We start from the raw sequence: 144,179 nt of genomic DNA, 5'->3' as shown, positions 1-144,179 counted from the left end.
TTCTAACGTTGGGCTTGCACTGTACTTGGCTGTCCAGTCTTGCTCTATTTCCACATCAGCCAATAATTAAAAAGCTCTAATTTTTCTAAAAAAAAATGTTCTAAAGAATGAAATGGTTACTGTTTTCTCTTTCAGTTTCTAGGCATTCAAATTCTCATTACATGCCCAGCTAGTTTCTTTGAATAGCAAACTGGTATGTTCAGGCTTATGAGGAAGGTTGTAGTGAGACTGTGCAGCACAAATGAACCTGGAAGTGAAATGCACAGATTGTAACCACCCGAGTAGCCAAAGGCGAAGAACATTTTATAGTGGACCTCACATTTATTTCAATTAAAGTTTTTATTGAGTGTTTATTGGACGTAATTCAACAAATTCAAATTTCTGCCCAAACTCAGTTACACACCTATAAACTTTTGGACTTGCTACTAAATCTTGACATACCTCCCTTGGAGATCAGTTTCCATGGTTCTCCGTGTGTGTTTTGTGGTGGGTAACAAACAGGTCAATGCTTGAATGACTCCTTTGAGAGAGTATCAGCCCAAATGGCCAACCTCCACCCAAAAGTTTGCTGTGCCAATATCATTACCTCCTAATATTTACACCTGAGTGTATCACACTGCTTTGTATCCATGTGCATGTTTTCCAGTGTAAATCCAAGATCTCAGGAATTTGGTAGAACATTCTAAGTCTCTAGGGGTCCACAAAGCATTTGTTTGTGACAATAGTGTAAACTTTATGCCCGAGTGGGCTTCCCATATCTTTGTCAGACTTTCTACTCTTTTGATTTAAACGACAGAGGACATTTTCTAATCACAAATATTTCTGTCAGTATAACTATTAATTGACACTTCCACAGTGTATTGGTTCATCCACCAAGGTGTAACCAGAGGAAACACGTACGCCTGTTTCCGCATAGAGTGGAGTCAAGCCGTGCTCAACCACAGCCCAGTGGGAGAGAGTAAGCCTGGTTGTAGATATATCATGACTGCTAATGCTTAGTCTTCTAGTAGCAGCTTAGCTCTCCGTTAATCATTGCTGTGGTGTAAACGGCTGGAGGAACCCCAGTGCCTCCTGTGATGTGTCTCACTCTTGACCTCCAAATAGTGAATCTAAGCACGCTGCTCATTTCGAACTTTGATTCGTATTTGTACAACATATATATTGTTCTTGTGAAGAAATAAGCCTTAAAAGTTTTTTAAAAGAAAGAAACAAAGTAAGTCTAAATTCTAAATCTATGTTGCTGGCTCAGGCTTTGTTGACAAGCAAAATTAGTTTTTTGAAGAGAAAGTAGCCAACAGACTCTATTTGTGATTATTAAAAATTGAATTATATATGAAGTGATTCACCTTGGAATCAAACTTTATTCCCAGGTCATCCAGACAACTGTCTAAAATTGCCAAAGAAACACGACCATACAAGTTCTTGGAAAGTGTCGTTTGGCAAAGTGACCTATAAATGAAATGAAATTTCAGGAGTTTAGAGCAGTAGTAAGGATATCAATATACTTCAGGTTGTATAAACTCTCGCCTGGAATTTTCACTGGACAGAAGCCAAAGCTAAGCAAGAACCCTGACACTGGGCAACACAGTGTCTTCTAAAAGACTGATGAGAAAGCGGGACCCGTGTTAAGAAGTCCCAAATGTCCTACAAGAACCTCGATACCTCTAGTACAGAAGTGTTTTCAGGATTTAAGGCAAACAGAAGGTCTGTAAAACATTCCTTTTTGGTTTCTTACAGGACATTGAGTTCTGTACCAATTACTCATTCATTCATTCACTTTTTCTTCATTTATTAAATTTCTATTGTGTTTTGGGGACTGTGACAGGCATAAGTGATACATAGTCCAGGCAATCAAGCGGTTCACAGTGTTGTGCAGAAGACATATGAAATATATTTTGTGGGTGTTTTTGAGGTATAATTTACATAAGATAAAATTCACCAATTAGAAGTACCCGATATAAGCTGACAAATGTATACAGTTGTGTAACCATCGCTATAGTCATGATATTAGTCACATTTCCATCACCCTAAAAGTTCCCTAGTTCCTCTTGAGACTCAGTCCTCCCCCATCCACCCTGTGCCCATGGCAATCACTGTCCAACTTTTTCTTGCAATAGTTTTGTGTTTTCTAGAATTTCCTGTAAGTGGAATCATATAGTACATAGTCTGTGTCTGGTTTTTTGCACTTAGCATAAAAATTTGAGATTCCTCTATTTTATTGCAAATATCAGTAGGTTTTTTTCATTTATCGAAGAGCAGTATTACTTAAATAGATGTTCCAAAATTTGTTTATCAATTCATCAGTTGATAGACATTAGGGTTTTTTCCAGTTTTTGGCTATTATGAATAAAGCTCTTATGAACATTCATGTATGAGTCTTTGTGTGAACATACGTTCTCATTTCTTTTGGGTTACATACCTAGGAGTAATAATTTCCGGGAATTAGGATAAATGTTTAACTTTATAAGAAGTTACCAAACAACTTTTTTAATAAGAATTATAATACCACTTTACATTTTCACCAGCAACCCATGATAATTCCAGCTGCTCCTTACTCTTGCCAACATTTGATATTGTCACATTTAGTGGATATGTATTAGTATCTCATTGTTATTTTAATTTACATTTTCCTGGTGACTAATGGTGTTGCCCATTTTTTTTTCCATTTATTTATTTGCCATTCACTGTCTTCTTTGTGGAAATGTCCCTTTAAATCTTTCATTCATTTTTTTTTTTTTAAGCCAGGTTGTGTATCTTCTTGTTATTGAATTGTAATGACTCTTTACCTATTTTGGATAAAAGTCCTTTATCAGGTATATGTTTTACAAATATTTTCTCCTAAGGCATGTCTTGACTTTTCACTTTTTTGATGGTGTCTTTTGAAAACAAAGTGTTTTTTATTTTGATGAAGTCCAATTTATTAATTCTTTCTTATGGTTTATGCTTTTTGTACTGCATGTAGAAATTTTTTTCTAACTCACAGTCACAAAGATTTTCTCTTAGAAAATTTATAGTCTTAGCTCTTATGTTTAGGTGTGTGATCCAATTCCAGTTAATTTTTTTGTATGAGGTGAGGTCAAGGTTTATTATTATTTTTTTCTTGCTCGTAGTTATCTAATTGTTTTAGCATCATTTATTGAAAAGACAATCCTTTCCCTATTGAGTTACTTTGTCATCTTTCTCAAAAATCAATTGACCGTACATGGATAAGTCTATTTCTAGACATTCTATTTGGTTTCTTTGATCTATACATCTGTCTCTACCACTGCTACACTGTCTTGATTATTGTAGTTTTAAATTAAGTCTTGAAATCAGGTAGTGTGAATTCTGAAACTTTGTTCTTTTTTTTCAAAATTGTTCTGGCATTTCCGGGTGCTTTGATTTTCCATATAAATTTTAAAAAAATCTTGTCAATTTCCACAAAAAACCAACTGGAATTTTGATTGCGATTGTGTTGAATCTATAGATCAATTTAGGGAGAACTGACATCTTAACAATATTGAGCCTTCTAATCCATGAACGTGATATCATCCTCCATTTACTTAGATCCTCCTAATTTCTCTCAGCAAAATTTTATAGTTTTCAGTGTACATCTGTTGTATATATTTTGTTAAATTTATCCCCAAGTATTTCATACTTTTTAAGCTACTGTAAGTGGCAGTGCTTTTTAAAAAAATTTCAATTTCCAGAATTTTCTGCTAGTAAATAAAAAACAATAAATTTTTGTATATTAATTTTGTATTCTGTGAACTTACTAAATTCACCTATTTATTCTATTTCCTTAGGACTTTTTACATGGATGATCATATCATTAGTATAAAAACAGTTTTACTTTTTTATTTTCAATATTTTCTTTTTCTTGCCTTAATATACAATATAAATATAATAATACTTGTAAGTAAAAGAATATAATTATTGAGGATGGACATACTTCTCTCATTCCTGATTATGGGAGGAAGTACCTTAGTCTTTCACCATTAACCATGGTGCTATCTGTAGCACTGTTTTTTATCAGGTGTCAGAAGTTCCCTTCTATTTGTGGAATGCTGAGAATTTTTATTATGAATGGGTATAGGATTTTGTCAAAAGCTTTTCTTGCATCTATTAAGATGATTATGTTGTTGTTCTTTTTCAGTTGGTGTAATACGGTAAATTATCTTAATTGAATTTTTGAATGGTAAAACTACCCTGTATTTTGGGGATGAAATCCTCTTGGTTATGATGTGCTATCCTTTTGATATATTGCTAAGTTTAATTTGCTAAAATTATGATTTTTTTAATCTATGTTCATGACATATATTGTTCTGCAGTTTTCTTGTAATGTCTTTGTTTTGGTATTAAGGTAATATTGGCCTCATAAAATTAATTGGGTAGTATTTTTTCCTATTTTCTAGAGGAGTTTATGAAGAATTTTTATTTCTTCCATAAATAATTGATAGAATTCACCAGGGAAGACATTTAGGCCCTGGTATGTCTTCGTGGAAAGGGTTTTAACTATAACTCTCTAAAATGAGCGTGAGGCTGTTCAGTTAATCTATTTCTTCTTGAGGAAACTTTGGTAAATTGTGTCTTTCAAGGAATTTATTCATCTCAGCTAAATTGTTAAATTTATTTGCTTTCATTTGTCTGAAAAAGTATTTATTTTGCCATTATTTTTAGAAGATAATTGACTGGGTCAAGAATTTAGGTTGACAAGTTTTTCCCCCCTCTTTTTAGTACTAAGAATGATCTTTCTACTGTCTTCTGGCTTGCAACGTTGCTGATGAGAAATGAGCTGTCATTCTTATTTTTCTTTCACTGAACATAATGTATCTTTTTTCCTCTGACTGCACTTATGACTTTCTCTTTATTACTGGTTTCCAGCAACTTGATTAAGATATGTCCTGGTGTGGCTCTCTTCACATTTCCTCTGCATTGCTTTTGTTGAGCTTCTTGGCCTGTGGGCTTATGACTTTCAACACATTTGGAAAAATTTTAACCATTATTTTTATCCGGAATGGTTGGAATTGATTATACTGTCTCCTGTGTTTCATTTAATCCCCATGGTTTTTGTCCATGTTTTATTTATTTATTTATTTATTTTGTGAGGAAGATCAGCCCTGAACTAACATCCGTGCTAATCCCCCTCTTTTTGCTGAGGAAGACCGGCTCTGAGCTAACATCTATTGCCAATCCTCCTCCTTTTTTTTTTTTCCTCCAAAACCCCAGTAGATAGTTGTATGTCATAGTTGCATATCCTTCTAGTTGCTGTATGTGGGACGCGGCCTCAGCATGGCTGGAGAAGCGGTGCATTGGTGTGCACCCGGGATCCGGACCCGGGCTGCCAGTAGCGGAGCGTGTGCACTTACCCGCTAAGCCACGGGGCTGGCCCTGTCCATGTTTTATACTTGACCTTCCTCATACTCGTCGTGTCTGTGTGTTAGGCCTCTCTAGACATCTGCAGGGCAAGACAGCCCCTCATCTGCTTGTAACCTGCTCTGTACGTATTCTGTGATGTGGCTTCCTTGGCTCCTCTTTCTCTGTGATCACTTCTCCATACCCTTTCCATATTCATATCTAGGAATTAGTTGAAATCTTTTGTCTACTAATTGCTCCTTTTCTGTGGTCATGAAGGACTTAACTCAAATGGCCTTCTCTGACTGCCCTACCCAACATTAAATTTCCCCTGGCATTGACATATTTTATGTCTGTCAAGATGCTTGCAGCTTTCCAAATGGGTTCTTTGTTCACTTGTTTCTTATCTATCTCTCCCTCCAGAATGTGAGCTTCATGAGGGCAGAGACTCATTATTTTGCTCCCTTTATGATCCCCAGCACCTAGCACAGTTCCCAGCACATGGTAAACACTACATAAATAAATATTTTCTGATGAATCAATGAATCCATGAATCCTCAACCTGACAGTCAGAATGCATTATAATTTGATAGTCATAATGTGCCCCTTAATTTCTCTAGTGTGAATCCTGGGATTCCCTTCAAGCTTATATTCTTTTGGTATCTTACCATGAATCATGATTTCTAAAGTTGTGTATGCTCCTTATTTCTCTTTCTCCATACTGAAATTATGCTTGTCCTTCAAGGCCTGGTTCAAATCATCTTCTCTGTGAAGCTTTCCATGAAGATCACATTGCTTTTGTTCTTCCTGTGAACTTTGGCTGTATAGATGGTCTAAGTAACAGTTTTATGGTTTATTTTATTTTATTTATTTATTTTTTTATTGAGGTCACATTGGTTTATAACATTGTTTAAATTTCAGGTGTACATCATTATATTTCAACTTCCGCATAGCCTACATCGTGTTCACCACCAAAAGTCCAGCTGCCACTCATCACCGTACAAATGTGTCCCTTTGCCTCTTTTGCTCTCCTCCCAGCCTCCTTCCCCTCTGGTAACCACCAATATATTTTCTGTATCTATGTATTTGTTGTTGTTGTTGTTTTATCTTCCACATGAGTGAAATCGTACGGTATTTGGCTTTCTCCATCTGACTTATTTCACTTAGCATAATACCCTCAAGGTCCATCCATGTTGTTGCAAATGGCAAGATTTCATCGTTTTTATGGCTGAGTAACATTCCACTATATAATACTACTATATCATATCTTCTTTATCCATTCACCCGTTGATGGGCACTTAGATTGTTTCAAAGTCTTGGCTATTGTGAATAATGCTGAAGTGAACATGGGGTCCATATATCTTTTCAGATTAGTGTTTTTTTGTTCTTTGGATAAATACCCAGAAGTGGAATAGCTGGATCATATGATAGTTCTATTTTTAATTTTTTGAGGAATCTCCATACTGTTTTCCATAATGGCTGTACCAGTTTGCATTCCTACCAGCAGTGTATGAGGGTTCTCTTTTTCCATATCCTCTCTAACACTCGTTCTTTCTTGTCTTTTTAATAATAGTCACTCTGATGGGCATGAGGTGATATCTCATTGTGGTTTTGATTTGCATTTCCCTAAAAATTAGTGATGTTGAGCATCTTTTCATGTGCCTGTTGGCCATCTCTATGTCTTTTTTGGAAAAATGTCTTTTCAGATCCTCTGCCCATTTTTTAATTGGATTGTTTTTTGTTGTTGTTGAGTTGAATGTGTTCTTTATATATTTTGGATATTAACCCCTTATTGAATATATAATTTGCGAATATCTTCTCCCAATTGGTAGGTTGTCTTTTCATTTTGTCAATGGTTTCTTTTGCCGTGCAGAAGCTTTTTAATTTGTTGTAGTCTCATTAGTTTATTTTTAATTCATGGCTTATTTTAGATTTCTTTATTCTCTAATTATTTTATGGTTTAGTTTTTTCTCCCTAACGGAATTATAAGCTCCTCAAAGCCAGGATCCCCTTTTATATCTGCTAAGAACAGATGGTCTAAATCAGACATTTAAGAAAATTTTATGATGCTCAGTCTTATGTAGATGTATAAAGATTATGGATGGGTTTTTCTAGGTATATCTATATACGTAGGAGGCTACTTTTACAGAATCATTCATTCATTCATTCTATAAATATTTATTGAATGCCTTCCATGTGTCAAGGACTGCTTTAGGGGCTGGAGATACATAAATGAATAAAGTAACAGTAAAAACAAGAATCTCTGACCTTTTAACAAATTATTTATTTTTATTTATTGAGGTATAATTGATCTATAACATTATATTAGTTTCAGGTGTACAAAATAATGGTTTGATATTTGTATACATGGCGAAATGATCGCCACAATAAGTCTAATTAACATCTGTCACCATACATGGTTACAAAAAATTTTCCTTTTTCTTCTTGTGATTAGGACTTTTAAGATCTATTCTCTTAGCAACTTTCAAATATGCAGCACAGTATTATTAACTATAGTCACCATGCTGTACATTACATCCCCATGACTTATTCATTTTATAGCTGGAAGTTTGTACCTTTTGACCCTCTTCACCCATTTTGTCCACCCATCCCTGACCTTTTTGAGTCTATGTTTTTCAGAGATTGACAGACAAAAACAATTTAATAAATAAAATATATTATATATTAAGTAACCATTGTAAAGCAAGACCTTCAAATTTGAAGGATAAAAGAAATTCAACAGCTTAATTAAAATGTAAGCATTAGGTCCTAGAAATTTTATAAGACATTTGGTGTATCTTCTATTTAGATATGGATTCTCTGATCTGTTTTAAAACAATAAAGAATAACTATGGGGGGTCGAAAGAGAAAGAATATTGTTGTATTTGCTTCAATGTGGAGTAATTAGCAAACAATGGGTACAGTCTCCCTCTAATTTGATCTGAATTATCATGCTTTGTTGTGAGCCACAGGAGTTGATTTATTGTAACCTTGAAAACTGCTAAAGTGGAAGTTTCATTCTTGACTCTAAATCAACACATCAGTAGGAGGGAATGTTTGTACGTTGGATTTCTCCGGGTATGTTGGTTACAGTCATTTCTCTCTGTGTCCCACTCCCCATTCTCTCCTAAATCCCCTAAATCTGAAATTTTAAAATAGTCCTCCCACTGTCCTCTTTTCCAAGAATCCACTCCCAATGAGGCACATGAGTGGATTTCCTTGTGGTAATTTTATCTCAATCTCTTCTTGGGACCTCTGTCCATAAAGGCCTGTCAACAGGCATGTAGCCAGTGGGCATGCAGGAAAAACTTTTGGTCCAGCAGCTTTTACTGGAATTAGATATTTTTGATCATTCACATTGCTTAAATATCCTCCAACTTCTCTGGTGCTACCCTCCCAACAGCTTGCTCTCATTTCCTGGAGTATATAGTCTACTTTCAGAAAGTAGACCTTGGAAGAAGTTTAAAAATTGAGTATTAAAATTTTTTTATAGTGCACACAAAGAATAAAAGAGAGTATTATTAGATGAGCAAATGTATTGTTTGCAGAAATATTAATGACTATCAAAAATAAATATCCACTGATATAAAAATTCTGAGTTGTGAAGTAGTAATGGATTTTAAAGCTACATATTATATGAACTTTTAAAATGTGTGATGTAAATATGTCCAATAACATTTATAGGATTCATATTTTAAAGATAAGATTAATTTCTATTTGTTTTTCATTTTTATAAATGTCAAAGAATAATGTATTATGAAAAATGCAAAGAATAGAATTTTTGAAATTTCCTAGGGCATTCATAATTTATCAGTGCTGTCTTCTCCTAAAACAGTTTGGTATTTTGGGAAAGAAATTATAAAGTAGAGTGTATTTAAGATCTAGGTACCTGGGCTTAGGAAGAAAGAGAGAAGATTTGAAGGCTATATACCTTATCTCCCCGACATTTTTCGTGTCATGTTTTTGAACATGATTGCGTGTCCATTTATTCATTCAATACATATTTATCGATATGCTGTATGCCAGACACCATTCTAAGGTCTGAAGATACAGTAATGAAAAACATATATCTGTCCTTGTGGAGTTTATAGTCCAGCAAGGGAGATATACAGTGGAAGAAACAGGTAAAACACATAATATGTTAGATAGCCGAGAAAAAACATGTGCCGAGAAAAAACAAAGAATGCAGGGAAGGTGGATGAGCTGTAAAACAGGATGACCAGGGAGGGCTTCAGTGAGAAAGTGACGTGGAGTGAAGACTTGAAGGACTGAGAGAGCAAGCCGTGTGGTTACCTGGGGAAACAGTGTTTGAGGCTGAGGACACAGCAAACGTAAATGCCTTAGGTAGGAGCGTTATTGGTGTGTGGAGGAGTAGAAGGTGGACAGTCTGACTAGGATGGAGTGATTGAGTCAATGGGGTTGTTGATCTCCCCCCTCTGCCTGTATGACTGTAAGAATATACAGAGCCTAACAATTAATGTTTGCTTACCATTCATTAGTGGTTTCAGATCTGGGCCAGCTGAAAACAAAGAAAGATATATTAGTTCAGGCCAGCTTACTTACTTTTTATTTATTTATTTTTAAAAACTTTATTTTTTTAGAGCACTTTTAGGTTTACAATAAAATCGAGAGGGAGGTACAGAGATTTACCATATAAACCCTGTCCCCATACATGCATAGCCTCCCCATTATCAACATCATTCACCAGAATGGTAATTTTTTTTACCAAGGATGAACCTACATTGACACATCATAATCACTCAAATTCCATATTTACCTTCGAGTTTACTCTTGGTGTTGTACATTCTGCGAGGTTGGACAAGTGTGTGATGACATTTATGTATCATTACAATATCATAGAGAGTATTTTCACTGCCCTAAAAATCCTCCTTGCTCCATCTACTTATCTCTTCCCCTCCTCCCTGGAAGCACTGCTCTTTTTATTGTCTCTTTAGTTTTCTCTTTTCCAGAATGTCATATAGTTGGAATCATACAGTATGTAGCCTTTTCAGATTGCCTTCTTTCACTTAGCAATATGCATTTAAGTTTCCTCCATGTCTTTTTATGGCTTGATAGCTCATTTCTTTTTAGCACCAAATAATATTTCGTTGTTTGGATATACTACAGTTTATTTATCCATTCACCTACTGAAGGACATCTTAGTTGCTTCCAACTTATGGAAATTATGAATAAAGCTGCTATAAACCTCCATGTGCAGGCTCCTGTGTGAACATAAATTTTCAGCTCCTTTGGGTAAATACCAAGGAGCACGATTACTGGATCATATGGTAAAAATATGTTTAGTTTTCTAAGAAACCGCCAAACTGTCTTCCAAAGTGGCTGTACCATTTTACATTTCCACCAGCAATGAATGAGAGTTCCTATAGCCTCACATCTTTGCCAGCGTTTGGTGTTGCTTGCTTACTTTTCATTTCTAAGAGAAGTGTTGTTTCTGACATGAATTAGAGTGGAATTAATGTAATTAATTGGTCAGTCTATCCCATTCAAGATAGGCCTGAATGTTTGAAAACAAAACAGAAAAAATAAAATTTAGGAACTGATATTTTGCCAACTCCAATTTAATTCAGCTGACATTTATTGAGATCCTCTAATGTAAAAAGTTGGCTGCTGATTCTTTTTGGGCTATGATAAGCAAAAAGCCATGGACTACAACTTTCTCAATTCTAGGCTCTTCAATAAAAGAGCCTTATAATCTGTCCTAATAATACCATTCCATTTATCTATTACTTTCCTCTGAGGGTCTTACTTGCTTGCAAGCTCTGTTTTCTTAATGTGGAAACTTACTATGCCTCTGTGAAACAGATAGATATTAAATACTATTCTCAATTTTTTTTTTTTTTTTGTGAATAGTAGAGAGATTTGCAATGTTTGTCCTTCGATGCCTGTGAGCTCCTGGTTGTACTTTGTCTTGGAGTGGACACCTGTAGACGGCCACTTTGCACCTGCAGCAATGGGCAAACTGAGGCATAGCTCCCACGTAACCTCAGAACGTGGTTCCTCCATCCCAGAGGGAGTTTAGTGTTAAGCAAATGAACTTTCTTCAGAAGGCATTTTCTGCATTCACTGTCAGAGCTAATAGATATCTGTGATAGTTTTCTTCATGATTACACTAGATACTGTGGATCTTCTCTTTTTCATTTAGATATATTTACATTTCATTTCCCACCCTTCAGTTTGCTCCCTCTTCCTCTCAATCAGTTTTTGTGATTTCCATCCAATGGCCCTGCACCTGGATTCACACTATTTTGAGAGAAAGTCTCATTTCTCACAATGGATTGGTGGAGATTATTTGGTACGCTGTGTTTGGAAGGATTCTGAGACAGTCCACGTTCAGGAGGAGAGAGTGTTGGGATTAATTAGTGGTGAGAGAGCATGAGAGTGGTCATAGCAGGACTTACTCTTCACTGTTGACTGGCATGGAGGGTACGATCTCCATCCCCCAATCTACCGTTCAAATCACCTTCTTTAATCCCATCAATTTCAAGATGAGGGCAAATCATGCACAGTCCAGGTCCTTGAGCTACCATATCTCAGCAAACATTTGAAATTTGGAATGAACTAGTTATTCACTCTGTATAGAGAAGATACCCAAGATATGCAGATTTGTGATATATGGATTTTAGTAGGATGAAGCCTTGAATAGTTGAAATCACTTGGGATCGTCTATTTCAGACCTTCTGCTTGATGGATAGTCTATGGTATCAGCAGGCAGGTTGGATATCTAAAAGACTCAGTGAAGTTTCAGGTCCCTGAAAATTTGTGGGGTTTATTTCCCACTTTCTGGAGTGCGTGTTACTAAGGCATTTAAAGTTCCTGCTCATGGGGCCCAATAAGCGTGTATCCCATCAATGTCCTTGTGCTATTCTGTGAAATGTCAAGATGATTAAGATCTTTGTGTGCTAGATTATGTTTGACAATGGAAGAGTGGATTTGGCCCTGAAGCGAGATTGTGAATGTGCATTGCTGTCTCTGCTAGGTGAGAACAAATTGCTTGTGGTGGGAATTGCAATTTGGTACAGATAAAAAGGCATTTGCTGGATTAATAGCTACATACTAGGATCCAGAGATTGTTTTAATTTGCTCCTTTAAAGTTACTATGTCAGGAGTAGTTGCTGCAATTGGAATCATCACCTGAATAACTTTACAAGCTGTGATCCGTCTGCCTTTTGCATCGATCAAAAAGGAGAATTACATTGGAGTGTGATATGAGTCATCATCCTTTCACCTTTCATATTTTTGATGAAGGCAATGATCTCTGTAATTCCATCAGGGATCAGTTGCGGTTTACTATTCTGGTTGGGAGAGAACTTTCAGAGGTCACTACCTCACCATTATACCAAGATAGCACTACCTCCACAGGTAAGAGAGCTCATATGGTGATTCTGTGAATTTGACTCACAAGAATGACTATTCCAATTATATTTTCAGGATCTTGGAATGTAACTGGAGGTCCAAAAATCCATTTTTACCCATTGGCCTGCATAAGCCCCACTTTGACTGATGGGCCACAGTGGCATTATGGGTTAGCATCAACAGAGTTAGAATCTAGTAATCTCAAGATAGGCCTGAATACTTTCCTTTTTTCAGAATGTTATCACCTTATATATAAACACTCTTGTAGAAAGCTTAAAAGGCTATTCCAGAATGTAATTATGGCAGTGTTGAACGAAGCTTCTGCAAAGGGACCGAGAACTCAGAGCCTATGAACTTGCTTAGGGCTGCGCTGGGTGAGAAGATGTGCTTTTCATTGTGGTGATCCAAGTCAGATTTCTACTCACTTGACATAGAATTTTTTTTACTATAATTATATTGCATACATAATTATTTAGTAAGCTACCTGTTTGTTTTATTGAAACATTGTGATCAATTTGCCACTACTGAAGATACCTGTGTGTCAAATGTAATTGCTTATTATGATAATTATGCCCACCTTGTCTTTAGTGGTTAAATACCACTACTTGGCCCCTAACCTTCCGGAATTTCACTATCCACTTTAAAATCAGGATGCCCATTTCAGGGGTGACATTACTTACCATCATCCCCAGCTTGCAAAAGACAGCCACTCACCACAAAGCCTTTCAGGGAGGATAGTGGCCTCCTCATTAATACATTTCTTAATGCCTTAGTGAAGGGAGTGTACTATGGACTCTTAAGGAACATATTTGGATGTGTATTCAGGTTCACTCCAACATTCCTATCTTTCCAAGCCTTTGGTCTTTTCTTCTATTTTATGCCAAGGAAGTTCTGGCATTTCATCCTGATTGAGTTAGGTCACCTTGGAGTCTCTATTTCAGTAATCATCCAAGCAAAGTGTTGGAACCCCTCACAGTTACTTGATTCTCTGTTAAGTTAAACCATTATAATACATTTGATTTGACCCAACATTATATTTTATCCCTCTGTGTCTAATGCGATTAGAATCTATTCCCACATGTATTTTTCAAGTTTCTACCAATGTATATTTGCTAAATATACAAATAAACAAATCTTGCTATTCTTTTGGTATATGAACTCTGTTCTCCCAAATATGACTTGGCTCTTGCCTCCCTGAAGTGTGTTGAAATGTGACTCTAGGTACAGGCCTTGAGGCAATGAGAGGTGCTGAGGAGAACAGATGTCCTTTTTGAAGGCATCAGCCTTAGAGGAGGTTATCATAGGGTCTTCAAGTAAGATAAGGCTACTCTCCTCAAAATGTGGGGAGCTGCTTTTGCTGATAAGTGAGGATCAGGGATATTAGAATAAAAATACTCACCCTTGTCTAAGTTGAAAAAAAATTTCTTCCTTCCAAGTATCAGGCATCCATTCCTCCCAAATAATTCCTGAATTTTTACATAAGAAACTTAGTCCTGTAAATTCAACTTATATCGTAATTCTGCCACTCACAAAATTATATTTTGATTAGTTATATCTGTCTTATGACTCCAAGAAATAAGAGGTTTTTTTATGGCTACCAAAGACACTTTTTGGTTCTTTATGACTTGATGTAAGAGAAAGCTCATCCCAAGTTCTTGTACTTACATGCATTACTGTTAACATCAAGTTCTTCAGCCCCTTGCAGGACATTTGTTACTGTCTGAAATGTCCATAAGACATTTGGTCCACGCCAAAAGGTCCTTGACATTTGGTCCTGTACAAAATGTCCATGAGCATATTTGGTCCATGCCAGATGGTTTTGGATAGGACCAAATATCAAGGATCTTTTGGCATGGACCCAATGTCTCCACTGGTAATTTGGACAGGACCAAATATGATCAAATACCAAGGACATCTTGGCATGGACAAAATGTCTCATGGATATTTTGGACAGGACAAAATGTCCACTAATCCTACAGATACTTTGTCACTCAAAACCTTGCCTTCAATAGGAAATTCATTCCAAGCAGCCACAGGTAATAATTTAAGTCATCTTGATATTGTTGCCTGATACAGATTACCAATATCCCATTTTCCATTGTGAAGGAGATTATCCCTTGTTTAAAATTAAAGAAGTCAGTACTCCAATTACAGAATCCTATCTTTGAAGGTCAGTTTCCTGGGTCTACTCTTGGTACCAAGTACTCTGTCAATCAAGGTCCAGAAATAAACCATCCAGATATTTCAAGTGGAGGACTTTAATATAAGGAATTAGTTACTTGGTGTATTAGTTATCTGTTGTGGTGTAACTTTTTACCTCAAAATTTAGTGACTGGAAACAACAAACATTTATTATCTCACACAGTTTCTGAGGTTCAGAAATCCAGGAGCAGCTTAGGGTCTCTCATGAAGTTGCAATCAAACTGTCGGATGGGATGGCAGTTATCTGAAGGCTTGACTGGAGTTGGAGGATCTGCTTCCAAGATGGTGCACTTACATAGCTATGGGCAGGAGGCCTCAGCTTCTTGCCGGCAGTGGGCAAAAGGCCTCAGTTCCTCACCACGTGGGCCTCGCAGTAGGGCTGTTTGAGTGTCCTCATGACATAGCAATTGGTTTCCTCAGAAAGAGTGATCTGAGAGAGAAGCAGGAGGAAGCTGCGACCTTTTATGATCTAGTCACACACCATCACTTCTGTTATATTCTACTCATCTGAAGCAAGTCACTAAGTCCATCCCATAATCAAGAAGAAATAAATTAAGGCCCACCTTTTGGAGAGAAAAATGTTAAAGGATTTGTGATATATATTCTAAAACCATCGCACACTGGTATTGGAAGACTGAAAGAGCAGAAAGAGAATGCCAAGGAAAGCTCAATATTAGTACTTGTAGAAAGCAGCTACTACTCTGGAGATTGAAGAAACAAAATGGTGCTGTTATAGGTAGTGGCTCAGAGGACTGGTCTGTGTGGCTGGTGCTTTGACTGAGTGATGGATGTCATGTGGCTGTTGTGTGGATCTCTAAGGAGGCTACCACTTGGCTAGTGTTCAGCTCTCTGTGGGAGAGATGCTATGAGGCTGGTGTTCTCTGAAAAGTGCATGGTGTCACTGGTACTCTGTCACTGAAGGAGTGCAGCCAGCTGAAGGTTGTGCCTTTGAAGGAGTGTAGCATTGTTGGTATCGTAGCTGTTTTCTGCTGCTGGAGGAAAACATACAGGAACTGTAAATAGAAAGAGACTTCATTCTTCCCTCCTCCTGTCTTTCAATTTCACACCAGTCTCTTTCACTGACAGAAACTAATAGGAATCCATCTGGCAAGGGAATATCGAAAATATAGTATAAAGGAACAGAGTATGAATGGGTTGACTTGGTACTGAGAGACATTGCTAACTAACTGGCTCAGCCTTATTTCGGTTTATGTTTTTCTTGCAGGTTCTACCTCTCAAATCGGTCATCTTAATTCTTTGCATTGGATTATACAGGCCATCACATCTGGTCCAGATCCCTGCATTACTTCTTACCAGTAAGCGGCTGGTGCCTGGTATGAATTGGATACTCTGTATTTTAAAAGTATTTGAGAGGGCCGGCTCCATGGCTTAGCGGTTAAGTGCGCGCGCTCTGATGCTGGCGGCCCGGGTTTGGATCCCGGGCGCGCCCCAAGGCACCACTTCTCCGTCCAGCGCGAGGCCGAGTCCCACGTACAGCAACTAGAAGGATGTGAACCTATGACATACAACTATCTGCTGGGGCTTTGGGGGGAAAAAAATGAATAAAAAAAAAAAAAAATCTTTAAAAGTATTTGAGATAGTCAGATTTGTGATAGATGAATTTTAATGGGATGAAGACTTGAAAAGTTAAAATTATTTGGGGTCATCATCTATTTCAGACCCCCAATGGCTATTTGGGAAAAGAGGCTGTAAATAAGTTTGATACCTGGAAGTCTTCATCGGGCCACTGATAATGGTCCACTTTCTCTTTCTTGCTCTCTGCCGAATTCTCTTGGCAAATCTGGTAAATTTGCCCCAGTTTATAGTTATTCTATAAGGTTTGATCCAGACTAGAGCTGGACCAAGTGACCTCCGTAAGGTTTGCAGCTTCGGGGAAGGTTGTGAATTGGGCACTCTTGTAGATGTCTGCAAAAGAATATTATCATTGCCCAAGTGGTCTAGAACCTTGCCCTTTCCCAGGTAGTCTTTGAACAAGGAGCCCCAAATGGGGAAGTTCTTCTCACACCATCTGCCAAGCACCCATCCAATTCCAGCTGCTTTGCCCTTCCTGGATAGCTTTTGTTCCCAATCTAAACTCTGGGAGCTACCACCAGGAACTCCAAGTTGCCCTGGGATTTGGTATCCAAAGGGTCTGCAGCCCACGTGGGTAGAGCACCTCAGATAGATTTCCACCATCTTAGCTCATACCCACTCTCTCTTCACATTCTCATCACACAATCTTTTAAGGAATATTTAATGCTAAAATAAATTTAGTAGACACAATCAGGAATTTAATGGAAAAATGAACATTAGAAACTAGCAATTGGATAACATTTTCCAATTCCTTTTCGGGTTTATGAGCTTTCATCTGGTTTGACTGCCTACTTGCTGGCCAACCAGTGAGGAAGGCAGAACTTGTCACTGTCTCTGTCTTACTTTTCCTTCTCCTCTTTCTTCCCTCCCAGGTGCTATTTTGTGTCCCATTCTGATGGTGCCTTTGTGATTGGATGACCTGATGCAATTCACAGCTTCTCTGAGTATCCATTTTCTCATCTGCTTACTTGACAGCCTAGTGAACTCCACTTTTTGGACGTCTAATACATACTTCACACTTAAAGTGCCCCAAACTAAGCCCCTGACCATCACGACTCCCCCAAACTTGCACTTTCCTCAGTCTTTCCATTTCAGTTGAAGAAAACACCATCCTTCCAGTTGCTCAGGCCAAAAAACCCTGAGAGTTATTCTTGTCTCTTTTCTTTCTCTTATTCCTCACCGTCAATCTGTTGGCAAACCCTATTGGCTCTACTACCAAAATATATCCTGTCTGTCCACTTCTCGCCATCCACTATCACTATCACTCTAGTCCACACACTATCATCTCCCATCTTGATCAGTGCAATAACCTCCCACCTGGTTTATCTGCTTCTATCCTTGCCCCACTTCAGTCTCTTCTCAACATAGCAGCAGCATGATCCTTTAACAGTGTGAGTCAGAGCATGCCACTTTTCTACTCAAAACCCTCCAATTGCTTGCCATCTCGCTCATAGCAAAAACCTAACTCTTTAAAATGTCTACCAGAGTTCTGCGATGATTGGGCCCCTCACTAATCCTTTGAATCTCATCTTCTACTTCTCTTCCCTTTGTTCCCTCCATACTAAACACACTGTCCTCTTGGTTCTTTTCCTTTTAACAAATCATACAAATTCCTTTCTTACGATCTCTGGACTAGCTTTTCCCTCTGCCTAGAATAGCCCTCTTGCTCTGTGCATTGTTTGCTTCTTCCCCTCCTCCAAGTCTTCTCTCAACTGTCACCTTCTCAGTGAGGACTTCCCTGATCATTGAATTTGAAATTAAAGCCACCTTGACTTCCTGATTGGCATGTTCTATCCCTCTTCCCTGTTTTAGTTTTATTTATAGCAATAATCACCATTTGACAAAGCAGCCAAGTAAAAAAAAAAATGTTTTACTTACATATTGTTGATTGTCTATCTTTCCCCAATATAATGTAAGCCATATGAGGGCTTGGACTATTGTCTGTTTTGTTCATTCCTGTGTCCCAATTTCCTGGAGGAGTACTTGGTACATTGTAGGACTTCAGAAAATATGGGTTGAATGAATGAATATATAAATATATGCATGAAGAAATGAATCTCTTAAATGTAATGTAGAGGGGACTAGATGATCTATAAAGCCCTTTTAGTTCTAAATCTAGGAATGTAAGGCTCAGGGTGGAGTTCCTTCTGGGCTGCAGTAATAAGCAATACATTTAATATCTGGTGATATACTAGCACTAAGTAATCAAAATTGTTGCCAGCCGTAAACAACCATCCCGGCCTTATTGATCATGCATACAGGCTAGATATCAACTCTGCTTCTGCCTAGGAGTATCTGCATTTTAAAAGTAGTCTCTTGATGATTGAGAAGTCAAAGGTTATTACCTTCTAATAGAAATCTCAGCATTCTAGTGCACCAGCAGTAGGAAATATTCTAGAGTTCCTTTCACCTCTAGAAAGTATGTCTGTTCTGCATAAGGTTAACCCTGAATTTTTATATAAATCTCAGAGATCTAAACACACTAAGAATAGATTTTGTGTGATGTTTTCTCCCTGGGTAGTAGAATTTTCCCTGCCTTGGTTTAGTTGCTGTTCAGCAGTTGGCTGGAAAAACAAAGCAGTTTTTAATTTTGAGTCCTTGGGAGTATATTTGTGAAGGTTGACACTAAAAAGGAAGTCCCCAAGGAGCCTTCAGTAACGAAACAATTAGCCAGCAAGGCCATCTCCTATCTGTGTCAACATTTGATAGTGACATAATACACACTGCCTTAGCCTGCTGCAGGCATTGTTGTGTTAGAGAAAAAACATATGGAGAAAGATTACACAGAAAACAGTGACCAGATCTCCAGTTCACTGGTGAAGTATGAAAGGATTCATTTATTCATTCATTCAATAATTATTTATTGAGTGTTTCCCATATTCCTAAAATATGCCAGCCACTTTTCTAGGCATTTGTGATACATGAAACTTTTTCCTGGAATGGGTTGCGTATCTCATTCATTCATTCAGTCAGTCAGCACTGATTGAGTGCCAAACATGTGCTAGATTCTGTGCTGGGTTCTGGGTATTTAAAATAAGCTGGTATGAACTTTGTCATTGAGGAGTTTCTCTCTAGGAAAAGTGAGACACGTTTTAGATATCCGGGCAAGGTGCAGGGGAAGGGCACAATGGAAGGGATGGTCAATTCTATTTCAGAGTTCTGACAAGATAAAGAATTCCTACAGAGATGGGTCTCTGGAATGAGTCTTGGCCAATAAGTAGGTACTTGTTAGGACAGGAGGTTGTGGACAGGAGGCAAAGGGATTCAGTGAGAGCACAGGCAGGGAGTTTTGAAACCACATGCAAGAGTCAGGGAGTTATAAGAATTGTGAGGTCAAGACAACTGCTAGGACAGATAATTTAGAGTCTTCTATGTCATTTTAAGAATTTTTATCTTTGTTCTATAAACCATGGAGAGCCTTTGAAGGATTTTAAGAAGGAGGGTTACATGATTTCTCTTGGCTTTTAAAGATCACTATCACTTTGGTAGCATTTGGAGAATGAATTATAGGAAGTGAGATTAGAGAAAGGGAGAGAGTTAGGGGCCTATTTCTGAATCGAGGTAAAAGGTGTTGCAGGTTGAACTCTGGAATCAAAAGAGGAAGGAGAGAAGGGTATAGGTGTGAAAAATGGTAAGGACTTGGAATTGATAAGGCTGAGTCAACAGATCTGGGAGGGTAAGATAAAGGGAGGAGTAAGAAGGACTTCTTGCTTTCTTGCTTGGGTAAAGGAGTAAGTGATGGCATCTTCTACAGAGACAAGAAACTCAGAGGAGAGCAGATTCTCAGTCTTGGAGGTGAGTGTGGTTTTGGAGTTGACTGTATGGTCTAGCTAGAGATCCACATGTAGCATCCACCAGCAGGTGGTTAGTCTCACAGGCATTGGTAAGCTCATTCAGAATGTGTTTGTAGAGGAGACGAGTGTGGGGATCACCAGCGCATAAGGGCGAGCTGAGGAAGAGTCTGCTCAAACACCTTCCCTAAAGGACTTTCCAACCCCTAAATCAGAAATAGGTTCATCATCCGAAGTGGATTTTTTTTTAATTAACATGTTTGAATCAAGATCCAAAATATGTAGCTGAAGAAAGGGGAATGGTGTTAAATGAGTTAAGATGCTTTTAACCATTCAGTTCCACGATTAAAAGCAGGGAGAGTCTGCCATAACTGAAGTGACCTTTTTTTTTTTTTTGGTGAGGAAGATTAGCCCTGAGCTAACATCCATTGCCAATCATCCTCTTTTTGCTGAGGAAGATTGGCCCTGAGCTAACATCCATGCCCATCTTCCTCCATTTTATATGTGGGACTCCTGCCACAGCATGGCTTGATAAGCTGTGCGCAGGTTGGCATCTGGGATCCAAACCTGTGAACTCCAGGCTGCCAGAGTGGAGCATGTGAACCCAACCACTATGCTTCTGGGCCAGCCCCTGAAGTGACCATTTTTATATGACTTGTACACACCAGACTGGAGCTGACTAAGTCCTGATCGTTCTTTTCCAGTTCCCTTCATTGCTAGTTGAGACTTAAAACCGAAGCATTAGGACTTTATTCCTTGCGCTTCAGATTGACTATAGTTAAAATCTATTCTCCCCATTAAGTGGTAGAGCTTAACATTTGTCAACTATATATATACTTTAATAATAACAAAGTTTCCATGACTTGCCTCCAAAATAGTTAATTGCTTCCATATCTGTGGCTCCATAACACTTGATTAATACCTCTATTATGGTTCTAATCTATTGCTATTAATATTATTTTTTTCATGACATTCTCTATTAGATTGTATCTCCAAGGACAGAGACCTCGTCTTATTCATCACTGTATGCAGCATCAAACATAGTAGATACTCAGTAAAATTTTTGAATGAATGAGTAGTCATTTATAAATAGCACCTGATTGGCCCTTTAAGTTTCAAAACACTTGAATGTGTCTATTTTGTAACATAACATGTGTACCCTCCTTGGGAAGTAAATGATTTTATGACCCTTGTTACACATGAGGAATGAAAGCTGAAGAGGTTAAGTGATTTGAAGGAGGTTACACAGCCATGAAGAGATGGGACTTGAATCTGGGTTTTCTCATCTCAGTTCCTTCCCTTTTCTCTCTGCATTGCTGAGCCTTCCCAAGAAAATATTTTAGAAGGGGAGGAGACAAAAAGCTCTGGGCCCTTCAGAGAAGTATGGAGTAAATGAGATTTTGTCTCAGAACGTGGAAGCTGGGAATAGAGGTGAAAAACTACATCCACTGCCAATTTTGTCTAGAGAAGCCTTGAAAGCTAACATTTTATAAAGACACCACTGAGCTCAGATTTCCACAGAGGGCAGGTCAGCAGTAATCCTGGCGTTACGTGCTCTCAGGCCTGTGACCACAACATAAATGCTGGTGAAAGAAGTCTTACAGTCAGTTTGTGAACTCCATTTGAAAATGCAGCTGTGGCTGTAAAGAGCCAGGAGTATAGGGAGTGTGAGTTACAAGGGCAGATGTTAAATATTCATCTCAAGAAAGGATCATTGGGGTTTTTATAGTATTGACTGCACTCTAGTTTTATTTTCTTGGTTCAAAAAAAGGCTTTTGTTGTCATAGACTCCAAATGTGAGTTTTAAAAATTCTGTGTTAAAGGGAAATAACATTCATAGTGGCAGAATTCAGTATACTTTTAATAACAGGCAGGTAAAGTGGATTCTTAGAAAGTAAATGCTGTTATGGTTAAATTAGTCTAATTGGGGCTGTGCCCTCTACTATTTTTAAGGCATGAGCTTTCATTTAGGCTCTGTGGGGTGGTGCATAAAGGCCAGGTTAAGAAAAAAAAAAGAAAGAAGGAAGGAAGAATGAAAGAATGTTATGGGAACGAGAACGTAGTGCTATCTACGAAATATAGAGAGCTTTAGCACCCCACCCTCCCCCCACTTCCCGAGGTAACATTGATTGAGTGCCTTTGGATTATTCCCATTCTGGCCCTATACTGGGCTGGTGTACGTTGTATATTATGCCAAGGGTTTAAAGATGGTGGTGAGTAAATGTTAATGTCTTCTTTTCTTACCACATCTAAAGAACTGGAATTTGCCACTCTGCTTCCTAGTGTTTACATGTGCACAGGGGTCTCTGACAGGGTCTCTGTGATTTCTCTATTTGTATGTATAGCAATTTGTTGCAAAAACCTTACATCCTGTTGTTTAGTTACATCTTCCAGTACAGACACTTTCTTTCAAAGATCTTTGGGAAAGGGAATGCCACTATGTGCAGTCATTAACCACATGAAAGAAGTCACCAAACGGTGTCATTTCATTTTTTCTTCTTGCTTCGCTTGCTTCATCTCCCTGACTATGGTTTCTAAGCACACACCTCAGCTATGGTCTTTCTTTTATTGCTTTTCCCTTTGTCACTAAGTCACTCATCAAGGAGAAACAACAACAACAACACCTGGGTATTTGGCCAAATGACATTTCCACTGTCTCATCTTTTTGTCTGGTTCCATTCTATGATGACAGAATGGAAAATCCTTGAAGGCAGGTGCCATACTTATTTATAATTTATCTTCAAGCCCAGGCTTCTTTTGGATATTTATTAAATTTTATATACAAGGCATTATAAAACTTTGATGGAATGACCCCAGACATACTTTATTCTCTCTTTTTATTTTATTATTATTTTTCCTTTTTAGTGGCTGGTGAAAATAGAAAAAGGTGGGGGTAGTCATTTAGATGGGGAAGACATTTCTCTAAATGTCAATACTTATGAAACACCATTTTAAACCTTTATAAATGATTATCTTCCTCAGTACTGATGAGGCAGTTTCGCATTGCTGCTCAGTTTATTTACTCAGGAGACCAATTTATTTCACTACCTCTGTACTAACTGTTTGCATTGACATCTAGGTCTGCTTTGAGCAAGCAACTGTGACAAGTTGTTTATTGAACTGTAAACAGGTATTGTCTGAATCTAAACAATGGCTTTATCTAATTAGGAGACCCTGGGCATCATCTTAGCCCCATGTGGCTATTCTAACCCAGTCTAGCATCTCCTGCAGATTTCTTATGCCTTTTAAAATCTTCTGGCTCCCATTAAAGCCTTTCATCACAAAGCGAGGAATATCTTTATTTTGTCCTGTAACTTTACATACTGGTATTTTGTGCAAAAAAAGACTGACTGTAATAAACTGAGCAAGGGTGGCCTGATTTAGAATGGTTGAATAAGAAAAGGAAAGCATGAATGAGATATAAAAAGAAAAGAAGGATGAATAAAGATGAACTGAGTCTGTGGCTTAGGCTGTAAAAATATCTTGTATAAATTAGAAACCATTTTCCTACCAAAAGGGAGCTCAATGAAATGATGGAGATCTGAGTTTTCAGACGCAAATACAGGTATGATTATGGGAAGCAAAATAGGAGAGCTGAGGCAGGAAAAGTTAATTTTCTGGACTCAGATTGAAATAGAACACGTTCGAAAGCACTTGGGAGCCCTCATCTTCCCCGCGATTGCTTTGTGTCTGAAGATGCTAATTGGGTGCAGCAATCAATGTCTTTTGTTTTCAGCTGTCAGCACTTTTCTGAAAGGCTTTGCCCAGCACTGGAGAGAGGAACTCTTAACGAAGCTTCGCTTTTCGGTAGCTATTATTATTACAGTTTCCTCTTGGAAGGGGAGAATTAATTGCAATTTTGAAAAAAAAAAATGTCACTCCAGTGAAGTTTTCTAATGTGAGGCCAAACATAGATATCTTTCTAAAAAAAAAATTGACGAGGGGATGCCCCACTGGCATACATTAAAAAGAAAAATCTGTATCAAAGTGGGCCGGGTGATGAGATTTTTTTTTTCAGTCACTATCTAGACACTGTGTTTATTTTATCATAAAGCCAGATTTTCACATTCTTTTTGTCTCACCCCAGGCGTTGAGAGCTGCTTTCGTGGTTGCTTCCTTAACGATTTGTGTAATTGGTTTCACTCACTGAGGCCCAATCGGTAGGTTCATTGTGAGTGCCTTATGAAATATGAATCTATTTAAAAATTAATCGTAAATCAATATTAATTCAATAAAATATTTTAATCTGAGGCATGAATATTTTATACCTTCACACAGACATGCAGATTTCAAAAGCCGTTTTCCTGTTTCTGACAGGCTGTCCAGTTTTGCCCAGACGACATTGAAATATTCCTGCTCGCACTGTGCCGGCTCAGGAGTTGGGCTCAGGGTTCTCCCAGCTAGAGCCGCCCAGGTCAATGGTTATGTTTATTCAAACTGCTGAAGGAATGCAAATGAGATGCCTGCTGCAGAGGCACGCAGGAAAATTTCCCTTGTTTAATGGAGTTTATAGTTCCTCTGGTCTCTGCCTGGAATACACTTAACGGGAGTCTGGAGCAGTCTTATAGGTTAATCCTTGTTCACAGCAGGTTTGACTCATATCAGACCTGGCATGCCGAGGAACCTGAAGGCTGTCCCTGACAAGGGGCTGTAAAGAGATGGACCGCCACCGATTGAGGTGAAATGAGCTAGTTGCACCCAGCTGATAAAACCAGAGATTTACTGGAGTAGACAGGCTGGAGCTTAAACAGGCTTCCCTCTCTATTGAAACCCTGCCTGTCACTAGAATCAGTCATCTCCCCTGTCATGTGTCATCAGCTGAAACAATGGAGTGGTGTCTGAGTTTTGCTGAAAAGAGGGCGATGGCAGATAACAGATAGGAATGTGTTGTTCTGATCAGTGGGGTTGGTCCTCTTGTGCTTCCTGCCTGAATTCCTAGAGGGTGGTTGCTACTCCAGGTGCAGAATAAAGCCATAAAGACTTTAGAGCTAAGGTAATGATAATGAATTAGGAGGGGGAAATGGCTTCCATACTGATTCAATACAAGAAGTGGTAGGTAATGGCTAAAACAATAATTTTCTTCCTGTTGGGGTTTCCACCTTCATTTGTCTTTAATATGTCTGTGCTACCTGATGCCTAAGCTATGTTGGTGGATAGAAATAAACTCCCAAAGAAGAAAATGTAAGTTGAACGCATTAAAAATTCGTTGGCTATGGTTTCTTCTTAAGGGAGCAACGGTAAATGAGGCTATTGAATTACTGAATGTTTTCTGTGCATGGCCCAAGCCCTGGAGAACAAGTCTATATAGGTTAGAATAGCCCCAAACTAGGAAGCTGATATTATGAACACAGTGGAGAATTAAAATAAGATGCCTAACAGAAAAGAACTGAGTGCTTCGCATCTCTGTGGGTCCCCAGAGCCCTGCATAGAGACTTGTGTGTAGTAGGCCCTCAATAGACATTTTGCTTAAGGAACAAATATGTATATATTCATTTTTGACAGTTATTTAATTTGCCTTTGCAGTGTTCTCTGGATACAAAACTGAGCCCTAGAATGATATATATGCTTAACTTTTCAGTAATTTATTATTGTATTTTCCTTTTAGAAGAGAAGGTTGCAGCTTTGTTAAAATGTATTGCTGCTATATATTGAAGCTAAGGGAATGTCACCACATCAATCAGTTCCCACGACAGGGCTCTCTCTTCTGTGTGTGGGAGGGCACTGGCCATAAATGTTCCTTCTGAGGTGTCCCCTGGCCCTGCCATTACTCTCCTCTTCCATTTCCCCCTGATTTGATCGTTGGTTTATTTCTGAGTGAACCACGTGGGTTCTTGGTCTTCTTTCACAAACTTGTCGAGTGGGAGGTGTGGATCAGTGCACACAGAAGGGCCTGGGTCTGCTGCTAAATCAAGACATGGCCTTGAGAGATTGGCCAGCTGTCCAGTTTTGCTCAAGACTGTCCCAGTTTTAGCACTGAAGGTCCCACATCCTGGGAAACAGTCAGTCACCCTAGCCTTGGCACTTGAGATATCAAGTCTTTGACCTTTATGTTGTTGTGGGTTTCAGGTGAATGCTGAGCTTCTGGAAGTTCCATGGGTTTGAAGATGGAGAAGGACTGTGATATAGCTTATGATTTATCTAATAGCAATAATATGTAAAATAATAGTCATATAATTTAGAAATCACCCACCTGGTGATCTTCTTAAGCTCCATTCAGACTCACTAACCACATTTAGAATCAGTTTACAAGAAGGATCTAGCACAGGAACCACAGCTTGTTAGCAGAGAAGGGTCAGCAGTACTCTTCCATGGAGGACTGGACAGCTCCACTGGTAGAGCCAGGTTTCAAACCCAACCTCCTTGCTTCTGACGACTCTGGTGAGAGGCACTCTGTGCCTCACTCTGTGAGGGGTTAACAGAGATTAAAGATACTCATTGTAGTGTGCTCACTTTTAATGGAGTTACTTATTGATATTTTCCCACTAGATCATGACTTCCTTAGGGGCAAGGATCTGGCCTTATTCAGTCTTACATTCTACCCCAGATATTGTGGCTTTGTGAGTGGGGCAGTCTTTTGGCTTGTGGGGGGGCTGCCTACTCGCCTGGCAGTGGCGCTGGTATATAAAGGCCTCATATCTGCAGTGCTTTCCTCTTCACTTTCCCTTCTCCTCCGTCTTCTCCTATCTGCCACCACTGGAGTTGACTCTGGCTCTCTGCCATGGGAAGTGGGTGAAGGAGACCACAGCCACGTATATGGGGATGAAAATTCAGGTCTTCCTGATTCTTGTCGTGTGTGTAGGTGTTTATGCGTGTGTATATGTACGTACATGTGTGTACATGGATGAGAAGGGGGACACATGGTGGCCCCGTTCATATTCATGTATCTTTTCATACAGATTTTAATATCCAGGCATTTGTCTATTTTTTCCAAACCACCCAGATTTACTGGGAGGAAAAAAATATATCATTGTTCTGTTGCCTAAAAGCAACTGTTCCAGCTGTCTGGAGAGAGGGCGTATGTTAATATCCCAAAGGTATGACACTTTAAAGGATGACACTTTATTTAATAGTTAATGTTTTGATTTCCAAGAATTTAATTTCTTTGTTGTTGAAAGCAATATGGCATATTAGAGAAAACCACAATGGGTACAAATGCTAGCTTTGTTGTGATTTTAAGTGGGTAAATTAAAATTTCTGAGCTTTATTTTCCTCAGCTAGGAAGTAGGGTAGCGTCTACTTTGCAGGGTTTTTGTGAGGTTTAGTTAGTAGTGCTGTTTGAAGTAACAATTTATGGCACATCATGATGGCTCTATAAATGGTAGCTATTAAAAGTAAGAGAGAATTTAGTTCAGCCTAAGAAAGTACTTTCAAATATTAGCACTTGAAGTGGGCTGCCATGGGAGTTGGTGAGCTCCACATGATTGGAGGCACTGAAAACAAGCCTAGATCATTACCTTTCTGGGATGTAATCAAGGAAATTTCTATACAATGTAGATTTTTGTTATTTAATAAACCAGGGGCCGGCCCTGTGGCTTAGCGGTTAAGTGCACTCGCTCTGCTATTGGCGGCCCGGGTTGGGATCCCGGGCGCGCACCGACGCACCGCTTCTCAAGCCATGCTGAGGCCACGTCCCAGGTACAGCAACTAGAAGGATGTGCAACTATGACATACAACTATCTACTGGGGCTTTGGGGAAAAAAAGGAGGAGGATTGGCAATAGATATTAGCTCAGAGCCGGTCTTCCTCAGCAAAAAGTGGAAGATTGGCATGGATGTTAGCTCAGGGCTGATCTTCCTCACCAAAAAAAATAAATAAATAAAATAAACCATATTAAGAGTTTGGTAATTCCCATTTCTTTTAATAAGAACACTGGAATTAAAAGAAACATTTTCTGATAGTTTTCAAGGTACAGGTATGAAGTTGATAGACTCAGCAGACAAGTCCAGACAAAAATCTATTTCCTAGAGCAGGGAGACCAGGCGAGTAGTGCTCCTTCTAGAATGACATGTTGTATCCCACTTGTCCAGGCTATGTTAGAAGGAACTGGAGAACAGAAGACTAGGGAACGTGGGATGTCTTACTTCTACTTTGTCCTCATGGCCCCCTGACTTCTTCAGTTCTATCTCTAAGATTCCCTCTGCTGTCAGAGGGCTAGTGAAGGATTTTCAGAGAGGAAGCCTCCAAGGAGTATGTGGTCATGTAGCCATGTAGCCCAGGAAGCACCTGATGAAGTGAGTGGTTATTCTGGGGATGTTGAGAGAGAAAGCTTGAGAGTGAGTGAATAATAACTTCCAACGCTTATGTGCATTGCAAGTTCCTGTGTGTTAGCTTTGCTATGATAATACTCGAGGGGACTTCCAATAATAGTCTTCTTATACAGGATTCAAGATGACTCCACCTTTGATGACTTTTGAGTGTTTGTATATGATGTGAAAAAAAAGTGATAGTCTTACTGAAGTTTGAAGAGCAATGTTTTGTTAATTTTAGTACTCTGTGTTCCCTGAACTGTGAGCTGTGGGGCTATTGGCTTAACATCAGCCTCAGTTTTCTTTGTGTTTTTAATACTAGAAAATGTAACTTCCTTTTATATAATGATACTTTAAAGATTATTAAAGAACATAAGACCTCAAGTTATCTACAGAAGAGATTAATTTTTTTATTGAGGTATAAATGACATACAATATTATATTAGTTTCAGGTGTGCAACATAATGATTCAATATTTGTATATATTGAGATTAAATTTTTTAACATAAAAGTTTGAAGTTAAGTTAAAGAAAAAGCATTTTCTTTAAAACAACTGGAATCTTAAATACTCAGAAAAGTTTTTTGGGAAAAAAAGATTTTTTTGCTACTTGGCTGAATCTGAGGTATTTGAAAATTGCTCAGGACCATTTGGGCAACATCTAATCACTTTCTACTGGAAATAATATCTTAGTTTCTCTGATATAAGATGCTATAGAGCATTAAGTCTGGGCTTCTAGTTTACCTTCAAATTCTCCTTGCCATTAATCTTGACTTCCATTTTAGGATTTCAATTTTTATTAAAATATGAACTAGAACTACTTTTATTTCACATTTTTAACTGAGAAAATGTACAGAAATGGAATTCCAAATAAATACTGCATGTTGGGGGGTAGGAGATAAATAACATCAGTGATTTACAGTTACTTTGAATCAAAGATTCAAGATGTTTAAAATATAATTTACTCTAAAAACTTTATAGATTGAACATTTTGGATTTTTCTGGATGTATCAGTTAGGGTCCAGTTAGGGAAAAATAATCCTCTCTTTGTGTTTTAACAGAGAGAATTTAATATTGAAAATCGCTTCCACAGGTGGTGGAAAGGCTCAAAAGTCACGAAGGGGATTGTGCAGCATCCCAGATAGTAATAAGAACAGGAAGCCACTTCTGTCCCTAGTGCTGGGATAACAAGTGTTGTCAGAATCCAGAAGCTAGGCTGTCTGGCGGAAGATGGGATCACAGAAGAAAAACAGACTTTCTAATAGAATCTAGCTTCTCTGGAGCCACAGAGAAGACTTAGTCTCTGAAACCATCTAAAAGAGTCTGAGGAATATGGCTTACTGGGATTCAGAGCAGAGCTGGAGAAAGGTAGTGAATTTATCTGAGAACATACAGGCAAACGACTGGGACTATGGAGTCAGTGCAGATGTTGTTTGACGCATGAAGATATATGACCTCTTAGGGAGCAAAGATGAGACAGCTGGCCTATCATCATCTTGCATTTGGATAGCATTTCCAGAATGCTGGCTGATTTGCAATGATTATTCCTTCCTCACTCCTTATTTTGTAAAGGTGCAATGTAACGCACCCATAATCAGCATAAAATAGTTTAAGCTCTACAGGTGGCGATAGCCAAGGTATGATGCTTAAACTTATGAGACATCAAGAATTGTGCTCAGTCTAGATAATGCTCTCTTCAAACCAATAATATGCGAACTGAAGAATCCACTGACTAGCAAGCTTATTCATTCCTCCAAGACACAGGCGAGATAGACTCAAGAGAGGTATGGCTCAGTGAAAATGGACAAACTCCATTTGTAGTTAAAAAGGGAATGGGCGGGGCTGGCCCCGTGGCTTAGCGGTTAAGTGCGCGCGCTCCACTACTGGCGGCCCGGGGTTGGGATCCCGGGTGTGCACCGATACACCGCTTGTCTGGCCATGCTGAGGCCGCGTCCCACGTACAGCAACTAGAAGGATGTGAAACTATGACATACAACTATCTACTGGGGCTTTGGGGAGAAAAAGGGGGGAAAAAAAAAGGAGGATTGGCAATAGATGTTAGCTCAGGGCTGGTCTTCCTCAGCAAAAAGAGGAGGATTGACATGGATCTTAGCTCAGGGCTGATCTTTCTCTCTCTCTCTTTCTCACACACACACACACACACACACACACAAATTTAACCATATCTTAAAAAAAAAAAAGGGAATGGGCATTCTGAAGAGAGTTAGGAGGAGAAGAAGTCTCATGTTTCAGTGCCTGTGTGGGTCTGAACAACAGCTGGTAGGAACAGGATGTGCCAAAGCTGTAGAGATACAGTTATTAAAGACTGGACACTTCAAGTGTAAACTTTGAGCAGTTGTTGACAGAGGGGCTAAGTCTTACTTTCTTTCTTTTGTTTGTGAGGTGGACTAGCCCTGAGCTAACATATGACGCCAATCCTCCGCTTTTTTCTTGAGGAAGATTGGCCCTGGGCTAACATCCATGCCCATCCTCCTCTACTTTATATGGGACGCCGCCACAGCGTGGCTTAGCAAGCCGTGCGTCGGTGCACGCCCGGGATCCCAAGTGGCTAACCCCGACCGCCGCAGCGGAGAGCGCACGCTTAACAACTGCGCCACCCGGCTGGCCCCTGAGAAGTCTTTACGGTTGAAATAAAAGCTCTGGTGAAAGAAAACAGCAATTCCAATTTTTGATGGTATAGGATGAAGAAGAGGATCTGTGGATGGTTTATAAAAATGATGAAAGAAAAAGGATCCAGATAGAATCAGAACATTGACATTTTTCTTGAAGAGTCATCAGTTCTCTAGTAGGAAAGGATAGGGAGTCAATGCCTGAACAATGCAGCACATTTTGTTTATATTTTTAAATATAACTATTTATATATTTATAAATATATAAATAGTTCATGCATGCATTCAACAACTATTAAATGTCTACTATGTGCCAGGATAAAATAATAAACTGGATTAAACATTATCCATGTCCATGTCCTCTGGGATCTTATAGTCTAGAGGAAGATACTAACTAGTGACCAGAAAACTCTGGAAAAATTTAAGAAGTGTTTTTATAGAGGAAGTGAGAGTCCTGGGGAAGTACCTTGGAAGAGCACCTAATCTAGGTGAGATGGAAGGGAGGGGAGGAGGGGATTAGGGGAAAAAAGGTCAACTAAGTTGAGCCCTCGAGGAGGAGTAGGAGTTGTTCAAGAGAAGGGTAATTGAAGAAAGTATTCCAGGCAAGAGAATAGCATATATAAATTCCTGTCGACAAGGAGAGCATGGTGTTTTTAAGGATCTGAAATAAATTGAAAATGGCTGATGGGTAGATGGTTATGTACTAAGTGGCAAGATAAGAGACCAGAGAGGTAAGCAGGCTTCAGGTCCTCGTAAGTCATACTGAGGAATTTAGATTTAAGTCATTCACCCATTCAAGAAATAGCTTTTAGCTACTCTTATGGGACCTATATGCTAGGTGCTTGGCATAAAATGTAAAGATGTCTTCTACACTCACAGATCCTCATAGTCTATCCAGGGAGATAATGGAAAAAGCAGTTTCAATAAAGCATGAAAAGTTCTATAATAGGGCAGCTATGCTAACATGTGGTTGCTATGCAAATATGCAGTAAAGGTAGTTAATCTGAATTTGTCAGTGGAGATGGTGGTGATGGTGGTGGTGAGGGAGATAAGGAAGATGTTCCAGAAGAAATGATGTTTAACTTAAAATCTAAAGAATTGTTAGGAGTCGAGAGAAGATGGAGCAACCAGTGTTCTAAGCAAAGGAAGGAGCATGTACAAAGAGCTCAAAGCAGGGAAGAATGTGCCTCATCTGAAGATATGGAAGAATTTCTGCATGGCTAAAGAATAAAAGGTTTGAAACTATGTTAAGGAATTTGGATACATCATAAGGGCATAGGGAAGAAACATTTAGAGCATTCATTAAATTTACTGGATATAAGTATGAAGGAATCAATAGGTTTTCTATATATTAACAATAATCATTTAAAATGTAAATGAGACAAAAAGGTGTCAACAATAATACTAATAGTAATGGCAAATACACATGAAGTACTTTGGCACCAAAGATTCCTCTCTGAAGCACTCTGCAGAACTTAAGTCTAGTGCTTTTCTCTGCACTATACTGTTTCTAGAAACTTTACTGTGCAAGTCATATCTCTATTGAAATGTTTCCTCTCCCACTTGGCTCTCAGTCCACTTTCCCTCCACCTACAGTAGGGAGACAGGCATTTAGCTCTGCGCCTGCCCGCAGGCAGCCGGGTGATGTGCATCTCTGAGTGGAATTCCTCGGGCTAGGGCCTTCCAACCTCAGCTCCTGGGGAAGGACAGTGGCTGCTGGAGTCTGAGTCCCGCCCTGATGCCCCTGTCCTTCATCTTGCCGCCTTTGTTTCCAAAGTATGCTTCTTCACTGCCCTCATTTTTGCTTTTGAAAGTTCTCCCCACTCAAAAACTCATTTGCTTCCCGATGCTTCTGTATTCATTTCCATTCTGCCCATACTGTATTGGATAACACATTGACATTTTAAAATGCAATTTTATGATTCTATGGACACGCACATCAGTTTCCCAGCATCCTGGCCACAACGAACACATTTCCATCAGTAAAGGCAAGGTGCGTGGACAGCCCAGATGTTAGCTAGTCAAAGAAACTCTCTAAACCTTAGTCAAATGACCTAACACCCTAACATGCTACTTTGAAATTACCATAATGCCTTTGGGAAAGACATTTATTTGGTTATGTGTAATTTTCTAAGGCAATAGCTTCAAGAAAAAAACCCGGGGAGGATTTATTTGCTCAATACTTTCTGGGGTGATATTTTTATTTTGTATTAAACATACGTACTATATAAATTCAGTGCTTCCACATTTTATCATAGTTTAGGTATATTTAAAATATCACATGCTATCAGCATAAGCGTGAAACTTGTTTACTGAATTTCTTCCTGAGCTGAGCCCAGACACTCCTTAACTTAGAACAAATCGCACATACAAAATGAAGATAAAATGCCACCATCCAGAGCAAGGCAAGTAAATATTGTCAAGAGCACTGCTAGAAAGAGGAAAGAGCACTGGGCTCAGAGCAAGAAAAACTGGGTTTGCAACCCAACTTTTCTAATTAGTAGCAGTGGGGCCTCGGATAAACCTGAGCCTTGCTTTTCTCACCCAAAACAAGGGCAATGGATCCAGCCTAACTTCCTTTCGTTTGTTCACTTATGAATTTATTACTCATTAAACAAACCTTTACTGAGTGCCTACTGTGGGGAGCTGTTTTGGTAGGTAAACAAGTGCCTACTGTGTGCCATGGGCTTTACATTGTTGTCTCTGTGATGCTGTGTGCCAGGGACTTGTATACATATCCGTCAGTTCTCACATGAACCCCCTGAGGGATCTCACCCCTGTGTAGACATGAGGGAAATAGAGCTCAATTAAGAACCTTGACCGAAGTGAGATAACTCACAAGGGGCCTGACTGGGATTTGAACCAAGGTAAGTCTCATTCAAAAGACCCTCATTTTCCAGTAAAGCCTGTCAATATGAGAGTTCTTTACAAACAAAGCACCAGAGAAAGAGAAATATTATTTACTGTTATTGTTATCCATATCCATGTGTGATGCAGTAAAAACAGACCAAAACCAAAACCCAAACCAGAAACAGGTTAGTCATGTTACTACGGGAATTCTCACTATAATGCTTTGGATTCCTGGTTTTACAATTTGAAATTTACATTCTTTTTTTTTTGTGTGTGAAGAAGATCAGCCCTGAGCTAACATCTGCCAATCCTCCTCATTTTTGCTGAGGAAGACTGGCCCTGGGCTAACATCCATGCCCATCTTCCTCCACTTTATATGAGACGCCACCACAGCATGGCTTGACAAGCGGTGCGTCGGTGTGCGCCCGGGATCCGAACCGGCAAATCCTGGGCCTCTGCAGCGGAGTGCGTGCACTTAACCGCTTGCGCCACCGGGCCGGCCCCTGAAATTTCCGTTCTTTTTCCCCTGTGGGCACACATTGCTGCTGTTCTTTTTGTCTGCAGATCGTGGATGGGCCCTTGGTAAGCACATTATTAAAAAACAATTGAAATGGTCTCGTTGGAGAATCACTGTGTCAAGGAGGTTGTGTATCTCCTTGATGATGAAAATGCCAATTTCTCATAAAAAGGCAAAAACTCTCGTTTCAAAAGGTTGAATATAATGTTACTTAACTAGTTTCAAATGGCTACTTTTAGGTCACTGCAAAAGTCCAAATATAAGAATAGGCTCTGGGATCTGTAACATTTTCATTTGATTCAGGAATGGATAAATTTAAATTCATTTTAACCTCTTGCCTTTTGATATTTGGCTTTTCTGACAGGAAGCATCTGTCTACTGTGAGGTTTGTCTCAGGATGATAGCCTGCCTTAACCAGGAGTCTGTTTTCATATATCCTTAAAAGCTAAACAAGGTCTCAAGTTTTTTTTTTTTTTTTGGCTAAGGAAGACTCACCCTGAGCTAACATCTGTTGCCAATCTTCCTCTTTTTGCTTGAGGAAGATTCACCCTGAGCTAACATCTGGGCCAATCTTCCTTTATTTTGTATGTGAGTTGCCACCATAGTATTGCCACTGACGAGTGGTGTAGGACCACTCCTGGGAACTGAACCTGGGCAGCTGAAGTGGGGCACGCTGAACTTAACCACTAGCCCATGGGGCTGGCCCTAGGTCCCAAGTTTTTTGACACAAAGTACATATACTATCTCAATAGCTTTAATTGAAGTATAACATACATAGAAAATTGCAAAAATTATGTGTATTTTTACAAAACAGAACATGACGAGTACCCCAAAAGCCTCATTCATGCCGTCTTTCAAGTATCCATGCCCAAAGGTAACCATTATTCTGATTTCTATTACAAAAGATTAGTCTTGTTTGCATTTGAACTTTATTTGAATGGCAATAGAATCCTATATGTACCTTTTTGTGTCTGACTTCACTCACTCAATGTTATGTTTGTGAGATTCACCCATGTTGTTCTGTGTAGTAGAAGCTTGTTCTTTACTGCTGTATAATAGTCCATTGTATGAATATACCACAATTTATTTCTTAATAATTCCACTTTATGTAGGCATTTCAGTAGCTTCTAGTTTGTGGCTGTTAAAATTACTGCTGCTTTGAATATTTGTGTATATGTTGTTTGGTGCATATATGTATGCACTTCTCATGGGTGTAGACCTAGGGATGAAATTGCTGAGTATTAATATTTTATGCTTTAGTAGATACTGCTAGTTTTCCAAAGTAGTTGTACTATTTTAAAAATCTCACCAGTAATATACAAGAATTCTTGTTGTTCTACATCCTTAACAGACATTTTAATATTAGCCATTCTGAAGGGGTATAGTGGTATATCTTTTGGATTTTAATTTACATTTCTCTAATAACTAATGAGGTTGAACACTTTTTCACATTTTTGTTGGCTATTTCTATATCCTTTTTTGTGATGTGTTTTGTCGTATGTAGAAAAATGTCTCCTCAAAGATGTCTATGTTCTAATTCCTGGAACCTGTGAATATTTTAGGTTACATGGCAAAGGGGAATTAAAGCTACAGATAAAATTAAAGTTTCTGATTAGCTGACCTTAAAAAAGGGAGATTATCCTGGATTACCTAGGAGAGTTCAGTGTAATCACAAGAGTCCTTATGAGTGGAAGAGGGAAATGGAAGAGAGAACCAAAGATGACAAGAAGGACTCAGCTCAGTGTTACTGGCTTTGAAGATGGAGGAATGGGGCCATGAACCAAGGAATATGGGCAGTCTTTAGAAGCTGGAAAAGGCAAGGAAATGGATTCTGTCCTTGAACCTCCAGAAGGAATGCAGCCCTGCTAACACCTTGATTTTAGTGCAATGAGATCCATTTCCAATTTCTAAACTACAGAACTGTAAGATAATAAGTTTATATTGTTTTTATTCAAAAAGTTTGTAGTAATTTGTTACAATAGCAGGAGGGAATTAATACATGTGTCTTCAAGTCTTTTGCCCATATTTCTTTTGGGTCTGTCTTTTTGATTTGTAGAGGTTATTAGTATGTTATGGATATGAGTGCTTTTTTGGGTTTGTTAGTATTTTATATCTATGTTCTTAAGAGAGATTCACATAATTTTCCTATCTTGTGATGTCCTTGTGGAGTTTTGGCCACAAGGTTTTGCTGGTGACATTAAAATGACTTTGAAATGTGATCCCTCTTTTTCCATTCTCTCACAGAATAGGTATAAGATTATTGTTCCATATTTCTTAAGCAGCAGAATTTACCTGTGAAGCCATATGGGCCTGGGGTTTTCTTTCTGGTAAGATTTTTTTTTTTTAATTAAAGGGTTCAATTTGATTAGTAGATATAGGATTATTCAGATTTTCTATTTTTTCTTATTTGCTTTGATATTTTTCAAGGAAAATCTCTTCTAAATTTTCAAATTTATTTGCATAAAGTTGCTCATAATATCATCTTTTTAAAATGTTTGTAGGACCTGTAGTGATGTCCCCTTTTCGTTCTTGAATTGGGTAGTGTTTGCCTTCTCTCTCTCTCTCCTTTTTATCTTGATGAGTCTTGCTATGAATTTATTAATTTTAACTTTTATTAGAGGATAAATTTTTGGCTTTATTTTCTCTATTATACGTATATTTTCTGTTTCATTATTATCTGCTCTTATCTTTAATATTTCTTTTCTTCTAATTTCTCTGCATTTACCTTGCTGGCTTTTTTAAAAGAGATACTTAAATCACTTAGTATTTTAGTCTTTCTTCTCTAATATATGTGAATTTTAGTGCTAAATATATACTTCTTCTGCTACAAACCACATGTTTTAATATTTTTGTTTCACTCAGTTAAAAATATTTTCTAATTTCCTGTCTAACTTTTTCTTTCACCCATGGATTATTTAGAAGTACATTGCTTAATTTTCATGTACTTGAGAATTTTCTAGTCATTTTTTTGTTATTGATTTCTAAATTAATTCCACTGTAGTCAGAGTACATATTCTCTTTCGTTTCCATCCTTCGAAATGTGTTGGGATGTGTTTTATATCCAAGCATATTGTCAATTTTGGTAAATGTTCATTTTGCATTAAAAAGATATACATTCTGTAGCTATTGTGAGCAGTGTTCTACATATGTCAAATAGGTTTAGTTTGTTAATTATGTTATTCAAATCTTCTGTGTCTTTATGATATTTCAATATCACTTGATCAATCAGATATTGAAAGAGGTGTGTTAAAATCTACTATGATCATGAATTTATCTAGTTCTTTTCATTCTGTCAGTTTTTGTTTAGCTTTTTGAGGCTATGTCATTAAGTATGTACAATTATAGAATTATATTATTTTCCCTGGGAGTGACTTTTTTAACATTACAAAATGTCCCTTTTTATCTTTAATAATCCTTCCTACCTTAAATCTACTTTGTCTAGTATTAGTTTCACTATGTTATCTTTCTTTGGTTGATGTTTGCCTGGTATATTGGGCACCCCTTGTGGACTATCTCACATTCTCTTGGTCTTACATCTGATTCTAGTGTTAATTATGATTCCAGAAATAATTATACAGAAATTAAATTCAAAAATTCTTTGTAATATAAAGATTCGAATCGACATGTCAAGAAGTCTCATATACCAGGAAAACATTGTTAGAGTAATCATTACCAGTATATATCCTAGTGAAGTTACTGAGCCTGAAGATTAAAAATATAAACGGGCATCAAGACAAAACTCAAGTCATATACAAAGGGGGAAATATCAGGTTTACATTAAATTCCTCCCCATACACTTCATGCTAGAAAACAGTATTTGTTGCATTCTGGGGGAATGTATACTCCAATAATTTTCACATAAGCAAGTTGTCCTTGAAGCGTAACAAACAAACATGTTTGTGTTCGAGAACTTTAGGAATACAGAACTTACAAAGCAAATAATCCAAATTTAACTGGATGGCATAATCCAGCTGACCTAGAGGTAAATCAAAATAAAAAATTTTGAAATGAAAATATAATTAAAAAAACGAGTGATGAGCATTTAATCCATCTAAGTATAGAACAAAAATTTGAAATCTGCCTCACTTAATGGAATGTGTGTTATAAACCTTAACAATGTAGAAATGAAATAAAATAATCAGAATGAGGAGGAAGTCTAAGTGTGTCCATTTCATGCTCTGTTATAGCAGGGAATCAATAGATTCCCCCTAAAATTCAAACGTTTAGTTTAAAATATGTAATAACTCCAACCTACCAGCATTTTTCATAATGCTTTAATTAACTTCAGCAGTGAGATTTTTAACTTCTTATTCAATTAATTCAAATATAATCAAAATTACCACTGTTTATATGAGGATAGAGATGCCTGAAACAGTGGTCTTTAGTTGTTAGCCATGGCTATTTGGGGATGGTAGGTTTTTGATGATTTTCTTTTTTACTTTTTCATTGTTCTTTTCCTTATTATTTGACTTTTCTTTTTCTTATAATGAACATGTATCATTTTTACAAAATATATATAGTCGTTTTTCTAAAAATATTAAAAGACGGCAATAGAACCATCTTTAGTTAGATGAATTTTCCTCACCTTTTTCTCAATTACTTTTAGGAAGAAACTTTATATTTTGTCTTAAAAGACGCTACTGATGGAATTATTGTTTGTCATAGTGAGCCTAATGTGATCAATTTTTATTTGGGTATCACTAATGAAGGGTGAATCCTTCTCTGCAACTCCTAGCATTCTATCTCATTCAGTGTAATCTTTCATATCCCAGCCTTCCCTGTTTTAAGTCAGGTCTGTCATCTCTTCTTAGATCTATGAACAGACAGTGTCACCCAAAAGGACCTCTGAGGAGCAGGATGGTGGTGGGGTGCTACTGGTTTGAAAGCTCATCAGATTGACAGCCATTCTGCTGTGTTCTACAATACAGAGTCAGAGAATTAAAATGCAGAGTGCCCTACTTTATGATTAAAGATAGGGAGGACAGGAAAAAACTGGCTTACAGTTATTGAGTGCCTGATGTATGCCAGGCATGGTCACCTCAACCCTGTGAGTCAGATGGTACCAATCTCATCATACACATGAAAAAACAGAAACTTGGGGTGGATAGAGGAATCCCCTGTGGCCATGATGCTCTCAGGGAAAACCCACCATCCACTGTGCCCTCCTCCCTGTTTCTACTGCTCCTGTGCAAATGTTCCCATTTGCTCTGTTTTAACATTTACAATTTTGTTTACTGCGCTTAAAAAAAATCTTAAAGTTTTACCTTTGATAGAGATAGTAAATTTTTGCTCCAAATTGTTTTTATTTTAAGAATTTTTACAAAGATAACAGAGGCAGATGATTCTAGCCAGAATCAAAATTTAATGGTAAAACAAGAGCAAACTCACAAAGAGTTAATTATTCTAGCTCTAATTAAGTATAGTCTTCTCAAAAGAAAAAAAAAAAAAAAGCCTACTTTATCCTGGCAAGAAGCCTGTAAAAAGGGACGATCTGTCACAGGCTCACGGAACACAGTAATTAAGGTCTGAAACGCTTCCCAATCAAAGAACAGGAAGAGTTCACTCAGAGTTAACTGTTTAAACAGCATCCCTTGTGAAATGGCATTGCCACTGTATGTTTTTAGATAGAATTGATTTAATTTCTTACTGTTTGCTTCTAAGTAGGAGTTACAGCCTCCATTAGGAATTGCTAATGGTGCCCATTCTGGACTCTCCTAGCCCGGTACAGAAGAGGGAAGGGCTAATGTACTGTGCGTGTTATGTATGCTGTAGCCAGAGCCCGGTCACAGGGCTAATGTTTGCAGCCGGCAGGAGTAATGAACAATTAATGAACCCACAGCGTGTTTACATGTCTCATTTTGAGACTAATCATTTATATGCTCTGAGTAAGATGTTATGCTTTCACAAAAGCATTCAAAGTCACAAGTAAACGAAAATGTGTACTTTTGTCCCAAAAGTATGCTTAAATTTCACGTTTCATTTCATAGCGGAGCCCCAGTCAGTCAACACATTCATGTGGTGACACCTGTAACTCACACGTGGTGGTTTAATTTAGTAACAGTTGATTTCCTTTCATAATAAAACTATTACCCGAACTCAGCTTCATGGATTGGTCCATTCTTCTTCCTTGCTGTCACTGTTACCCAGCATTTAGGCTGCATCCTGGACATCTACTTCACTTGTAAGGTAGAGCAAATGAACAAAGATGTTGAAATTGTCACTTTCCTCTTACCAAGGATGTGAGGATTGGCATTTTTCTCAGCTCACTGGGAATTTGTTTTTATATGCACATCACACAATCCTTTGTTGCTTATATTAAGGGGCAGATTTGGTAAATCAATATACACCTAATGTGGCTTGTGAGCAGAAATCTGTTATTCATATTTTAAAAATGTTATTTTTAAAAGCGATTAACTATTTCAGCTACCTAATAAAAATAATAACTAATATTTGTTGAGATTTTATTTTTTGCAAGGTACTAAGACCTTTAGTGCATTGTTCTTTTTAATATTTTCAACAACCCTATGAAGAAAGGATTATAATTATCCCTGTTTTACATGTAAGGAATCTAAGATTAGGTTAAATAACTTGCCCAAGGTCATGTAGAGCAGGGTTTAACACCCCAACAGGTTAACCATGAAGGCCTGGTTACTGTACACATGTCCTCTTTAGAAATATGAATGGCAGATGCTCTTAGTCTGTGTACCAGAAGACTGTTTAATGACTAGAAAGAAGTGGGGAACCTTTTAAGGGTCTAACATTATGTCCTCATAGTGGCAGATTAACTAGAAGTATATGTCTCCTGTCTATACTAGCAAAATTCTAGATCATTTAAATCAGTGAAATGAGAGAAGGATGCTTTGGGTGTTCACACTCTTTATCATTTCTGACAACTGGAATGTTATGTAGAAGCATAACAATCAGAAAAGTTACCCATTCATGAAACTAGAGGGATGTCCTCTTCCTCCATTTCCTTCCCTCCTTGTTCTGTTACTCTTTTAAAATTTATTTAAAATCCCCTCACCTAACTGTGGGTTTGTCAAATTACTAACTCGTGCAATCTATTTTCCATTCAAACAGGATTCTCACGTTGGAGAAATTGCGATCTTCAATGGACCAAGACCATGAACCATTTTATACTTCTCAGTATGATTCAAACTCTTTGGAGAAACTCTGGCCTCTGGCACAATATTTTCACAGTCATAGGAGTTTAGTTTCCTATGATCTCAGTGGTATTTAACAGTAAATCCTGAACGACATGTTTAGCAAAAGCAGTGGAAAAAATGGATGTCAAGTCCATTAATCACAGAGGAAAAAAATTCTCTGGGTTGGAATGTCAACCAGGCATTAGCTGTGCTTTGCACTATAAAATCTATTCAGATGACCTCCTGATTGGGTCAGCTTGTCTTTCTTCCTTGAGATATTTTAAAAACAGAAACTGGCAGTTAGAGCTATAATCCTTTTGATTCTTTAGGCTGTGCATGGTAGATATTTGGTCATAGGGAGGACTGTAAGCAACTCGGGTAGCATTTCATTCATAGCTGTCAGCTTGACCAAATCACATACAAAATTGATATAAAACTGCATGTTCTGCAAAGTAAATATGTCCATTAGATGAGAAGTGTTTCAGAGTAATTTAAAATAGCCTGAAAATATGCATTTGTAACTGAAGGATTTATTTAAGATTGATTTGGGGAAAAGTAAAAGTAAGCAAAATGGTGTTTACTTCTTATATTCTAGATGAAAGGAAGCACTAAGAAAAAATTCTGAATTGTACCTATCAAAATTGATGTGGTAGAGAATGTGATGTTGGCATTTGCGACTATATTAGAAGTGGAGTCATATTAACTGCTAACCATTTGAAAGTTGCAAATGCCCATTTATGAATTCCTAGTGTAAATGCACAGCCACACAATCAAGTACATTTACAACCTGTGAATCACTAAAGACTTGGGAGGCAGCATCTTGTCCCTGGCAGATGCTATCCACATTCCTCAGCTCTCCCGGTCATTCAGAAACAGAGGCTGCTTCCGGAGAGATGGAGAATAAAGACTCCAAAAGGCTTAAATTAGAGGGGCTTTGAAATAAAATGCATTTTAAAAATGTGCTTTAGTGCTGTTGTAAAATGATGCTATTGTTGTATTTGTCATACTTCTTTTAAAAATGAGGCCATTTATACAGTGATAGAGACAGTGAGCTGGGAGAGAGAATTGGGAGATGTTGGAATGTTCGATGATATTCTTTTCCTTCTTGGGCATTGGGAAATTCTGCAGTTGTCATTCGCATTAGCAGAATGTAGAACATTAGCTGAGCAATGCCAGGATGCCCTCACGGGAGGAACCTAGTCTACTTTGCCCATCAGGTTTACCTCTTGAGTACCACGTTGCTAGAGGATTTAATGTGTATGGAGGAGTTAGAGGAAACCATATAGTGGGAAATATGATTCTACAAAACATGATGGGAAATCCTAAGGATAGGAATATCATAATGTCTGGGGGCAGCCTCTGTTGCCCAACAATTCTGGTACCCAGAGGGGCACCCTTTTCACTTCCTGCTTTGTGTATTCCAGTGTGAAAATGAAACTCTCTACCTCCCCATCACTCCCTCTCCTCTCATCCTACTCTACCCTCCTCTACATGCACTCTTAGAAAAAACCTTTGGGAGACAGAGAACTTGAAAAAGCCTGCTCGTTCACAGCTAACCTGTTCTGACCTGTGCATCCAATGAATGTAGTTTCACTCTTTATTTTAAGACTCATTTCTTTCAGAAACTTTTTTTTTTTTAATTCTTAGGTTTTATCCTATGCATGTCCTGGAGCTCTAAGTTTGAAGGTGAATGTAGTATTTATGAGTTTATTCTTGGGGACATATGATTTGCTTGTATTTACTAAAAAAAATTATTTGGCATCTCCAATGAACCAGGAACATTGTGTGGAGTACAGAGTGAGCAAAATACAGTTTCTATCCTCTAGAATCGTGCATTGCGGGGTCATAGTTATCACAGTTGTGTCAAAGCAATGTGTATAATCCTTCCTTCCCCTGCCCAAAAATTAGGAGGAAAAAAAAATATGTAGAACACTTTACCCTCCACTCCAAGGATCATAAGTAGAAGTATTTAAAAAATAAAATTTTTATTAAGAATTGGGAACAGAAAGTCTTTTCTGTAAAAAATAGCTCATGATTGAACAAAGTCTTTATTCTGTTTAGCTTAGGTGATAATTCATATTTGGTGAACATCCAACTTCCTCACCTTTGTGTATTCTCTCTGCCTCCTTAATTTCCAACTGTTCAATTCATAGATACATTCACTTATTTATCAAGTTTTCTTAAATCTTTCTGTTATTCCCCAAATCAAGAACCCTACCATCTAATGGAAGAGAAAGATACAAACAGAAAGTTGTAATACCTAATTAGTTTCTCTCAGAGAAGTATGAAGAAAGTGCTGTAGGAGCAAAGAGGCAAAAACTAACGTGGCTTGGTGAGGAAGTGAGAGAGGTGATGTTGGAGGAGATGATAAGAGTTTTCCAAGTAAATAAGCAAGGAAGACTGCCCTAAGCAGCAGGAACAGCATGCACAAAGACAAATAGGCTCAAACAATCCTGCCTCGTTGAGGAAATGTGGTTATTTGGAGATTTCTTGAGAATCAGGCTACAATGAAATAAAAGAGGTGGGAAAGTAAGTAGGGATGTAAAGTGAAGAGTCTTGTAAGGGAGATAAATGAATCTGGATGGTCCTTTTGGCAGAAGGGGTTATGGCAGGCTTTTGAGAAGGATCATGGCGTCATCAGCATAACATTATGAAGATCACTTTATAAAAAGAAAGACATTAAAATGAAATAAAGAGAAGACATCACCTTTGTGATGTCTGGGAAGTGATGAATGACCAGCTATGATTCCACGAGGCTAACCTGGAGAAGAGATATGGGGAGCCTGAACAGGACAGTGACAGTGAGGCTGCAGAAGAGGGAACACATTGGAGACGTGGCCAGTGAATATATTAAATAGAAAGTGGTGACACATTTGATATGAGATGAGGGAGAGAGAGAAGACAAGAATGACTCTGGATTTATCAGATTGCCCAATTGGTGGCTGGTGACACAAGGCAGAAAAAAACTGTTAAAAGGAGCATGTGTTGAAGGCAAGATAAAGAGTTTGGTTTGGAACGTGTTGAGTTCCAGGAGTCTGTTGGGGACTCTAAACATCTGCCTAAAATAAACTCTAAACAGGCATCCTGTCACTGTATTCCAACACACAGTGCCAGTCAGTTGAGAGCGCTCCTGCTTTCTGCATGCTTCTCTGTTACCCCCTGCTCCATTCCTGGGTAACAAGATAAGGGAGGAGGAGTAGAAGCATCAGGTGAGGGAAGAGAGGAAAGGCTGACCATGGCCTCCTTTTGTTTTTGAACTGCACCAAGTCTCAGCTAAGAGAGGTGAGAAACTACAACTCTAAATTGAGTTTGGAGCATCAAATAGTAGAGAGTATTGGATATTTTAATTACAGATATTGGCTGAGTTTTTCTAATTCAGTAACTTTGAGACCTTTTGTTAGCTAAGGGTAACAAGAGAATAGCTAAAATAGTCATCCAGTGGCAGGGGAAAACTAGTGACACAGGAAATTTGAAAGGACAGTCAGTGACCAAAATAAAGTGCACCATAATCACCATCCCCATGTGAAGAAAAGGCCTTAGACCGAAGCTTGGGTAACAGCAACATTTAAAGAGCTGGCAGAAGAAGAGGCATCTTTGGAGGAGAAATTGCTGAGGAGTAACACCCCCCACTTTGTTATGAACCGAAACCTCATAACAATGGTTTTTTGGTACCAACCATCTTCTTGGAAAAGTAAACTGAAGATAAGAGAGGGAAGTATTACTCCCAGGGTCACACAGCTAGGATGCAGCGGAGCTAGGACCTGAAGCCTGATGTGATTGATCTCAAAGCCACTGTGCTAACTATTCCTTAAATCTTTAAAAAATCACTAATTTAGAATTACAAAGAAAATATGAATAAAGAACTGAGTGATATTAGAACCAATGATATAATATTGAACGTTTCAAAGACCGAGTTAGTAAGAATCTGATGCTGACTCAAAGTATAACAAATAAAATTGGCATATGACTCAAGATACTGTAAATCTTCTGGATCAAACCCTACTCCCAAACTTGCACCCTCTCTCTGATGTTTCCCACAGGTAGGCTGACACTTGATTCAATTCAACCATTGAGGTCAGCTGGACATCTTGCCCAGCATTAAGTGACCTGCTTGTGTCTGCAGTGCCCCATGTCTGGCAGAGGCCCAAGGAGACCCCATTGGTTGTTTCTATCCACCCTGAACCTACACTCTTTTGTAGACTTTTTTCATTTGTGACTCATTATTATGAAAAACCCTTACAAGAATAATTTTACATTTGGGTTTCAAATGATGTATTGAATAAGGATCTTTAAGCAATGCATTCATTAAAAAAATGAAAACACGGCCTTTATAAGTTACTTCACTTATTTAAAAACATGTTTATAAGGGAAGCCCTAAGCTGATTCAAGAAGCATAAGGTTCACTTGTCTCTTTAGCTTTCATTAATAATGATATGTAATAAAAATAAGGACATACCCTTAACTGAAAATCAGTGTTAGTGAGGTGAGCTGCGACTTGAGAAATGGAAGGCTGCAGCAAACCTTCAACAGCAGGACCCATTGTGGAGAAGGGCGGTCATGCCATAAACTGTGATTTTGTTTTCCTTCTTAAAGACTTTCTTCTTGCTTGACCCAGCCTTCATTTAAGTTTTAATTTTGGAGTTTTTTTCTGATAGAAATGTCTTATAGAGCGGTAAAAATAAGTTTAAGTTGTTCCTTTTGAAGGAGGGCTGATTACTGAGGTGAGACAGGCCAGCCGTAGCCCAACACAGTACAGAATTTGTGCTGTTCGACTGGAAATAAAAGTCTGTTGCATCCTAGTTTTCTGTTCTCTGTATCACATGTCCATCCTTTCTCTCTGTCTCTCTCATACACACACACACACACACACACACACACACAGAGACATATACACACACACTTGAATTAATAGTAAAGAGAGGCTGTTTTACATGCCATTTGCCCTGCATATAGACCTAACTACCAAAGGAAGACTGTCCTGACCCTAACAATACTTGTTATTTGATTTCTTAAATTAATTTTTTATTTGTAATCTCAGGTTTTGTTGACCTTGGAGAACTCTCTGAAAGAGCAATCTGAGAACTGATTTCAATGTGTAGACAGGCGTATGGAGAATAAGAAATAATAGGGTAGTCTGACGGGTCAAATTTTGGATTCGTATTTCAAAGGTCAGAAGTGCAAATTCCATTAAGGTTGTACTTATGATAAAATTTCTTTTAAACTGTTTTTTTTCATAACTAGTTTGAAAATCTATAAAATGATCTATGATCCAGAATATTTCCTATATTGGGGAAAAAAGCTGAGTTGTAAAAATATATATAATGACCATGGCTGAAAAGAGGATCTTATTACACTGAATCTCCATTGATTTCAATTCAAAACAAGGGTTCAAAGGTGAATGGACAATGCAATTGAAAATACTCCTTTGGAAAAAATGAGGACCCTAATGTCACCAACAGAATTTCTGCTAGACTCTTCATGTGACAGACTGGTTTGGTTCCGTGTAAAGTCTGGGAGTGGGTGTAAATTGGTTCGGAGAGCCTTGGAGGTGGAATGGTAGATGTCTCAGTCCATTACAATTTAGTCCATAGCATTCCCCCCCTGGGCCCCCAAAACTCTTGTCCTTCTCACATGCAAAATACATTTATTCCATTCCAATAGCCCCCAAAGTCTGAACTCATTCTAGCATCAACGCCAAAGTCTAAAGTCCAAAGTCTCATCTAAGTATCATCTAAATCAGATATGGGTGAGACTTGTGGTATAATTCATCCTGAGGCAAAATTCCTCTCCCGGTGTGAACCTATGAAACCAGACAAGTTATGTACTTCCAAAATATACTATGAGACAGGCATAAAATAGATATTCTCATTCCAAAAGGGAGAAATCCGAAAGAAGAAATGGGTGATGGGTCCCAAGCAGGTCCAAAACCTAGCAAGGCAAATTCAACTGGATCTTATGCCTCAAGAATAATCCTCTCTGGCTCAATGTCCTGCCTTCCAGGCCCACTGCGGTGGCAGCATCATCTTCATGGCTCTGCGAGGGGGCCCCACCTCTGAGGCACTGGATGAGGGGAATCCTGGCCCTGGAAACCAGACAGGGGGCCCTATCTCTTGAAACGGAGAAGGAACCAGCCCAGCCCCCTGGGCCTGTGGTGGGAGTAGCAGCCATGAGGATCTCTGAGTCACCTTCAGGGTCATTCTTCCCTTTCTTAAGGAATAGTGCATGTTTTCAGCTGAATAGCTTTATGGTCCCATCTTGTAGAATCCAAGAATTCTGACAGTCTTCCTTCATTTTATCTCACTTTCTCTGTCCCCCTTAGTTGAAACTGGCAGTGTCTTTGCTGGTATAATCCCATCTTTTCTTTACTGAGCCACACGGTGGGTGTTCTCTTCTGAACACGCTTTCTTGCTTTTTCCAATATGGAGAGGCTGAGAGTTTTCCAAATCTTCAGGTTCTCGTTTCTTTTATACAATTCCCTCAATTCGTTTCTTTCTTCTCACATGTTACTATAAGCAATCAGGAGGAATCAAGCTGCTCCCTCAACACTGTGCTTAGAAATCTCCTCAGCTAAATATTCAATGTCATCACTTGAAAGTTCTACCGTCCACAAAACACTAGAACGCAGTTTAGCCAAGTTTTTTGCCACTTTATAACAAGAACCGCCTTTCCTCCAGTTTCCAATAACATGTTTCACATTTCCATCTGCGATCTCACCAGAATCGGCCTTATCATCCACGTGTCTAGCATGCACCTCAAAACTCTTCCAGCCTCCACCCATTACCCAGTTCTAAAGCTGCATCCACATGTTTAGCTGTTTGCTACAGGAGCACTCCCACTTCTTGGTACCAAAATCTACCTTTCTTAGCTTGGGCTGCTACAACAATATACCATAGACTGTATAGCTTAAACAATAGACATTTATTTCTCACAGTTCTGGAAGCTGGGAAGTTCAAGATTAAGTTGCCAACAGATTCATTTCCTTGGTTACAGCCCTCTTCCTGGCTTGCAGATGGCAGTCTTTTCCCTGTATCCTCATGTTGTGGAGAGAGAAAGCAATCTCTTCAGTCTCTCCTCTTATATCTTCACTAATCCCATCATGAGGCCCCTACCCTCATGACCTCATCTAAACCTAATTACCTCTGAAAGGCTCCATCTCTGAATACCATCACATTGGGGGTTAAGGCTTCAACATGTGAATTTTGGAGGGAGACATGACTTCTTAGTCCAGAATGATAGAGAAAAGGGAGAAAAGAAGTGCTTCTTTCTTTGGCTATGACTTCTCTGCTACAACTCTAGCTGGCTCACATCATCTGTGGAGTAGGAGGAGATTGGGTGAGTCCTGGGTTCACTCATCTCCACCCTTAACCTCACAAACACATGCTTTGTTAATTCTAACACTCTCTGACCTTAAGCAAATTATTTAACTGGCTGGGGCTTCATTTTCTGTTTTTCTCAGGGTTGAATGAATAATTTCATAGGCTGGGCAGATAATAATATGTGGGCAGAGCTAGACTCTAAAAGCCTGTGGCAAACCCAATAGCACATGTCCCAAGTAAGCCTATTCAAGTGGTTCCTTTTAAGTTTTAAAGGCCAATTCTAACATGTCCCTAGCAAGGATTTGGCCACACCTGGACTAGATGCTTTCTGAATTATCCTCCAAATTGAACTCTATGAATGAGCTGTAGATACTGATTGTATTTTCTCCTATTCTTCCCATTCCCTAAGACTCAGTGAGGTTCAGGAATCTTGTCTCATCCTGCTTCACTTAAAATATTTAAGATTCTCTGGGGTTGTGGTCAATGAGATTGAATCCTTTCCTCCCATAGAGCCTTCCTTGAGATAGTAAAACCATGCTATTTGATCTGAAGCAGATCAGATTTGGGAATATGATAAGTCAAAAGCACCCACTGAAATATTCAATTTTAATAGAGCCTTGGCATTTAAAAATATGTTATTACAGTTAACTAGCTGGCTCTCTGTCTTCCTGAATACTATCTTTTCTGTTTTTCCAAATGAGGAGTGGTGACCCCATTCTGCTGTTGTCACCCTTTTGCTTTGTAGGAGGATCTTTATGTGGGGTAGAGAGGGAAAGCCATTGGAAGGTCATTTGTGTATTATAAACTATCAGACACTATTAAAGATCAAAGGACTAGATTATTGATGTCTGAATTGATTGGATTTACTGGCGTCATGATTCAAGAGCCACTAAAGTGATAAACTCAAAAGGGTATTTAATGCTGCATATGAAAATTTTATGCAGAATCAGGTGATTACATAAAGTGTAGGCTCATTGTCCCTTTAAAAAGTTGTGAGATTATTTCACAAGACTTCAGGTCATCTTTTGGGATTTTGTGTGTAGGTAAGTCTCTATTGTTTGGGTATTTTTCTGCCACATATAAACCTAAAATCTGGAGCAGTTAAGTTTCAAATGAGTGGGGTGTGTGTGTGTGTGTGTGTGTGTGTGACGTGATGCTGGTGACTAGATCAGGCAAGGAATCCCCCTGTCAGCATCTTGACTGTGACCACTTGGGTGTGGGTTTGTGCTTCTCAGCCTTCTGGTTCCCTTGGACTTGCTGATGATTTAGTAATGGGCCTACTGTTTTTTTCTGGGTTACAACAGAATCCAACAGGAGGGATACACTTAAGAAAAAGGGATCCAAATCTTAGTCTCTGGCTCATGTTTCCTTGATCATGGACTTGCTGGTCCTCAGCTCCTCACACCCCTTTCCTGGTTGAGGCATCCCTGAGGAGTTCTCATAAGGATTGAGGGACCATTATTGTCACGTTTGTTGCCACAGAGCTTCCTCTCTTCTCTGTTCCCTTTGGGGCACACCAGCCCCTCATTGTTTGGCTCATTGGTTATCACAAGGCCCTCAGCCCTCTGGCTGTGGCCATTAATCCCGAGTGGCTTTGTGAAGTCACTGACTACCAGGGGTTTACTACTTTCTATTCCAATGATCACTTACTGAAGGGAGAAAAGGCTCCTTTCCCCTTTAGAGTTTATAATTCCTCAGGCCACAGTACAGAGAGGCCTTCTTACTCACTTCTAGTCGCTGGCCCTAATGGAGTATAATTTTAGTTTATTTGGAATTTGGCACTATTCTCCTTACCTGAGTTTGGGAGAAAAATAAAGGGCTTTTGTATAGTACTTCACACAAATCCTCCTTCCCAACCAATGGCCCTTATAGAGGCCTTGATGGAGTGGAAAAACCCTGAATCTTTCTTCCCTCAAATTGATTTATGGCTCTCTCCAGTCTCTCTCCCTCTCTCCCTCCCTCTCTCTCTTTTCCCCCTTCCTTTTCTTCCTTTCTTCCTCCTCTTCTCCCTTCATCACTTCCTTCTTCCCTTCTCTCATCCTTCCCTCTTGATGACTAATAGATGTGTAGAGGCAAGACATCGAAAGAGTTGAGAATGGCCCCTTGGTTGGGAAGGAGATGGGGAGAATGAAGATCAGGAAGGTACAAAGAAGTGTTGACAGACATTTCCTTCACGAGGCTGTCTCTGTGAGAGCTGCTCGAGAATCTCCCTGAGGAGGGGTTCAGAAGCACTGGGCTGTAGCCCACGCTGCCTGGGAGACTGGGGGGCTTAGAGGTAGTTTTCTTGCTCCCACAGACAAGTTATTTTGGAACATAAACTTGAGAGGAGAGGGGGTTTCGGTAAAAACTATCTAGTTTATTTTTTTTCCTACTGCCAATAACCCAGAATGGAGCCTGTAATATAAGATGAGGAGCTAAGGACAAAATGTAAGCCCTATTTAATTTACCTGTTTGTCTTTGTGGGATTAAATTAACCCTTATTATTGAGTCCCCACAGTATTATTTTCTAATTAAAACATATATATGTCTAATGAGTTTTCAGAATAATAAGGCATTTATAATACTCTAATGAAGGGCATTCTTTCCATCTTTATTTACTTAGCAGCATAATCAAGACCAACTTAGAAAGGTTAGATGTGGTCAAAAGAAATTTATGAAGAGTGGCTATTAGGAGTTCGGCATATCTATGCAGACTGTGGTTAAATAATGGTAAGTAGGACGTGTTTATTAAAATGATGCAGGGATTTTATCTCTTCATTCTTGATGTCTCTTAGTACCTGACATTATACTGCTATGGTTTCCATGGAAACAGCACACACTTTTCCTTTCAGCTGACCTGAAGTTCAAGCCCTGCTGTTGCAATAGAAATTCTCAGAAACACCTCCACTTTTATTAAAAACAAAAATACCAAATCTATGCAAAAAGTATAAGCAAAAAAAGAGGGCAAGAAAATCCATTGACTATATTGCGGAAAAGAAAAGAGAATGCGCAATATTTTCATTAAGAGAGAATCAAGAAACAATTTACTATGCTGGAGGTTGAGAGCGTCTGTTATTTCCTTCCCCTAAATTACCTTAGAATTGATCCTCCTGAGCCTGCCTTAACATCTGCACCTTTCGTTTCTAATTCAATATGTTCTACTATTTTTAGTTTTCTGGAAGTATCTCTTTTACTGATTTAAGAAGTTGTTTCTCTGTGACTCACAAAAAATGTTGATTTTTGTCTATAAATTGTGTCTCTAATAAAGAGAGGTTAAATTTAGGGTGGGATTGCTGGAAGAAGGTCACAAGGTAGATGTCCTGCCCACGTCCTCCTTGCATTTGGTGTATTAGCTATGATGCTTTGAGTTGCAAGTAACAAAAACTGAACTTTGATTGGTCTATGTAAGAAAGTGGATTCATTGGCTTATGTCACAAAAGCGTCCAGAGGCATGATTTGATCCAGGCTCTGGGTATGTTCTTGTGGGATTTTCTTAACTCTGACCTCTGGGTGCTGACATGGTTCTCAGGCCAGCTGCTTCACTGTAGCAAAACGCCTGAAGTAGGTACCTGGATCACATCAGCCTGCCAAACAAGAGCAAGAAAATGAGGACAATCTTTTCCAGTATTCCCTATCAAATAGTTTCTTCAGCTCTATTGTTCTGATTGTGTCCAGGGCATACCCATGAGTTAATAACGGGGCAGGACAGAGGATTATGTTGACGGGCTTTGGGCCTGAGGCACGTGCTCCATTCCTGGGCCATGGTGGAGTCAGTCTCCTCCAAAGCACATGGGCTGCATGGCAGAGGTATGAATGTCAGTGTAAAATTTGGGGAAATTACCAAGAGAAGAATGGATGGATGCTGGGGAAATAGCCACTGCCCAAGTAAAGGGCTAACTCATGGTAGAACCGTGAGTCTCAGACCAAATTTTCCATGATGCCCAGCACCGACATATCTCTGTTGTATATGTGAACCTCTTTGTAATTCTAAATCAGATCTCACACTTGAAAGAAAGATATTGTCTAGCGTGTAAATCCTATTTAATAGTGCAGCCTCCCCTCCTAATCACATTATCTTCTCTTATTCCTCTTTTTCCTTCTTCCATAGTACTTAACACTTTACCATACTATAAAACTAATATTTATGATGTTTATTATTATTATGTTTGTTGTTTAGTATGTTCATTGATGTATCCCAAGCACTTAGTGAATGTCTGGCTCCATAAATATTTGTCAAATAAATGAATGAATTGAATAAATGAATAATTGAATCTAGCCAGATACTTTGTGGCCATTTATTAAGGCAGTTTGATTGTCCTGATTTTTGACCCTTGGAGATAGTGCCTAAATCCCTATTTCTAAGATGCCATTCTCCAGAGACCTTTGTATCTGCAAATTGTTGTGCTCCTGTAAGCAGGTGGCAGTAACACCAGCCTGACTTGGACGTTCTGAGAGGGATTTGTTTCTTGGTCCCTGAGACCCCTTTACTGGGTTGGGAATGGGAATGAGAATGGTGGGCTATATGGAAGGCATATTCTATTGTAGGCTGTAAATCTCTGCTTCAAGCAGCCAAGATCTTCTGGACTTGAAGGAGTTAACTGTGCCTTAGAGAAGTTCTCTGCTGGCCACTTAAAGTGCCAGTGAGGATCCGGAAGCCCACACCTTCAGAACTCTCAGGACAATTTGAAGTTTAATGTCAATTTGAAGGCGAGATGTTTTTCTCAGTTGAGGGTGAAATCCACCTCTTCTCTCTACAGTGGCTATTCAGCCTGGCTAGCATGGCTCAGGAACCACTCGAACTGTTTCTTCACAAAGCAGACCTTGAGACAAAGGCCAAGTTGGGGAAGGGCCCTGGTGGGTAAGTTTCCTGCTCTCAGTGGCCTGGGAGGAGGAATGACAAACCCTAATTACTCTCTTGTGAGAAAGGCTCAAGTTCACAGTGCTGCTTGGCTTGTTGCTGACTCTTGGTCAAGATGTTTCGATTGCTAAGGGCACATGATAACTTTCAGTTCAGCTCTGCCTGTTGGCCTATCAAACTTATCCCAGAAGCCATACAATGGGTTCCACTTCAGGACTGCGATTCAATTCTCCACCACTGGAGAGAAGGATTGGTAAAGTCAGAGTAAAGGATTTAGGAGACGACCCACTGGAAAGCACATCCCCAGCTCCAGACACAACTTCATCTAATTATTCCTAACAAATCCCTGTTCTGTGGACTCTCTTACCTTACATCTGAAATCCAAGTGACCTCCAGAGATAATAACCACACTAGTAAATATTTCCATTGTGTTATGTGCAGCACTCCCAGCCAGAAAGCAGCCTCACTGTGATGATTATGTAAAAGGTAAAATCAGTCCTGTGATGATTATGTAAAAGGTTCTGCTTATATGGCTTTCCCACCACAATTCTTCACTCTAAGTTTAGATATAGTTACCTGAACAGTTCACTCTGTTCAGATAACTATATGTAAGAATCATCAGAGGCAGTGGTGATATTAAAAATATTTAATAACCTGTACAGCATGGGCACCGTGCAATCCAAATAGAAGCTGGCCATGAGCTGAAGATATCAGCCCTGCCCAAGAGCTCTCTCTGTGAGCTATGATATCAGCCTCTATCTAGTTCCCCTTCACCATCTGTGGGTCAGATGATCACTCTTCAGAGTTGCCACATGTCATCTCATTTTCCATTTCCCCAGATGAGAAAACTTTTTCTAAGGGAGGTGAGTGAGTTGCTTAAGGTCATAGATAATCCAAATGTAATCCAAATAAATTCTGGAACCCCATGTAATCCAATCTTTGTATGTTGTTCCACGCAAAGAAACAAAACCTAGAAGCCAAAAATAATTATGCATATTTTGAATCTTTTCCTCATCCTTCAAAGAAAGGACAAAGAGGAAAGTGCATTCTTAATAAATGGCTAAGAATTTATTTATTCTTTCCCTACTGTTCCTTTCTTAGCATATTGCACATAGACTGCAGTTGCTACTCTACAAGTCTCTCTATTTTCCTCCTATTACTCTCTCTAAAAGTCTTCCAGAAACCCCACATACATGGGTGAAACCATCCTTCCACTTTTTCAGAGAGCACCATGAGGTCTTATGTATTGACTGGCCCGGCCAGGCTGCAGGAGGGGAACTGATGGACTAGGAAGCCATGTTCCGCAGGCCCCTACCAACCCAAACCTCCTGATTCCTTACAGAGGGAAGCACCTGGAATCCACTGAGAAATGCAGTTCTTCTCTCCATCTGACAGCTTTCCTAGTGAGAAATCATTTTTGGAAATTTCAGGTCAATAAAATTCTGAACCTCATTGCACATATACCTGTAAGTTTTGAAGCCAAGATCAAACCCCGTGGGTTCTGGGGTCTGTGCAAATGGAGAGTGTGTCTCATTTATACCCAGCACACAGAAAATATGCAGGAAATATTTATTAAATAAATGAATAAACTTGAGGATAAATTCAGTCAAATAATTTAGAAAGAAAATAACATTAGGAGGAAAAAGGAATGGGATAGCTTATGCCAATTTTCTTCCTTCCTTCCTTTTTTTCTTACCAAAGTGATTTGAATTGACCATCTACTTTAAAGAAATTCACTGATCGATAGTTCCATTCTTCTGTTCACTTTGAGCAGACCCTTTGTCATTTACTTTTACACTCTGTCTCTGTTTTCTCTTCCTGTCACTTTCCCCTTCTCTTTTTCACTGTATGCATGAGAGTAATTTTCCATTATATTGTTATATCCAAAGGTCTCTGACAGGGTGGCAGTAAAATGACACAGGTAAGTGATACAGATTTTAATGACTTAATGCTATAATAATTTCTAATAGAAACATAAGTAGAGACAGGGCTGATGTTTTAGAAGACATAAAAATGGAAAGTGGACCAGAGAAGAGACGTTCATGAAAAGTTACTGTGGCAGAGAAGGAAGCAAGACAGGTAAGGACAAATTTGGTAAAGGTGGGTCCATAAAATAGATGCTATTAGTGCAGAGAAAAAAGTCACAGGAGAGAAAAATCACATTTTGAAGGTATGCGAGAAAGAAAAGAAAAGATGACAAAGGGAAAAGGGGGACTGGCCTCTTAATAGAGAAAAAGAGCAGATGGGAAATTACAGGAAAAGGAAGGAAGGCTTGGCCTGACTTATGAGCCTGGCTTGGTGACAAAGGGTAATAGCAAAAAGAATACTTACGGTAATAATAGTCAATGAGAAAAGACAGTGCAGAGAAGCACGGTGTTTCAGAATATCCAGGGTAGGAAAATCACCACAGAGCACAAAAGCAGAGAATGGAGGTAGTGCGGGCTGGCTGGCAATTATTTTTGAAACCTCATGGAAGACTATTAGGTTCCTAGGAATTTGAAAAGGGACAGGCACAAAATTTTTATTTTTATAGGGTGATGAAAATGTGTTAAAGTAGGTCACAGAGAATTTGTGGATTTGGTGGGCTTCCTTGGTACCAAGGTAAACTCTTGGTGAAACTAATAAAATGGCTAAATGATAAATGTGTGGCCAACTTGCCATTGGTTCAAATGTGGGCCCCTAAGGGCCCTGGGGCAGATGTACACTTATTTCCATCCCCCTCTCCCGCTGTGTGCAATCTCACTTTTTATTACTCCTAAGTTGGATACAAACCACCTGTGGTAGACATTAAAACCATTCACTCACGGTTCCAGTTCTCTGCCCTTCTGTGCACACATGGGGCGGACTGCGCCTCTCCACCCCCAAGCAGATGGGCATGGACTTGTCTGGGTGGAAGCATTCAAAGGCTAGGGTGTGATTCTCCATTTTCTTTCTTCCCCTGTATTTTAAAATGGAGTGTATTAAGAGAAAATTTGAGGTATACTAAGGCCAACAGATAAGGAAATCATTGCCATTGAAAAGAGAGTTTTTTTTACTCCCATTTCCCAGGAAAAAGAAGCACAGCATGCCATGGGGGGTCACACAGGAAGCACCAGGGTTGGTCACAGGTAGAGGGAGAGGAAGGAACTGTGGCAAGAGTTTTTATTGTGGTTTCTGCAGGAAAGAATGAGTGGGGCAGGGGAGGCTGGCTTAAGATTGGCTGGTGTGAATGGTTTCGGCAGACTCTAGGGCATAGGGGCTGTTGCTAGTTGCCTGGCCCTGGGGTGATTAGGGCAAGTGGATAGTGACATTGGGTGTGAGAGCCCAACAGAAGAGTGGTTGGTGTGTGTGGGCTCTGGGTTAATTGGTTTTTATTTGAAAGTGTGCCCCCGTGAGGAGGACTGTTGCCAAGGAGAGGGGTGGGAGGGCGATAAGGGACACAGTGGCCAAAGCAAGGTGACTCAGGCATATTACTGGGTTGTCCAGGGCAAGACGTGTAGGGCAGATGTTAAAACATCAAATTTATGGGAGCTAGGAACCTGGTTAATCTGCCTTGCCTCAGTGATCATGGTTGCCTGTGCTGATAGGGAGAAGCCCTTGGATCAAGCAGCTTGGGGTGCTGCCACAAGGGGCCTGTACCTAACACATGACTTTGCATGAGTGAGAAAGCAACTTTTGTTGTGGTAAGCCGCTGAGATTTGGGAGATACTGCTACCACAGCATAACCTAACTGATCCTCACTAATGTACCACACACCAATTGTTGTGGGAATTCAGGGAGGTAATGCAAGTAAAACACTTCCTGGCATGCAAAATAGTCTCAATAGTGTAAGTTATTATTATCATTATTTGCTAATATTATTTTTCTGCTTAGACTGCTCTTTTACTTTTTGATGACATCTGATAAACTCATATCTATCTCAAATAAGATCAGCTGACTTGTAATATGTAGCTAAGTGCTTTACATTCCTAATGATATTTATCCTCAGAACAAAATAGTTAATAATATAATAACACTAATAATAATTATTATTATTGTGGTTGTTGTTGCTATTGTTATTTTTACATTTTAAAGATGAGGAAACTGAAGATCAGAGAAGTTATATAACTTGTCCAAAGTCATATAGCTAGTAAGTGGCTGAGACAGGAGTTGATACCAAATCTATCAGACTCCAGTGCCTAGTCCTGCCCACCATATTGTACCTATCTCGCTTTGAGGATACTTCACAGATTGGAGAGATTCAACATAGTGAGATTTTTAACTGAAATATGTATAAAATATATATAACATATATCTATTATATATTAAAAAATATATATATATAAATAAAAATATATAAAATTAAAGAGCCTCCTTGGCACCAGAAACAGCCTTCCATCAGCTTCACTGCTTATCCTGCATTTAAAGCTTCCCTCCAGGCAGCTGGCTCTGCAGCCCCCAACCTTGGGAGAAAGCTAACATTGACCATGCTGCTGGGACAGGTTGTAAAGCCATCCTCCCCAACACACTGCCATGTTTCAATATGGCTGCTTCAACCTCTTTCATATTCGGTCACTCCTTTGCATACTGCTGATTGGCTACTTCCTTCTGCCATTACTGCCTTCACTATAGGGCTGGGAAAGCCGGCCAGTCACTTGCTCTACCTCCATGAATCCTAGTGGTGGCCATGCAAAACTGCTCTGGACTATGGGGCACAAGGAGAAGTCTCATGGGGTCTTCTGGGAAAGCTATTTCACTTCCTGTTAAAAGAGACAAGTACAAGAGAAGACATCTCTGATAACACCATTTTCCCCTTGTCCCCGCTCTCAAAACAGATGTGATATTTGAAGCCACAGCAGTCATCTTGCTACTATGAGGCAAGGAGCTTAAGGATGAAAAGCCAAGGGGCTGTCAGCAGCAGAGTGAGCTATAAGAGGCGGAGTTCTGATGGTGTCACTGAGCAGCAGTACTAAAAATGGCAACCACCGCCCCCCTGGCCTCTTGTTATGTAAGAAGAACAAACCTCCTTTTGTTAAAGCTACTGTTGGTCAGATTTTTCTCTTATTTGCAGCTGAATGGGTTCCTAAATCATATCCCATAGCATTATAAATCTTCATATACATCATAAAATACCATAATTGGGATTTATCCTAATTTACAAATCTAGTTCCCAATTTTGGATAATTTAGATTACATCAACATTTTAACTACCTAAAATAATCCCATGGTGGACATCTTTGTATATAAAGCCTTTTCTATATTTATGATTATTTTCTTTACTCAGGACAGATTTCCTGTAGTAACTTAAGGCTCTTGACACATATTAACAAAAAGCTTTATAAAAATTTTTCTCCAATTCTCGACATTTTGCCTCTTTTAAAACACTGTATTATATGGACTCTATACTTGTTTTACAAATAAAGAAATGGACAATCTAAGTAAATCAAATGAAACTCTATGGTCCAAATTGTATGCATTTTCATCTTAAAAGAAAACTGCCTTGAGGTGTGTTTCATCTGTTTGAAAAGTATAAAAGAATAAAACCTCATAGAAAACAAGGCATTAATATTATATAATAGTTGCATATAAATGGATTTTTCTTATATTTATCAAAGTGGATGCTCTCGTGAGGGGTTGCAGATGTGTTAACTTGAGTACAAGACCAAATGGAATCATAGTTTTTGTATGGGAACAGACATGGGCATGCTATTTGGAGCGCACACATAAGGAACAGGTGAATGGATAGGGTTGGGGACATGAATCTGGTGCCCGGACCTTCAAGGGTGCTTCCCCTGTATTATCTCACTTTGGTGTTTAAATGATCTCGTGACTGAATCCATTTTACAGATAAAGAGACTGCAGCTTGGAAAACTTAAATGCCTTGCCCAAGGTTGCAGCAAAGTGGCATTGCTGGGATCCTGGCATAGGTCAGTCTCATTCTCACTTTTCTGCACTTCTCATGCTTCCTCATCTATAAAAACGGGGGAAACAGTGCACAGAGAGGTGATGTGACTTCCGCAAGCAGAGATGGTTCTAGAACCCTGTACTCTATGAACTTTATGTTCCATGCTTTGACCCCTTAAGGGAGGCAGTTAAAACATAGTGAATAAGATTTAGCAAAGGCAGCCTTTACTGGTATTTTGATTGCCAAGTGACATTGATGCTGTTGAATTGTAGCAGTTAAGTCACATGTTTCTTATCCAGTTTGGGGGATAAAGTTAACCTGAAGAAACATCATTTAGGATGATGAAGGATTTTCTTAAGGAAAAGATATCTGAGGGGGCAGTACTGTTAGGCCGAGTGATTAGACTCAAGTCCCAGCCCCACCCTGTGTTATCCATATGACCCTGGACAAGTTATTTAAATCTCTCCATGTCTCAGTTTCTCCAGCTTGAAAGTTGGCATAAATAATGGCATAACACACAAGTTTTATGTGAGGATTAAATGAGACAAAAAATGCAACCTCTGGCACATACGTAGTAAGTACCCATTAAATCAGACAAGTCTTAGGTTGTAACGATTTTGTAACTGGATCCCTTCAGTTCTTTATTTTCTTTAGAGAACTTTTTCTCTGTGCTGAGTTTGTCTGCCACTTCTCTGCTGGTCACGGCTGGCTGAATCCTTTGAATCTAGCTTCTGCTCAGCAGACTGAATGGAACTTAAATGTTCTGAGTCCAAAAGCTGTACTCGGAGAGATGTGTTGCATGCAGAAGTTGTCAAATAGGTCAGTGTGGTGGACTTCCAATTTGCCAGCCTCCCTTGCAGTGGGTTAGAGCCATGTGACTACTTTTGGCACATGAGCTGTGAGTGAAAGCGACACATGTGCTTCTGGATCAGAGTAGTTAGGAGCCAGCTAGGTCCATCTTCCATCTCTCTCTTCCCTTGTTGAGATGAAGCCACATGTTCCAGATGGTGTAGCTATAAGGTACGCAAGGCCTATCCAGGCCACAATGGACTTTATGTGAGCAAAAAATAAATCTTCATTGTGTTAAGTCACTGAGAATTTGGGGTTTGTTACTAAACAAAGATTAGGCAAGTGGTTCTCAAAGTGTGATCCAGGAACCCTAGGTGTCCCTAAGACTCTTTCAGGGGATTTGGTAGGTAAAAACAATTTTCTTAATAACGCTAAGATGTTATTTGCCTTTTTCACTCTCATTTTCTCATGATCGTAAAGCAGAGCTTTCCACATGCTAGATGATGTGTGATGATATCATTGCTCTGAGGTCTAATGGAATGTGACTTTGTGTATTCTTGCATTTAAAAATGTCTCTGTTTTAATTTCTAATGTGCTAAATATTGATAGGTATAATCCATATAAACAAAAGCTCTTTGAAGGTCCTTAATAATCTTTAAGAATGTCAAGGGGTCCTGAGACCAAAGAGTTGGAGAGCCACTGGATTAGTCTACTTTGCCTAATATAGAAATTGTATGGGTAATTTAGAGTGGGCTGTGGTGATTCCAATCTTTTTTGTTCTTAAATTTAATTTTCAAAGATTTCTTTATGAGGTAAGTACAGAAAAGAAAATTAATACATTTTTAATTCAATACAGTACTTGATAAAATTATTTTTTTAAGGGACTGGAAGGGATTGAGAGTTGATGGAATAGTTAGAGATGGGTGCAGAATTTGAAAGCCTGGATCATATAAAAATTAATGATACATAGCAGAAGGAATTGTATAGTAGGCACTTTTTATTGCTGAGCATGTTAGTCATATGTTGGTTGATAATTTCCACCCATAGCGTTAGCAAGAATTTTAGTGAATAAACTATGGAAAGATGGGCAGACAAGTTTAAGAGACTGACTGGGGTCTGTCTTTCCCAATTAATTATTAAAACAAAGGAACTGATATTTTATAAATGCTTGTTATATGCTAGATCTTTTATATTTATTAGTAATAATTATCAACCTTTATAACCCTTTAATAAAGTTCAGTTATAACCTCCATTTTATAGATGAAATTGACATTCACTTTTGGAATCAGAACTTTAACTTTGGTATTTTTTTATTCCGATGTCCTTACTTTTTCCATAATGCCAAGCTGACTTAATGAAATTATCAAGTCAGAGGTAAACAGAGATGAAATTATCATAGGGTAGGGCAGAAAGTCATGGTAGCTTTTCTGACATTTTGTTTTTTAACAGTTACCCCTGAAATGCCTTTTCTACCTCACAGATAGAGTGCAAGGTTTCAGCAGAAAGTTATTGCTCATTAGCCTTTCTTCAGACTCAGTTCAAAGATCTTCAGTGGTTTCTAGTTGCCTGCAACCATTTAAGGTTCTTTGTACATTCAGTTACTAAATAGTTGTTGACTTCCTATCACCTAGGAGAAAGTGTCTTAGATGCTGGAAATATAGCAATGAACAAAACCCACAAAGATCTCTGCCCTCTTGGAGCTTACGTCAAAGAGGGAGGCTGAGAATAAACAAGATAAATATATAAAATACATATGTTAGACAGTGACAAATGCAAAGGAGAAAAATAAATCAAAGAAGGGCCTTGTGGGAGTCAGGGTGAGGGTGCAATCCGCAACAGCGTGGCTAGAGTAGGCCTCAGTGGGAAGGTGATGGATGTAAGGATAGGCAGGAGAAAATGACGGAGTTACATGGATATCCAGAGTCAGAACCTGCAAGGAAGAGTGAATGATAGGTGCAAGGGCTGTGAGGTGGGAGCTTCAAGAGCAACAAGGAGGCCACCTCGGCTGAAACTAGGTGAATGAAAGCTCTTACAGACAGTGGAAGGATTTGGGGCTTTCCTGTGAGTGCGATGGCTGCTCTTTTAGTATTTTGAGTAGAGGAAAGACATGAGCTGGCTTGCATTTTAACAGAATCGCTGCGGCTTCTGTGTTGAGAATCCTGAGCGTAGGAGAGGAGGGTAGAAGCAGGGAGACCTGTTAGGAAGGTATCGAAGAAATCCAGGTGAGAGATGATGTGGCTCAGCTCAGAGTGGTAGCAGCGAAGGTGGTGAGAAGTGGTCAAATTCGGTTGTATTTTGAAAGCAGAATCAGCAGGATTTTCTATTAATTGTCTGTGGGTGTGAGAGAAAAAGAGGAATTGAGGCTGATTCTAAGATTTCTGGCCTGAGCATCTGGAAGGAAAGAACTAGTATGGGGAAGGCTGGAAGAGGAGTAGACTTGGCAGAGAACACCAGGCGGTTTTAGGATTTGTAGTTTTGTGATACCTATTAGACTTCTAAGTGTAGATGGTCTGTAGGCAACTGGATGTACAAGTCTGGGTTCAGGATGTGCATTAGAGACATAAACTAGGGAGTCATCAGAATAAGGACTGTGCTTGAAGCCATGAGAGTGGATAAGATCATATGAGATGTGATTGTAAACAGAAAATGGAATAGGTCCAAGGACTGAGCCCTGAGCTCCATTATTTAAAGGAGTTGGGGGAGGAGATGAGGAGAAAGAAGCAAAAATATGAGAAGGAGCAGTAAGGAAAGAGCTCAATCCATCTTTCTCATAATCTCATCATCCCATCTACTCCTCCCCAGGTTCTATGTGATCCAGCCACATGATTCAAACTGCTCACAGCTTTTCGTGTCTCTGTCCTATCTAACATAATTCCTATGTGTGGCATGATATCAGGCAACTCTTTTCTGATGTGACTTTGTCCTGGTCCATCTTTAAGGACCATTTTAAATGTTTTTCTTATATCCTCAAACTTCTCCTTTTTCTTTGTACCCACCTGGGTACAGAGTCGTTCCCATCACCACATTTTAAAAACAACTCGTGTAGCAAATCCACATTCCTATTTCTATCTATACTCCTTTGTGTACATGTCTGTTACTTCTCCAAACTCTAAGCTTTTTGTAGTTGAGGACCATGCCACCTTGCAGAATGCCCTGACCATTTATTGAGCAAAATTGCCTTTCATTGAACAATTATTGCGGAGATATGGACAGGAGGAAGATGCGAAGAAGGATGTTTTATACTAAATAATAACCTCATTTGGATCTAGAAATTATGTGTTGCTATGGGAACAAAGAGATTACATTCCTCTCATAATAGAAAATATAAGTAGTGATTCAATTGCTTTTGGGATAGGGTAGACCTTACTGCCATACTGCCTTTTGATTTTAAAATTGTTCTTAAAATCAAGTAATAAAAAGAGAATCAAAAAATAAAATATCCCCCAAAACAGACATAACACTGAAATAGTCACGTGTCGTTTAATGATGGGGATATGGTCTTAGAAATGCATCATTAGGTGATTTCATCCTTGTGCAAACATTATAGAGTGTAGTTATACAGACCTAGATGGTGTAGCCTGCTGCACACCTAGGCTATATGGTACTAAACTTATGGGACCACCGTCGCTTATGCGGACCATCGTTGACCAAAACATCATTATGAGGCACGTGACTATATAGTAATTTTAATAAAACAGGAGATACAATTCAGATAAACACTTACTTAAAGTAGTTCTAGAATGGTATCATAAACTGGTGACCCGTGAGCCAGAATTCAAACTTGCAAACATGCATTTGCATCCTTAGCAGGGTCCTGCGCCCTCCAGTTCCACGACAGACCCCTCTGCTTTTTACTGTTTTGTTCGAGACAGCTTTGCCCATTGACTTTACCTGCCTTAGTACCACTTTCCTCCTCTGTTTGGTTACCATTCCCAGTCTACCATTAATGTGGACTGCAGCATGAATGAACGGTGCCTTGGAGCTGTGCAATGCAGTAGGCTGTCTGTTGGCCCCTGAAGGCATTTGTGTGTGACTTTTGTTTAAGGAAATAAATAACATATAACTATTTTAAATTTTTTTATCAAGTCCTACCTTTTCCCCAGTAAATAATGTACCTTAAATGTTAGCTGGATTAGGAAAACCGCTAGAAACCAACAACACGATGATTCTGACCAGATGTATGTAGACTCAAAAAAATAAATAAAAAAGTGCAAAGGTAAAACTTCAAAAAAGCCTTATTCAGGAATGAACGTTTTCATTTTTAATCTTCATTTTTGACTGACTTGATTTCCTTGTTTCCACTTTAGGTTCTTTCTTGCCTTGGAGACTCAATGATTTTATGTCTAGTGGTTCATAAGTCACAAGATATCTGGAATTAGGTGGTAAGTATTTTTCTTTCTCTACTATGAGCCTATAAAACCTCAGTGGTTTATATTTTAAGGCAATCAAAACTAAATGGAGTCTTGCATAATTGGCTCCCTCTTGCTAATGTTTCCATAAAAACAAAATACTATAGACAACCCCTGAAAATGGAGAGATCTTTTACTTCCTGAATGTAAATGGAATGAAAATCAGGTTGGGAACACTCTCCCTACGCACACACACACCCACCCACACATATATGAAAAATACCACTTGCGGCTTTGTGCAAATATAGAATGATCAGACATTTTTGGGAATAATTGGAGTAATTACTCTTCTTAAAGATGAAGTGCCAATAGAACTTTTGGGTAACTTGAGCTTTTAGAGCACCAAACTGATGACAGATTGTTACTATTGTGTGAACTCTCTTCAAAATATCTCTGAAAATAAAAGGGATGGGAGATAAGACCAGTGAAGGCTCAGAACTTTTATTAAATCACCCATCTTTTCATTTCTATATCTCAAGAATAGTCATCCCTTTTGCTGCCAGCACAAAATGACCCATACAATGTGTGCAATGGATTTTCTTATCCTTTTATTATAAGAAATATTTTTCCTTCCTTTTCACCTTTTGGGGGGCTTTTAGCCCTAGAACTTCTAGAAAACTTGAAAAAAAATACCTTAAGGAACAATGGAAGCTGACTTGGCAGATCGGCCACGGCTTGAGTGATGATCTCTGACATTGGGTTCAGGATTATTATTTTGATGGGAGATATTATTTTTAGAACCAAACACAGTGCTTTAAAAGAAATAGAAACAGATAGCGTCTTTCTCCAAAAGTGCTGGCACTTTGATTTGGCCAGGACAGTGTTCATGGGAATAAGGCATGGAGAATGCAGCTGACAGGAAAATCAGCATAATAAGGCTCCCAGCAGAAGTGGGCTTTCAGAAGCTAGTTGAAGATGAAGATAGAAGGTCCTCAGGATAGAAAATTATTCTAAACATAGTGAGGAGCCCAAAATAAGGCAGAGAGTAGAGACCTGAAGAACCTAACTGCTGCTCTTGGGAAACAAAAATGACAGAGAGGAAGGTCAGTTGTGACAATGTGTGAGAGAAAATAAGGACACAGTGGAAATGAGAAAGGATTTAAAGAGACTTACAGCTGGAGAAGGCCAAACAATTAAATGACTTGGGGAAATAACTGGCACATCCTAACGGCACTGCTACTGCTCGATGCATCATGTCTATATTTTCTGGCAGACAGAGAAGGGATAATATAAATTAGGTTAACATGTATGTTCTTGGTTAGTTATTAAGCAAAATAATACCTCAGAAGTCTGTATCTGCAAATGAAGTGACTGGTCAGGGAAGCATTCAGATTGTCTTCTAAGGTACAAATTCTACATTATAAAGATTAAGAGGAGGATTCTTGTGAAAATGACTGGGATGTGAAAATAAACCCAATTAATTTTTGAGTTAAGTATCTGGAATATATACAAGGGAGAAAAAGATTATTTGTAAACTTGACAAAGTAAAAATCATTTGAATGGTGATGAAGATTTTCTCCTCTGTGTTTTGGAAAGTAATTGTCACTAGTACTCGGGGGAAGGCTGGAAAGAGGCTAAAGGTAGAACAAGGGAAGAGAAAGGTATAATTTTAAGTCAAATTGGTAGATACATGATTTGGCCCTTAGGGGAGAAATTGATAAAATTCAATCACTTGTCTATAACAGAAATAATAATGCAAATTAGTTAGGATTTATTTGGCTTAATTTAAAGGGTTCAAATGGACATAGTGTAACTGTAGAACACTTTCTAAAATTAATAAATTTACTATAATTTCATACATTAACTGGAAGAATTTAAAACTAAAATGCATCTTATAAGCCTCAAAATCACATTATTCCGTTTGCTTGTTATAATCGGTAGCAATAATCCCTGTCTAAATAGGGGATGGGGCTAGAAGATAGAGGCCTATGGAGCCAATAGGCGGCATTTTAATTGTCTAATGTCAATTTGAATACATAAGCCCACTTGTATTTGCAATACGTTGAAACAACTCCATATTATATTTTGCAACCCCTTGGAGCTAGGTAGTATTTTTCCTTTCCCTTTCATTTTAGGAATTTCTAGCAAAATTTCAGATTAAAGAGATATAATTTATTGCTAAAATTTTTAAATGAAAGCTTTACATTTAAGTTGATAAATGTTTAATATTTGGATGCTATTCACATTGATATATTGAGAGATGGAAGAGAAAACATTCACTTGATACTTCAGAATACTACAACAGAAAAGTTTCATTACTATACTGCTATAAAATATTTGAAATTTTCAACATTATTAATTTTTAGGTGAACAAACATTTATTAAAAAAATAATGTAAGTGATTATTGGCCTCTCTTCTAAGTAGTTTTTTTCATTGAATTGTTACTTGTTGCTCTGAAGGGGCTGCAGGCTCAATGCTGTTCATTGGAACACCTACTGAAGAGTCAAACGTTTTTATTTTCCCCAGTGTCCCCAAGACAACCCTAGTCATGTTCTGAGCTCACATGTCCCAATCTCCTTAGTCCTAGACTCATGACACTAACCTTATTCTGCCCCTGCTATGCAGAGCTGGAAGCTAATACACCAACACTTCTTAGGACTAGTGATGGGACCACAAGGGATGGTGTGAAAGATTGAGGCAACTTTAATCCTGGAGGATTGTCAGAGAAGAAAGGCAAAGAGAGATGAGAAAGAATTAAAGGGGTGGTGATAAGTAGAGAAGTTCCTGTTCCGCTAATTCCAGCCCTTCCCACACTATGTAAAGTAGCTCCATGGGCTTCTGTCCCCTTGCTGGGCTCTCCTTCTCCTCACTGCATTTACTTCCACCTGATAGCATTATATATGTATCTGTTCATTCATTATTGTCTCCTCCTCCGCAAGGCTTTGTCTTGTTCAGTGACCTATTGGAGAGCCTAAAGCAGTGCCTGGCACTTAGTAGGTGCTCAATAAATGTTTTTTGATAAATGAATCAGTGAATGATTTAGACAGCTCTCAGAGGGGAACAATGGCTTTCATCCTTTTAGGTTATGATCTTAAATATCTTGTTGGCATGAGGATTAAGATCTTGTTTCAAAAATACAGCACTTGTATTTGATGACAATGGATGTTAACTGGACTTATTGAGGGATCATTTTGCAATATATACATATATTGAATCATTGTGAGCTATACCTGAAACTAATATAATATTATATGTCATTATATCTCAATTAAAAAATGTTAAAAGAATGAATAAAGTGAAATTTAACAACAAAAAAATACAGACTGTATCTTTCTTCTGCCTAACAAAGTATCTCATATTATTATTATGATTATATATTATTAAATATATATATTATATATTATTAAATAATAGATGCTCAAATATATTAATGTGTTTGAATGAATTTATTGAAGATAAAAAATTAAAAGAGGAATAAAAGGTGGTCAGGAGGGATACCAGAAGAAAGGAAAATAATTATTTGTGTGAGACTGAAGGAACCACGGCTGGGGGAAAAGCTGATGAGAGGAGCAGGTAGTGGGGGTTTTAATGCATTTCTACCTCCAGGTGGGTCTAGGCTGAGACTTTCCCAGGTAGTAAATATTTGTCACCCTTTCAAATCAATTTTTTTTGTGTGTGTGACGAATATTGGCCCTGGGCTAACATCTGTGTCCATCTTCCTCTACTTTATATGTGGGATGCCCACCACAGCATGGCCTGATAAGCAGTGCATATGTCCATGCCTGGGATCTGAACCCTCGAACCCCAGGCAGCCGAAGCAGACCATGTGAACTTAACCACTACGCCACCAGGCTGGCCCCCAAATTTGAATTTTTTAAATGTGTGTTTTGTGTCTACTTGGAAGCTAGGCTGAGAACTCCGTGGTGGAAGGACCGAGAAGAAAGTGTGTCCTTGGTGGCAGCCTTCAGATGTCCTCTGCTGCTTAGCTCTGGCCTCAGACTTGCATCCTCATAAAACATGGCCTCTGAGGAACCACCCACCTCTGAAGGCAGCTTAATGAGGCCACTTGGTCTTCTCACCTCCTCCCCATGTCTCCCTACCTCTCATCCCAAGTAGCTTATCAAAACGTCTGCCAACCACAAACCATACTCTCTCTATCTCATTATCCCTCCAGTGATGTTGTAGGGCCCACCATGAGTTGGGTTACTAAGGAGCTGTCTGGCTTCCATTCACCCTCACTCTTGAACTTAGCAATGCCTTTAGTTAAGAGTTGTGTGTAAAATGAGTTAACAGCAAATATTTAGGAGTAGATTTTAGGAACATTAGTAAAAGTGTGGTTATGTGTGCTAGGTAATATATAATTGACACAAAATGAAGTTTTATATCTTTAGAACCTCACCATGTAGCACTCATTGGGCTTAGCATGTGACACACAATATCTCGTTTCACCCTCATGATCTCCTGATGTGGGAACAGCTATCCATGTTCTACATGAGGCAACTGAGGTTTAGAGAGGGTAGACAACTTTCTCAAAGTTACAGTGCTGGTTAGTGAAGGAGTCAAATCTTAAACCAAGATCCATGCTCTAGCCACTGCCCAGGCTGTCTCAGTGGCAATTTATTCTCAGTGGCAGAAAGGATTGATATAGATAGACAAAGAAGAAGTAAGCATATTGTTGAGGAGTCAGTCAAGCTGGTGTTAGCAGTTATAGAAGTGGGGTAAAGAATTGCATGACAGGGACATGTCTCTGTCTTGTTTATCCCAGTAGTTTCCATATCTCACCCTCGAATCATTTATAAGTTCTCAAATATTGAGTGTCTATTATGAGTCAGGTGTCTTACCTAAACTTGGGATATAGTGGTGAAGAGAACAGAGCTGTTGACTTTAATCGTATAACCTCAACCTTCCCTCTTGGGAAATAGAGCTCTTTAAGTTGCCTGTAACCTCAGCCTTACCACCCTCTTGGCCCTATGAATACACCCACTTTATACCCTTCCCCCAGCCAACCTGCCTTTATTCCACCTGTCCTCCGACATCCAGCTGGTTCCTGTCACTCACCAAAGCAGCTTACTCACCTTATGCTCCTGTGGGAAGGGTCTAGGCGGGGCCCCCTAATGAGTTCATGGGTCCTGGGTGCTTCTGCCTTTGTGAGCCCTTTCCTCCTTTAAAAATAAAAGTAAAAATGATATTTTATGACTGCCTTGGTATCGGCATGAATGTGTTAATATTACATATTAAAACATTTTCTTTGACTTAAAAGTTTGTATTTTTTTCTTATCCTTTTAAAATAAATGAAAACATTTAGATAGGCCTTTAAAAGTATTGCAGGCCTTGATAGGGCTGGCCCGGTGGCGCAAGTGGTTAAGTGTGCGCGCTCTGCTGCGGAGGCCTGGGGTTCGCCAGTTTGGATCCTGGGCGCGCACCGACGCACTGCTTGTCAAGCCATGCTGTGGTGGCATCCCGTATAAAGTGGAGGAAGGTGGGCACAGATGTTGGCCCAGGGCCGGTCTTCCGCAGCAAAGGAGAGGAGGATTGGCATCGGATGTTAGCTCAGGGCTGGTCTTCCTCACACACACAAGAAAAGGTATTGCAGGCCCTGAGTCCTATGCCTAATGCATGTATTGATTGTGGGTCTAGGCACCATTTGGCAAAAAGCTATTGCCTACCTATTGCTGACCGGCAAGTCAGACCAAATTAGGCAAGAAATACTCTTTGGTTTATTGTGATCTGTCTGTGACTGACTTTTCTGGGAGTTTAAGACTTCTGCCCTTTTGCTTTGATGCAATAATCATCACTCAGTTGTCACTTGGTAATTGCCTAATTATATTATTTGGTGATAAGTGAAGTTTTTAAGCGACAAACTCTTCCAAACAGCTGTGATTTGGTTTGTTTTTGATACTTTAATTTACAATTTCATTTGTAAAATCATAATTAGTCTAATTTATTTAATGACCCCCATCACAGGCTGTAGAATATTTTCTGAGGGTGTTTTTAATTACACACGAATCAACACCATAATTTTAGAAGGGTTCGAGTGAACTGGGCATTCACATAATTCCCACCATTGGTCCTTAGCCAAAGATTTAGTCCTTTATCCCCCTACAGTAAAAAGGTTCTTAATGAATACAAAATGTTTTTCCGAAAGGTTGAATTCACTTCGTAATTTAGAGATATATCTTTCTCTTTTAAAGTTTTGGAATCTCGTTCCTGACCTTTTCTATTCTGTGCCCAGGATAAATATATTTCTTTGGATAAAGTTAATGATATTATAACTGATCCTGAACAAAAGGTTAAGTTCTTATAAGGACCACAATTGAATTTTTGGTTAATCTGTTAAAAGTGGTTTCATCTGTGTTTTGTTTTTCCTCTAAATTTAGGTGTGTCTCTTAATTAGCCTTACTTCAGAGTGACTTTGTGTTATTTTTCACTCTTAGGGAAACCATGATGGTGACGTTTGGAAAAATTGAATAGGGAAGAGTGAAGCGCGATTATTTTTTTTATTTTACTGACAACTCAGAGTTCTGAAGAGTTTGGATTGCACTATGAAAAGTTTGTGTGCAAAATGTTGTCCAACTGGCCAATCCACTCAGTCTTGGGAAATGTCCTAGAAGCTTGGCAAGAAGAAGTTCTCAAGAGAGCATGAGTGCTGCCAATTTCCGATTGGCCAAGACACATTACAAGCACAACCTTCTCTCTGAGCAACCTGGCATTTCCACTCCAATTGGAATCTGCAACACAGATGCACATGGGAGAAAGAAGAAACAAACGTTTTCAGATTTCTGCTCCAGGTGAATCTTTCCTTCTGGTCTATCTGGTGAATCTTTCATTTCATATCTGGTCTGCTCCAATCTTCTTCTGATCACTGACCATTTCAAATATTAGGGAACAGTGGGCACATTACAGGTTAGTTTTAGAACTGAGAAACAGCCAGGGCAAATGCACGATGAGTGAACAGATCTATTTTTATACATATACACAAGGCATTGAACCTGTCAAACAGTTAAAATTGTCGCTAATAAAATTTTAGATTTGCTGTGTGAGGAAGCCTGCCTGTCATGTTGGCCCTTGCTCAAGTAGCTCCCACCCCTGGTGCCTGTTTGGAAAATGGTGACAGCTGTGCTCTTTGCCTGGCTGCTTCCATTTATGAAAACATAGGGGTAAATGGCAGTCACCCCCACAGGCCCCTTTACTGTGAATCTTCTTTTCTAGCCACAGCCAAGAGTAAAAACCCCCAACAGAATTGAATAACAGTCATTCTGGGCCTACCTCAGATAGGTTTAATTTGCTTTTTACAAAAAAAGACCTCAGGAAATTAAAGAAAGAAAATATTTGCCTAATTGGAATTTTTAAACAATATTTTTTTTTGTTCATCAAACAACACTCATTTTATGGTATTTTTATACAGCCACTTGTGATAGTTTATGTAAGCAAGACAAAAATATCCAATTATACCAAGCAAAATTTTCCTCCTAAAGTTTATTTTCTGGGTGTGGCTGGGGAGGGCTTAGAAGGCTTGGAGCCCATACATGTCTCTTTGGAAAATCTGTCCTCATTTTGCCTTTAAGCATTGTCAACAGTGTCATCTGTGAAAACAAAGCCTAGTAGCAGATTAGTTGAGATGGTTCCTTCAGTGGGTTAATTTCTCCTTATTTCTGAAATTCTGGTTTCCTTTATCACCATGCTTCTTAGTCCTGTGCCCTTCCAAGTGCTTCTGGGATTTTGCTCATGGCCTGTGGCTTTTATCTGCCTGACCATCAGAGCAAGGCAGTGTGTCCCTGCCCTGCCTTGTGCAGACAGCACAGAAGGGGAGCCGAGGGCACTCAGGAGCAAGCCTAGCCCCATTCTGCATGTTCTCCTCTTGGCCCGTGTTCCTATAATATGAAAGCCATCCTCTGAAAATCTCCTCTACACCTGCCTTTTCAGTTTCTATTACAGTCTCATTACTGTAAATCCCTAGGCCACCACAGAAATTCCATTCTAGACAGGGTTAAGCTGGCAAAGGTCTCTATCAGACCACTGGAAGTCAGTAGAGATTTTGTGTCTCTCTCCTATTAGGTCTCATTACTCCATTACGATAATAGACTCCCCCCTTTCTTTATGGGACGCCTTGGGTAGAACTTGTCTCATGAATTATAAATGATGAGTGAATGAGTAGAAGAATCCTGAGGGACACATACCTATCAGGTTTTATGCCTTCGATGAACATCAGGAGACATTCCCAGATTGTCCCACAGTGTTTTGTCACTTGATTTATTTATTTCCATCCATACATATTTTTGCACCCCTCCTGAGTGCCAGGCATTGTGTTACAAAGGCAACCCACAGTCCGATAATTTAGTGTTTCAGGCATCAGCAGTCAAATTGGAAAGATGGTGACTCAGTGGACAATTCTAAAGCAAGTGGGAAGTGCTTCGGTTGAGACACCACAGCGGGTGGTAGGAGTCTAGAAATAGCACCTGAACTTGTGGAAAGGGGTTAGGGGAGTCTGCCTGGAAGACATGTCACTTTAAATTGAAAATAATTAACGAGGTAGTAGAAGAAGAGAAAGATCCGAAGGCAAGAGACTTAAAGCTTGAAGAATTAAAAGTAAATTTAGAATTTCTTCATTGTATCCAGATCAAATGTCTGCTGCTTTTCTATAGCCCGTTTCCTTTTGTTGGATTATCTTTGGAGATGAAGACTTACTGACCAGCATTTCCCACATAGTCATCTTCACATTTTTGTGAGCAATTTTGGGCCCTATATTTTACAAGGGAGATGGGAATAGTGACTTTTGCTCAGAAAAAAGAAAACAATGTTGTGAGAGAACTTAAAAGTTGGATCATAAAGTGATGCATAAAGTAGCTGGTGTTGTTTGGCATGGAGAGATGACAACTCAAAGGGCTTCAGATTTTTGAAAGATTATCATTTAGAAGATGGGTTATTGCAGGTTTGACAATTCCTCTTGTTGCCACCGTGTTTCCTATCAGATGTCAGTAATTAACCAATTTCTTCCCTTTGAGCACCAGGTGCAGCCCCTCGGCCCCATCCAGCATGGTGCTTTCAGCAGTTATTGCTCTGCACGACTCTGGATTGAATTTCTTTGCCATTTCTAGGTTGGCCGTTCTCTGTGTGCTGCTGAGGGTTCAGCTGAGACCAATGGGTAAAAGATAGAGATTCAACTTCAAAACTGTCAGATCTGATCAACGATGGAATAAGTTGCTCCTAGAGGTAGTAAATTTCCTAACATGAGAAGTTTTCAGAGATATATTTTGGGAAAAAAATTAACATCAGTTTTTCCGATGGTTCTACTCTCCCACTCCTAGCCTTATAGTGAAAAAGGCGAGAGAGAGACTGTCTCTGAGAAGCAGCGAGGTCAGAGATCCCCAGCTCTAGGGATGAGAAGGGTCTTCTTTGGGTCACAAGGTCAGCACTCTGGGCGAGCTGCAATGGGGAAGACGCACCAAGGAAGGTTGGATCTCAAGCAAGGGTTTCCAGTCCTCCCACAGAGTTCCATGCGGGACACTTAAGGACAGAGCACAAGTCTTGTAGGGACTACTGGCGGCTTGGAAAGTTGGGATGTTGGGGGCAACTGTGACAGGGTGGAGAGCATTGGCTTCCATCCCTTAAGTCTCCTGAATTTAAAGTAATCTGAGGAGAGGAGAGGAACCTCAGTAATGGTGATATAGAATTTCCTCCCAGCCCAACTGGCATGAGGTTCAGAGTCAGATTTCATTTCACTTAAATAAAAGGAAGATTTCTTGCACATATACTTCAGTTTGGGGCCTGAGGTTTGGACCTACTACAATGTGACTAATAATCATTGGCCAGGAAAGTCATTGAAGGGACTCAAATATTGAAACCTGGCTGGACTAGTTAAGTTATACAGTCCATTTCAATTCTGAGATATTATAATTTTTTGACTCATGAAATCAGTAATTAAAATTTCTCTCACTCTTCTCATTTTGGCAGCACAACTCTAATTTCTTTCACTCTATCTCATACAATGTGCAAGATATTTTCATTCACCTTTTGCACACTCCTGTAAACCTTTACAATAGTTATAAATTTTTTGAAATGTGGGTTCCCCAAATCTGATACTGTAGGCTAAGTGTGGCCTCAATTTCTGCATCTGTGAAACGCAACGATTAACAGCACCTGTTCAGGGACAGATTGTGAAATGAAGGATGCTTCACCTCTGGGCTCCTAGCACATTCTCTGGGCCTCTTCCAAGGCCCTAGGAGCAGGGTTATCAGATTTAGCAAACAAAAAAATACAGGAAACTCAGTTAAATTTGAATTTCAGGTAATAAAACAATGAAATTATTTTTAATATAAGTATGTCCCAAATTTTACATGGGACATACTTATACAAAAAATTATTTGTTTATCGGAAATTCAAATTTAACTGGGATTCCTGTATTTTATCTGGCAATCCCACCTAGGAAGTGTCCTAGAAATAGTGCATTAGTAATTTTCTTCTGGAACAGAGAGCCCAAATTGTATAAGCACCACAAAACCTGCATTCTTTTGTGTATGGTTCAGTTTGAGATCATGATTAACTTAAAGCACTTACATTACCATTATTCAAACTATTGCAATTATTGATGTTATTTTGTTAGAAATATGTCTTGCTAGAGAAGGGTCACAACATTGCCTGGCTTTTGCTGACATATTTAGCTTATGATGAACCAAGATCAGCAGCTCTTAGTCTTTTTCACTTTCAAAAGTGTTTAATTACTTTTTCCTGTGTTGAAAATTCCATTTGCATCAGGCCCTGTCTATCCACAGCATTTTAATGAATCCATAGCCTGTTCCCAGCCCTATTCCCAGCCACTGCTTCTCCTATCAGGAGATAAGGGAATGCATGTAACTTTGGAGTCAGAAACAGGATTCTCTCACTCAAGCAGAATCCTGTGAAAATATTATTGAACCACTCACAAAAATGAGACTGGAAAGGAAAGGAATTTTCTTTTGAGGCCAATTGTCTGCTTCCTTTTATAGCTCAGTTCTTATTTTTCTGATTTTCGAGTAGTCAGAGAGCTCTTCCTCCCCCCACACTAGTTGTTGGTGAGTCTTGTATCAGCTCATGTCACCCTAGGCGGTAGCTCTCTGGGTGTCCATTCTGACAATTGCCTTGGGGAACTGTTTGTCACACAGATACAATAGAACTCAATTTTAGCCAAGCTTGTGTTTACTTAGATCTACTCCACCCACCCAGGTTTTGGATATTCCCCCTAAAAGCTGACGAATCCAATGAATACTTGATAGCTCTCTACCAACACATGAGAAGGGATTGGTCCTGCTTCACAGCATCTGGGATATAAAGGGCCATCACCGTGCTTAAAAAAAAAAGTTTTCTTATCAGTTTCTTAAGGTTGCTTTGGCAAGCAACTAGGGAGTAGGCTTGTGATATTTCTTACATTCTATGCTTGGAATTGCTAATGCAAAATCAATTATCCCACCATCATTTTAAACACTATGTGAGAAGTACAAGAGTTATGCTAATGGTTCGGAGAATACAATTCGAATCTATGGAAGTTGTGCTGCTTTATCACTGATAGTTTTCACCCCGTGCTTAACCTTGAACGATTTTCCTTTTCAAACCAGTGTCCCAGTGCCATGGTGTCGCTCACTACTTTCTGGTTTCCGTACACCAGGTCTATACCAGCGAATACTCCAGGGCCACTAAAGTCATTTGTTGCCAGCACGCTCTCAGCTGCAGTTATCTCCTCATTGACCAGCGGGCGCTTTGTTAATCATCAAGTCTGGTCCAAAGTAAGCTGTAGAAAAAACCCAGGCGTTGCCCGTCATTGCAAGACAAAAAGCCTGCTTCCCATGGCCAGGTGGTTTTCCAGGACTAATCAGGCTGCTATGTCAGAAAAGCCTTAGGACAATGTCACAGTACAAGGAAAATGTCCTGGATAAGCACTGAGAATTAAAACTTGGTCTCATTTTTTTTTCAGAATATGGTACATCACTAAATGATTGCTAGTCTTCAGGGCTTTTACGAATGGTATTTATTATGGTAGCTAACATATTTTTAGGGCTTTCTATGTGCCAGGCCCTGTGATATGGAATTTACCGCATCATCTCATTGAATTCTCCCCACCTGAAGAGGCGTCAATACTATTTCCCCATTATACAAATGTGACACGAGTGCTTAAGGAGTTTCCCAAAATCAGAAAGCCAGTTCATTCTGGAAAAGGTGAGTGAAAGGTCAAAATCTGTCTGGTGGGCTCTGGCTTCCAGCATCACCTAATTTAACCCAACTTTGGACCAAGTACAAGACTACCTGTACTTGAATCCTGGATCCACATCTCAGACTTATCTTCTTTGTTCACAAAAGGGATCTAATAACAACATCTCCAGCAAAGTGTTGTAAAGGTGAAAGGGATAGTAATAACATTAATTAACACTTATGAATGCTTGTCAGGTGCCGGGCACTGTTTCTAAGTTCACTGAACATACCTGCTTATTTTTTTCTGACTACAAATCTGTGAAGTTGATGACACTGTCTGCTTTAGAACAGGGGAGCTGACGTACACAGAAGTTACATAACTTTCCCAGGGTTACGCAAAGAGGAAATGGTAGAGGTGGCATACCAACCCAGGCAGTCTACCTGGAACCACTATACTCTGCAGCCTTCAGTAATGTAACCAGAACACTTAGCAGAGTGCCCACCACATGGTACCCACTCAATAAATGTCCATCATTTAAGAACACAACTCTGTGCCAGATGCTATGCTAGGACTTTATATACAGTATTTCAAATAATTCTCATGACCACCTAATAAAGTAGCAAGGAACCCACTTTTGCATGTTTGGACACTAAGTTACAGATGAAATACTTCGCCCAAGGTTACATCTCTTTCACACACCACATTCCTATAGTGGGTGGCCATGTCGGGACACAGACCCTTTGTCTCTTGAATCCCAAAGATTGGTTTTGACCGTAGCCAAATAGCAAGATGGCTGTTGCTATTTTTAGGAATAACAATCTCAGATAGTAGCATGTTTTTATATAAACCTTTTACATTTTCTGTATGTCTCAAATGGCTCCCATGTAATCTTTTGATGCTTATTTAGGTTTGGTTTCTGGAGTTATGAAATTGATCATGTTTTACTACAACTTCTTTTTAATTTCTCCCTCTACTGTAACATGTAAAATCTCCACATTCAGTGTTTTCCATCTCACTGGGAGCATTGGCACTGCAGGAGCCATTTCACATTCTAGGGCTCTGCTGTACCTCACTTTGGGGTGATATATCAGACAATCTGTCACAGCAAGATGCTAAATGCCAGATGTTGCATTGTCAGCTTGGATCATCCTTTGAACATCTGTCTCCAGTCCTGAAAGAGGAAATGCCCTAATGTTCAGAAAACGTGGTTATTTATAAGGAAGTGTATGGCTGCTAATTAGTCACCAGGAGTGATCCAAAGAGGTAAAGTTACCCCAAAGGAAACTAGCCACATCCTGTAAACTCAGTGGTATTTTCAGTGGGTGAAGACTGGAAGGCTATTGGCTAAATCTAAGGAGAACTTATTCGACGCCCTTCTCTTGCTTTCTTTCAATCCCAGTGGCTATGTGGGTTTTCCTGGAACCTTCTTCATTTTTTTGATTAATCAAGCAAAGAACATTTAAAGAAGGTTTGTTTTAGGGAAGCCACTGGCTATGTACTAGAGAGAGAATTATCACAGAATCTCTGCCTTTAAAGAATTACTATTGAGAGGCGGAGTCAAGATGGCGGCGTAGGCAGACTCTGAACTCACCTCCTCCCGTGGACACAGCCAATTTACAACTACTCGTGGAAAAATTACCCCTGAGACAGAACTGAAAACTGCATAAGAGGAATTCCTGCAACAACGGACAATCCTAACTGAGGTGGAAGAGGCAGAGACTCCCTTCTGGAGAGAAAAACGCTGCCTTCACAAGCTGCCAGCGTCACGGCCGCCGGGAGCAGCCCACAGGTACGCAGCCTCCCTGGAGGCACGGGGCCCTGAGCCGGGGAGCGCCCCCGCTGTGGGCATTTTGTGGACCCAGCACAATCAAGACCAGCGGCATAATATCTGACTTTGCTGCTACTAAAACACTGGGGAGCACCCCCAGAAAACCCGGTTCACAAAGAAACTAAAACTGGCTCTTAAAGGGCCCGCGCGCAAACTCACCCGTTTCAGAAAGCATCCTAAAATCACCAGAGAGAAAGGTGCACAGTGCTGTGGTGAAAAGAGACTCACCTAATAGGCCCTGAGTGCATCTCGGTGAGGGGTGAGACCTCTCCAGGGACTGGGCCATTGGCGGTGGCCATTGTTGTGGCCCAGTGTGGGCGTGCTGACACAGACAGCATTGGAGTTCTCCCTGAGGCCTGCTAGCCCAGGGTCTGCCCCACCCGCTAGAGCACCGATTTAATCCAGCTCAGCCAAGGCAGGCAGACCACCCTAGAGAGTGGCCCCACCCAACAACAAGCCCTCAGGCAACTTGTGGGCCTGCATAGATTGGTGACTGGATTCTCTGCAGCCTGGCGACTGAGCCGACTTTAGCAGGGCAGGGTGTGCACAAGGAGCGGGTGGAGAGTGTGGGGCGGTGGTGGAGTGTGTGGGGCTCCCACCGTGGAGAGACTGGGTCTGCTTGGGGAGGTCGGGGCGCTCACATGGGGCAGGACTGTGTTGACTGTGTGTGTGGACCTGTGGGCGGCAGGGTTTGTCAGCTGCAGAAGACTTGTGCTTCTCAAAGACCCACATAGGAGGTTTGTCCCACCTTCCAAAGCCTGAAACAATTGGGTGCTCCTGTGCCTCAGGCCAGCCCCACCCAGCTGCAATCCTCAGAGAGCTGACAAGAGACCTAATAGGCTAGAGGCTTACAGCAATTGTAAGGCCCTGAGCCTAACAACCTGCCACGCTGGGGGCCTACTCACTTAAAAGAAATACTGTAACACAAATGTGGTATTAGAACTTGCAGCCAACTGTGCTGGGGCTCCCCACACCTGACAAAGAGACTGAAGGGCCCACAACAACTACAAGCAGCTGAGCATTACAACAGCTGGCCAGGAGCATAACTCAGCTTCCCTGGGTGCCTACAGGGAGAGCAAACAGGCCACAACAGAAGGACACACGTAGCCCACGTAGGGGTCACCCCTGGAACATTGAGAACTGAGGGAAGCACACTGGAAGCCTCCTAAGGCATCACTTACATAAGGTCACCTATCCAAGAGCAGGAGACGTAGCTGACCTACCTAATACGTAGACACAAGCACAGGGAAAGAGGCAAAAATGAGGAGGCAAAAGAATACATTCCAAGTAAGGGAACAGGACAAAACCCCAGAAAAGGAACTAAGTGAAACAGAAATGATCAACCTACCCGACAGAGAGTTCAAACTAAGAGTGTTAAGGATGCTCACTGATCTGGGGAGAAGAATAGATGAACTCAGTGAGAATGTCAACAAAGAAATGGAAGATATAAAAAAGAACCAATCAGAAATGAAGAATACAATACTGGAAATGAAAAATTCATTAGAGGGACTCAAAAGCAGAGTAGAGGATACAGAAGAATGGATCTGTGAGCTGGACGAAAGACTAGAAGAAATTACTCAAGGTGAACAGGTAAAAGAGAAAAGAATTAAAAAGAGTGAGGACAGTCTAAGGGACCTCTGGGACAACATCAAGCACACTAACATCCGTGTTCTAGGTGTCCCGGAAGGAGAAGAGCGAGACAAGGGGGCAGAGAATCTATTTCAAGAAATAATAGATGAAAACTTCCCTAACCTAAGGAAGGAAACAGACATCCAGGTACAGGAAACACAGAGAGCCCCAAACAAGATAAAGCCAAAGAGGCCCACACCAAGACACATCATAATCAAAATGTCCAGATTAAAGATAAAGAGAGAATCCTAAAAGCCACAAGAGAATGTCAAGTGACATACAAAGGAAACCCCATAAGGCTATCAGCTGACTTCTCAGCAGAAACCTTACAGGCTAGAAGAGAATGGCATGATATATTTAAAATGCTAAAAGGAAAAAACTTAAAGCCAAGAATACTCTACCCAGCAAGATTATCATTCAAAATGGAAGGAGAGATCAAAATTTTCCCAGATAAGCAAAAATTAAAGGAGTTCGTCACCAAGAAACCAGTGCTACAAGAAATGTTAAAGGGACTGATTTAAGGGGAAAAGAGAAGACCACAAATAGGAAAAATTATCTAGTTCCATGATTAGAACGTAATGGATACAAATACACAAAAAAGAGGTTAGATATGATATCAAAAACATAAAAGGAGGGAGGAGGGGAGTTAAGAGTACAGCTTTCAGACAGAGGTCAAACTAAAGTGACCATCAATTCTGTATAGAAGAAGAAAGGAACAGAGAAGGACTACTAAAACACTGAGGAAAAAAAAAAAGTTAAAAAATGGCCGTAAGTACATACTTATCAATAGCTACTTTAAACGTCAATGGACTAAATGCTCCAATTAAAAGGCATAGGGTGGCTGACTGGATGAAAAAACAAGACCCATATATATGCTGCATACAAGAGACACACTTCAGACCTAAAGACACTCACAAACTGAAAGTGAAGGGATGGAAAAAGATACTCCACGCAAATGGCAATGAAAAGAAAGCTGGGGTAGCAGTGCTCATATCAGACAAAATAGACTTTAAAACAAAAACTGTAAAAAGAGACAAGGGCATTACATAATGATCCAGGGAACAATCCAACAAGAGGATATAACACTTGTAAATATCTACGCACCCAATGTAGGTGCACCTAAATATATAAAGCAATTATTAACAGACATAAAAACAGAAATAGACAGTAACACAATAATAGTAGGGGACTTTAACACTCCACTTACACCAATGGATAGATTATCCAAACAGAAGATCAATAAGGAAACATTGGCCTTAAACGACACACTAGAACAGATGGACCTAGTAGATATATAGAGAGCATTCCATCCAAAAACCGAAGAATACACATTCTTTTCAAATGCACATGGAACATTCTCCAGGATTGATCACATATTAGGCCACAAAACAAGTCTCCATAAATTCAAGAAGATTGAAATAATACCAAGCATCTTTTCTGACCACAACGGTATGAAACTAGAAATCAACTATAGGGAGAAAATCAGAAAAGCCACAAATACGTGGAGATTAAACAAAATGCTACTGAACAACGACTGGGTTAACGAAGAAATCAAAGGAGAAATCAAAAAATACCTGGAGACAAATGAAAATGAAAATACGACATGCCAGAATTTATGGGATACAGCAAAAGCGGTTCTAAGAGGGAAGTAAATAGCGATACAGGCCTATCTCAACAAACAAGAAAAATCTCAAATAAACAATCTAACAATGCACCTAAAGGAACTGGAAAAAGAACAAACCAAGCCCAAAATCAGTAGAAGAAGGGAAATAATAAAAATCAGAGCAGAAATAAATAGAGACCAAAAAAACAATAGAAAAAATTAATAAAACCAAGAGCTGGTTCTTTGAAAAGATCAACAAAATTGACAAATCTTTAGCTAGACTCACCAAGAAAAAAAGAGAGAAGGCACAAATAAGTAAAATCAGAAATGAAAGAGGAGAGGTTACAACAGACACCTCGGAAATACAAAAGATTATAAGAATATACTATGAAAAGCTATATGCCAACCAATTCGACAATCTGGAAGAAATGGATAAATTCTTAGAATCATACAACCTTCCAAAACTGGATCAAGAAGAAGTAGAGAATTTGAATAGACCAATCACCAGTAGGGGATCGAAACAGTAATCACAAACCTCCCCAAAAATAAAAGTCCAGGACCAGACGGCTTCCCTGGTGAATTCTACCAAACATTCAAAGAAGACTTAATACCTATCCTTCTCAAACTCTTCCAAAAAATTGAGGAGGGGGGGAAGCTCCCTAACTCATTCTACGAAGCTGACATTACCCTGATACCAAAACCAGACAAGGACAACACAAAAAAAGAAAATTATAGGCCAATATCACTGATGAACATCGATGGAAAAATCCTCAACAAAATACTAGCAAATTGCATACAACAATATGTTAAAAAGATTATACACCATGATCAAGTGGGATTTATTCCAGGGATGCAGGGATGGTTTAACATTCGCAAATCAATCAACGTAATACACCACATTAATAAAATGAAGAATAAAAATCACATGATCATCTCAATAGGTGCAGAGAAAGCATTTGACAAGATACAGCATCCATTTATGATAAAAACTCTGAATAAAATGAGTATAGAAAGAAAGTATCTCAACATAATAAAGACCATATATGAGAAACCCACAGCTAATATCATCCTCAATGGTGAAAAACTGAAAGCCATCCCTCTAAGAACAGGAACCAGACAAGGATGCCCACTGTCACCACTCCTATTTAACATAGTACTGAAAGTCCTAGCCAGAGCAGTCAGGCAAGTGAAAGAAATAAAAGGGATCCAAATTGGAAAGGAAGAAGTGAAACTGTCACTATTTGCAGATGACATGATTTTATATATAGAAAACCCTAAAGAATCCACCAGAAAACTTTTAGAAGTAATAAACGAATATGGTAAAGTTGCAGGATACAAAATCAACATACAAAAATCAGTTGCATTTCTGTACACTAACAACGAAGTAGCAGAAAGAGAAGTTAAGAATACCATCCCATTTACAATTGCAACAAAAAGAATAAAATACCTAGGAATAAACTTAACCAAAGAGGTGAAAGATCTGTACACCGAAAACTATAAAACATTTCTGAAAGAAATTGAAGAAGACACAAAGAAATGGAAAGATATTCCGTGCTCTTGGATTGGAAGAATTAACATAGTTAAGATGTCCATACTTCCTAAAGCAATCTATAGATTCAATGCAATCCCTATCAAAGTTCCAACAACATTTTTCACAGAAACAGAACAAAGAATCCTAAAATTTATATGGAACAACAAAAGACCCCGAACAGCTAAAGGAATCCTGAGAAAAAAGAACAAAGCTGGAGGTATCACACTCCCTGATTTCAAAATATACTACAAAGCTATAGTAACCAAAACAGCATGGTACTGGCACAAAAACAGACACACAGATCAATGGAATAGAATTGAAAGCCCAGAAATAAACCCACACATCTATGGACAGCTAATCTTTGACAAAGGAGCCAAGAACATACAATGGGGAAAAGAAAGTCTCTTCAACAAATGGTGTTGGGAAAACTGGATAGCCATATGCAAAAAAATGAAAGTAGACCCTTACCTTACACCATACACAAAAATTAACTCCAAATGGATTAAAGACTTGAATGTAAGACCTGAAACTGTGAAACTTCTAGAAGAAAAAGTAGGCAGTACGCTCTTCGACATTGGTCTTAGCAACATCTTTTCAAACACCACATCAGACCGGGCAAGACAAACAATAGAAAAAATAAACAAATGGGACTACATCAAACTAAAAAGCTTCTGCACAGCAAAGGAAACCATCAAAAAAATGAAAAGACAACATAACAGTTGGGAGAAGATATTTGCAAACCATACTTCTGATAAGGGCTTAATCTCCAAAATATATAAAGAACTCATGCATCTCACCAACAAAAAAACTACCAACCCAATTAAAAAATGGGCAAAAGACCTGAACAGACATTTCTCCAAAGAAGATATACAGATGGCCAACAGACACATGAAAAGATGTTCAAAATCACTAACTATCAGGGAAATGCAAATCAAAACTACAATGAGATATCACCTCACGCCCGTCAGAATGGCTATAATTAACAAGACAGGAAACAACATGTGTTGGAGAGGATGTGGAAAGAAGGGAACTCTCGTACACTGCTGGTGGGAGTGCAAACTGGTGCAGCCACTATGGAAAACAGTATGGAGATTCCTCAAAAAATCAAGGGTAGAACTCCCATATGATCCAGCTATTCCACTGTTGGGTATTTATCCAAAGAACTTGAAAACACCAATTTGTAAAGGTACATGCACCCCTGTGTTCATTGCAGACTTATTCACAATAGCCAAGACTTGGAAGCAACCTAAGTGCCCATCAAGGGATGAATGGATAAACAAGCTGTGGTATATATACACAATGGAATACTACTCAGCCATAAGAAACGATGAAATCCAGCCATTTGTGACAACATGGATAGACATTGAGGGTATAATGCAAAGTGAAATAAGTCAGAGGGAGATGGTCAAATACCATATGATTTCCTTCATTAAGTAGTAGATAATAACAACAATAAACAAACACATAGGGACAGAGATTGGATTGGTGGTTACCAGAGGGGAAGGGGGGAGGGAGGAGGGTGAAAGGGATAATTCGGTACATGTGTGTGGTGATGGGTTGTAATTAGTATTTGGGTGGTGAACATGATGTAATCTATGCAGAAATAGAAGTACAATGATGTACACCTGAAATTTTTACAATGTTATAAACCAATGTTACTGCAATAAACAAAAAATTAAAAAAAAAATAAAGAATTACTATTAAACAGTATTTGCTCTACATGTCTTTGTACAATTGAAACTATTTTGATTCATTCATTTATCCATTCATTAATAAGTTTGGTATTGAGTGCCTAGTTTATCTTTAATTAGAATATGATAAAACTAAAATAAATGTTTGGTTTTTAAAAAATTTTTTAGTTTTATCTTTAGAACATCAGGCCTAGGGTTTAACCAGGGAAAACATTATCTTGTATTAGTTTCCTATTGCTGCTATAACAAATTAGCACAAATTTGATGGCTTAAAATAGCATAAATCTATTAGCTTACAGTTCGGGAGGTCAGTGTCCAAAATGGGCTTTACTGAGCCAAAATCAAGTTGTCAGACAGGCCATGCAAGCTCTGTAAGCTCTAGGTGGGAATCTGTTTCCTTGCCTTTTCCAGCTTCTAGAGGCTACCTGCATTCCTTGGCTCATGGCCTCTTCCTCCATCTGTAAAGCTGGCAGCATAGCATCTTCAAATCTCTGATAAATCTCTCTTTGACTCTGGCCCTCTGCTTCCATTGCCATATCTCCTTCCTTTTATGACTCTGATCCTCCTCTTATAAAATCTCCCTCTTATAGGCCCTTGGGACCCTTGTGATTACATTGATTGGGTGCACCCAGATAGTCCAGGATAATCTTCCCACCTCAAGATCCTTAATCACATCTACAAAGTACATCTTACCATGTGTATTAATTTTCTAGGGCTGCTATAACAAAGTATCACAAACTTCATGGCTAAAACAACAGAAACTGATTGTCTCATAGTTCTGGAGGCTAGAAGTCCAAAATCAAGGTGTCAACAAGGCCATGTTCCTACTGAGACTCTCGGCAGAACCCTTCCTTGCCCTTTCGTAACTTCTGGAGGTGGCTGCAACCCTTGACATTCTTTGGCTTGCAGCTGCATCACTCCAGTCTCTGTCTCTGTCACCACATGGTGTTGTCCCTCTGCTTCTCTCTCTTCACGTGGCATTTTCTTCTTCTTATGAAGACATCGGTCATAGTGGATCAGGGCCCACTCTAATGACCTCATCTTAATTTGATTGCATCTGAAAAGATCCTATTTCCAAACAAGATCATGTTCACAGGCACAGGGGGGTTAGGACTTAAATATGTCTTTTTGGGGACACAATTCAACCCATAACACCATGTAAGGTAATCACAAGTTCCAGGGATTAGGACATAAACCATGGTCTTTGAGGGAACAATTATTCAGTCTATATATATATATATCCCTAGATTACAGATGATAAAGTTAAGTCCCTCAGAGCACAAAGGGCTTGCCTGAGTTCCTAGGAAGGGTCTGAGCTGAGTCTAGATCTGTGGACTTTCTGGCTTATGCAACTTCTACCTGAGTAGATAAGTGCTTCTCATAGTGTCATATTAAAGACTCCTTTGGTGAAAATTCACAGAAATTGTGTTAGAATCATTGACAAGGACAAAGATTTAGAAGTTTCAAAGACTATTTTTAGGGAATGCCATGGACTGGTTTTATGGCTGAGGAAATCACCTTTTAAATTTGACCTTATTTACCTGAGCTTTGAAACAGGATTATCATACAAACTTAAAATGAAATTGGCTGATGACTAATTAAAGGATCCTAACAAACTAAATGAGCAGGGAGAGCCACAGAAGGAAGGAGCAGTACTTTATGTTAAAAGCCAACTGGCGGAGCATAGCGTGGGTGAGCCATCAAACAGGAGCAGGACAAAGTTATTGCTGGCTGGCCCTTGAACCCTTCCTCTGCATGTCAAAACACTTAGAAGTTAGCTTCTTCCCTTCGATGATAGCATTTAAAATCTAAAGCTCATATTCCTTCTTTAGCATCAATTTTTAAAAAGAAAAAATAGACCATCGCAGCTATTTTAGCCCTCCCTGCATTTCCTCTACTTTCCATTTGCTCTTAGAACTCTCAAGACCCTAAGATGAAACCTTTTCCTTTAATTAATAAAGATTGTATGAAATACTTCAGCAAATTCACACACTCCATTGTCAAACCCACAGTTCAACTTGGAAAGATGAAAAAAGTAAGATTTGGAATCTCCCCAAATCCCAATTAGGTCAGGTGGAACTATATTTGAGAGAAAGAATCAGGAAGACCTTCCTCACAGATCTGTATCTCTAAATAGATCAGGGATTTGCTAGGGCTCTGGGTTAATCATGACGAGAAGGGAAATGGCTGACTTTTCTGTCACTTAATACATAGGCAGCAGGATGAGTTTGGAAATGTGAACTTGATATTGTCCTACTGCTGTGTCATGTATATGTGATATAAGGGGCACACTTTTACTGAGTTGCCCATATTTTCTTTTGAAAGGTTTTTTCTGTGCAAAGAGGGAGATAATATGGGACAGATTCATGCAGTGAGACCTGGTCACGCAGGTTCAACTCCACTCAGCTCCCCCTCTCCTCTTCATTTCCGCGTGAGTTGGGGAATCAGTTGGCCTCTCTTGCCCTTAGATTCCTTACTTATAAATAAGGGATTGGGTAAATCTCTAAGGAATCTATCATTTTACGATGTTAAAAGAATAATCTTTTCATTACATTTGTTGCTATACTGAGGACATCTGTGGAAAATTTCACCTCTTTGTGCACAATGGCTCACTGTAGCTTTGCACTACTTCTTGTGGTGCATAATAAGAAATATATCATATGAGAATGATGTAGGAAGGAAGTCTAGATCCTCTGAATGGTTACCCTAGGTGGAGCCTACTTTCTAAATGGTTTGTGGTCATAGGGAACATGAGAGTGAGAATTCTCAGAATTTCCCGAAGTGTCCTCCCTGGAAGATGAATTCCAGAGGATCTATCAGTTATGATGGTGTTTTGCTGCAAAGAATAGAAAACCCTACTACCTTCCTACTAAATGTGTGATTCAAGGATCAGCATCTGCATCACCCGGGAGGAGGGTAGGGGTCTCAGCCTAGATCTACTGAATTAGAATTTGCATTGTAACAAATCCCCAGGTGAGTCATATGCATATTAAAGTCTGAGAAGCACTTTCCTACATACATAAACACATAAACAGAAGGTGTTTATTTATTTAATGCAATAGGAAGGCCGGGAGTAGGCAGTTCAGGCTTACGCGGCCTCTCAGTGATGCAACTGGGGACCCAGACTTTGGCCATCTTTTCGCTCCACCATCCTCAGCATGTAGGGCTCTGACCTCATTCATTGGCCTTAGAAGCACAAGGTGGCTGCTGCCCCATTGCCTTCTGGCCAAGAGGAAAGGGAAGGGCAAAGGCAACAGAGAAAGAAGAAAGGTGAGCCCTTGCTTGATTATTCTAAAAGGGCGCCGCCTCCAGTGGTTCCAGCTCTTGGTAGTTGTAACTTCGGCGTACAGCCAAGGTTAGACACAAGGGAGGCTGAACTATAAAGTATTTAATGTTCCAGCCTCTGTACTACCGAAGGCACAGGAGAAGGGGGCTCTGAGTTGCTCTCAGGTGGCCAATCCACTGCATTTGTCATATTTGTTAATACTTGTTCATGGAGAAAAAGAATGGCCAATTAAGTTTGGGAAGTAAATCTAAATAGGTTTCTTGTATACAGGACTTCTTAAAACCTTTAGTGCACCAAGGTACATTTTAAATCTCCCAGAGGGGAATAGATTATGTAGGGTTTTCCACTTATCTGATCACAAAACTTCTTTTTCTAGGAATCAGTTTTCTGCCAAAAAACCAAATGCAGAAAAAAAGGAAAAAGTAGATTGCTATCATGGTGATTATTTTAGAGCAGGGGTCAACAAACTTTTCTGTAAAAGGCCAGAGAGTAAATATTTTTGTCTTTGTGCACCATGTTGTCCCTATCCAACTACTCAACCCAGCTGTTAGAGGACGAAAACCTTGGACAATATGCATATAGGTTTGGCCCTCTGTGGGCTGCACATTGGCCATGGGCCATAATTTGTTGACTTTTCTTTAAGAGTTAGCCACCTGGGGCCAGCCTGGTGGCGTAGTGGTTAAGTGTGTGTGCTCTGCTTCGGCGGCCCAGCGTTCATGGGTTCAGATCCCTGGCACACACTGATGCACCACTTGTCAAGCCATGCTGTCGCGGCATCCCATATAAAGTAGAGGAAGATGGACATAGATGTTAGCCCAGGGCCAATCTTCCTCGGCAAAAAGAGGAGGATTGGCATCAGATGTTAGCTCAGGGCTGATCTTCCTCACAAAAAACAAAAAAAGGGAGTTAGCCACAACAAAAACAAGATTAAAAGCAATACAACCACAACACATCTACTAATATGTATATTGTGCCCTAGATTCTACAAAAGATAATATAGATTTATATTTATATTGTATTTTTATATCTAATGTGAATATATTTTATATATAATATAAAATATGTTATATAAGCACATACACACAAAATTTCTTTGATAATAACAAACCTGTGAAAGGGATTATCTATCATGTGGTTTCCTGAAAAAATTAGAGTATCATGCTATAAATATCACTAAGAAATGGAAGCATTCTTCAGGGCTCTGGATATTATATTTAGTTAATTGTATAAACACTACAATGCTTTGAATTTATAATTTTTTCTTCTCAGTGTGCTCAGAGAATTTCTTAAATTTAATCTTCATATTTTTTCTTTGAGGAAGTCCAGAATCCATCCAATTATTCACATGGGCCTTTGAAAGTATTGTATGTACTTTGTATTTACTATTGGGCTCTTAAATTTCTAGACCTTAAATCCTTCCCCCCATCTCCCCTTCCAACCACATGGGACTTTTAACGGCAGCTCCGCTCCACTGCTGTTATGTGCTACCATTATACCACGTGCATGGGTCTATCATAGTGTATCTATGTTATTTTAGTGCATTTGCTGATTTAAATGCTCACGTGTCTTCCCCTAAGAAACAATAAGCCACTCGAGGGCCAGGCCTGCGTGTGTTCTATTTGTTCCTGTGCCCTCGGTGCCAAGGAGAGATCGTGATAAATGCATGTTGTTGAATGAAGGGTTTCATGTTAATAGCGGGGGTGAGGGGTCATGAGGAGGCGGTAAGGGTGACTTCACAGCTGCTGGGCTGTCCCTGCGGTTTCAGAGTCAGTGTCTTCTATACTCACTGACACACTGTCTCCACTGCTGCAGTTGGCCATCCGTTCTGACTGCTGGTATTTTCTGTCATGTCACAGCAACGAGAACAGATCCCAAGGCGAGCACAACAACGTACCTGTGGATTGAGTTCAGGCCATTAAATTGCCATCATGAGACCTATCTAATGTCATTATAGTCCAGTTCCAGCAAAGCAGAGAAATAGAGAAAAAAATGATACAATTACCAATGTACGCGTTCTCAGACTTTCAAAAGAGCCTGAAGGAAGACATGTCTGTAATAGATGGCATGGTACACACAAGCGCACACACACACACACACACAGCCACCCCTTCAGAGGGGAAGTTTGTAAACCATAGGAGGAAGAGAATTACTTAACTAAGGATTCATTTGGATCTGAGCCCATTTCATTCTGTGGCTCTCTCTACAGCCAAGTCTGTTTTCCAGGGGCTTATGGAAGAAATTTTGCAAATTCAAAAGAGGGAGTTTTGAAAAGCTGAGACCCTTAAATCATGCGAAGCGTTTACCTGGTGACATAAGTTGTCTTGTAGTTTACTTTGGGATTAAAAAGAAGAAAGAACAGCATTGGTGGACCAAAAATTGGGTGAGAGCATATATATGTACTCAATGGCATAGAATAGGCCCCTATATAATTTTGTATCAAATGCACTGCATCTTGGGTTTGCTAACTATAAGGTGACTCTTGGAGATGTTGTTATAGTAGTTTTGATTTGGAATCTTTCCTCTGAAAAGGCTTTAGGGATGTTCGGGTATTTTCTTGCTAGAGCAGGTTTCCCAGGTAACACCTTGCATGGTGTACTGTGCTGTTCCCCTCTCTTAATGTTCATATACTTTCTTTCTCTTTGTGTTGTTGTTATTATTGTTGTTGTATTAGCCTCATTTCTTAGAGAAAATCTTGTGCAAAATGTCCATTTCTCTTGGCTCCTTAAAATTTTATCATCGGATTTTTTGTCATCTGATCTTTGCAAATAGACCTGGAAACTTTGGGCATCCTTGTGCCTTAATATTATTTAAAAAATGCGTCCTACCTCCTCTCTAATTACCTATAATCAGGAAGGCTAGCTGGTGGACACATGGTGTCGTAGCTCTGTGAAATGCTGCCTGGTGGCTGTAAACACGGCCATATGTTCTCTGTGAAGTATGGCTATAATCACCAGCAACAGGAACAGCTGATAGAGGATGAAGCCTCGGCTCTTTGCTTCCTCCTGCTTTCTTCTCAAAACCTGTGAGGCACTTTGCAGATCAGCTTAATATTTTCTCTTAGCCATCACTGCTTCTGCTAAATTTGCTTTGTATTTTAGCTGCAGTATTTGAGCTGGAAATTGCAGTTATTAAAAGAACATGTTTAGTACCTTTCTGTTTAACATCACAACACTTTGATTGGGATGGCCTCTCTAAATCCTGCAGTACACACCTCGTCCAGGTTTCTAAAACTAAGTGGTTATCCAGAAAGAGGATAAAACCATCAAAATTTTCACAGTGAATGAACAAGAATTTCTCAGCAAAGTTCAATAGATTTGCCCTGAACTGGTGCAGCTTCTAAAACCCTTGAGCCTAATTGCTTTCCTGCATTTTGGCAAGAAAAATAGCTGACTTGCAATGGAGTAGACAGAAGAGGTTTGAAAGAAAGTGTCTTTTAAGAAAAGCTTCCAATGAAAATTTCAGTCAATATTTTTAATCCCAGAAGACTAGATAAAATATGATATAATGTTCCTTGCACTGAGAGATTGTGGATTGGGTTCTTTCTCAGTGCAGGTAGGAGAGCAGTTTCAGGAACAACGGTGCCACAGTATCCCCCACACACTCCGATGTGGACAGTGAGCTGTATCCCGGCATTTCAACAATGCCTCAGAGCTGAGGTGTAAGACAGTGGCCCTCAGATGCCACATCCTCACTGAACCAGGATGATTCCTGGTTTCATGGCTAGGCTGTGAAGCACAAATGTCTGGCTTTCTCATGAAAGTCGGTGAGAGGAGCCATGTATGAGGCACATAATGTACTCGATGGCTCTCCGCTTAGCGTCATTTGGCTACTTATTCAAGTAACCAGACAAAATTGAGTGCAGAGTAGAGGCAATGATTGCTTTTAAGCCTTCACTTTCCCATTTTAGAAATGTTTTAGATTACTACTTTTGATTTCAAGTTTTCTACTTCTAAGATTTCATATATATATTTTATATATATGTTATTGAGAGCTTATTTTATTGCCTCTTTAATGCTTTTAGGGCTTTGTTAAAACAGGGCTCTCACCCTTTACCCTTTCTTGCCTTTTTCTTTTTACCTTGTATGTACGGCACAGGCTATTAAACTGTGTGCAGGTGATTGATCTCTTTAATAAAAGCAAGTTCTTTAGTAAGCAAAGAGTGATAAAGATAAACAAATGTACTGGTTTGTCCAGTGCCTTGGAGATTATGGTAACACGAGGGCATCAAGAAAGCCTATTAACAGATAAGTTAGATGAAACACATCAATTCTGATCTCAGTAAGTCGGGAAACCGTTCGCTTTAAGTTAATTTTATCCATGTTTTCTCTTCATTTGTAATACTTTGTGGGTTTTAACAGAAAATATTTAATAGTGTGCAGTGCAGTCCATAGATAAACGATGTTGGCAATTTCTCTACCTAACTGCTTGTCAAGCCCTTTAGCAAGGTACACAACGCCCTGCAGTTTATCATCTCACTTTCTAGATTGTTTTGGAAGATCATTGAGGGGGCTGAGACTCCCCAGAGTACTGTGCTCTAATCCTGTCATATTTTTTAAAATGCTGGAAAGTATAAGGTTCCTTGGTAAGATGGTTTTACATAGGCATTTCTTCAGCTCGTCACCATGGCGCATTCTTTCCATGGTAACCACTGTTTCCATGGCACGTACTGCAAGCTCCTCTAGAGTAGCTGAGGGGTTTATGAAGATGCTTACCCACCCACAAGTGTGCGCACACGCACTTGCCTTCTTTCTCTCTTGCGCAGGCACAGTTTCATCCTACCATTTATGTGAATTTAGGCACATTTTCTAACAAATTCGCTAAATGGAGCAGAGCTAATTTTAAAATAAAATCTGCTTTTCTCTATTATGTGATGAGATGAATAACCACTGCTGTGGCCTTTTAGAATGATGTGGAAATATAACAAAAGCTGGCGTTGTCTTCAATGACATAGATTAACAGGATGAAATCTTGGAGGTAAAATCTGACAGGGAAAACAGTCAGCCCTGGACCAGATTTTCTAAATTTATCTCCGTTCCTTAGACTCTGAGCTAAGTCTATACTCAGCATCATGTTAGGCGCTGTGGAGCATAAAAGAAATTTATGCCCACGGGGACCTTGCATTTTCTGCAGGCTTGGAGGAATGAGACTTAGACCTATGTAATAATTGGAAAACAATATAATGCTGTAAATTATTAAAATAAATTGTTCATGTAAGATAACTCCAACATTTTTAGGTTTGGGGGCAAACAATGTAGCTGTTATTTATTTTAAAAATTTCTTTTCCTATCACTTTTATTTTTAGGACTGGAGAAATCAAAACATTTCGGGAAAATGTAGCCGTTTAGGTAGATGTAACGGTGAATGACCTTTTCAGGTGCTATCTGATTACTTTTCACAGAGAAACAATAGTTATGTTATTCTTTTGTTACTGATTTCATAACTGGTATCTCATCCTTTTTCAGTATAGGTGGTTGCTTCTGAAGTTAACTTCCAAATGCTTTAACTAAGATGTGGAATTTTCATCTGGTCCAAGCAAATCCAGTTAAACTGGGTCCTCATCCTAATGACTCTTCCCATATTATCCTTTTGCTTTAATAAAGTAGGGCAGAGTAGCAGGTAAGAACATAGCTTTGGGATTAAATAATTGCATTTGAATTCTGGACCTTTCGTTTATTAGCTTTGTGTCCTTGGCCAAGTTAACCAACCTCTCTGAACCAGAGCAGCAAAATAGTATTGATACTGGGTAGGTATATATGTTCCTCTTAGGGGAATTGTGAGGATTAAATGACATATTGATATGCTGAATAAATGTTGGCTTGTTTATTCATTTATTCAACCAATATGCATCAATTTTCCATTGTGTTTCAGGCGTTGTCTTATGTTGTGAATATAACAGGATTGATTTCTGGCACTTGGGGATTTAGCACACATACACTGAAGCAAGAAGATGTGGTGACATGTGATCCACTGGAATGGAAGCTCCAGGAATGCAAGGTGGTGATTTTTTTCTGTTTTGCTCACTTCTGTATCCCAAGCCCTTCGAACAATGCCCACACACAGTAGGTATTCAATAAATATTTGTTGAAAGGTTAAATATGATAAGAGAAAAATAGGAATACAGCCAAACCAAAGATATAAGGAAAGTTAACCAGAGGAAGTGACCTATGCCAGCACCCTAAAGCATTAGTGAGCTAGTCTGGGAAAGGAGGAGGATTTGATTTTGTGGGTGTGAGAGATCCACTTTTCACTTGCTTTTGATCTGAGGTCTGTACTTTTTCCACGATATCTCTGTGGCTAAATTCTTACATTTTTATTTGTGTTTCTGACAAATTGATGTGGAATAGGTATGGATCTTTACTTAGCCTTTGCAGTATTCAAACTGGAATTCTTAACTAAAACTAGTACTAGCTTCGACTACTTAGGTCTCCTGAGATTGCCGTGGCCAGGACCTACTTGCTCATTTGAAGCTCTCACTTATATATGCACCCATGTATTCATTCATTAGACACATATTTATTCAGCACCCAATACATGCAAGATGTAGCTATGTACTAAGGTGGGAACAAAGATTAATCAGCAGAAGTTCAGACTATCCTCAAGGAACTGACAGTTCCTGAAATTTGGGGGTTTAGCAGGGAACTGATGATAGGAGGAGAGTGGGGTGTCTAAAAGCCATGGGCCATGCCCAGTCTTTCAGCAGCTATTTTGGCATAAGATGCATAGAAATCTGAAGGTCATGCATCCAGATCTTTCCCTCCTACAGTTGAATCAAATTATCTCTTGAAGTGAGTCCTACCTAAGTATAGTTCGTGGAAACTCTTCCTGGTAAAGGGAAGTATAAGTAGGCGTACCCAATTCATTATTTTTTTCAAGGAACATTTATTTTGTTCCCAAATGTGTCTAACACTTTCCAAAAAGAGTTTTTATTTTTCTCAGCAAAAAAAATGAGATAATTGTGTGGAGCAACTAAGGAAGAACTCAAGCCTAGAGGTGCCACGGAGATTCAGAGTAAAGACTACAGAAATTGTGGACTGAAATGAATTTAAGATAATGTGATAAAAGTACTAGGTCTCAGATATGACCTCAAAACGACAACGTCAACAATGACAACAATGAAGGATTTGGGTAGGTGAAAAGGAAGGGAGAAGGTGTAATAGAGATCCCACTTGTGTGAAGGAGCGAGGCAGAAATGAGTCTGGTATGTTATGTTAAGTAAAAGAAACCAAACACAACAGACCATGTATTTTTTGATTCTACTTAAATGAAATGTCTGGAGAAGACAAACCTTTGGAGACAAAAAATGGGGCTGCAGGTGGGAATGGGATTAACTGTAAACGAACATGAAGGATCTTCTTGGGGTGATGAAATATTCTAAGACCACATTATGATGATGGTTGCACAACTTGGTAAACTTACTAAAAATCAATGAATTATAAACTTGAAATGGGTGAATTTATATTATGTAAATTATGCCTTAAAAATATTAAAAACAAACAAACAAAACAACAACAGGAAGAAATGAGTCTAATATGAGTAAGGGATGGTAAGGAAATTGACATGGTTGTAGTAGTGGGGCCAGAGTCTCAGAGCAGGGAAATGAATTGACCAAAGTCACACAGCTGGTGAGTGATAAGTGGTAGAACTTGGTAAGAGTTCTATCTGGCTCCAAGATAAGATTGGATAAGTGAAGTGGTGCCAATTGGGGGACAATATTGGATTAATTGGGAGAAGGGGATGGGTGTTATTTGAAAATCTACCTGGAATATTTTTGACTCTTTAGTAGAAAAGAGACATTGCTGAAAGTGGCATTTTAGGAGGCTTAATTCAGTGACAGTGTTCATAGGTGGAATATTTTTTAATGAGTGCCATTGTCTAGGTGATGTGGGCCTATGTTACAGTTATATAGGAAAGAAAAGGGGAAGGGACTTTTTTTTTTTTCCCCCCAAAGCCCCAGTAGACAGTTGTATGTCATAGTTGCACATCCTTCTAGTTGCTGTATGTGGGATGCGGCCTCAGCATGGCCGGAGAAGCGGTGCGTTGGTGCGAGCCCGGGATCCGAACCTGGGCCGCCAGCATCGGAGCGCACGCACTTAACTGCTAAGCCACGGGGCTGGCCCATTGGAAGGGACATTTTGAAGGAGGAAGAGTCAGGTTATGGGTACTGATCCCACAGGATTAATTGTAAATGGAAATGTTTTGTAAACTAACAAGTGTTTAAAAAAAGACTTAAATGATGTATCTTTATTGTTGGGCATACTGAAAGCAGTAATCAAGTAGGCAGAGAAACACAAGATGTTGCAGAGGAAAGTGATAACTGTGGGAAAAATGTCCTTGAGGGGATTATGGGATGGGATTATGGGTAGAGAGGAAGGTGTTCCTCAAGGAAGGTGGCAGGGAAGTTAAAGCTGCACTTCGTGCATGTATGATACTGTATGTGTCAAGCGCCATGCTGGATACTGCAGAGGTTTATTCATCAGAGGTTGTGGTTGCATGTAACAGAAACCCAACTCAAACTAACTTAAGAAAAATGGAATGTATTGCTTCATAATGCCAGGAAGTCCAGGAATTGGGTGCTTAAACAGTGTGAGAACTCTGCCTATTTAAATTTCTCAGCTCCACTTTGGTCTGTTTTAACTCCATTCTTAGCCCATTCTTTGCGATTTTTCTATGGCAAAAATAACCACTTACAACTCCAGATTTGCATGCTCCTTGTAGTTAGCAATCTCAGAAATCACAAGAAGTTTCTGTCCTTGTCATTATCAGATGAACCACCAGATGGACTCTGATTGGCCCCACTTGGATTATGCCCATGAGCCAACCCTTGTTGTCAAGGGTGTTGGTTCTCTCATTGGCCAAGCCAGGGCCTTTTGTCCCATCCCACAGGGAAAATCAGCCTCATTCAAGTCAAAGGGAGAGTGTGGTTTTATAACTAGAAGATGTGGAAAGGACCAAACGAACCCCTGAAATGTGCTCATTACCAGATGTGGTGCTGGACTCTCTTAAACTCTCTGCAACAGGTTTTATTGTTTTATTGTTTCCATTTTAAAGATGTGGAAACCAGACCTTGGTACAGTTAAGAAATTTTCCCAAGAGTATATAGCTACAAATAAAATAATAAAGCTGAGATTTGAGTTCAGGTCCATTTGTTCCAAAGCCTGGCCTTTTGAAGAGACTAGCTGATGTAGAGCAGGTATATGTGGAAATGAAAAGAGAGGAACATGTGAAAATCTCTCCTTTGAGATATTAAACACACGTAGGTACATCAACTTGAATCGGAAGGCAGTGTCAGTGGAGGGAGAGGTGGGAAAGTCTAGGGTTTGGGGAGAGAGACAGTTGATAGTTTAGGACTGAGAAGAAGGTTTGGAATACCCACTTCAGATTATGAACCAAGATTTCAATGAGAGGTGATAGTAGACTTGCCAGTGTAGTGGAAAAGCCAAATTATAGTTGGAGCCAGTTATTCAAGTTATGGGGTTATTCCATGAAGCACTCTTGCCTGGGGACAACACAGAAGTAGAGACAGTGGCTATTTTAAATGACCAAATCATGGTATTTTTTTTGCAGGAAAAATACCATGGGCTTAGCCTCGTGTTAGACTCTAATCCTAGAGGATGAAATGCAGGCACAATTTGGTCAACATCGTGGGAGGCTATTCGGCATGTTTTGATGGCTGGCCTAAGGCAAGCTGACTGCACATAGATGCTGGAGAGGATAGAACTGAAATAGCTGAACAGGAGGTGGCCACTAATAGTTAGAGAGTGTGGATATTCAACAGGGGTATAAATGCATGAATAAGTGACTGGAATTCAAAGAGCTGCCGAGAAATGAGAGTGGTAGTCGGGAAACGGAAGTAAAGTGAAAGACAACTCATACTCATCTGATTGAGTGAGTAAGGGTAAAACATGGTAAGAGATGACAAATAATCTGACACAAGCCAGATCTTTTTCCAGGTAAGGATATAGAAAAGCTTCTTATGCATGAAAACACTGATGTGTAAAGATATGTGCCCCCCTGTTTTTATTGCAGCACTCTGGTTTGAGGATGTGGAAACGAAAAGGGGGAAAGATCTGAAATAGCCAAGACTTGGAAGGAGCCTAGGTGCCCATCAAGGGACAAATGGATAAAGGAGATGTTGTATATATACTTAATGGAATACTAATCTGCCATAAAAAGGATGAAATCTTGCCATTTGTGACAACATGGATGGACCTTGAGGGTATCACGCTAAGCAAAGTAAGTCAGAGGGAGAAAGTCAAATACTGTATGATCTCACTCATAAATAGAAGATAAAAACAACAAACAAACACAGAGACAGAGATTGAATTCATGGTTACCAGAGGAGAAGAGGGCGAAAGGGGTGAATAGACACATGTGTATGGTGATGGACTGTAATTAGTTTTTGGGTGGTGAACATGATGTAATCTACACAGAAATTGACATATAATGATGTACACCTGAAATTTATATAATGTTGTAAACCAACATTACCCCAATAAAAAAAAAGAAAAGAAAACCTTCTGATGGATAGAGGTGTGTTTTGACCTTCTGATGATGTGGGGTATTACAAAGAACGTGGACTTTGGAGTCAACTAGACCTTGGTCTGAACCCTGCTCTGCTACTTGCTAGTTGTACAACCAGGGGCAAGGTATTGATCTGAATGTGAGTTTCCTCATCTGTAAAATGAAGATAAGAATACTTATAGCTACTATGGGATATATATCAATATAGGTATAGATATATATGGATACAGATATAGATATAGATATAGAGATTCTAGTAGTTATAGATATAAAATAAATGGTAGCTTGCAATAATAGCAAATTTTAGGATGTTTTCCCCTCAAAAAACTTTAAGTTTTATTCTGAGGTATGTAAAGAATAAAACCCTGAGTTCTGGTTTGGCCTGAGAAGTCAAAAGTGGGCCATCCTGAAACCAGATTAACCAGCCCAAGTCATTTTATCCCTTCTTCAAATAACCTAAACTTTATTTAACATATTTTTAAATTAATAAAAATCATCCAAGTTCTCTTTAAATTGTGGAAACTTATATTAGATGTGCTGGCATTGGGAGGACCTATTTGATAGCTTATCTATAGAATTATCTTGCATTGCCTGGGTCTCCATCTTTGAGTTCACCTTGGCTGTGCGTGTGGGGACAATGACTGTTTTATATACAGTAGACTGATTGTGTTCCACAAGTATCCAACTGTTCTTTTATTCTCCTTAACGCTATGAATATCTCATCACAATGCTGAAGAAGCATGAGCCATATCTTCTTGTTAAAAATCTTTTGGCTATACTATCTCCAGTCTATATTTGCACACTGTGACTCATGTGGATGCAAAGAGAACAACAATCATTGAGATTCATTCATTCATTTTTCATTCGTTCATTCAGCAGGACTTTACTTGAAACTTTCTTTAGGCAAAGCATGACTAGGTGCCATAAGTACACGAGAAGCACACATTTTCCGAAGCCTGAAGGAACTTACAGTCTAGTATACTGCCTGTGAGATATTAGGCCTTGTACAGCAACTAGGCGAATGTTTCTCCCTTCAACTGGGCTCTGCAGTGTGTGCGAAACAATCCAAATAGTTCTTCTTTTCTTAATCAGCTTGAGAGGAAAAAACTGGGCCTTTCTTTTCTTTGATATTTGAGATATTCTTGGAATGGTATTTCATTGCCCTTTGGTGAAATAGCTCATGAAAACCAAATAATACTTTGTGTAAACTATAGACTTCCCTGAAAGGGTGTGTTTGAAATCGGACTCAGCTAACTTTCTGTCAAGTTAAACCCTAATATCAGGAAGGAATTGGAGCATTTGTAGAAAATTCTAACAAATTCATATAAATTAAGGAAGAATGAAAGAGAATTCATTATAGTCGATAAGTTGAAATGTATTCCCCAAACTGATTTTTTAGGGTTTAAGATATAATTGACATACAACACTGTATAAATTTAAAGTGTATAGCATAATGACTTGACACATAGACATATTGTGAAATGATTACCACAATAAGTTTAGTTTACATCCATCACCTCATATAATTATAAATCTTTTTTCCTCGTGTCGAGAACGTTTAGGATTTACTCCCTTAGCAACTTTCAAATGTACCATACAGCATTATTAATTGTAGTCGTCATGTTGTACATTACATCCCTAGCACTTACTTATCTTATACCTAGAAGTTTTCACCTTTTGACCACCTTCACCCAATTCCCCCACCCCTCAACCCCTGCCTCTGGCAACCACAAATCTGATTTTTTTTTTCTGTGAGTTTGTTTTTTTTAGATTTTACATTTAAGTGAGATCATACAGTATTTGTCTTTTTTTGTCTGACTTATTTCACTTAGCTTAATGCCCTCAAGATCCATCCATGTTGTCGCAAATGGCAGGATTTCCTTCTTTTTTACGGCTGAATAGTATTCCCTTGTACCACATTTTCTTTATACGTTCATCTGTCAATGGATACTAGGTTGTTGCCGTGTCTCGGCTGTTGTACGTCATGCTGCAATGAACATGGGGGTACAGATATCTCTTTGACATAGTGATTTTGTTTCCTTTGAGTGTACACCCAAGCAGTAGAATTGCTGGATCATATAATAGTTAATATTTTTAATTTTTTTTGTGTGAGGAAGATCGGCCCTGAGCTGCATCTGCCAATCCTCCTCTTTTTGCTGAGGAAGACTGGCCCTGGGCTAACATCCATGCCCATCTTCCTCCACTTTATATGGGATGCCGCCACAGCATGGCTTGCCAAGAGGTGCGTCGGTGCACACCCAGGATCTGAACCGGTGAACCCCGAGCCACCGCAGCAAAGCACACGCACCTAACTGCTTGCACCATTGGGCCGGGCTCTCTATTTTTAATTTTTTGAGGAACCTTCATACTGTTTTCAGAGTGGATGTACCATTCACATGCCCACCAACTGTGCACAAGGGTTCCCTTTTCTCCACATCCTCACTAAGATTAATCTCGTCTTTTTTTTTTTTTTTTTGGCTGAGGAAGATTCACCCTAAGCTAACATCTTTTGTCAATCTTCATCTTTTTGTATGTGAGCCACCGCCACAGCATGGCCACTGACAGACGAGTGGTGTAGGTCCGCGCCTGGGAACTGAACCCGGGCCACCGAAGCAGAACGTACTGAACTTAACCACTAGGCCACCAGGGCTGGCCCTCTCTTGTCTTTTTGATGCTAGCCATTCTAACAGGTATGAAGTGATAACTCATTATGGCTTTGATTTGCATTTCCCTGATGATTAGTGATGTTGGGCTCCTTTTCATGTACCTGTTGGCCATTCAAATATCTTCTTTGGAAAAATGTCTGTTCAGATCCTTTTCCCATTTTTAATTGAACTATTTGTTTTATTGCTATTGAATTATATGAGTTCCTTATAAACTTTAGATATCCAAACTGATTTTTGAATTATTATTACTGATTTGGAGTGGTTGGTGCTCACCCCAATTTTGCATTTCTAGCTACCTACATATTATGGAGGCATAGTGGGAGGATACCTGTTTCATAAGTTCTCTCAAATCAGCCTAAAGGGTTTACTAAAAGCATAGAGTTCAAGTGTACTAAGTACTGTCCCTAAATTTTCAGTGGAGAAAGCTGAGGCTTGGAACAAAGCAGAAACCATCAGTTTAAACAGTGGCAGTATCAAGATTTGAAATCAGGTCTCTGGACTCATTTTTATTAGACATTTTTGGATCATTTGTTTCAACTTCCTAGCCATCTACATTTTATTTGTTGAACCATGCCCTCCCCAATATTAGGAGTAGAATTCTATTTTTCCCATTCTCCTACTTGCCCACCAGTCACTCATCATATATAGATTAATTTTAGAAATACAGTCATGCATCACTTAATGACAGGGATATGTTCTGAGAAATGCATCATTTGGTGATTTCATTGTTGTGCACACATCACAGAGTGTGCTTACACAAACCAAGATGGTATAGCCTACCACACTCCTAGGCCATATGGTACTAATCTTGTGGGGTCACAGTGGTATATGTGATCCATTGTTGAACCAAAATGTTGTTATGTGGCACATGATTGTATATTTCTAAAAGGCTGGCTTTTATATTTCACCAAATTTCCACCAGCTCCCTTTTGCCCCTCCTGATGAGTCAGAATATTGTAAATATTCACAGCAGGGATGAAAAAACAACTGAATTATGGTCCTAGTTCTACCATTTATTAGTGACCAGAGCAAGTTATTTAATACTGGCGGTAGATTGCATTAGTCTTCTGTAAAATTTCACTTTCTTCCACCTATCCCATTGACGTCTATATTTTTCCACCCTAATGATGTTGATTTTGGCTGTGTCATTTACTTTCTTGAAGATATGTCATCAAGACGAAGCTTTGATTGTAATGTTACCAACATAGAGTACCAATGTTAAATGTGCTTGCTGATTTGGTTTGGTCTCGTGCTTCTACCATCAGCCACAAGAAGAGCATGCTCTAGGCAGCTGCTGGTCCCAGAAGAGAGAAATCTTGAGCAGACCTAAACCCAAATTGCGGCTTGGGGTCAAACCGCACTTGTAGACTGGAGCCTAGTCAGCTAATCCCAGTTTAGGCCACGGAGCCATCCTAGCTGACCCACAAACTTATTAGTGAGAAAAATAAATTTTTGTTGCCGTAAGTCATTGAGATTTTGGGTTGTTTATTATGCAGCATTATCATAGTAATAGTTGACTAGTACAATTTCTCTGTGTCTCAAATTCCTGATCTATAATGTGGGGTAATTGTATTTTACTTATTTCCATAGTGTTTGAAGATTCATTGAGATAATATATGTAACATGTTTAGAACATTGTCTGTTACGTTGTAGAAAACAATGTCATCCATTATTATATATTATTGTTTAGTGAACCATGTTCTCCCCAAAGTAAGCACATCAATAAAGACATGTTGGTACACTAATATCACCTCCATGTAACAGAGTAAAACCTGCCAGTGGAGGAGGAGCATAAGCAAACACTGTGAGAGAGCTGAACTCTTCACCGTTGATTACACCTCTTCCCCAACTCCCCAAATCCTTGCTGGGATAATGGGCAACATGAGCCCCTTGATGGGTAGTGGGTCCCTTTACTCTATAAAATACCTTAGCTCTTCTGCCTATGCCTGCTACCTCCAGAGCACACTGAGAATGTGGTGTTGGTGGCTGCAGCAGGTACTCTTGATGCCCAGCTGATTTCCCTTTGGCCCACTTCTGAGTTGCATACACACTGAAAGCTTTCTACCCCCAGACACTTGTATATCTCTACTCCTCAGCCTGAGAGCTTCCTCTGGTGCCCTGGAAGCTTGTTTAGCAGGTATCCAGGAAGTTTCTCTGGGGCAGCCCTCGAGCCATGAGAGATGGGAGTTGGCATATTAGTACTCTAGCTTTCTAGTTTCTCTGTGAGACATTTTGAAGAATATTCTATTAGATTACAGCAGAATGGAGCCCCAGTTTCCTATAGTGATAACCTATTCATTGACCTAACATTTACTGCGTTTTCTCCCTTTTTTATCTCACTGTCCCTCCTCCTTCACTTGTATTTCCTTGGATCACATCCCCCCAAAACCAACTGAACTCAAGTCTCTTTCTCAGGACCTGCTTTCGGGGGTTACAAACTCAGATGGTGGATTAACCCATCTTTCCCCTTTTTATTTACCCTGTCTGTTTGTGGGCCAGGAGGACCATGGCAGACATATCTACACTTATGTTGATAAACTGGTAATAAATTTTAAGTGTCTTTTCCTTAATTCTGCAGGTAATGGAAGCCAGTGTTTTTCTTGTTTGTTTTGTTTTTGGTGAGGAAGATTGGCCCTGAACTAACACCTGTTGCCAATCATACTCTTTTTTTGCTTGAGGAAGAGCAGCTCAGAGCTAACATCTACCTCTATTTTGTATGTGGGTCACCACCATAGCATGGCTTGATGAGTGATGTAGGTCTGCACCTGGGATCCGAAACCGCAAACCCGGGCTGCCAAAGGGGAGCACACTGAATTTAACCACTCCCCTGCCGGGCCAGCTCCAGAAGCCAGTGTTTTTTTCTTGGGTAGTGTTCTTGCCTCAGTGGAAGGGAGCTGCTTCACCCAAGGTTATGTGCCCTCCCCAGGGGCAGCCCACATCAAATAACTGATTGATGCAGGGGTTCAAAGCTTGGTCCCCCTTGCCTCAATCTGATTTATCTTTGAAGGGGATTTCCAGCTTTGTAGCCACCCACAGAGTTGGGATGACTGAGGCCTCTGTTACAACTGCATTACAATTCAATTTCTCATTCGGTCCATTCCTTTTTCTCTTTCTGCTTGACAGCCACCATTCCCAAGAGCACTTCCCAATAAACCTCCTGTATGAAAATCTCTGTTTCAGTGTCTGTATCCAGTTGGTGCCAGGAGTGGTCCTAGGAAGTAGACTTTAAAATGGGATTTTAGAGCTGGAGCATCCGCTGGCCAGCTGGAAATAAGGACTCCATCACAGGTAGTTAGTGGAGTACGGATTGCCCTTGGCTTGCTATTGTGGTGCAGTTGTTGAAAGTGATAATGGACTGTGATAGGATACCAGTGGAAGGGAATACCTTGGCTGGTGAAATATCTCAGGGATTTGAGAAGTATGGGGGAGGTGCTTGTTGTAGACTATGGTATCAGATAGCTGTTGCTTTGACCTGCTCCTGATTTAATCAATGGACTAGAACAGACTCCAGAAATAGACCTACAGTTATAAGTCAATAGATTTTCAATAAAGGTGGCAAAGCAATTAATACAAAAAATTGTGAAAACAACTGCTTCTGGAACTCTTGGAAATCCAGGTGGATAACCATATACTTCGGCCCTATTTCATACCATATGCAAAAATTAATCCAATATGAATCTTAGACTTTAATGTAAAATCTAAAACTACAAAGCTTCTAGAAGATAATACAGGAGAATAACTTAGGGTAGGCAAAGATTTCATAAACAGCAATAATAATTTCTAAAAATGATAAATTATACTTCATGAAATTAAAAACTTCTGCTCATGAAAAGATATCAGTAAGAAAATAATTAGGCAAGCCACAGACTGTAATAAAATATTATATATTAAAATGTGTATTGTATATTAAATATTTAATAAAATAAAATGAATTATAATAAATAAAGCCCTCAAATCCAGATATATCAAAAAATTCCTTCTACTTAATAATAAAAGAAAATTGGCAAAAGATGTGAAGAGTTTAGACACTTCTCAAGGAAATATGGTCAATAAGTACATAAAAAATACTTGACATTATTAGTCATAAAGGAAATGCAAATACAGTCAGAATTAGATCCCACTTCACATCCACTAGAATGGCTAAAAGCCTATGAACACTAAATGCTGGTGAGGAGACAGAGCAATTGAAATGCGTAAACATTGCTAGAGGGAGTGTAAGATGGTACAACCACCTAGAATATAGTTTGGCAGTTTCTTATAAAGTTAAACATAACCTACCCTATGACCCAGAAATTACACTCTTACATATTGCCTCAAGAAAAATGAAATAATATGTCTAAAAAGACTTAATTGGAATTTCATAGCAGCTTTATTCACAATTGCCCCACACTGGAAACAGCCCAAATTTGCACCAACAGGAGAACGGATAGAACAATTTCACTACTCAACAATAAAAAGGAATTAAATACTAATATATGTAGCAACATGGGTGAGTCTCAAAAACATTACACTGAAGGAAAGAAGCAAGACACATGAGAACATATTGTGTGTGAAGATCTAGAAGAGGCAAAACTATATGAAAAAGATCATAATAGCAGTTTCTTCTGAGTGTGCATGTTGACTCAGAAGGAGCACTTGGGAACTTTCTAGGGTGATGGAAATATTCTATATGTTGATAAGGGTATGGTTATATGGATATATATGTGGCTGCAGTTACATGAGTGTGTTCATTTGTCAAAACTCATCAAACTTAAAACCAGAGCATTTCACTGTAGGTAAATTATACTTGAATGAAAGACTTAAAAAAATAAAAACAAGTACACAAAGAACTGTACCAAAAATTCGGATACAGGTTTTTTTAAGCCTGTTAGCTTTCATATTCTCTTTCTTTAAATTATTTGTTGAGTGAATAATCATATTAGAGAGTATCTTTACCTAAATAACTTGCTGTTACGGATTCCTAATCTAGAAATCTTTTCTGAGAAAACAGTTAGAAGTACAGACCAAAATGTATATGCGGAAGTGTTTATTGAAGTGTTTGGTGTGATATTTAAAGGTAAAACATTAAATGAAACCAAAATGGTTAAGACATTATGGCACATTTATATGATGATTTATTTCATAGCTAAAAATAGTAAATAACATATAATGAGGAAATATTAATAATAACTTAACATTAGTGAGCAATATAGAATATAGAATTGTGTAGATAGCATGATTTCATCCATGCAAACAATATGTGAATGGAAAACCCTGGACAAATATGTACCAGATTGTAAATAGTGGCTATTCTGTGATTGTGGATGATTTTTATTCTCTTCAAACTTTATTTTCTGCGTTACTACTCCTTTTATAATCTGAAATAAATCATAAGAGTTATAAAGTTTTACAGTTAAACAACAGTAAAACCTAATAAAGCCCTGAGCTTGCTTTTTCTGCTCTTCTATGGCCACTCAACTATGGGCAAATCATCTTTAGAAGCACATGGGAGACCCACCAAGCTTTCTCAGAAATCAACTGCTCAATTCTCGCAGAAAAAGGATATGGAATTAGTTTTGTTTTTTTTTTTTTACCTTCCGGATGAAACCAGCTCTCTTTTCTCCTCTGGCTCTCTCCCTCATCTCTCCTCTCCATCCTGCTCCAATTCTGCTAGTCTCTGAACCATGAAGAGCAGTGATGCTCTTTAGGAGATTCTAGCAAACACGGATATCACCAACTTCCATACATTCCAAAAAGACATTTAATTTGGCTCCATTTCCTAGTCTGCAAACTTGTTTTAATCAAAATTGGAATCAGTACGATAAGAAGTCATGTACATCTCGGCCCCACTGTTTGGTATTTTGCTGAATTAAGCGAGCTCAGGATTCTGTAAGAGATCGCCCTGTGCTAGAAGGGTTTCTACAGGCTTGCAGCCATTGGGCACAGTGAATACTATAGAGCAAATAAGTTTAGTAAACAACAAATCAGTTCATTAAAACCAAGGCAATGAATAATTGCGTATAAGGGGAGGTGAAAACAGAGTGAGAGAAGAAGGAATATCAGAGATCTCTCCCTGAGGTTTTATTTTATTTACCCAAAAGCAAATCCAAAGGTTGCTACAGGACAGTGCTCATAAAACAGGTCTGCAAAGGGGATCTCCTATAGAAAATGCTGCCTTGCCTGCTTCACTGACAGTTGAGTTCACAGTAGAAATACATTCAATTTCACATAGTAATAGTGCTTTAATAACAGATGAAAATATGTTTTATGGTGTGTGTTGATAACTAAATGCTTATCCTATAAATAGAAATTCAAATAATTGGAATTTCTCATAGCCAGCATCCAGTTGAGACCACTGGAGAATATCTTGATATAGAAGGTTAAAATCAATAGACTGTGTTTTGGTTATTTTTCAGAAGATGTCTGCTGTATGTTTAATATACTATATTTGTATTATGGGCTCTGGTTCCTGTAAATCTGAGGTCTCTCTTTCTTGAATGAATGAGGAGATAAGCAATTGAATTTGAAAGATACTTTATGCACCAGAAAAGCAATTTTGTTCCCGGTTATCAGAGGGCAAGAAGTGAACTAGCAATTGAATGCTAAATGTTTTTAACTCTTGGGATTCTGGTTTACTCTGTACTCAATCCATCTCAGCTATAATGTTCCATATAATGGAGGAGTATTTTGTTGTTGAAAGTTTAGTCAATTTGAAGTAATTATCTTTTACTGTTAATGGACGTGGTTGTATGTTACAGAATCTCAAATTTCCATTTTTATAAAGGAGAGAAAGGAGGAAGATTTCCATTTCTTCCAATGAGGACACATGAAGCACAGAATACCGTTTTGCTCTGACTAGGGCCACTTTGTGATGGACTGGGCTTGGTATTAACCATTATTCATAATGGTCTCTGAAGTTCTTGGTGCTCCCATGGTAAAATAAATTAGGCTGGCATGTCCCCATTACATTTCGTGGTGAAAACCTCACTGTCCAGCTCCATTTGTTCTCCTCCAATAATTTTCTAAAGAATTATATGACCTAAAAATGACTTGTTTTAAATTCTTTACTCCTGAATCTTTGATAATGATAGTAGTATATTGGTTATTTATGGATGTATCCGACACTATTTTTTATTCAATGTTTCTGAAAATTGTACCATGACAAAATGTGATGCTCCTTGGCTTATCAGTTTATATTAAACTTGTGGTAGACTGGCTCCAAGATGGGCTCCAATGACCTTCCCCTCCTGCTGTTGACATCTTGGTGCAGTACTCACCCGCATTGTGTTAGACTTGGTCTTTGTAATTGACAGTGTGTGGCAGGAGTGATGGCATGTGTCTTCTGAGGCTAGATCATGTAAGACATTGCCACTTCTGCCTTATTCTCTTGGATCACTTACCACGTCATGAGGACACTGAAGTATTCCTATGGAAAGGTCCATGTGGCAATTAACGGAGTGAGGCCTCTGACAACAACCAGTGCCAATTTGCCAGCCATGCGAGTGAGACATCTTAGAAGTAGATCCTCCCCAGTCAAACCCTCTGATGACTGCTGCCTTGGCCAACATCATGACAGTAGCCTCATACAAGACTCGGACCCAGACCACTCAGCTAAGCCACTCTCAGACTCCTGACCCACAGAAACTCTGAGAGATAATAAATATTACTGTTGTTTTAAGATGCTAATTTTGGAGTATTTTGCATACAACAATAAATAACATAATGCTAGAAAGAGCCTATAAGGCAAAAAAACATAGGTTTCTCACTTGAACACGGTTTATAAAACCACGCTGAGGGTGAGAGTAACTTTGAGAGTTGGACATTGTATATTGTAGCAATGCACTTTTTAAAAAATCAATTTCTGCAATTAAATTTTTTGTTACCAACAGATGCAATCGTCGCTTTTAGTACCTTAATTGCTAAGGTCAAAAATCCTCCGTGGCTCTGCTGACATGGACCTGCCACTTAGTTTATGTGAGTTTATTTGCCTCAACATTTTAATAACCATCAGAGTATGATCCTGAATCCAGGAGTCATTGGAGACAACTCAGTGTTGAATGAGTGGTGAATTCCTGACATGTGAGTTAGGGAAGGAGGAACCACAAATGAGAGACTCTCCCAAGAATTGTGATATCGGGAGGGAAGGATGTGGTGATTAGTGTCTGCTTCCCAAACTGGACAACCCTCATGTTGACAAAAGCGTTTCCTCCCTGGATTAGGTTGACCTGTCAATTTTAGAATAAATAGAAAATCTACAAGAAATAATACATGTATATATACACACACAAAATAATGTATATGTCTCAATAGCCCAACTGAGTGCATTGTTATTGAGCCCTTGCTGTATGTAGTCCGGTCTGCTGTGAATTCCAAATAATAGAAGACACAAATTCTGCTTCATGGCGCATTCTGGTCTATGATATGTAAGACTATGACAAGCAATCCCGGATGGAAGCCCTAAAATTCCTCCTACCCTAAATCCTCTATCATTCAATTTACTCTTTGTTCTCTAAGTTCTTCCAACTTAGGTCTGAAGCCATCTGTTTGGAGATTTGATCTAAGCATTTATCAGTTGTCCTGCCACTGAACTACTTTCTTTGTTTCCAACATTTCTCTTCCTTCTTCACTTAGTCCTGTCTTCCTAGTATTTACTGTTGGCGTATTCTACTATCTACTTTGGTTTCTTAATTACTGGTTGACCTCCTTCTTCCTTAGTTCTCTTATTTCTGGTTTAATTCATTGAAATACATCGTATTAATAAGACAGGGTCTCTACCTTTAAGAAGCTTATAATTAAATAGAGCAACAGATGTGGCAGAGGAATGACAAATTCTCCATTTTGATCCCTGTATCCCTTCGACACCAGTTGTCCAGGAATCGGCTCCATTTCCTACTTCTCTGGCAGTAGGGCTTACACTGTGGGGAGAGCTCTTGACTGCCCCCTGAGGGTTCCAGAAACTAACTACAGTTGGCCAAACAATCTATCAGACGGTTTGTTCAAAACTAACTGCTCAAGTTCGCATACCTGATTTCATGAGATTTATAGTTCAGTTAAGGAGGCAAGTCCTGGTGGAAAAAAAATTTAACAATAGGAAATTTCAAAACTAGAATAATAGAACAGATCTAATGAGACACAGAACATGAATGTTATCAAGTGACACTCATGGACATTGATTGTCATAATATACAAAAGAAGGTAAGATTCCTCCAGGTGCATCACCAGGGAAGGCTTTTCAGGGGAAGTAGTATTTTGAGCTTGGTCTTAGATGCCAAATAAGATTTGGACAGGCCAATCCGAGGAGGAAATTTGAACGGCAAAAACATGAGGTGCACATTGAATGCTTCAAGACAGTAGTGTGTAGGGTTTGGTCAGAGGACCTTGAGCTCAGTAGAGGAAGAGTTGGGGGGAAGGCTGCAAAGGCAGTTTGGGGCAACTTATGATCAGCAAATGAGGTAACGTATGGGAAAGAGCTTTGTAAACTTCAAAGCACCGTATAAGTATGAGAAAGTGTTATTACAATTCCAGAAACTGTGGTGGTTGCCAGTGAAATAATATTTGACTTAGGACTGTGTTATTTCTTTCAAAGAAAAGATTTTTGAAGCTCATTGCTTTGAATAGCCCTTCTCCATGTTCCATTGCCTGTAGCTATCTTTCTCTCTTATTGACATCTTTTCAGCCATCTTTCGTACAGATGGTAAAACTGTAGAAAAACTTCAGGGCTTTGCTCTCTACTTCCTTTAAAGGTTCTTCATCTCTTTAAGAGTTCAGACTTCTTTTTACAATAACTGCGGTAGCTGCAACTCCCAGAGGTCCTGCCTGGGCTCGAGGTTTGTTTATCACTCAGCAGGGGCTTGTTTACCACCTTGTAGGAGAAGAGTCAAGAAGATAAAAGCCAATGAGGGAAATAGAAAGATAGAACCAGGCAGAAAATACCAAGAAAATAAGATTAGAAACACCAGGCTCAAGCAGAGTTGACTCTTAGCACAGTGACCCTGAGAAGCCTGCTGAATGCACGTGCTAAATCACTTTATTGTGCAGGTTGTCAGAGATATGTTACATATCTGAGATCACTCTGTGCCTGCAGAACATGCACCATCATTTTAAACTTTTATGTTTTAAAAAAAATCTCCAATCACTTCATTTACTTTTAAGTTCCCAAATATACATATTTCCGGCTCCCAAACTTTAAATTGGCTGGTCAGACTGTATTTGGGCTGATGAATAGTTAATAAAATACCATTCATCCTGAAATACTAAGAGAACAAGTTGTTCTTTAATACAGTTCTTTGAAACTAAAGATCATATTGACAGACTTGAGGTATCATAATGTCCTAAAGTAACATCTGAATCCACACAGATCAAATTATTTTAAGCCAAGCATAAGTGCATTTTATTCTCTATCTTTTAAAATTGGTTATCTTGTTATGGTGTGAGTATAGTTATTCTTCATTAGTTGGAATAGCCAATGAATAAGAAATTCCGGTTCTCAAAGAATCTAGAAATGTAAGATTTTAGTGTAGGAGTATTTTATAAGTTAATGCATATTATTTATAACTTTGAATATGATAAAGATTGTTGAATTATTTTGCTCATGGAATCGTTTAATATGTATGTTCTCATAATCTATTTTTAGTCACTCAGAGACTCTATATATGATACTTCTGATCTTGCTAATTCATTTGAATTTGGAGTAAGATAAATGATTTTTAAGTATTTTACAAATAGAATTTATAATCATTGATTGAACTGGTTGTTCATAGCTGGAAGCAACTGTTTCTTAGAGGTTTGATATTTAGTGTGTATGACTTATATTAAGGGATAAATAAGGTGTGTAATTCAGAATGTTTTAAACTGAAATTTGAGACCCTCTAAAACCACTAAAATATATTAATGAATCATTCATTCAACAGACATTTATGGAGCACCTACAAGTTTTCTAATAACTATGTTAGCCAGAGGTATTTTTCAAATGTCAACATCTAGAAATTAGGTAGAGAACAATGAACTAATTGCTACATTTTGGGCAGCAGGTAGGCAATTATCTTTCTAGAAGAGTAATGCAATATTATTTGTATTGATGAAGGAAACGCCTCTATTTATTGAGGGTGCCCAATAAATAGCAAGTCAAGGATAGCAAGTCAACAGCATTCTGGGGCGGATCATGGAGAAGGCAGGCATGCCTTGAAAGCGAGTAGGGGGCTCATATTTTGTAACCGTTCTTCGACTATTTTATAAGCCATTGCTATGCTACACAACCTGACAGCTCATGGGCAAACTACGGATAATTTAAAGATTCCAGATAAAACCAGCAGAAAGATAATTGTATCCTGTGGAGCTTGTAGGAGAAGGTCGGAAGGGTTATTAGAGTTTATTAACCATCCTAAGGGATTTCCTACACACTTTTCTTAGGGACTCTGAATTTTGCCATTTACTCCTCACTGACCCCTTTAACCTTTAGCCTTTTCTTCCTTCCAATTAATTTTAAATGTTTCTACAAGAAATCCTATTACCAAGCTTCTACTTTGACTACAATATTGAAATGACTTCTTGATAGACTGTGGATTTCACCCTAGGCATCTGAGTTTTTTCCAACCAATTTTCATCACTTGCTAGTAATTTCTACTCCTGTCAAGTGGACAGGACATGCCTTTCCTTTACATAGCTACTTACCCCTCTACCTGGAGAGTCATTCATTCATTCTATGCAGGGTTGTGGCTACCTACTTTTTGAATCATGCTGGATGCTGTTGGTACCGAAAAAATGATTTAGATTCCTTCAATCCCAAAAAAGGAGCCCACAGCCTAAAGAGAATACAGACACATAAGTAATTACAAAACAAAAGAAGTGATGTCATACAGTTGTGATGAACAAGGGTGTGGGAGCACAGATGAGGGAGTTACTAACTCCTCAGTGATCCCAGAAAGACTTTATAGGATAGGTGATGCTTGAGCAGTATTGTGAAAGATGAACATATATATTTTCCATATGCAAAGAGTGGAGAAATAACATCAACAACATAGCATGATTTGGGAAGCAGCCAATAACTTAGTATAGTTGGAGAGCTTGCTGGGAGACATGAGGCATGGAGAAGTAAATAATCAAAGCACATTTAGGCACATTTTTGAATAGAAATAAACTCAGAGATTCTCTGGAAGAGAGCAGAATGAATGGATGTATGAGAAGTTCCCAATCTGTGCTAAATAAGTGAGATGCTTTTAAAAGTACCTCTCTTGGGAGCTTGTTTGGAGGTTCTAGCAGGGGAGTGCTGCTTCTCGTAAACCCTTGACTGAAGAATGGTTCTCCTGTATCAGGGAAGGTTGTCCTCTTCGACTGAGCGTGCAACTTTGGGAGGGAGGCACATGGAGTGTTGAGGGAGGAAGGGGACACCCTCCTAGCAGTCAGCCCAGTCAACCCTGGCGGTCAATGGAGTGACAGATGTTGCAGCCAGATCATCCTCACATCCTAAAAGTACCTTTCTGAGTATAAGAACGAAAACGGAAATCTCAAGTGCCAGGGATGAAAAGGGCCTCCACAGTGGTGAGTGGGACTTGAAGCCCCGTGATCTCTAGAGGTGCCTCATCTTAAGGACTGAAGTTGGGGCCTAAGTCATTTGAATGTTAAAGAAACACAAACTGGGCTCCGGCATCAACTCGGGAGAAATTCCATGCACTGATTTTAGGATAAGGCACAGAAGCATCCCTTAGATGTTGCTATGTAGTGCTGTTATTGTCATTGCTTTCTAAATTGTCTAGATTTTTAGTTTTGATTTCCTCTTTAGCCCACAATTTCTTTAGAAAAAGAGCTGACATGCTGCTGGGTGCGATTTCCTGTGGGTGTGATGGGGGTTTGTCTTCTGGGTGCAGGGGTGCCCTATTCCTTCCTCATGATTGCCATAAGAGGGACACTAGTTTCCAGTCACAGAACCTTCTGTGACGGTCTTTGGTGTCAGAAGTCTCACGTTAGAAAACTGAATGGGATCAGTTGCTCTGAGAGCAGGTGGGGATGTGGGCAGGACCGTCCTATCCTTTCATTGTAGCCACAGGGTACAATTCCTCTTCTGCCAGTTCTACCCGGAATCTTTGAAACATCCACGCAGTTTTCTGGCAGACTCTCCATCATCTTCTCTCGTCCATGTGGCTTTTGTTGTCAGTTTGTCCCCCCTTGTTTTATTTTGTATATCTTCTACAAATTCCTCACTATTTGTTTTTCTGGTACCTTTGATCCCTCTACCCCACATATTCCTTAGCTTTCCAGTGCTGTTTTGGATTTATTTTCACATTTATTTTGTGATTTCATCAGAATTTTGCAAGGGGGGAAGCATAAACATGTGTGTTCAGTCAGCTATCATGGAGAAGAAAACTGTGCTATCTGGCTTCTAGTTCATATCCCTGATTCTTTAAAACCCAAGAAAACTGTTTTTTATTAAGGTTGCTTCACAGCCACCGAAGAAAAGTAAAATTGCTTTAACTACTGGAAGAATAGGAAACTGTTGTTTTCTACACTGACTTGATATTTCAGGATAGCACTAGTCCCTCAGGAATTAACTCTGGAATATCACTGTGTCCCTTTGTCTTAGAAATTCTATCTGCTAAAATGCGATGTCCTCCCACACCTGCCATCTTAGTGAGCTACTTCAGGGACAGCTTCACTGACCATGACTCAGGAGTAATTTTGTCAGTTTAGCAAAGGGAGGGTTTTCATAGTAGCCTATGAGACAGCTTCGATTTGTGAGGCAGTGTAACACTGTTTAAATACCCTTTTTCTGTCTAAGTCCAGAGCCGAAAAAAAATAGAAGGGATTCAAAGACATTACTTAGGGAGCTTTGTAAGTGGTTTCTGGAATCTGGGAGCCTGGTATATTTAATTCAAACCTGAAAAAGAAGATCTACAGAGTGGAGGCTAGCAGAAGTGACCTGTGGCGGCAGAGCAGGGGGCTGCATCTGAGAAGGAACTACGTCCCCCGACAGCAGGTCAGGAGTTTCCGTTTCCCAGGGACCAGGCAAGGAATCTGTAGTAGAAATGTCTGCCTAGAGTCATTTAAAAATAAAACCCAAGAAGGCTTCCTGCAAGGACTGAAGGAACCTCGGCCAACACAGTCTGCTGTGTCCTGTTGGGGTGCAGAAGCTGAGGGGAGCCATGGGCAGCAAGCCAAAGGAGAGATCCTGCCTACGTCACACGTCCCACTTGAGTGTGCAAGAGAGAGGGCTTCAAACATTTGCCAGGGTCCCAGCAAATGAACACGGGTCACATGGGTGTCAGTAAAGTAAGATTTCCTGCACTACATCTCCTCTCCTTCCTCCGTGACCCCTCCAACCCTGGGGATGCCACAGGCCACCCACCCAGTGGGGAAAGAGGAATAGAATTTCTAGGCAGGGAAGTAGGGAAGTCACTTGTGCCTCCTCTGTCCACTGTAGGCTTCCATCCTGAAGCAGATCTGAGCTGGGGAAATGGGGAGAAGCTTGAAATCTAAATGCAGTGCAGATCTTGGAATATTACATGGTTCTTGGTAACTTAATTATTGATAGTCAACTCCTGGAGATTAACGTGTTCAGAGAACACCTTAAGAGCCAAGAGTGTCCAGAGAATCTTTGGGATCTGGCTGAAATTTCCTCAAGGGAAAGAGAATAAAAATACCACACGTTGCTTCATGAGTGCCCCTTTCTTATTATCTCAATACCTGAGTTATTCAAAGCAACATTATTACAAACGCAAACCCCACCCTGCCTCAGGGCTAGCGCTACGTGCTATGGACTGGTCCCTCTCTCTCTCTGGCAAAGAGTTTTCTTAGACAGAGTCCAGGGAATGACAATCTGGGTTCTGAGAATCCTAGTCCCACCATGTCCTGTTATCATAGCTCTGAATTTTTGTTCTATTAACTGGTGCCCTATCGTTCTCATTAGTTCAGGGATCTGAGGTATTTTGTCATTTTTCTAGCATTAAACCCTAGATGTGAGGAAAGAAAAGGGAGACCTCTAGATCAGTGGTTTTTAGTGAGTTCCCTGGACCAGCACCTTCAGCATTACCTGGGAACTTTTTATAAATGCAAATTCTAAAACTTACTGAATAAGAAACTCTGGGCCTAAGATCCAGCAACCTGTATTTTAACAAGCCCATTAGGTGGTTCTGATACACACTGAAATTTGAGTACCGTAGATGCTCAATAGAACCTCATTTTATTAAGTTGTATTACAAATTCGGTATTTCAAAATGGTTTTTGCACTTTTTAAAACTGAGGAATATTGCTTGGTACAGTATGAATCATTTGGGGAAACTCTATTGCATATGATTCCTTTCTCATTTTGGGTGGTGTTATTAAAATACCATTTGGGTTCCTTGAGTGCAGAATTTCTGAAACATGTTGCTTGAGCAGAAGTGAGTCTCTGACAGTCTGAATTCCAGCTAAGGCATCTCCTAGTGATTAAGCTGGAGTCCCGGCATCAGAAAGACTTGGTTTTGAGTCCTGCTATTTGCCTCTTACTAGTTGTATGACCTTGAATAAACTGTTTAAAATTTCTAAGCTTCTGTTTCATAAATTTTGACACTGAGATGACAATAAAAGCACTAACCTTATAGGACTGTTGAGAGGATTAAATACTGTACTGCACGTGTAATGTGAGCAAAGCACTTAATTCAGGGCTTGATGCATAATAAGCTTTCAATAGATGGTGGTTGTTATTATCGTAACTGGGATGTTGTCCATTCTTCTCCAAGGCCACAACTGTCCCAGACTTTTCCAGAACTCATGAGGATCTTCATTCAGAAGTTGATCCAATTTTTTTGTGTAATTTTTCTTTTTGTGTATGATTGAGTAGAAGCCAGCCTCAGTGAGACGTCTGAAACATGGAAATGGGGCAACCTTCTTGCCCTTCCCAGCAGCTGTGAATGTTAGAGTGACAGGGTCCCCTGCTAAACTTTGGGGACAGGTCATCCTTGCATGGCTAGTCTTCTGCTCCAGATCAGTAACTTCTCAAATAATAGTTATTACCAAACAAAACACTTAGGTTCTCAGTCTATAAGCATCTGAATTCTAGTTAATTGTTACTATAGAGTTTTCTCCTAGAATAATAAGTATCTATTGCATTACGTTTGGGTTACTAAATGGGCCATTTAGGTGATTTTGTCAGGACAAAAGGAGTATTTGGAGAAATACTCCTTTTTTTGTGAGAAAAAATTACCTCCAATTTTAAAATGTCTTTCTGGTTTCTATCAGTTCCATCAAAGTTAAAAAATATAGCAAGCTGGTAGAGTAGAGTAATTCAGAGCAATGGATTGAAAAAATCTATCATCAAATCCTAGCTCTGCCTTATACAACTTGTGTGATGTAGAAAAGCCGTTCACCTTCTCTAACCCACCACAGCATCATTTACAAAGTGAAGAGAGTATGAACAGCATCACCTTCATTGTGTTGTTGGAAGAGTTATATGAGAAATTGAAGGTAAAGTGTTTAGCCTGATGTCTGGTACATGGAAAGACTCTAAAGTTTTCTTTTTTTTTTAGTGTGAAACTTTTTTATTTTTTGCTGAGGAAGATTCGCCTTGAGCTAACATCTGTTGCCAATCGTTCTCTCTTTGTTTATTTTTGCTTGAGGAAGATTAGCCTTGAGCTAACATCTGTGCCAGCCTTCCTCTACTTTATATGTGGGTTGCTGCTGCAGCGTGGCTGACGAGCAGTGTAGGTCCGCACCTGGGATCCAAACCTGTGAACCTAGGCTATCAAAGCGGAAAGCGCTGAGCTTAACCACTACGCCACGGGGCCGGCTCTGACTGTAAAGTGTTAGTTGTTGTGTTGGGTCTTTTGAGAAGCAGACATCAAGATAGGATTAGATGAGCAAGAGATTAATTGGAGGATATGCCTGTGAAGGATAAAGGGGAGGAAGCCCGTGAAGGCAGGTAGGCTCATCTGATGCCTGGAAGAGGAGAGGGAGAAGGAAGGATTGGGCAGGGAGAGGCTCAGACTGCAGCCCAGTTCTAAGGGAGCTTTTGCCAGTCTAACAGGAAGTCCTCAAGCCAAAGCTGTCCTTTGGAGGAGTGCTGCATCCTATAGGAATGGGCCAGGACTAGTACCTTGCCATGCTTAGTCATTTCCGGAAGCAGCCAGGGGATGTGTGGCCTTGACACAAATATGACAGTGGATCTGAAGGGGTGGTGCCTAGAGATGTCAATCAACTGTGCTTGATGAGATCTTAGCAGTGTATTTTCATGGCCACCACAACTGTTTTTCTTCTTAGTTAGGACAGGTCAGAGCTGCCTCAGAGAGTTGTGCAGACTGGGCCCTGCACAAGAGAAGTGGTCAAGGAGGGAACAGAGGCCTGAAATCCAATTCCTGCTCCAATTGCTAGGCTGGGCACCTATGGAGCAGATACACCTGGAGGGGACACCTTTGTCTAATTCACACAAAGGTGTATCTGGACAGGGGCACCTGGCCAAGGCACTCTGTGCTCATTAAAACATAGACCCTCTAAGGATAGTAGTATATATATGTGTGCATGCACATGCCTCAAATGGTGAGTAGGAGCGGGGCACTCTAATGAGAATCCATTGGGAGCTGACACTGTAAACTAGGAGGCCCGTTAGCATAGCGTTAACTTACTCTCTGGAGGAAGGCGCAGGGTCTGGAGGATCCCTTACAACCAAAACTGTGAGTTTTGGTAATTAATCATTTGAATATAAGAGTGTCTCTTCTATTGAAAGCAATCAAACTCATCACTTAGTGAGAAGGGTGAAGTTCTAAAGACTTCATTTATCTCAGTTCCTTTGTACTCAGCAGTGTCTGTGCAAATCGCTTATAAAGTGGAAAGCATGGGGGAAAAGGCACATAGAAGGTTTCTGAGGGAAGCTTTGTCTTAACTCTAGGCATGATTCTCCATTTATTATCAAAGGGAACTATATCAAATATTCCTGTGCTGGAAACAATGATAAAAAACACCTTTTCATTTGATTCTAAAAAACAAGAGTGTAAGCTGTTACAAAAAAATCAACCAGTGCCAATCCTGAAGAAATGATTCGCATTGTATACGACGGTGTGAATTCAGTGCTGACTGTAGTTTTGCGTGCTGTGGACACCTGGAACAGGTTCATCTGTGATGTGTTCACATCGTGGTGATGAATTAGTTAACAGTCTACATCATCTTCATATGCTGCAGCTAAGATTTCAGGTATTTTAAATCTAAATGAAGGCACTTTGCTTATCCTGTGTAAATGGAAGTTACAAACAGAACTGCAATTTCATTTAATAGCTATAAACCGTTACTCTAATGGTTTGACAAATACCTATGAGGATAGACTGCAATATTTCATCCAAGAAAGGACTGAATATTAAATAAATGTAACCTCCCAATGGGTTCTACTTTAACCCCCTACTAATTTTGGAGGGTGGATTTAAAAGCTGAAAGCATCTGAGAGTAAAGGTTAGGGACAGATGCAGCCGGTTCTGTGGGGCAGATTAGCACTTTATCCCAGTAATCACACATCCTTTTTCATCTTCCATTATCACTTCAAACTCATCATTGTAAAGTGCAGAACTTAACTCAGAAGTTAGAACACCATTGCTTCATGTCTAACATCCTGCTGGGGGATTTAAGCAATTAACTAATTTCTCTGCTCATGCTTATTAATTTTGGAAAAAAAGAAAACTATCACTACATTTACAGACCTCATCTAGGTTGATATCAATGGAGTCAAAATGCCCCAATGAAATGGCATGTCCCAATAAAATGGAAAGATGGATCACCTTTCCATAGTTAGAGAATACATCAAAGGCACCATCTCTTGATTCAAAGAATAAAGTGTCATCAAGGGCCTTTCAAATAAGAGGCCTTATAAGTTGGAAAATTTGAATGGTGTCTAGAACCAGAAAAAAAGTGGTTTCTATAATTATCTTCTGTAATTAAAGATACTTTTGATGATGGCTGATTATAGAGTGAGGGAAAATAGGACAATGCCTCAAAGACAGATGTGTTCAAGGAGAAATTTGATAAGAAAAGGGACAGTTTTCATGCTGAGCATAATAATGATTTAGTTTTATTTGATACATTAATTTTTTTCTTCTGAAGACATATCACTTATACGCCCCACAAATTAACATTGATTCTGATAATTGGGAAAAAAAACTGATTTTTACTAAGTGTTTACTGTGTTTACTAAAAAACACAGATTTTTACTAAGAGTATAGACCAATAAACCAGATCAGAGACGTATCTTTCACTGTCGGAAAGACTGTCCCTGTCACCACACCTATTCACTTCCTAAGACTCGTCTTGGTTTCCAGATTTTCTTACATTCAGCCGCTGCACCTGCAGCATATCCAGAAACTGCTGTGTGGAGACCCTGTTTTCGACAATAAAGCCGGTGTGGGGTGTAGCATTGCGTTCTTATGAAAAAATAACATCCCTATGAATTTTCTAAATTGCATAATGTTTCTTCAAATGACAGGAACAGGAAACAAATACATATAATGAGCTGATTTGAGGCATAAATTAGCCCCCTTCGTAGCATGATGGGGATTTTTTTTTTTAAAAGAGTACATGAAGCATAAGCCTCCATTCTCCTCTTATCTCCCCCCATCCTCCCAACTCCACCAATCCCCTCTGGCTCAGCAGCACATCTCATTTGTCTGCAGATGGAACAGCAGCCACCACTCAGAAACGACTAGTGTATATATATACACACTCAGGTGTTGCAACAGTTTTCCTCCTACAGAGAGCTTGAGCTGTGTATGAGCACATTCACACACGTGTGCACACACACACATACACAAAGAGAAGAGGCAAGGGGTGTTTGAGACTCAGAGTAAACATTCCCCTCCATTTGGAGTGGACAGGCTGTAGACAAATTCCTCTTTTTATCACTACATTCAGAAGTGTAATTCCTAATGGTGATTTTTTCAAGAGAGGTTCGTGTGATAACTGAAAGTTGAACTAGCTTTATGTTAAGGGGAAAAAAAGAAAGAAAAAGCATCCTCTGCTATATTGAAACTTCCTTTTCATTGGAAAGATGCTGAAGGCAGAAGTGTACAATTGCTTGCCTTTCAATATTCCATTTGCAAGAACATCTTTTCATTGATCTCTGTCTATATGTCCTGAAAGTGTGTGGTGTTAATTTGCTTTTTGAGATATAGATCACATAGTGTTGCCAACACTTACGCTTCCCATTAAGGTTCTTTGTAGCGTGGTGTATTTCGACCTCTTTTGCTGTAAATTCACGTCTGCTATTATAGACAGAACTCTATACAAATGCAAACAAACAAAACAAAACAAAACAAAACAAAAAAATCCAGTTCCTAGGAAGGCTGAAGTTCAAGTACCTTCAATGACAGTTTCTCAGTGAAAACATGTTTTCTTCTGACGTATATGGATGCTTTAGTGATAACTGAAAGTTAGTTTCATAGACAACTTTATGGTGACAAATTCTTATTCATTGAACTTAAAAGAAAAATGGAATTTTCACATTGATGTGTTTTGCTAAATTTTAAAATGTAAGGGAATTTTTGAAATTAAAACTCTACTTCCCCATTTATTCAAGTATAATTACAGTTTTAATAAGTCAAGAGGATTTTTTAAATTATTCTGTTAATGATACAATTTTGGGGTACTTCCAACATGCCACCATCCCTTGTGTCAGCAAATTTGTTAACGTTGTTGCATTTCACCCTCTCAACAGGCCACCCAAATATATATTTCCCCCATTTCACAGATGTAGAAACTAAGGCTCAGAGGATTTTGATGGTTCATCCATAGTCAGGGCAGATTATTTCACCTGCCTATTGGTTCAGCATTTATTCAGAATAATTCTGAATGCTTCAGATAAAAGAAGGCCATGATTTTGAATCTCATCAGGCTGATAAAACAGGCTTACACAGAGGGTCGATATTACTATTTCCATGGCACTGGAACTTCATATGCATGAAGTGTTATTTTTTGACATTATGTAGCTTGATTTATTTTTATGGTAGTCCATTGTAGAGTTTGATACATATTTAAACAAGAAAAAGGAAATTAAATCTTAAAAGATCATTTATATAAGATTAGAGAGGCAATCCTAAATACACACGTGTGGATAAGGGAAATGGTAACTAAACTGCATTTCATATCTGAGTCATATTCTCTTCCTGCTCTTCTCTGTCTGAAAAGATTTTCAATCACCATTTTTTTGCTGAGGGAAGAAGGCTTTTGCCTCATCCTTTTCATAGGCGCTGAAATACTGGTAATGTTAGACTATGTGCAAAACAGTTAATTTGTTGACAGATATTCGAGGAAGGTCTTGATGTTTAAGAGTTTGAGAAGTATCTGATGGATGTGGGCACATTTCAAAGACATTATTTTTTTTTTCTTTTTGTGTAGTCAGTTACGTCTCTGGCTTTCATAGCAAGGCCCACAGGAAAAATGATTCTCTTCTTAGTTGCCTTCACTTCCTGCCCCACCACTTGGGGCCAGCCTAGGTCCTGCTGGGTTGCCCTGAGGACTCGTGGGCTCTCAGCACACAGAGAACCCATGAGCTGCGTCCACAGCAACTGGTTGGGAAGCTCTGGCTCTGTTTGAGGAAGAGGACTGACTTGTCACAGAGCAGGCCAGATATGTCTACATGACAGCTTGACCCTTTTCAGGGTCCAAATTTGTACAGCCTTCACTCAAGTTTACCCAGATTATTCCTCTTGCATTGCCTTCCCTTCTCTTTTCCTTCCTACTAGTGCCCTTTCTGGCCTAAGGCTAGAAACCTAAATTTATACCAAAAGCATTCAGTGATCCTCTTAGGCAGAGAAGCGTATGGACTATAATCTGAGATGAGAAAGGAAAATCTCAAGTGAGTTTTCTTTAGAACAACTACTGCCTGACTTTCATTGGACCCTTTGTCTAGATTTTACTGAACAATAAAACTTATTTTGTCATCTTAATATTTTAGCCATGTGATGGGTCTACATGGAATGATTCTAGAAAAGAAAGCAGCAATAGTAGGGGAAACTTCATTCTGATTTTTTTTATTTGGTATTTTTATTTATATTTGCAGTAAAAGGTTATGGACTTGGGGTACTAGAATTGTGGCAGAAAAGTTAGAATACTGAACTCGGAAATAATATTTTTATTTTTTCTTTCTTTGCCTTTGCTATTTAGTGACTAATTATTTTCAGTGATCAAAAGTAATTGTTTTCTGTGAGTGTTAAGGGTATACATTGACTATAAAAAACCTATAGTGAGTTATAAAAACCAAAATTCTCTATTTATTGTTTCAGTATGAATTATTGTTCTAACTGTGATGTTATGGCATGCAGATTGGTTATAAAATAATAAAATAGTCTCTAGACAATTAGACACCTTAAAAATACATTTTCTTGGTTTTTCTCTCTCTCCTTTCTGTTGACTTAAGTCTTGGTATTGGTTGAGATGGTTTCAACCAGAAATTATTCTATCTCCCTCCATAAAAGGTATGAGTGTTTGTGTGTGGCAAGGGGTGGGTGTCAGGGGAGCATTCTCTATTTAAGTAACTATTAAACAGAGCTACCTGACAATAAGGTAGACTCCCTTTGTTTTAGATGTTGATTTCCCTACATATCAACTAGGTAATTCTGAATGCTCGATTATTTGTGCTAGATGTGGAGAAAGGACCCAAGAATTGAGAGATACAGATGTCAATCCAAATGCCACAAATGTTAAACATATGAAATAAGAGGAGACCATCCAGGACTGTTTTTGGACGGTAAGGCCAAAGGTAGAGTCATAATCTGATTCCACCCTTAATAGACTTTTATTTCTAGCAGTAAAAGGGCTAAGAAGGTATTATGAAATGTTGCAATTTTCTACTTTTAGATAAAGAAGAGATATCCAAGCCTTGGTTTCCATGATATGGTAGACAAGACATTAAAGAAAGAATCTCCAGAGATACTTGAACTAAATTATTCTGTATTTCATTCATTTATAGTCATGCTTTGCCAACAACATTTTGGTCAACAATGGACTGCATATATGATGGTAGTCCCATAAGGTTATAATGGAGCTGAAAAATTCCTATCACCTAGTGATGTCGTAGCCACCATAACGTCATAGCAAGAGAAAAGGGACTGCAGGAGAAGAAAAAGAAGACCCCCCCCCCCAAGAAAATTCACAGGAAGTGTTTAGCAGATGCTTTAGCAGACCTCAGCAAGCTTCTTAAAAAGTTTGAAAACATGAAGTCCAACACCAAAAGATTTTTATTAATAGAGAGGAATGTTCATGGTGCATTTTCTGATTACAAGCAAATCTATGATGAAAAAAAGAAACACACCAAGCAAACCACCATGGACATATTTCTGAAGAGAGTGACACCTCCTCTCTTCCTCAGGAAGAGCCTCAAGCAGGTGCTTCGGGAGGTATTCCAGAAGAAGGCTTTGTTATCCTTGGAGATGACAGCTCCACCCACGCTATTGCCTCTCAAGACCTTCCAGTGGGACAAGATGTGGAGGTGGAAGACAGTGATATTGATGGTCCTGACTCCGTGTAGGCTGAGGTGACTGTGTCTGTTTGTGTCTTAGTTTTTAACAAAAAAGTTTAAAAAGTAAAAAAATAAAAATTTTAAAAATAGAAAAAAGCTTATAGAATAAGGATATAAAGAAAATATTTTTATATGAACGTATAATGTTTAAGTGAAGTGTTATTATAAAAGAGTCAAAAAGTTAAAAACTTTCAAAAAGTTTATAAATAAAGTAAAAGTGACCGTAAGCTAAGGTTAATTTATTATTGAAGAAAGAAAAATAATTTTTGATAAATTTAGTGTAACCTAAGTGTACAGTATTTATAAAGTCTACAGTAATGTCCTGGGCCTTCACACTCACTCTCCACTCACTCATTGACTCACCCAGAGCAACTTCCAGGCCTGCAAGCTTCATTCATGGTAAGTGCCTTATACAGGTGTACTATTTTTTATCTTTTATATCATATTTTTACTGTACCTTTTCTATGTTTAGATACACAAATACTTACCATTGTGTTACAATTGCCTACAGTATTCAGTACAGTAACATGCTGTACAGTTTTGTCACCTAGGAGCAATAGGCTCTACTATATAGCCTAGGTGTGCAGTAGGCTATACCATCTAGGTTTGTGTAAGTATGCTCCATGATGTTCGCACAATGACAAAATCGCCTAACAACGCATTTCTCAGAATGTATCCCTGTTAAGCGATGCATGACTGAATTTATTCAAACACTGTTTATCGATATTTATTATGTGCCAGGCTCCAGGGTAGATTTTAAGTTGTGAGGACCAATATTGTAGCAATTAGTCGCATGTGGCTATTTAAATTTAATTTTAAATTAGTAAATAAATGAAATTCAAAATTCACTTAGTCACACAAGCCACATTTCAAATGTTAAATAGTTATTGTGGCTAATGGCTACCATGTTGGACAGCAAAGGTATAGAACATTTCCACTACTGCAGAAGGTTCTATTGGGCAACACTATTCTAAAGATTTAACAATAAATAAGAAAACTATGATCCTTGCCATAAATTATAGTGGTAGATAAAGACTTTTTTTCCAAAGTAAAGACATGAATACTGTGTTCTATAAGAAGAAAATAAGTGTTGAGAAAGAGAATAATGTAGTGAAAGTGGAAAGCCTTTCTCAGAGACTATTTAAGGTAAGACGTGAAGGAGGAAAAGAATCTAGTTATGCAAAGGGTATCATTTCACAATCCCACCAGGCCATAGCTATGCAAAACCATGCCCTGTTGTCTGGTCACTGCTCTGCTGCTTCTCTCTGTTGTTTTTCTTGGGATACTGGATCCGACTCATGGCGAGGATCTAGCTATGACATCTCATCTGAAACTTGGATTCTGATCTTCAAGCTCTAGGTCTAAGGAATATCATCACCTATGACCATGTCCATCTGACTCCAAAGAACATCCTCCTTTTTGGCACATTCAAGGCCAGTCAGGGACTGTATCATCACTCTGTGTCCCCCTGAGAACCCCAAACATATTGGCACTTGAAAAATATTTGTTGAGTAAGACAACAAATGCCCTAGATGCCCGTCCATCTGCTCAGATGCAGCAGACAAAAATGGACACATCATGCCTCCTCGCAAATCATGCCAACGTCTCACATTCACATTTCTGGGGCATCACCATTCTCTCAGCATTGAAGGGTTAAAACGTCAAAGTCTTGCTTCACTTTCCGCCTCATCCTCCCTATCCCACTAGCCACTGAGCCTATTGATCCTTCTTTTCTATTCTCTCTGCCACCACTTAGTCCATTCCTCATCACCTCCTGCCACTTAATGTCCTAGTTTTCCAACCCTTTTCCAGTTCAGCATTTAATAGCCTTGCACACAAACCCAAGATGTCTTCCCCGGCCCCACACTCAATTTGACATTCAGGGCTCCCCAACACCTGCTTTACTTTTTCCTTGCTGAACCATACCTCCCCACTGCCTGTCCATCTGGTCATCTGCCTGCCTCCTCATCTCACTTTTTCTTTTCTTTTCTTTTTTTTTTTAAAGTTTCTCTTCTGGAGTGTTTTGTTTTGTTTTGTTTTGAGGAAGATTGGCCCTGAGCTAACATCTGTTGCCAATCTTCCTCTTTTTCTTTTTTCTTCCCAAAGCCCCATACATAGTTGTATATCCTAGTTGTAGGTCCTTCTAGTTCTTCTATGTGGGAAGCTGCCTCAGCATGGCTTGATGAGCACTGAGTAGGTCCACGCCCAGGATCCCAACTGGTGAACCCCAGGCTGCCGAAGAGGAGCACATGAACTTAACCACTACGCCACCGAGCTGGCCTCTCACTTTTTGTTAATACATACTGTGGTCAATCCTGATTTAATGTTACTAAAAATCTTCCCTACACATAGAAGTCATTCATTCATATTTATAAAATGCCTATTATGTCCAGGCCGGATACTAGAAGTTGAGGACATACATTGAATCAGACAGGCACAGTTTCTGCCCGAAGAAGCTTGTTATCCATTCCCTTCCCTCTGCTAGTCTCAGTCCTATTCACACTATTTACCTACAGGAGGCCTCACTGCCTTACCTCCCCCTAGCTTACAGCAAACAACCTTTCTCTAAATTTCCTTAGCATTTACTGTTCTTATCTCATATTTTGACAATGGGTTCATTCAGTCGACAAACAAAGTACTCACTACATGCCAGAGAATTTTCTATTTTCTGTGGAGACTATAACCTTGTAAAATATACAATTTCTTACTTTGAACCACTTATAATATTCACATAACTGACAATAGTAACAAGTAGTGGCCGTATAACAGGGATAAGAGTGCACGTCACCACAGTGCCTGTGCGCCGAGAGTTCTCTCCACATTGCTTATCATTTTGATACTATCAAAGGACACTCGGGGCAGCAGAGCTGGGATTTGAACTGTGTCCACCTGATTCAAAGTCCAGCCTCCTCTGTAACCTATTCAGGGGTAGCCAGGGATTGTATCAGCTCTCTGTATTCCTCTGAGTGACTAAGACTTATTGGCACTTGAGAAATATTTGTTAAATAAAAGAACTCAGTCTTTCTTCATAGTATCTTGGTCCAAATATCAAATAAGCCTTCTCTCTAGGAGTGGAGGAGGCAACTGGTCTCCGGAAGGTGCAGTGGTGTCTGGGTTACCAAGTGGAGACTTGCTGAGGCAGACACATCTTATCTGCTCAATAAAGGGACATGATAAAGAGAGAGTGAGAAGATATCATATTCAGTTCCAAATGTAGATCGTCTGAGCTGGTAAAATCTTGCTATAAAATGATAAATTTAGAGATCCTTCTTGGCTGAGGCCTGCTTAAAAGGATACAGTCAAGAGGTGAAATTCAAATGATCCGAGTGTTGAAAAAGCTCTTTTTGGTTGCTTAGGCTGTAAAATTTCACAAAGATTATTTTATTCCATAAAACAGACATATAGAAAGCACCTACTTAAAACACACACAGGTGCACACGCACACTTTTCTAGGCTCTGTGGGGGGGGTGTCAAAAAAAATAGAAATACATCCACCAGCATTATAGAAATAACATCTACCAACAAAAATGCTTCTAATAATATAAAGTATGATGTAATTGAGCTCTAATGGAAGTACAAAGCTGATGTGAGAATATTGTTGGATGAGACAATTCCAGCTGAGGAAGCTTAGAGGACTTAATGGACTGAGTAGGTTTAAGTTAGCATGAAATATAGCTAACGATTGATGGCAAACATTACATGAAAAGGCATGTCAGGTAGAGAAAACAGCCAGAACAAAAGCCAGAGCAATGGGACTCAGGAAAGAAACAAAGTACATTGAAAAATACACCCTCAAAGGTCAATAGAGAGTCCACCAGGGAAGGCATTGCATCCCAGAGCCAGGAAATGGGATCGTATTCTCTTTGTGGGGGAAGGGAAGGAGCCACCCAAAATTTGAGAGCCCAAAACCAAAATGAGTAAGATGGGATAACACTGATGAGGGATCAAGGCAGAGTGCCCTTTGCATTTAGGGGCTGGAAAAACTTTGAAACCTTATTAACAAGGTTACAGCATGAGGACCAAGCTCCTAGGATGATGGCAGCGTATTTAGTGTGCTCCTAGCTCACTTTATCATTAGTGTTGTTAGAATTAAAATATAACAAGCATTTTCCAAAGTAATTTATTAGATCCTCTCAACTTAAACTTTTCCATTATTTTTTACATTTCTTTCTAGAACCCCTAAAACTGTGAAAGATGGGCTTTACTGTATTGGTTCATATTTTAATTGCATTTTACACTTTCTAAATGATTTCCAACCACTGATACCGTGATGAATAAGTAGTCATTTGTAGCCACTATTTATTTTTAGCAACACATTACAAAATCAGAGTGCAGAGATATTTTTGCATTGAACCAAAAGGTTCCTACACATGGAAATCTGTTTAGGAAAGCAACAAGATGCCAGAATGAAAACCAAGTTTTCTTTCAGATAAAACGTTAGAGAGATGACATTCTGCCTGGTTGCCTCTTCCACTAAGTAGCTATTTGATTAGGGACATGCATATTTTTTTAATTTGCAAAAATTAGAAGAATTGGTCTCACTGTTCTCTAAGGTCTCACCTATCGCTAAAATGTGTTACTAGCATATATAAAGACACTCAAGGTTTGCAATTCAATTTTACTTCATAGAGATAATACCACATATGTTCTTACTTCATGTAATGTTTTTGAATTGTCTTATGTTAACTATATTGAAAGATGCTTATAAAACACAATAGCACCAGCATCTCATATTTCAAGACAGAGAAATATTCAGGGTGTCTCTTCACAACATGAAATTGAATTAAACCTCTTACAATAAAATGAGGCTCTTGAGTCCGTCAAACCTAGTTTGTGTCTCTAATCTGTCACTTACTAGCTTTGCAACTTGCAGCAAGATACTGAACCCCTCTAAACTGCAGTTTCTTCATCTATAAAATGGAGATAATAATCAGGCTGTTTAAAGATTTATTAAATTAATTGAAATAAAATATGCAAAGTCTGAGCAGAGTGTTTCCATATGTATTAAGCACTCTAATATTACCTGCTATTCTAATAATTACCTGACAGTGCTGTAAAAATGAATTAGGCATGGTCCCAGCCCTTAAGAAAAACAGCTTGGAAAGGAAGATGAGGCATATGAACAACATTGTTATACAAGAAAGAAAAGTGCTATTGTCATGAAAGAGCACAGAGAGAAGACAGGGAATTCAGGGGGGGTCTCTGCATGTTTCCTCTTTAGTATTTGTACCGTTGACCTTCAGTCACTGGTCTAATAGCCTACTTTCTGACAGCTTTGTATTGTTTCTTACTTCTTGTTCGCCAAATGCACATGAGAAGATTCTCCCTGCAGCATGCTTGAGGGTTAGAGTGCAAAAGCAACTCTTCCTGTAACTTCTCTGGTAGTGCCACTCTGTTTTAGGAAGGTGGTAGGGGCAGTGGGATTTGGAGGAGCTCAGGTTATATCCTCTCAACCGCTACAGGGCTCAAGGACTCCACTATTACAAGAGATAGTTCTTTGGAATAAGACTTTGCACCTCAAAGAATTTTTCCTCTGCTCATAAAAATATACTCTCTATTTCCTTGATTCTATCTTACAGAAGGCATGCCATTGTTTTAATAACAGTTTGTGTGTGTGGCAGGAGAGGGAGCTGGGGAACCCACTACATAAAAGTATATATCACTTTGTTAAAAACATTCTAATTTCAAAAAAGTTAAGATGTTTAACATAAATATACATGTAAGAATTGAAGTGTAATATATTGTAGAGAAGTCATCAGGATGCACTACGCTTACGTCCAGAGTAACTCTGAAGTTCCTTCATTCACACAACTCTTCACTCAGCAACTGTTCATTGAGTGTTTGGCACAGTATAATCTTCAGGGCTACGAATGAGGTGGGTTAAGACATGTTCATGCAAACATGAGCTCTGAACTTAGATAGAGATCTGCAATTAAAATGTGGTGAGGTAAGTGTTGATAGAGGGAGATACAAAGGGAAGCTACAACACCAAGGATGCAGTAACTAATTGCCCAGGCCACAGGAGTAGGGAGGACTATGCGAATCTTTGGAGAGGAAGTGACTATTGAAGGATGATGGGGTCTGTTTGTCACATCTCCATCCATTCAGAGTTAAACCAAACAAACAAGGGCTAGGACCACAGCCATGCTGTGGGAGCCATGTGTGATGGCCCCATATCCAGAATCTGGCTGCACCAATGATCATTTCAATCATTCTGACCTGCAAATCTTTGCTCTTATGTCCATGACTTGTTTCTGCTCTTTCAGCACGCAATGCTCATCTCAGACCCTCCTTTTCAGACAACATCTGAGAACCATAGCTTCTTGTTCCAACCTCAGCTTTTCCCCTTAACTACCTTTATTCTGTAACTCCACTCATCATGTCTGCACATGAAAATCATGCATGCTTTCTACCTTATGCTGAAATGACCCAGCACCACTCTTCTCCCTTGTGATAGGGGAGAATAGAAAAACTGATATACTTCAGTTTAGAAGATGGGTGGAGAGGAGAAGAGGAAAGAATTCTAAGTAAATAGGGGAGCAATGGGGAAGAGTTTCAGGGTGTTATACTTTACTTGCTTTATAATAATGGGTATCCAACTTACAGGGTTTAGTGAGATGGAAATGAAGGAGAGTATATAAATATGCACGGTACACTGATGACACATAATAAATACTCAATAAATGTTTATTTTCTTCCTATGACCATTTGATAGGCAACTCCTGTCAGAGAAGTTCTGTTGTCTCCAGTACAAGCCACAGGAGACTCCTTCCACAGGTTTGTTCAGATCTGGCCTCCAGAATTACCTGGATAACTGGCCCAATGGTAAGTGATAATTTCTTGGTGATTTCATAAGCATCTGACTTAACTGCCACCTCCCACCTCTCCTAACGTGGGTCTGGCCAAGGGTCAATCATAAGGCTCATTTTGATGATCTCATGTTTGATGTTGAGCTGTTGGACTCTCTGGCTGATCAAATCTTTTAAGACTGAGAATTCTTACTATGTAATGCGTGTGCATGTGTGCCTGTGTGCACGTGTGTGCAAGTGTGTGTGAATGTGTAGGTAGAGTATTTGGGTAAGGAGCCAGAAAGAGAGAGGAAGATAAAGGATGATGCTGATAATCCTCAGAATTTCTGTATGGTCAGAAGCCGAATAGAATATATGGTATTTGGACACTACTATTATTTTAAAATTCTTCTTCTATCTATAAAACACATTTTTGTTAAAATGCGTCTTGCATAAACTAGAAGATATAAGTTCTTACTCTGATGTCCAGTTCCTGTTCATAGGCCTAGGAGAAGCACTGGCCCTGTATGGACTGTAGTGGGGTCAATTCCTGGCCACTAGAATGGATTCTTTGGTATATTTACCCAAGGCAGTTAGAAGGAGACATAATTCAAGAAGTGAGCTCATGTTGTAATCAAAAGTGGAAGCTAAGGTTAGTATCAAGGATCAAGCACTAGGTGTCAGGTCTAATGGCATGCATGTCCACAATTCGGAGTGGACAAAAGGAAAGAGGCCAAGAGTGGAGGGCATCAAAGACAGTTTGGAAAGTAGACATGAGATTATGGTTTTATTATTTCAAGCAAGTGTCAGGCACCTACCAAGGCATATAGTTTTTAATTAACTATAGTTTGAGAATGTTTTCTCTGGGATTCTGGAAATGGCACAAGTACTTTGCTTGGATAGAAATGGCTTTGATTTATTTTTAATCAAAGAATAATTGAATCTTAGATTTCCAGAGTTTGAAGAAGGGGCATTTGAATTCAATTAATAGAATATTGCGCTGTTCAATCCAATTGTTTTGAGCATCCAAACAATTGACTAATTCGTACAAAACTCACTCACTCTTGAAATAAACTATTTTGCCTTCCTACGACTCTGAGGAAATGTGAGAATAATCCATTTCATACTATGTCTAATTCCATTGACTTCATGTTTCCATCCATTTATCCTAGATTTCCTCTCTAAGTCATGAGAACAAATCTTGTTATCTTGTATGGAATCTATATAATACATAATATGTCAGATAATTTCATTAAGTTTACTTTAACAACTAGAACTTTGGGGATGAGGTAGGAGAAATTTAGTGAAAACTCAAAGTTCGTTCACCCATCACTGCATATTCAGTATGCCTATAATAAATTAAGGAGACTGGCTAATTATAAAATTTGTCTCATTACTTCAGGATAATTCTCTATACATAGAACAAATTCACATGAGAGATGAAAACTTCATCTTTGATGGCACTATCATGAAAGAACCTGAATAAAAATGAACTATCATTTCTGAGCCATTGAATTCAGAGAATTTCCAAGTTGAGCTGACTTCTTTGGATTATAGATTCCATAAGGCCAGATTTACAATTGCCTTGCCCTAAATTTGGAAGTAGCTAATTGTAACTGGATTGACTGTACATGTCCATTTTGAATGCCTTCATCTACAAATCTCTGTGACGGGCTAGGTGCCTTTCCTAAATAATTCCCTATGCAGAAGTATGTATTAAAAACAGCTTGTCAAATTGACTAAGAGGGAAACTCGATGTTGCCCGGTCCTTCTCCCTACACAGACACATTTTGACACAGTGTATTTGAGTGCTAATAATGACATTAGAAGATGTTGGAAAGAGATCTAATTCAGCATGCAAAAGTGACTTTGCTGTCATCTCCTATTTTCTGTGCAATTGACAGCAGATACTCGGGGCTGAATTTTTATTTCAGGTCAGATTTCCAAGGCATGAGGCTGTCTGTTAGAAACAGATAAGACCAAAACCAATACGAAAGCACTTGTTGGAAGTGTCAGTGGTGCTGAGAATTTGAAAAGGATGCTTCAGTTTTCTGTTTAGGACATGACACAACAACATATGTTTTAGCAGCAAGAAAAACCAACCAGCAGCTCCCTGTCATTTTTCCATGGTTCCTACTGGGAAGATTTCAGAAAAGAAGTCTGATTTCTTTGGGAAATGAGATGATTTTTAAAAAACATAACCTCTTTTGTCATTTCATTTCCCCCTTGCCAATATTCCCCAGAATATTTCAAACAAATCCAACTAACCAGTGTTTTTTTTTTTTAGCACAAAGACCAATAAGCCATACTTTAAAACTTTTATAATCAAACAATAAATAGTGCTGCATAACTGTATCTAATGAAAAAAAAAGGGTTGGAAATCAATAAAGTTGAGTGTTTATAAAATCTTTCAAATGTGTTAACTCACTGAATTAAATGGGAAAATGCAGGTGTGTTTTAAAAGTCACTTTGTACATGTTCTGGATTAGACTAGATAATTCTCATTCCCCTGGCTGGTAAGCATACTCCTGTTTCCTTCAGTTTGGACATGCCAAGTTAACATTCACCTAGTCAAGCTATAAATTCACGTCATCATTTTATGGCTAAGAGCTGTTGATGCCTGGGTAATCTTTTGTCACTTTAAGTTTAAATTTGAACTACTTCCACAAAAAGTCAAGAGTTTGTTTTATCCATGGAACAGGAGCTACAACATAAAAGTTAAAACTTGAACATGTTTCACAATCCTAGATTGACGAAGTTCTCTCTTTCCTGTACAGAATTCCTAGTACACAAGGGCATCCTGTATTTCTTACATCCACCCTGAACTAGAATGCAAGTGTGTCTTTCTCTTTTCCTTTTTTTGCCTGTTTTATTTTTATTAGTATTACTGTTTAAACATTTCCTGTGGCATTGAATTAAAATTTGTTATTTTATTTTTCTCCTCAAGAAAGAGTGATTTAAAACCCAACCATGCACATAAAGATATGATTTGATGTAGTTCCCTCAACGATTTGTCATCATAGATGGTTCGTGCTTTGAAATAGAAGCCTTGGGGAACCCTAAATTCCAAACCTGAAACTACCTCACAGGAGACCCGATTTGCAGTTTGTAACAAAAGTGAACCTTCCTGGACTCATTAATCTCAGGGGACTCATGTCTCATATTGTTCTCATTTTCCAACAGCTTCGCCTCTGGGACAAGCACTTTCCTTCTTTTTGCATTTCTTCTGTGTAGCTGGATTTGTTTTTTGCAATACTCTACATAAACAATAGATTTTACAACATTATTTCCGGAAGGTCTTCCTGTGAACAGATCTCTTTCAAGAGTCTGTGAAATTGTCATTGCTTTGGTCTGTATTTATTCAACTTGCATAAAGTAAAACTATAAAGATATGGGCCTTTCTGCTTTTAAATAGGCAGTATTTTTCCTACAACTGAATGTTGCCTTTTTAAATTAATCTTTTTTGGAAGCTATGTACCAATTCCAGGAATTCTGCCATTGCTCAAACTTTTCCAGAAACTTCTCTATTTGAATTTCCTTTGGAGTGAGTGTGCAATTTCTGAGAAAATGTTTCATTGTTGTTTAAATTATCAACTCATAATTTATGGGCTTTTCACACTGTTTGCCAATAACACTATTATCCTTTTCGATTAATTTTCTGGACATAAGAATTGACTGCAAGTGACCATTTCTAAACAATAAAACCTGCCATCAAAGGAAGAAGAACTATATGGTTGTGGATAGTTAAAAGAATGCATCCCTGTCTCCATATGCAGTTCTGAAAAAGGAGATCCAAAATTATTTTAATCTGTGAGATTATCGCCAGAATAAGTGAATTACCTCTCCTGGTCCTTTGTGGGTCTAAAGTTGTGTAAATTATTTAGATAGGCTTTGTATAGTCGTTAAATAATATGACTACACTTTATTCACACCATAACATTTTTTTCCTTGGTTCACCATTCTTATTTTTCATCTTCCAGTGAGTATTCAGGCAGTTAGGGTGTTACAGGTTACCGAGTTTTCTCAGTTCCATCGAAAATATTTTCCATGAACCAGTTATTCCCTAAGTAGTTCCAGATGAACACACACACACACGTGCACACACACACACGCGTACACACACACATCAAAAACATTCCTTTTGTCAAGAAATTCTTTAATGCCTTTTAAGCCAATTTTTGTGTATTCATGTAGCTGACATATTGTGTCTTCCATGTAGCATGGTTCTTTCCCTGTAGCTCCTCCATCATTACATTGTTGGAACCCATCTCTGTGTGTGCACAGAAAGCAGCCATCCACTGGAATGTTTATCATTGGAGGATTCCTTTTGTTCCAGGAGCTTGGTATAACCATTTGCATGGTGACTCCCTATCTTTTAAGTCATTCCATGGGCCCTTTTATAAAATGGTAATGTGAAGACAGGACAAGATACTCTTATTTTGGAGAAGCACAAGATGGAATAACCTTTATGTGGCTTACAAAGTGTTCTCCAAATAGTTAATAGGCTGTTCCAGTTATGCATAAAGTATAGCATGACCTCCCTCCCTTTTTTTCCTCCAGGGCCTGGTGAGAGGGGAGGGGCAGATTAATTATTCATTCTAATATAACCCTTCATGGTGTATTGATGATTTGAAGGCATTGCCAAGTCATCTTCTGACAAAAACTGTTTGAAAATCTCTGGATGTCTTAAACACTGGTGAGCCAGGGATTAAGTCAGGGAGATTTCTATGTCTCGGATTCAATACTTATAGGCACAGGAGGGATAAGCCTAGTGAGAAGAGAAGTGTAGCTGTGTGGCGAGAGGTCAAATATCCCTGGGTGAGTCCCTTCTGTACCACACACTGTTGATTGCCACTAAGAAATTCCTTTGTATTGAGTAGAATATCTGATGCCTTTACCCCAATATTAAATCTATGAGAAAATCTGATTTAGTTCAAGAAACTCTGTTGTCCATGGAGACACTATGAAAGCGTAAACCTTAAACAACTGATGCCGTTTGTGATTTTTAACCAGCTAGAGTGGTTTCATTCAAAAGTTAATATTTATCTTGTCATAATATTTACCTTCACGTAGTAAGTGCTGCTATTTTCCCATGACTGCGATGAAGAATGGAGGTAAGATAAACTCACCTCTATAAGATAAATGTCAGATGTTTAATGAAAATCATTCGATGAGCATCCCAGGTTTACTTTGAACTTGCTGAGGTTCTGGACTTCCAGTAAAATTTAGCTCACAGAATTTTCCAAATATGAGTCTCTGCGTTCAAAAGTGGGGATTTCAAGAAATGAATTCTGAGAGGGCACAGGCCTTAGCAAAAAGACAGCTCATCTGGGACTGCAGAGATGTGAGTTCTCTTCACCATTCAGATACTGATTGGTTGAGAGATTCTCTTGGCCTTAGTTTCATCTGTAAAATGGGTGGATTTAACTAGATGGTCTTCAAGATCCTGTCCTATTCCAAGATTCTGTGATTCTATATTAGTATATGACCAGGTTGAAGTCTACGATCCATCACAAATTTCATACTCCAATATTTAAGTATAAGATATTGGACTTGATTTTGAAGATAAATGAGATCCGGGGTATGTCATCTACCACCAAGAAATCAAAACATATTTGAGAGAAAAGGATAGACACATGAAAAACTAAGTAAGATTCTACTCTTAGTTAAGCTTAGGTATTTTCCCAGAAGAAATTGAAAAGAGACGCAGTGCTTGGTTGGTTCTGGATAATTTGATTTATGATTACAAATATTTTAGAGTTATTTTCCATAAAGAGCTCTGATGGGCTTCTTGTGGCTCTCTTTGAAGAGGTAGTGTGGAGTTGAAGTTCTGGAGTGGAGTGAAGAGCCTCTTACCTCAGCTTTAAGGAGAACTACTCCATTTTAATCTGTTTAATGTATTGGGCTTCCTTCTCAAATCTAATTTGAAGGTAAGAGTCTACTTCTTTAAAATGTTTGAGAGCTTTTGGTTTAGTCAATCCAATTTCTCATGCTGTTAAACACACTTGGACTAGCATCTCACCTTCCACTTAATCAAGATTTTTCCTCCCTTTATTCCAAACTTCCCACAAAGCATGCTTCTTGTACTGGATTGTGTTCCCCTAAAATTCATATTTTGAGGCCCTAACTCCCAATGTACCTGAATTTGGAGATGGAGTTTTTAGGAGGTAATTAAGATTAAATGAGATTGTAAGTGTAGGGTCCTGACCCAATGGGATTAGTATCCTTATGAGAAGAGATAGCAGAGAGCTTGCTCTCTCTTTCTCCCCATGAGCACACACCTGGAAAGGCTGTGTAAGGACGTAGCAGAAGGTGGCTGCAGGCCAGGAAGACAGTTCTGGCCAAAAACTGAATCAGCTGGATCTTGGGCTTCTAGCCTCCAGAACTGTGAGAAAATAAATTTCTATTGTTTAAGCCACCCAGTCTATGGTATTTTGTTATGGCAGCCTGAGCAGACTAAGACAAGAATGCTAACCCAGGCCACATGAAGGACAGAGGTTTTTCTTTAAATCACTTTCTAGGCGTAGGTTTTTCCCTGGAGTAACTGGTTCAATACAAAGAACTGAAATAAAAACAAATGCAGTGCACAACCAACTTTTAGCAACCACTGCTGTGTGTGTGTGTAGTATTTATATGCTGTTGTGCTCAAGACTGTGTTGTTAGGAGATATAAACTCTGAGGTGTGAACAGCTGTACAAAAACTATGATGTGTGTGCCCTGTGTCTATTAGCTCACCTATGAACTTAAACTCTGGAGAGCAGTATTTTACATACACTCACCAGCACATTGTGGGAATGCAAAAAAAAAAAAATCAGAAATGACAAAATTGCTAAGAGGTAGGTGGCAAAATGTTATTATTATCATTTTATAGAGGAGCAAAAATGTGCAGTCGGAAGGTCAAGTATCTTGTTCAAAGTGACACAGGATGAGCCCTGGAATTATTAACTTCTGTTTTCTAATCTAGTGGACCTGAGGTTATAGGATCCAACTAGGAAGGTCAAAGATACCAGTTTTATGCCTTGAGATAGTTATGCTACAGGGGTCACTCCTGTTCTTTTATTCCCTCACCTGGGAGCCACTTGACGACTTTAGCCTCAGTAACTTCCCCCATCCTGGGAAACTTGAACCTGAAAACAGAAACTATATTAAAAGTCAGTACCTCTGTCTGACTGTGAATTTCAGATCTCCTGTTCTCTAGGCCATTCAATAGTTGCATCTAATCAGAATCTCTTTTTGTTCAATCTGTTTCGTTTATTGGGAAATGGCCCAGTGATCTCTTGAGAAGGGCACGGGGGATTCTGGTGGGGAACACCTGGGAAACTTGTTCCAAGACTAAATATTAGAAGCAGTCAGCTGGGCCACTAAAGGACATGATTGGTTCCCCACACTCTGTAGTGAGCTCATGACTTCTGAAACATTGTGTTAATGTCTAGATCGCCATTTGAAGAAGAGACTTGTTAAAATGATGCCTCCTGAGAAGGGCCTTGTAATAATTAATCAATGTTCACTTTCTTTTCTCTCCCCAAAGTTTTGGCACTGTTGATCATGCCTTCCCTCAAACCCTCTCTTTTCTTGGCTCAGGGACAATATACTAAATTCTACAATAGCCACTCCCTTCCTTCATTCACTTCTGTTTGATACCCACCAAATGTGAAGAAGATTCTCAAATTCAGGGCTTTATGAAAATTACAAAACAATGTTGAGTGCAACAGGACTCACGCCTTGAAATCAGAAGTTCATGCCACGTTGCTATCTAGTGAAATAAGGCATAAATGTATACAACAAAATGAAAAGGATACGTAGTGGAGTTCTAGTTTCAACTTTCAGTTCCTTCTCACTGGAAATCTGGTAAGAAAGTTTATCCTTTGTGACTAAGGGAATAAGTGGTGTTTGTCCTGGTTCAGTTTGTGGTCATTATTCTACTAGATCTTGAAAAGTTTTTCTGTGTGTATCTTTATGTATTTTGCTGGAATTTGTTACCTCTTTGTTTCAGTGTCTTTATGACTATTTCCAGATTGTTCTCAGATTCTATAATAGGTGATTGCTAAAAGTTAATTAGAGGACTGAATCTATTTCTGTTGCTTTCCAACATGAATACTCTGACACCAACTGGGTGTCCTACAATTTAATTTAATTCTAACGCTGACCATCTGAAGTTAGCTCAGACCTCACAATTTAAGAGGCTCAGTATCACAAGACTGCACCATTTTAGATGACATCTATAAGTCTTAGGTGTCCCTAAGGCACTGCCAATTCTGTGCAGTCGACTACAAATTTGGACATTCCCACAACCCTCTCCCAGGTTTGGTAATTCAGTAGAATGACTCACAGAACTCAGCAAAGGGCTATAATTACAATTACAGTTTAATTATAAAGGATGCAACTCAAGAACAGCCAAAGGAAGAGAGGCATAGGGCAAGGTATGGGGGGAGTGGAGAACAGAGCTTCCATGCCCTTTCAGGACATGCCACTCTCCCAGCACATCAATGGGTCCACCAACCTGGAAACTCCCCACATCTCATTGTTCAAGAGTTTTTATCAAGGTTTTTTAATGAAGGCATAATTGATTAGATCAGTGGCCATTGGTGATTGAACTGAATCTCCAGCCCCCATCTCCTCTCCAGAGGCTATCTAGGGGCCCCAACAAGAATCACCTTATTAGCATAACAAAGACATTCCTGTCATTTAGGAAATTCCAAGAGTTTTTGAAGCTCCTGTGCCTGGAACTGGTACACAGACAAATATGTTTTTTTATTATACCACACTATCAATTGTTTTTCTTCCCTCCATATGCTTAGGACACTAAGAGGTCATTGTTCCAATCTACTGAGTTATTTAGTGAAGTAAGCAGCATTCTAAGATGGCCCTCAATATTCTTGCTCTATGTACACTCTTTGTATAAGTGCCTCCCCTCGAGTGTGAGCAGAACCTGTGAATATGATGAGATTTCACTCCTATGATTAGGTTATGTTATGTGGCAAAGGTGAAGGGATTTTGCAGATGTAATTAAGGTCCCTCATCAGTTGACTGTGAGATAACCAAAGAGAGATTATCCTGAGTGAGCCTGACAAAATCAGGTATGTTCTTAAAAGAGGTTCTAGAGGATAGAGATGCCCTCCTGCTGGTCTTCAAGAAACAAAATGACACATGTTTTTCAGCTGAAAGGAAATAAATTCTGCCAACAACCATATGGGTTTGAAAAGGGGACCCCGGCATCCCCAGCTGACATTGTATGAAGGATGAGACTTGAGCCCTGTGATAAATTAAGACCTCGCTTTATATCTTCTTCTAGGTATCTTGACTCCCAATAATCTTTCAACCCCATCAAGGTCTCTAATCAATTATCTTAGGGCCTTTTAGAGGAAAACTTGTTAGGAGACTATTTGGTAATCTAAGTAAGAGACAATGGTGATTCAGACTAGGGTGGAAGAAGTGAAAGTGAATAGGAGTGGTCACCTTCAGGGTACATATGAATGGATGAGCCAAAACATTTCCTGACATTGAGTATGAGGGGAAAAGTGAAGTCAAGTTTTCTGGGCTAAGAGATTAGAAGGATGGAGATGCCATCAATGAGATTAGGAAAAGCTGTGTTGGAGCAGTTTAGGGGCTGGAGGTATGATCAGTGTGCAGTTTTGGATATGTTGAATCTGAGATGCCTAATAACATCCAAGTTGAGTAGTAGTTATTTGGATATACAAGTCTGGAAGTCAGGAGAGGTTGGGGCTACAAACATAGTTTTGAAACGTGATGGCAATTAAATTTTCCTTAAAGCTGGGAGACTGGGTGAAATCACTAGAGGAGTGAATATATAAAAAGAATAAAAGAAGTCCAGGGGCTGAGCCCTGGGACACTGCAACATTAAGAGATCAAGAGAAGAGGACATGCAAAAGGAGACCAAAAAGCAGTGACTCGTGGAGTAAGAGGAAAATCCAAGAGACACTAATTTCCTGAAGGCCAAGTGAAGAGAAGGTATTGAGGAAGGGGTGGTCATCTCTTTTAAATGTTGCTTAACAGATAAAGTAAATGAGGACCAGAGTTAACCCCTTGATGTGAGGATGTGGATATCATTGGTGAGCATTACAGAAGCAGTTTTGGTGGGGTGGTGGGGGTGAAAGCTGATTGGAATGACTTTAAGAAAGAACAAGGAACGAAAAGTTAGAGAAAAGTACATATAACTCTTTCAAGGAATTTTGCGTAAGGAGTAGGAGCTGTTAGGGCAAGTAGCATAGGGAAAGTTTTCTTTTTTTTAATATGGAAAAAATTATGGCGTATTTGTATCTGGTGGGAATAACCTTGTCGAGAGGGAAATAGGATGATGTAGGAGATGTGGGGAGAATTGCTGCAGCGTTGTGCTTCAGTTATGAGAGTAGATGGAATCTAATACACAAGTGGAAGTATTGGCTTAAGCCAGGAACATGAATGTTTATCAAGACGGGAAGGCAGATTCTGGTAGGTGGGAAAATATGATGACGGGACTCTGCAGAGCTTCATTTCTGACTACTTTGACTTTTTAGTGAAGTAGGAAGCGAGAGTCACCAGTCAAGGATAGTGAAGAAGACATTGGGATTTCCGGATAAAAGAGAACGTATGAGATAGTCACCTAGAGGAGTGGATGAGTGAATGAACTAGGGATATATAATGTGACTGAGATATATACTTTTAAAATATAATCTGTGGTGTGATATGATATATAATGTAATAAATAATATAATCATGTATAATATAATTGTCTGGCAGCATTAAGGAGCCACTTGAAATTCATGAATTAATAATGAGACTCATCAAAGGGGTTGTGTATTTTGCTCCAGCCACATTCAACTGCTTGAGCATAGGGGTGGAGTAAGAGGAGAATTGCAGTTTTGTTAGGGGAGTATATCAAAACAAGGAGTGAGAAGCAAAGGAGTCCAGATGACTTACAGCAGAGTGGTGGAGAGGGAGTTTAAAGTGGATAAGGAGGAAAGTGAAGACATCCAGAGTTGAAAGTCATTGAAAGGTTGTAGGATCATCACCATTAGAGGTCCTGATGGGATCAAAAAATTGTTGAGGTCTGGATACTAAAAGGAATGAACTAGAAAGATTGGAGATGATCAACAGAGTGAGGAGCATGAAACTGAGATTACAGAAAGATTTTATTATTGGTGATGATAGGATCTAGATTGTGACCATAAGAGAGAGTGGTGAGTTAGGGTGGAGTACAAGATCAATGGAGGAAAGAAACCCAAAGTATTGAGAAGTCAAGTTGTTAGAGGGATTAATTACATAATCACCAAAAAGAAAGGCAGGATAAGTACTAGATTGAGTGAATATGAGCTGGGAGCTAAAATGTTTTAGAAATGAGGAGAAATGACCTGGGTGTGTGTGTATGGGGTGGGGAGTGGGGGTGTCATTGGATGACAGCAATAATAAAGAGTAGGGTGACAGTCTGCTGAGATTCAAAGCTAGAGATTTTTCTGAGAAGAGGGAGGAGAATGGTCTGAGAGCATCAAGGAAGAGCATAGAGATCATTCATCCATGTAGACCCAGTAGGACAAGAGGTGTGTGAGAAAAACATTGACACCATTTGAGAGGGCTGCAGGGGAAGCAGTGTCCCTCAGGGAAGAACCAGATTCTAGTGAGAGCAAGAATGTGAAGGGAATGCTCAGAGAATTAGTTCTGATTACTAATTGGGCTTCCTGGTGACCTCCTTCCCTCTAGTATCCAAGTAGAAAGGCCAGCATAATCTATGCACTTAGAAGGCTATCAACCAAAAAATTGGATATTTCATCTGCTATTTTGTTTGTATCCATAATACTAGATGCAAGAGAATATTTATCTTTGGGACATTTTCTTCTTACACATTCTGGCTGAAACAGACCGTGGAAATGCTCTTTATTTAGCTAAGATTTTGACTGTGCAAATGATCTTTAACTACTTAATTGGCTTTGATAGATCAAAAGTAGGAAAAGCAATCTGCATGCTGGGCTGTGACTTTATAGGCTTATATATTTGAGAGGTGTTAGTGGGGTAGAAAACTAAAGCTTGTAGGTTACTTATTATTATCAAGGTCAGAAATAGAAATTGTGAAAGAAGAATAGTCCTAGGAGAGTTCCCTGAGCTGTTGAAAGTAGTTTACAAACATACAAAACAAAAGGAAAGACTAGGCTTGTAAATTGTGAGTATTTGTTTATTTTGTTTATAATTTCCTTTGTGTAATAAAATGCCTTT

General features: G+C 39.1%; 1 long non-coding RNA gene across 1 annotated transcript; it reads right to left on the bottom strand.

The window, feature by feature from the left end:
* Positions 1–26,625: 26,625 nt before the first annotated feature.
* LOC147918043 (uncharacterized) lies at positions 26,626–79,282 on the bottom strand. Its single transcript, XR_015549141.1, has 3 exons — positions 79,052–79,282; positions 69,911–69,997; positions 26,626–26,696 (listed from the first exon to the last, which is right to left on the bottom strand). It is a non-coding gene; the product is annotated as an uncharacterized LOC147918043 (long non-coding RNA).
* Between the last annotated feature and the right edge of the window lie 64,897 nt (positions 79,283–144,179).

Source organism: Ceratotherium simum, chromosome 2 (genome assembly GCF_057802395.1).
Source record: "Ceratotherium simum simum isolate JZ-2026a chromosome 2, ASM5780239v1, whole genome shotgun sequence".
NCBI classification, from domain to species: Eukaryota; Metazoa; Chordata; class Mammalia; order Perissodactyla; family Rhinocerotidae; genus Ceratotherium; species Ceratotherium simum.
Note: the sequence above shows the minus strand (reverse complement) of the source record. Positions and strands in the feature narration are given on the sequence as shown.